The sequence below is a fragment of the Suncus etruscus genome, chromosome 14, assembly GCF_024139225.1.
Source record: "Suncus etruscus isolate mSunEtr1 chromosome 14, mSunEtr1.pri.cur, whole genome shotgun sequence".
Lineage (NCBI taxonomy): Eukaryota > Metazoa > Chordata > Mammalia > Eulipotyphla > Soricidae > Suncus > Suncus etruscus.
In genome coordinates this window covers 5,287,910-5,432,088 of record NC_064861.1, presented here as the reverse complement: position 1 = coordinate 5,432,088, position 144,179 = coordinate 5,287,910, and the positions used below count along the sequence as shown (strand labels likewise).

Sequence of the window (144,179 nt, the reverse complement as noted above, 5' to 3'; positions counted from 1 at the left end):
CTACAGGACATTACAGGCATCTTCAAGGAGGAAACTGCACTCTCCAAGCAAGTGAAAGCAGAGATTAACAGATGGGAATATATTAAGCTGAGAAGCTTCTGCACCTCAAAGGAAATAGTGCCCAGGATACAAGAGCCACCCACTGAGTGGGAGAAACTATTCACCCAATACCCATCAGATAAGGGGCTAATCTCCAAAATATACAAGGCACTGACAGAACTTTACAAGAAAAAAACATCTAACCCCATCAAAAAATGGGGAGAAGAAATGAACAGACACTTTGACAAAGAAGAAATACGCATGGCCAAAAGACACATGAAAAAATGTTCCACATCACTAATCATCAGGGAGATGCAAATCAAAACAACGATGAGATACCACCTCACACCCCAGAGAATGGCACACATCACAAAGAATGAGAATAAACAGTGTTGGCGGGGATGTGGAGAGAAAGGAACTCTTATCCACTGCTGGTGGGAATGCTGTCTAGTTCAACCTTTATGGAAAGCGATATGGAGATTCCTCCAAAAACTGGAAATCGAGCTCCCATACGATCCAGCTATACCACTCCTAGGAATATACCCTAGGAACACAAAAATACAATACAAAAACCCCTTCCTTACACCTATATTCATTGCAGCTCTATTTACCATAGCAAGACTCTGGAAACAACCAAGATGCCCTTCAACAGACGAATGGCTAAAGAAACTGTGGTACATATACACAATGGAATATTATGCAGCTGTCAGGAGAGATGAAGTCATGAAATTTTCCTATACATGGATGTACATGGAATCTATTATGCTGAGTGAAATAAGTCAGAGAGAGAGAGAAAAATGCAGAATGGTTTCACTCATCTATGGGTTTTAAGAAAAATGAAAGACACCCTTGTAATAATAATTTTCAGACACAAAAGAGAAAAGAGCTGGAAGTTCCAGCTCACCTCAGGAAGCTCACCACAAAGAGTGATGAGTTTAGTTAGAGAAATAACTACATTTTGAACTGTCCTAATATTGAGAATGTATGAGGGAAATGTAGAGCCTGTTTAGGGTACAGGCGGGGGTTGGGTGGGGAGGAGGGAGATTTGGGACTTGGGTGATGGGAATGTTGCACTGGTGATGGGTGGTGTTCCTTTTATGACTGAAACCCAAACACAATCATGTATGTAATCAAGGTGTTTAAATAAAAAAAAAATTAAAAAAAAAAAAAAAAAGAAATTACTCCTAGCTATTCAGGGATTGAATCCTGGTCAGCCACATACAAGGCAAATGCCTTACTTATTGTGCTATTGTTTGTTTATGGCCCCAAAGTTTAGTCTTCTTTAATAATGACTTCATTTAAAATAATTGGAGTGGGTGTTTTGCTTGTTTCTTTGTTTGTACCACTCCCAGATGTGCTTATGCCTACTCCCAGTCAGTGCTGTGTTTGGGGTTACTTCTAGTAATTCTTGAGGGACCATGCAGTGCCAAGGATGAAATGTGAGTCTTCTGCATATAAAGCATGCACTCAGCCTGTTGAGCAATCTCCTGTCCTTTTTAATTCTTAATTTTGAAATTCAGCCAAAAAACCTATTTCAGAGGCCAGAGAAATGCTGCAAGTTGTAGAGCACATGACTAGCATGCACAAAGTTTTATTCTCATCATTGCCTTGTGTCTCCTGCACCACAATGGGCATTGCTGGGCAGAGCAGAACAGCTAGACCTTGCACCTCAATATCAGACTCTCACTGCCTTGCCTGCAGCCTTTAGGTATGGCTCTAGGACTTATAAAAAAAAATTAGTAAAGGGGGCCGGGCGGTGGCGCTAAAGGTAAGGTGCCTGCCTTGCCTGCGCTCGCCTTGGACGGACCTCGGTTCGATCCCCCGGTGTCCCATATGGTCCCCCAAGCCAGGAGCGACTTCTGAGCGCATAGCCAGGAGTAACCGCTGAGCATCACCGGGTGTGGCCCAAAAACCAAAAAAAAAAAAAAAATTAGTAAAAAGCTGGAGAGGTAGCTCAAGGGGATAAGTGCATACCTTATATGCAGGAGCCTTGGATTCCATCATGTTATTAATGGTACCACCAAGAAAAGATCCCTGAGCATTGCTGCATATAACAAATGCATTGAATTCCTAACACAACATGGCTCCAGAAATATAGCTGGGTGAAATCAATAGGCCCCATGATCACTGCTGGAGTGTTATGGGTAATCCTCAGTCTCTACTGTCTCAAAATCCAAGCAGCACCTTATCTTCAAGCCCTTGTATTGACTTGCTTATCTGATGGCCAGGAATCACCAGGAGGTGCTTCCTGTTTGACAGGATGTGATGCAAGCAGATTAATCCCTGTACTGTCTGTCTGCTCCTCTTTATTTTTGGGGGGGGGTCACACCCGGAGGTGCTCAGGGATTACTCTTAGCTCAATGCTCAGAAATTGCTCCTGGCAGGCTCAGAGAACCATACGGGATGCCAGGATTTGAACCACCATCCTTCTGTGTGCAAGGCAAACATCCTACCTCCATGCTATCTCTCCGCCCTCCTCTATTATTTTAAAAAATATTTTGTAGTGCTGTGAATCACAACTAGGAACCCAAATATGCAATATGCAGGGCAGGTTTGCTACTGTTGAACCACATCTCTAATTCTGCTTCTAGAATTTTGTCTTACCTAAAATTCATTTTCACTTATTTATTGGAATAAGTTATACCTGGCAGTGTTTAGGGGTACTCCTAACTTGGAGTGGTTTCTGGGAACCATATGTGGTCCTGGGGATTGATTGGTATTATGGTTATTGGAATTCAAGGCAAACACATTAACCCCTTACTACCTTTTGGGCTATTTCTATTATTTTAATACAAAAACATTTTTAAATATGTGTTTTGGTTTTTGGGTCAAATCTTGTGCTTAATCTAGAATTTAATCTTGGCTTTCAGTCAGGAATAATTCCTAGTGGTGTTCAGGGAAACTATATGTGGTCCTGAGAATTGAACCCAGGTCACATATAAGCAAGGGAGAACATTACCTGCTATACTACTCTTCAGCCCCTAACATTTTTTTCTAATTCAAGAAAGGATAAAGATCATTAGATCACGCATGGAATACCAAGAATATTTTTCCAATAATGAGTAACTATAGAGTTTGTTTATGGAAATATTCTGAGACTTATTTGAATCATGTTCTCAGCTCTTGTATGTCAGCTCATCACCCAGTTCCACAGACTCAATTTATTCTCAAAATAGATGCAAGCCAACCTGTGAAAATTCATGGGTACACTGGTCTCACAGCTGAAAACTATGAAGCACCCTTGGGAAGAAAAGTCGGTCCAAGCCTCAGCAACTGCACCTACACCCCACAATTTCTGCCACGCCAACAGCACACGTTCACTATTTTACCACTGAATCTCAGAGACATCTAACCCACAAAAACTGCCACCACATGAGACTTAAAATTTTCAATGCTGACACCCCAGTAGAAATGCACCAAATTATATGTGAAAATAGTATGGCAGCCACTAAAGCCCAACAAATAAACCAATTGTAGAATGCTCAACTAACATTGAGTAACCTAGCATTACTAAGTTACTAAATAACTTAGTAAATCTTGTCAATGACTTAATGACCCATGTGAGATACAATACTTTCCACAAATTTTCTTTTACTGAAGCTTTTTTTAAAAGAAAAATTCCATTATAATTTAGTTGTAACAAAAAATATAAACTAAATTATTTCATGCCTGCCAGGGGGCAAGCTTGGGAATGGGTGGAAACTGGGGACAATGGTGGAGGCAATGTTACACTAGTGGTGGGAATGGTGTTGGAACACTGAATGCCGAAAACAACTGTATTATGAGCAGCTTTATAAACTATGTGATTACACAAGGTAATAAAATATTTCAAAAATCAGGATAGAAACAAACAACAACAAAAAGCAACATATAGTTTGAGATACCAGCATTTCCTGCTTCAGAAATTTTGAGAACAGATAATTTAGAAATGTTGCCACCTAGTGTTCATCATTAGAATTGATTTTCTGAAATGCAACCTAAAATTTCAAAATGAAGTTATTTCAAAATGAACTTGAAATTGGAAGCAGAGATCAACGAAAAAATTCCTGAAATCATGGGAAAGTTGTAGTGGTGAAGAGGGGTGTTCTTCTTTATAACTAAAATCCAACTACAAACATGTTTGTAATCATGGTGCTTAAATAAGGATATTATATATAAAAAAGAAATTCCTGTAATCAGGGAAGGATTAGGGGTGTGAAGAAATGGGGGCATTGGTGATGGGAAGGTTGCATGGGTAAAGGGGGAGTGTTCCTGTTATGACTGAAATCCAACTACAATTATGTTTGTAATCATGACGTTTAAATAAAGAAATTATTTAAATAAAAAAATTCTGTAACCACTGAAAAGCTTTCAAAATTAATGCCTGAGCTTAATACATATCTTTGTATACATATTCATATGAGGAAAGCAATGAGCAAAGATGCATGATTAGGAAAGACAGAGGAAAATGCAATAGAACTTTGTAGGAAAAATGAAAACCTGGGAGAATATTGCTGGCCAAATCTCAGAAATAGTAGGAAACAGTACAATTGATTATTAAAATTGAATTTAAAAATAATATATTAAAATTTTAAGTCTCTCACGAAACTACGCCTGCCCAGTGGGGCCCGACTATGAAAAATTGTGAGTGCTGCCTGTGTGTGTCTGTCTACTGTCCTGCTGCGTGAACCTCTTGGGACTGGGCCTAAAAGAGTCTCCAGAAAACTTGCTCTCCCAGAGGCCCATTCTAGGGTGGGAATGCCAAGGAACTGCTCCATAATGAGAAAACCGGCTATAAGCAGTACTTTGCAGAAGCCAGGTCCCCTGTTTGTGACGTCAGGCTGGGAAAATCTATGAAACTACACCTGCCCAGTGGTGCCCGACTGTGAAAAATTGTGACTGCAGTCTGTATGTGTCTGTCTACTGTGCTGCCACGTGAACCTCTTGGGAGTGGGCCGAAAAGAGGCTCCACTTCGCTACGCGGCCATGCGCTCTTTCTAAGGAAAGAACACCATCTCAACAAGAAGAAAAAATAACAATAAGAACTATGCTGGATCACTGAAGCCCAACATTTCTTCCCAGACTATCATCTCTGCTGCATGCTTGAGCCTAAGATTTGATCCTGTGTGAGGCTTCATCCATGAAGGACTCCCCTCCCTTGGAGGGAAGTCGACCCATCCAGAAAGGGTGGAGCCAGAGGAGTGTGGCTGCCTGCATCATTTAGCCAATGAATACCAACACAACACGTAGAAAAACCCACAATACAAGTGTCACAATAGGGAAACAACGCAGGCCAGCATCAGACATAGAGAATGAAGATGACAATTCTGATGACCAGATAATGACCAACCAACTAATCAATCTCTCAGATAAGGACTTTAGACAAGCAATATGGAAGATGCTCAAAGAACTCAAAGAAACCATGGATCGAGTCGAACAGAACACTAATAAGAACCAAGAAAATATAAAGACAGAAATCACAAAACTCCAAATTAAAACAACATGTCAACTAACAGGCCTGAAAAATTCAGTAAACGAAGTGAATGACAAAATGGATAAACTCTGGGACAGGGTATCAGAAGCTGAGAATAGACTTGGTGCTGTGGAAGATGAGATAAATAACAATTCCATACAGCGGGAGAGATTGGAAAAAAAAAAACTTAAAGCAAATGAACAGTGGAAAAATTAGTCAAAGAATGAGAACAGATGAAAATAGAAGTCTATGATAAGCTCAACAGAAACAACTTAAGAATCATTGGAGTCCCAGAGACCCAGGAAGAAAATCTCCAGAAGAATCAACGGTCAAGAACATCATTAAAGAGAAACTTCCAGAGCTAAAGAATATATGTGATCAATCCTGCATGCTCGAAGAGTACCAACCAAAAGAGACCCCAGAAAAATTCCCCAAGACGCATCCTAGTCACAATGACGAATCCCACAGATAGAGACAGAATTCTGAAAACAGCAAGATCAAAAAGGTAAATTACATTCAGGGGAGCATCTTTGAGATTTACAGCAGACCTGTCACCAGAAACACTCAAGGCTAGAAAGCAGTGGTGGGATATTGTGGCAAGACTGAATGAAATGAATTCTTCACCTAGAATACTGTACCCAGCAAAACTCACTTTCCGGTTTGATGGAAGAATACATGATTTCACAGACAAAAAACAGCTCAGAAACTTTACAGACTCAAAACCAGTCTTAAGAGAAAAACTGAAAGACCTAATTTAAGACAAGACTAACCAAAAAACACACCAAATTTCGATATAAAGATGGCATTAAATCCCAGGACAATTCTTTTTCTCAACGTCAATGGACTAAATGCACCAGTTAAGAGACACAGAGTGGCTAAATTGATCAAAAAACTCAATCCAACCTTCTGCTGCCTACAAGAAACGCACCTGAATAGTCAGAACAAGCATAGACTCAAAATAAAAGGCTGGAGAAAAATTATCCAAGCAAACAACGCCCATAAAAAAGCTGGAGTGGCCATACTAATATGCAAACTTTATACTCAGGAAGGTTTTAAGGGGGCAAAGATGGACATCTTATATTAATCAAAGGGTATGTAGAACAGGAAGAAATAACTCTCCTAAACATATATGCACCGAATGAGGGGCCAGCAAAATATTTAAAACAATTGTTGATAAATCTAAAAAATAATATCAATAACAACACAGTAATTGTGGGGGACCTCAACACGGCTTTGTCAACACTGGATAGGTCAACCAGACTGAAACCCAACAAGAATATACTAGACCTGAAAGAGAAATGAAAGAAAGAGGCCTAGGAGGCCTAGTGTGTGTATATATATATATATATATATATATATATATATATATATATATATAATATATATATATATATATATGACACTCCATCCCCAGAAACCTAGATACACATTCTTCTCCAATGTACAGGGGACATTCTCCAGGATAGACTACATGCTGGCACATAAAACATACCTCCATAATATAAAGAGGATAGAAATTTTGCAGGCTACCTTCACTGACCACAAGGCTCTGAAATTATTTGTGAATTCCAAAGGGACACAGAAGAAAAAATTTAACACCTGGAAGTTAAACAGCCTCATACTGAATAACCAGTGGGTCCGAGATGAAATCAAGGAGGAAATCTAAAGGTTCCTGGAAACAAATGACAATAAAGACACAAACTATCAGAACTTATGGGACACAGCAAAAGCAGTACTGAGAAGAAAATTTATAGCTTTGCAAGCACATATCAGGAAGGAAGAAGGGGCTTACCTGAGTAGCTTAATGACACAGCTAATAGAACTAGAAAGTGCTCAACAGAAGGACCCAAAAATAGGGAGACAGAAGGAAATAACAAAGCTGAGAGCAGAAATCAATGAAATGGAAATCCAAAAAACAATCCGAAAGATCAACGAAAGCAAAAGTTGGTTCTTTGAAAAAATAAACAAGATTGATAGACCACTGGCAAAACTAACAAAGAAAGAGAGAGAAACTTGATAACTCGTATTAGGAATGGAAAAGGAGAGATCACTACTGATATGGCAGAGATTCAAAGGGTAATCAGAAACTACTTTGAGAAACTCTACGCCACTAAAAATGAGAACCTGGAAGAAATGAATAAATTCTTGGACTTTTACAATCTTCCATTGTTGAAGAAAGAGGATGTAGCATATCTAAACACCCCCATCACTATTGATGAAATTAAAATGGTAATAAAATGTCTGCCCAAAAACAAAAGCCCAGGCCCAGATGGATTCACTAATGAATTCTTTCAAACTTTTCAAGAGGAAGTACTACCAATCCTGGCCAGGCTCTTTCATGAAATTGAACAAACAGAAACAATTCCAGATAGCTTTTATGAAGCCAACATCACTTTGATACCTAAACCAGACAGAGATGCTATGAAAAAAGAAAATTACAGACCAATATCGCTGATGAATGCAGATGCAAAGATCCTCAACAAAATCCTGGCAAATAGGATTCAATGCCTCATTAAGAAGATCATCCACTACAATCAAGTAGGTTTCATCCCAGGAATGCAAGGATGGTTTAACATCCATTAATCTATCAACTTAATACACAACATCAACAACAAGAAAAATAAAAATCACATGATCATATTAATAGATGCAGAGAAAATATTTGATAAGGTCCAACACCCATTCTTGATCAAAACTCTCAGCAAGATGGGAATGGAAAGAACCTTTCTCAATATAGTTAAGGCCATCTACCACAAGCCAGTGGCAAATATTATCCTCAATGGAGAAAAATTAAAGGCCTTCCCTCTAAATTCTGGCACAAGACAAGGCTGTCCTCTCTCACCACTCCTATTCAACATAGCACTGGAAGTACTCGCTATAGTGATTAGGCAAGAAAAAGATATCAAGGGAATCCAGATAGGAAAGGAAGAAGTCAAGCTCTCACTTTTTGCAGATGACATGATACTCTACTTAGAAAACCCTAAAGACTCTACCAAAAAGCTTCTAGAAACAATAGACTCATATAGCAAGGTGGCAGGCTACAAAATTAACACACAAAAATCAATGGCCTTTCTATACACCAATAGTAATAAGGAAGAAATGGACATTAAGAAAACAACCCCATTCACAATAGTGCCACACAAACTCAAATATCTTGGAATCAACTTGACTAAAAATGTGAAAGACCTATACAAAGAAAACTATAAAACTCTGCTCCAAGAAATAAGAGAGGACACGCGGAAATGGAAACACATACCCTGCTCATGGATTGGCAGGATTAACATAATCAACATGGCAATACTCCCCAAGGCATTATACAGATTCAACGCTATCCCTCTAAAGATACCCATGACATTCTTCAAAGAAGTGGATCAGACACTTTTGAAATTCCTTTGGAACAATAAACACCCTAGAATAGCTAAAGCAATCATTGGGAAAAAGAATATGGGAGGAATTACTTTCCCCAACTTTAAACTTTACTACAAAGCAATAGTTATCAAAACAGCATGGTATTGGAATAAGGACAGGCCTTCAGATCAGTGGAATAGGCTTGAATACTCAGAGAATGTTCCCCAAACATACAATCACCTAATTTTTGATAAAGGAGCAAGAAATCCTAAATGGAGCAAAGAAAGCCTCTTCAACAAGTGGTGTTGGCACAACTGGCTAGCCACTTGCAAAAAATTGAACTTAGACCCCCAGCTAACATCATGTATGAAGGTAAAATCCAAATGGATTAAAGACCTCGATATCAGACCTGAAACCATAAGATATATAGAACATCACATAGGCAAAACACTCCAGGACATTGAGACTACAGGCATATTCAAGGAGGAAACTGCACTCTCCAAGCAAGTGAAAGCAGAGATTAACAGATGGGAATATATTAAGCTGAGAAGCCTTTGCACCTCAAAAGAAATAGCGCCCAGGATACAAGAGCCCCCCACTGAGTGGGAGAAACTATTCACCCAATACCCATCAGATAAGGGGCTAATCTCCAAAATATACAAGGCACTGACAGAATTATACAAGAAAAAAACATCTTATCCCATCAAAAACTGGGGAGAAGAAAGGAACAGACACTTTGACAAAGAAGAAATACAAATGGCCAAAAGACACATGAAAAAAATGCTCCACATCACTAATCATCAGGGAGATGCAAATCAAAGCAACTATGAGGTACCACCTCACACCACAGAGAATGGTACACATCACAAAGAATGAGAATAAACAGTGTTGGCAAGGATGTGGAGAGAAAGGAACTCTTATCCACTGCTGGTGGGAATTCTGTCTAGTTCAACCTTTATGAAAAGCGATATGGAGATTCCTCCAAAAAGCTGGAAATCGAGGTCCCATATGATCCAGCTATACCACTCCTAGGAATATACCCTAGGAACACAAAAATACAATAAAAAAAACCCTTCCTTACATCTATATTCATTGCAGCACTATTTACCATAGCAAGACTCTGGAAACAACCCAGATGCCCTCCAACACACGAATGGCTAAAAAACTGTGGTACATATACACAATGGAATATTATGCAGCTGTCAGGAGAGATGAAGTCATGAAATTTTCCTATACATGGATGTACACGGAATCTATTATGCTGAGTGAAATAAGTCAGAGAGAGAGAGAGAAAAAAACGCAGAGTGGTCTCACTCATCTATGGGTTTTCAGAAAAATGAAAGACATTCTTGCAATAATAATTTTCAGACACAATAGAGAAAAGAGCTGGAAGTTCCAGTCACGTCATGAAGCTCACCACAAAGAGTGATGAGTTTAGTAGAGAAATAACCACATCTTTAACTGTCCTAATAATGAGAATGTGTGAGGGAAATGGAGAGCCTGTTTAGAGTACAGGTGGGGGTCGGGTGGGGAGGAGGGAGATTTGGGACATTGGTGATGGGAATGTTGCACTGGTGATGAGTGGTGTTCTTTACATGACTGAAACCCAAACACAATCATGTATGTAATCAAGATGTTTAAATAAAATATAAAAAAAAGAAAAAATTGGGCCCGGAGAGATAGCACAGCGGTGTTTGCCTTGCAAGCAGCCAATCCAGGACCAAAGGTGGTTGGTTCGAATCCCGGTGTCCCAAATGGTCCCCCGTGCCTGCCAGGAGCAATTTCTGAGCAGACAGCCAGGAGTAACCCCTGAGCAATGCCGGGTGTGGCCCAAAAAAATTTTTTTTTAAGTTTCTATAACTGTCAGAGGACTTTTGAATCAAATGGATAAACATCTCTCCCTAACCATTTTGAGACTTCTGTGTGAATTTTTTTATTTGCTTGTTTTTGTGTCGCATAGGTGTTCAGGGTTTATTTTTTGGCTCTGATCTCAGGAATTACTCATGAACAGCTCAGGGGATATCAAAGATCTAATCTGGGTTGACCAATGTGCAAGTGCCCTACCCAATATATTATGCTTTGGTCCCCATTTTGTGTGAATTTTTGTTTCCATTTTTTTGTTTGTTTTTCGGGCCACACCCGTTTGATGCTCAGGGGTTAATTCTGGCTAAGCGCTCAGAAATTGTCCCTGGCTTGGGGGGACCATATGTTACGCTGGGGGGTCGAACTGCTATCCTTCCTTGGCTAGCACTTGCAAGGCAGACACCTTACCTCTAGCGCCACCTCGCGGCCCCCTGTGTGAATTTTTGAAGAAGTTACTGGCGATCACAAAGAAGGAAGAGTGATTTGTTGATGGTCACAACAGACTCCATTTTTCTGCTTGGATTTGTGTTAACCAGATAAATATGTTTCAAAATTGATCCAGGGTGAGAGAAAGTTTAATGGGCTGAACACAAGCTTTGTATGCAGGATCTCTAATACGTTATAGTTACTCTAGCTCTATCAGGAGTAGCCCTTGAGCACAAAACTGGAAGCAACCACTGAGCACAATAAGTGTGGTCAAAGGCTCAAACTCCCAAACCAAAACTAATGCAGAAAGTGTCACAACAAATAACTTACTCTCAGACCATTCTTCTATTGGATCCCTCACTCAATTTATCTATTTTTATGAGAAAGGAGGTTAACATGAAGATGCTCCTTGCCAAGTATCCACTTCTCATTATCTACTCTTTTCAAACTCTTCTCTTCTTCCCCTATCGTTCCCTATATTTTGTGTGGGGATTGTATTCCCTCTCCCGTATTCAGTGTTGGAAAGAAAACACATACTTTTTTTTGGGGGGGGGGGTCACACCCGGAAGAGTTCAGGGGTTACTCCTAGCTCTACACTCAGAAACCGCTTCTGGTAGGCTCAGGGGACCATATGAAATGCCAGGATTCAAACCACTGTCCTTCTGCATGCAAGGCAAATGCCCTACCTCCATGCTTTCTCTCTGGCCCCACACATACTTTTTTTAAAATAATATCTTGGGGCTGGAGCGGTGGTATGGAGCAGAAAGGCATCTGCCTTGCCAGTGCTAGCCTAGGGTGGACAGCGGTTCAATCCCCTGGCGTTCCATATGGTTCCCCAAGCCAGAAGCGATTTCTGAAATCATAGCCAGGAGTAGCCCCTGAGCGTCACTGGGTGTGGCCCAAAAACCACCCCCCAAAAAAAAACCCTTAAAATAATATATTTATTTAAGCACCATAATTACAAACATGTTAGTAGTTGGGTTACAGTCATATAAAGAACACCCCCACTTCACAGTGTAACCTTCTCACTACTAAAACCCCCTTCTCCAATCCCCTGCCTGTATTTGAGACAGGCATTCAATTTCTCTCACTATCATCGTCATGATAGTTGTTAGTGTAGCTAACTGCACTCACCAGTCTTTGTGGTAAGCTTCATATCATGGGCCAGTCCTTCAGATCTTCATCTCTATTGTCTCTGAATAATATTACAATACTGTCTTTTTATTTATTTTTTAATTATCTTTATTTAAACACCATGATTACAAATATGATTGTAGTTTTATGATAACAGTCATATAAAGAACACCCCCTTCACCAGTGCAAGATTCCCAGCACCAATTTACCAGATCTCCCTCCTCCCTGCCCCACCCACACCTGTACTCAAGACAGGCTTTCTATTTCCCTCATTCATTCACATTGTTATAATAGTTTTCAGTGTAGTTATTTCTCTAACTGCACTCATCACTCTATGTGTTGAGCTTCATGTCATGAGCTGCACCTACATGGAAATATGGGGGGAAATAAAGGTTGGAACTGAGGCAGTAAAAGATTAGATATGAGCTTTGTAGGGCAGTATCAAGGTCACAATACAAGTTGGATATTATGCATATATAAACTATATGCATATAATACTGTCAATAGGAGACCAAGGAGAAAAAATGTCCAGTGACTGTCCCAACATAAACCAGTGCTAGAACGACCCACCCTCCTCCCAAAGCGCATTCCCATTACTGTAGGGAGAAGTAGGGGGAAAGCCTGATGACCCCTATTGAGCCCACCTGGACTGGCTCCCAGGGAATGCCTGGAGTCCAGGGGAAAAAGAGGGATGGATGGGGGCCTGCCAAGCATCCCAGCATTCCCCAGGCTAGGGAGAAGGCCTCCGGCATGGGGACTCTACAAAATCCGTACCTGGGAAGAGCTGGCCTCCAGTATCAAAGGGGAAACCGGAAGCCAGATATTTGCCCACCCTCCTCCTCATGCACCTCCCCCCTGGAGTACAGAAAGAGGAGGGAAGCCTGAGGACACCTAAGAATCCACCTGAACCCACTTCTGGCCATCTGAGCCGGCACCCAGGGAGGGCCTGGAGTCCAGGGGAAAAAGGGGGATGGCTGGGGCCTGCCAAGCCTCCCAGCACTCCCCAGGCCAGGGAGAAGGCCTCTGGCATGGGGCCTCCCCAACCCCCATACCTGGTAAGAGCTGGCCTTTAGAATCAAAGAGGAAACTAGAAGCCAGATATCTGGCCGCCCTCCTCCCCATGCACGTTCCCCGGACTATGAAGGGAGGGGGAAGCCTGAGGACCCCTAAGAGTCCACCTGAACCCACTTCTGGTCATTTGAGATGGCACCCAGGGAAGGCCTGAAGTCAGGGGATAAAGAGGTGGACAGCTGTGGGGCCTGCCAAGCCTCCCAGCACTCTACAGCCTAGGGAGAAGCCTCAGGCATGGGGTCTCCCCAAACCCCATGCTGGCAAGAGTTGCATAAGGTCAGTTTTTCAGACATGTTATTTCAGTGTGAAAATTTCTAATTTCAGTTGTCAAATTCTCTTGACACTTAACTGTGCTCTAGTCAAGTCTATCAATGCTTTTTAAGAGCTCCCTGAACATCTTCCATAATTTTAATCTAAACTTCTTATTTGAGAGGATACCTAGCTATTTCCTACTTTTTAGATTATCAAAGCAGCCATCTTGATTTCTTTAAACATGGGGGTGTTCTGCAAATTTTTTCCATTGGTAAGGCTGTAGATTGCTTCTTACAATGTGGAGAAATGGAATTCAGGGGTTAAAAGATAAGTGCTTCTCGGGTGTGAGTCCTGGAGAGATTATGGTCCTTGGTGTCTCTAGGCTGGCTCAGCAGGAAAGAGGCAGAGAGCATGGTCGCCATCCCTTTTAAGTCTCTGGGTGCTCAATCACACGGCAGGAATAGGCCCCACATTTGTTGGGTGGAGACATCTTATCAGGTGTGGGTCCTGGAGAGATTATGGTCCTTGGTGTCTCTAGGCTGGCTCAGCAGAAAACTCTTTTTATTTATTTTTATTTTTTTAAATCCCACAGATGAGATTATTCTGTGTCTATTCCTGTCCCTCTGACTTATTTCACTCAGCAAATGCTCATCTGTGTATAAGAAAATTTCATGACTTTATTTCTTCATTTTTTAAAAACTTTGTTTTGCTTTTGTTTTTGGGCCACACCCAGTGATGCTCAGGGGTTACTCCTGACTATGCCCTCAGAAATTGCTCCTGGGGGCCCGGAGAGATAGCACAGTGGTGTTTGCCTTGCAAGCATCCAATCCAGGACCAAAGGTGGCTGGTTCGAATCCCGGTGTCCCATATGGTCCCCGTGCCTGCCAGGAGCTATTTCTGAGCAGACAGCCAGGAGTAACCCCTGAGCACCACTGGGTGTGGCCCAAAAACAAACAAAACAAAACAAAAAAAAGAAATTGCTCCTGGATTGGGGATATGGAATGCTGGCGAATGGAACTGCGGTCCGTCCTAGGCTAGTGCTCGCAAGGCAGATACCTTACAGCTTGCACCACCTCTCTGGCCCCTTCATTTTTTCTGACATCCGCATAGTATTCTATTGTGTATTTGTACTATAGTTTCTTTAGTCACTCATCTGTTGTTGGGCATCCAGGTTGTTTTCAAATTCTGGCTATTATAAATAGAGCTGCAATGAATATAGGTGTTCAGAAGGCATTTTTGTGTTGTGTTTTTGTATTCTTAGGATATATTCCTAGGAGTGATATAGCTGGATTATATGGGAGCTCAATTTACAGTTTTTTAAAGGAATCTCCATATTGTTGTTCATAAAGGCTGTACTAGATGGCATTTCCACTATCAGTGAATGAGAGTTCCTTTTTCCCCACATCCTTGCCAGCATGATTGTTCTTGTTCTTTGTGATGTGTGTCAGTCTCTGTGGTTTGAGATGGTACATTATTGTTGTTTTGATTCACATTTCCCTGATGATTAGTGATGGAGAGCAATTTTTCATATGCCTTTTGGCCATCTGTATTTCTACTTTGAGGAAGTGTCTGCCTGTTCATTTCTCCTTCCCATTTTATGATAAGGTTAGATGATTTTTTCTTGTTAAGTTCTGTCAGTGCCCTCTATATCTTAGATTTTTAACCCCTTATCTGATGGGTATTGGGTGAATAGTTCTTCCATTCTGTGGGTGGCTTTTGTATCCTAGTCACTATTTCTTCAGAGGTACAGAAGCTTCTCAGTTTATTATAGTCCCATCTGTTTATCTCTGGTTCCACTTGTTTGGACATGGTGTTTCCTCCTTTAAGATGCCTTTAGTCTCAATGTCATGGAGTGTTTTGCCTATATACCTTATGATTTCAGGTCTATTATCAAAGTCTTTAATCCATTTGGATTTGACCTGTGCATGGTTTTAGATGGAGGTCCAAATTCACTTTTTCACATGTGGCTGACCAGTTGTCCCAACATTACTTGTTGAAGAGGCTTTTCTTGCTCCATTTTGTCTTTATTGTCCCTTTATCAAAGATTAATTGATTGTATATATGGGGAACATTCTCTGAAAATTCAAGTCTATTCCATTGATCTGAGGGTCTGTCTTTATTTCAATACCATGTTGTTTTAATGACTAATGCTTTGTAGTACAATTTTAAGTTGGGGGAAAGTAATACTTCCCATATTTTTCCCCTAAGGAAAAAAAAAGCTTTAGCTACTTGTGGGAGTTTACTATTCCAAATGAATTAAAGGACTGACATTTTTTGAAGAATGTCATGGGTATCTTTAAAAAACTGCATTAAATCTGTTCAATTATTTGGGGAGCATTGCATTTTAATGATATTAAATTTTTAATTCATGAACAGAGTTTGTGTCTTCATTTCCTTGTGACCTGTTTTATTTCTTGAAGCAGGGTTTTGTAGTTTTATTTGTATAGGTCCTTCACCTTTTTAGTTAAGTTGACTCCAAGGTATTTGAGTTTCTGGGTCACTAATGTGAATGGGATTGTTTTTAATGTCAATTTCTTTTCTGTCATTATTTGTGTATAAAAAAGCAATTTATTTTTGCCTTTTAATTTTGTAGCCTGCCACTTTCTAGAAGGAATTTGGTAGAGACTTTAGGGTTTTCTAAATATAGTAGTATGTCACCTGCAAACCCAAGAGCTTGACTTCTTCCTTTCCAATCCAAATTCCCTTGTTATATTTTTCTTGCCTAATTGCTATGGCGAGTACTTCCAGTACTACATTAAATAGGAGTGGTGAGAGGGGGCAGCCTTATCCTGTACCAGATTTTAGAGGAAAGAGTTTTAGTTTATCTCCATTGAGTATAATATTTGCCATTAGCTCCATTATCTTGTGGTAGATGGCCTTGACTATATTGAGAAAAGTTCCTTCATTCCCATTTTGTTGAGAGTTTTTGTCATGAGTGGGTATTGGTCCTTATCAAATGCTTTCTATGCATCTATTGATATGATCATATAATGTTTTTTGTTGATATGGTGAATTATGTTGATTGATTTGCACATGTTAAACCATCCTTGCATCTCTGGAATTAAACATACTTGGTCATATTATATGACATTGATGAGGCATTATTTCCTATTTGCTAGGATTTGGTTGAGAATATTTGCATCTGTGTTCATCAAGTCTGTAGTTTTCTGTTGTGTATGTAAACATTTTATGGGATTATTATGTTACTGACCCTACCCTGATTGGTGATTGTTCCCTACCCTAGGGTGTGACCTGGCATTCTGCCTTTAGCCAAAAGCGGGTAATATTTCCGTAGCAACAATGTAATAAAGTGAAAATTAATATATTATCCCTTCTCAAAAATATAACATTTCTGCAAAATATACCAAATACCCGTAACTTAAATTTTTTTCAGTGCTTTCTACCAAGCACTATTCTGGAACTTCTTTTTGTTCCTATACCTTTAAACTATTTTTGGGAACTTTTTGTTCCTATTAACCTTCCCTACATGTTGGAGGCCCTTTAACTAGAGAGCAAAATGGATTCTCTGATGCCTGAGAAGACAAAAAGTCTGTGTATGTGACAGGTTACTGGTGGTGCTTCCCCCAAGAACCTAAAAAAGAAAAAGCTGACCATAAAAAAGCTTTTACCAGAGGTAATTGGATAAAGAACAAACATGCTATGTAAAGGCTACAAGTTGAGATTAGATCTGTAGCATTGTTAACAGAACAGAGCATCCCAGGACCACTTATAGTTAATGTATAACAAGTTTACTTATAGTAGAGGTATAGTAAAAGTAGGGACACTGCTAGTAAATGTATAACTCACTAATAACCCCCTGAAAATATGTGATGTATGGGAATGTTATGATGGAAAAGTACTGAACCACCTCTTCCCCTCTTTTGTCTGAAAACGTTCTCATGCTTGCTATAAAAACTAGCCCCCTTTTCAATAAACTTGGACTCTTGATCGGATTTCGTCTTGAGTCCATCAATTTTCCCAGCCCTCTTATTTTCCAGGTCGAAATTCTCTTCGTGACTCACGAATAACTTCGTGACCCTCATCCACCCTGTGGGCCGGAGTCCCCGGGGGTCGCACCTACACACAAGCACAAAAGCATAAATATAGAACATACATTTTAAAAACAGACTCATACATTAAAATACACAGTAAAACATTTTGCAATTGAAAATATCAACTATGGAAAACAATAAAACACATTTAAGTTGGCAAGAACCTGACTTAATCAAGAGATACATCTGAAGCAACGTTAAATGCAGTGGTTTTTAAAATAGATTGTTCATTTGGGCTTTACTGTTATTTTTACCCTTTTTAAACTAATTTTTACACCACTAACTAAAACTTATTTCATCACCAACTATGTGTAAAATACGTGGCTACCCACTTAATCCCTTCACCTAAAAACCATTAGTCCAGACGCTGGTCTTCTTCCACGCTGATGTCTCTATGTGGCTTTCTTTCATGGGGTTTCAACTGGGTTAACTTGAGTCATTTCATTCTCCTGATCTGGAGGGCAGGTCCCAGGCTCACTGCAAAAAGCTGCTTCAATGCTGCTGTTTCCATGTAGCTTTACAAATTTGCAAATTGATTTTCTGCTACCTTTTTGTTTACGCATTGGTTCTCTATTATACAAATGGATTATTCCATTTCATTAAAACTAATTGCTTTTGATCTAAGGACAATCACTGCAGTTGGATAGTTGTGGTCTATATTTCAAATGAAAATTGCATTGTCTCCAGCCGTCATAGTTTGTGGAATTTCTGTGTTGGCTCATGTTGTTACTGTGAGCATAGTTATTGGCTGGTATTTAGGAAATAGAAAGTGTAGAAATGGTGAGGCTAAAATCAGTATAGATAATAAGGAAATTTTTCCGACGAAAATTCAGACCAAGGTGCAGGCTGATGAATCCAGCCCAACCATCAACAATATAGGAGTTTTTGCTGGAAGAAAAACAACTTGGTAAGTTAAGCCTGATTCTAGTGAATTGCATGACACTAGTGACTCAGACAATGATCAGTCTCTGGTGCTCACTTCACAAGTGAGGCCTGATTCTATTCACAAAATTGAATTGCACAACAGTGCAGATTCAGATGATGAACCACATGCATAGCCTCAGAGCTCTATTCAGAGTAATTTTGCTAATCCGGCCTCATCCCCTTTACATGGGGTAAATGTTTCTAACTATGTACCCTATCAGATGGAAGAATTACATCAGTTTAAAAAAGCATGTAAAGAGTATAGCCCAAAATCACCATACAGTGTGGAGTTACTAAGACTTTGGAGTCATAACTCATCTTGGACTTTCTATGATTTTAAAAGAATCGCTGAAATATGCCTGTTATCTAAACAGCAAGCTGGATGGGAAATGTACTATTCAGAAGGCAAAAAAGCCAAATTATATAGCCCAGATGGTTCAAAAAAGCAAGTGGCAAGTGTTACTTTATCGTATGAATTATTGATGGCAGAAAATCAATTTGCAAATATTCAGACACAAGCAGCTTTACCTAAAGAAATCTTAAAATTTTTTTATAATTTTTTATTTTTCATTATGAGAACAAGAAATCTTAAATTTAATTAGGGATATTGCATTATCATCGTGGGAAAAATTGATTCTAACAACATTGGTAGAGGAACCTTTTTAAAAATTACCCAAGGCCCTTATGAGTAATATGCAGAGTTTGTAGGTAAGATTAAAGATGCTCTGAAGTTACAAGTCGAAGATGAGGAGATGAGAAACTTCCTAGTAAAATCTTTGGCTTATAATAATAAAATTCGGCCTGTAGATTAGTATTGAATACGTTAAATGAAAAGGCAGATGTGAATGATTTCCTTTATGCCTGCCGGAATGTCTATGGGGAACCCCCACACCCACCCCACTTAGAGTCGGTACAAACCTTCCCAATTACCAAGGGAATGATGCCTTGCTCCCCTTGGGGACAGGGCACTTTCCATAAACCAGGTTTTTGCCCAAAAAGGGTCGCCACTGGGTGAAAGATTGCAGATCCGGAAACCTCATTGATAATAACCTAAGTAGAGGTTTCAACACAATCTCCAGGAGGCAAATCACCTTCTACCATTGTGGAAAAGAGGGGCATATCAAAAGAAATTACCATTTGCTTATAAATTCAGCTCCTCAAGGGCACACATACATGATGAAGGGCCTCCCCACAGGCCCTTCCAAATCAGGGGCAAAGTTCACAGACAATAATCCTTCCAAGGAGCCCAAGAAAATTCATCATGATGAGGGAATTAATTCATTCCACATCACGGAGTGCCGGATTAGACATATTATGCCCAGAGGACATTACAATTTACCCAGGAGCATGCCCTGACATGTTAGAAACTGGCATTGTGGGCCCACTACCTCCAGATACTATGGGCTTGATTCTTGGCAGAAGTTCTCTCAACATAAAGGGCATATCAGTAACCACTGGTGTCATTGATTCAGATTCTATGGGAGAAATCATTGTAGTTATCACCGTACCAGTTACATGGACCTTTGAAAAAGGAGAAACGATTGCCCAGATAGTAATAGTGCCTTATGTCAAATTTGGGACTTCAGATAAGACTAGAATTGGAGGTTTTGGAAGCACAGATATGGGTGCTGCTCAAAACCCAATCGTGACTCTGGTTACTAAATTTAAAGACGAACACCCAATGATCAAACTTCACTTGGAAGGGCAACCCTTTGATGGCATGATACGCATGCTCAGGTTACCGTAATTTCTGATAAAGAATGTCTAGAAAATTGGCCTCTTCAGGAAATTCCGTGTTTGCTAGAAGGAGTAGGAGGCCTGAGCTCCTGTCTGCTGAGTATGAGGACTATAATGTTTTACGGCCCAGAAAATCAAAAAGTGATAATCAGACCTCATGTGGTCCCATTTTCACCACCCCTGTGGGGCTATGACCTACACAAACAGTGGAAAGCAGAATTCCACACCCCATTAGCTCCAGAAGAGCCTGAACCTTCTTTTGACTTAAAAACCCAAAATTTTTAGTAGGGCCACTACCATAAAAACACGAGCACCAATAAAAATAAAATGGAAATCTGATGAACCAATTTGGACAGGTCAGTGGCCCCTTAAAACTGATAAATTAAAGGTGCTGACAGAATTAGTGGAGGAACAACTAAGTTTAGGACATATTGAACCATCTTTTTCTCAATGTAATTCAACTATATTCACTATAAAAAAGAAATCTGGTAAATGGAGACTTTTGATGGATCTTAGAGCTGTAAATTTATCCATGATACCTATGGGCAAATTGCAGACTGGTTTACTGTCATCTGTAGTTATTCCAAAGGAATGGCCACTAATTATAATTGATCTGAAAGACTGCTTCTACCATATTCCTATCCACCCAGATGATAAAAAACATTTTGCATTCTCAGTTCCTTCTCTCAATAACACCCATCCCTGCAGACGTTTCCAATGGACTGTTCTCCCCCTAGGCATGCTGAATTCCCCAACAATGTGCCAGTTTTTTTGTAGATAAGGTTTTGAGCCCTGCTCGTGAAAAATTTCCTCAAGCCATGATATTTCATTATACAGATGATATCTTGCTCACAATAAACAATGAAATAGAGTTACAGGACTTATACTCTTATGTTATCGACTGTTTACAAACATCAGGATTAAAAATAGCTTTAGAAAAAATACAGACAATGCCACCATATCAATATTTGGGTTTTATCTTGGACCAGATGTCAATTCATCCACAAAATATTTCTATCAAAAAAGAAAACCTCAGAACGCTTAATTATTTTCAGAGACTTTTAGGTGATGTAAATTGGCTCCACCCTGCACTAGGAATTCCAAATGCAGAGTTGTCTAATCTGTTTAAAACTTTGGAGGGTGACCCTGCTTTAGATAGCCCGAGAAACTTAACAACAGCTGCCAGAAAGGTTGGGCTAGATGGCATTCCCACCAGCAGTGATTGAGAGTTTCTTCCTCCACACATCCACACCAGCACTAGTTATTCTTTAGAATACACTCTTTCGTTCCTGAATTTAGACACCAAAAAAAAAAAAAAAAAGAATACACTCTTAATTAACTTCATACACTTAACTAACTTCACACTTAAGTTAACTTAAGTTTATTAACTTAATTAACTTCATACATTCCACTAATAGTGTTTCCAGTGATTATCTCCCAAATAAATGACTTAGACTAGAATATTTCTCTTTACATCTACTTCTTGAACACCCCGATTTAAGACATTTGGTGTTAAATACTTCTTCAGGGCATTTTAAAGTATCGGATACAAGTCTCAGTTGTAGAAACTAAGCTTTAACAATGAATGCTGGTAGTGACAGCATGATTACTTCATTATAAAATTCTCATTCTTCCCTATACCAGTCAGGGGTATCCAGAGAAAAAAATCAATTTTGTACACAGAAAAATGTAGTGTTTTGTATTTTTTTAAACTTTATTTCTTTATTGATTGCCTGATTGGTTGGTTGTTGGGCCACACTCAGAGGCGCTTAGGGGCCACTCTTGGCTCTTCACTCAGAATTTGCCCCTGGCAGGCTAGGGGATTTTATGGGATGCAGGGAATCTAACCAGGTTCCTCTTGGGTCAGCCTCATGCAAGGCAAATGCCCCACCACTGTGCCGTCTCTCCATCCCAAATGCAGTGTTTTAAATGATAATTTGGCTTAAGTGGTTATGTAGGCTTAGATGTTCCAACATCTGTAGTTATTAATGAGAGTCTGAGAACCAGCAGAGCTTATGGTTCTAGTCTAAAAAAGCAGGCGCAGGACACACGAGCAAATGTTTCTGTTCAATTCTGAATGCAGAAAAAACAGTCTTAGAAACAGGGGCCGGGAAGGTGGCATTAGAGGTAAGGTGTCTGCCTTGCAAGCGCTAGCGTAGGATAAACTGCGGTTCGATCCCCCAGCGTCCCATATGGTCCCCCCAAGCCAGGAGTGATTTCTGAGGGCATAGTCAGGAGTAACCCCTGAGCATCAAATGGGTGTGGCCCAAAAAAAAACAAAAAAAAAAAAAAAAAGAAATAAGATAGAGTTCCTTCTTACCTGCAGAAAAGTCATCTTTTTGTTCTATTCAAATGATTATATACCTTCCCACATTAGGGAGGGAAATCTTTATTCATGCTCATGTAGAAACCCCCTCATATACATCTAGAATAGTGTTTAATCTAATAACTGGGCATAATATTATCAAGTCAAACTGACAGATAAAATTGACCACACTACCTATCATCTAAAACTTAGCAGCCAGCAATTGCAAATATTTTTCAAGTTTAAAAAATAGATATAACTTTTTTATTGTTTTGGAGCCTCACTTGGTTATTCTCAGGGGTTACTTCTGGCATTGATTGTGAAAATCATGTAGGATAGCAGGCCTGGAACCTGGGTATAGTAAGGCAAGTCCTACTGGCTATATTATTTTTCAGGCCCTGTTTATTGGGGTGCGGGGGCATATCCAACTATGCTCTGGGGCTACTCCAGACTTGGTGTTCAAGGATCTTTAGGGAACCATGTGGTTCCAGGGATCAAATCTAAACCTCTGGCATGCAAAGGAAGCACACTTAAAATGGTTGTTTTTATTTTTTAAAGAGAGGTACCTTCAGAGTGGTGCCTAATGGTGGCACTCAGCAATTCTCTGCTAACCTGAGAACATGAGACCATGGTGCTGCTAGGCCCCTGTGGTCCCAGGGATTACTCTGGTTACCCTGTGGGCAGTGCTCAGAAGCTTCTTGGGGTGTATGTAGTGATGCTTGGGGTTCACGTGTTGCTAGGTGTAATGGCCCCAAACACTGTCTTCCCACCCAGGAAAAGAGGGCATAGCAAGGTTTGCTGCAGGAAATAATCCAAAGCTCAGAATAAAATACGTGTTGCTGAGTGGCAATCTGTCCCATGCAGCCGAGAGCAAGAGCAGCCTGCCAGAGTGCAGTTTTTACTGCGTACAGAGACCATACCCAGGCAGGGGAGTAAGGAGAGAAGGCATAGCCTAAACCAATCCCTCCAAGGTTGGCTTTATACATGCTAAGCAGGAAAAATATGTTTCTGGTAAAATGAAGTTATAAACAGATAAAAAGAAACCCGCGATGATCTTTGTTTTGGGTGGAACCAAGTTGTAAGTTGTAAACCAACAAATATTCTTTTGTGTACCGAAAAGCAAAAATTATGAGATAAGCCAGAATAGATCTCCTTCCAAAGTTCTAGAATTTTAGAACACTGGGGGTGGGGGGGGGGGGGAGATGGAACTGGGCGAGAACTCTCAAATAGGAGAAATAAAAGTATTATTTGAACATTGAGAGCACGTTTTTGCAGACATAATCAATTTGAAAATGAGTTGTTAAGACATAAATCATTTGTTAAGACAGTCTTATGATGTAAGAATGCACTGTAATAAGAGTTTAGAGAATAGAGCACTATAATGTGCATCGTGGGCGTCCACCTTTTTCCGCCATAGATCTTTGTGAACAAAACCATTAGAAAGCGATTGCAGACATATTAGTTTGAAGTTAAGTTACTAAAACATTCTTATCGTGAGCACTGCAACGGGAGTTCATGGCATCCGGATCCCTTGTGCAGAGATGCCTCTGGGCGAAAAGCATTAGAACATAACTGTAGACATCAATGATTTAAAGGCAGTTAGCTGAAAACCTGCTTCAACTTAAACGATTGTATCTTTTGCTTTCCCAGACTTTTCGAATTCCCGCTGTGGGGCCAAGCTGGAAAGGGCAAATGCCCGCTGCCACCAAGAACGCTCTGCAAGGGGCCTCTGGGGGGATTCTTGGGCGCTGGAAAAGGACTGACTTGAGGTAGCCTGAGGGGGCCTCTGTCCACAGTTAGAGCTTCTTTTTATTTGCTGTGAGTGAATGTGAGGGGAGCAGAACCCCCCACGTCTGTGGGCCAGGGGCAAGAACTGGGACGAGTACCCACACTCTCAGCCTGAATAAGGTGAACCCCACAGTCCCCCAGAGGCCAAGGTCCTCAGAGGAGCCCAGAAAGGTGAGGCCAACAACCAGTTGGCTTCCCCAGTCAGCTGCACAAGAGGTCAGGCACCTCTTCGGGGATGACCCAAGCCATTCGGGAGAGGCATGGTTGGAGTTTGGGATGGGCATGGCCAGAGCTGGGTCTGGGGGCATCTGTGCCTGGAGCCGAACATTCCAGTACTGAGAGGGCTGTTGGGTTCGGACTGGCGATCCGACCCACGAAGAAGTGGGAAATGCTGTGACGCCAAGCCAGGGGAGCTTATTCAAGGACTGGCATGCTGGGGCTGCACCTCTGCAGAGGGCGACTCCCCAGATGGGACTTGCAGGCCTTTGTAGAGGCAGCTGGGGCTTCAGTCCAGGGGCAGACCCATAGGTTAGTACCGTATTTTCTGGCGTATAAGACGACTCCCTAATTTTGCAGGTAAAACATGGGTTTAGGCCTATATTCGCTGTATCAGACAGAAGGTTCCTGTGCTGCAACTGTATGTACCACAGTGAGCCAATCACAACAAGCAAAGGTTCCGAGGTTCTACTGTCATAGACTCCTCTCTGACTCTGGCCAATCTGAGCAGGCTTTTGACAGTGTAGATTCGGGTCCAGAAATTGTCTAATTTGCATGCATAAAAGCCTGCTTGGATTGGCTGAGTTAGAAAGGCGGTCCGAGCAGCCTGGCAGTGATTGGTTCAGAGCATTGTCTCATTTGCATACGTCAAAAGCCTGCTTGGATTGGCTGAGTCAGAGAGGCGGCGGTCTGAGCAGCCTGGCAGTGATCGGTGCAGGATCGAGTTGGAAAATTCATTTCATGGCAATATTCAGACGATTTTCGTTTAGCGGCATATTGAAACATTTTCCGGGATATACTCGGCGTAGAAGACGACCCCCGGTTTTCGGTTGTTTTTTTTTTTTCCGTTTGAAAAGTCGTCTCCTATGCCGAAAAATGCAGTAAGGCTTCTGGGTGTTGCTAGTTTATCCAACAGTCCCGGGGCGTGCCCTGGAAGTTCCTGGAACCTATAACCTAACCCTAACTATATACTACATACTATATACTATATACTATATACTACATACTATATACTATATACTATATACTATATACTATATACTATATACTATATACTATATACTATATACTATATACTACACACACACAGACACACACACACAGACACACACACACACAGACACACACACACACACACAGACACACACACACACACACACACACACACACACTTTATACTATAACCTAACCCTATAGTCTATAAACTATAGCAAAGCTGAGATCTCGTCTTCCCCGTCCCCCTCTGCGCCTGCGCAGCCCGGAGCCGCCCGGGCGGTTTCCATGACAACCCAGCTAGGCCCCGCCCCTTCTCTAATTACGGGGGAGAGCCACGTCGTGCGCGGTCGCGAAGCCCCGCCCCTGCCGGCCGCCTCGGCTTCTCGTTCGGCCTCGCCCACGTCGCTCACCGCGGGGGGCGGAGTCGGGCCGGCGGGCGCGCGCACGCACGCACGCACGCACGCGCGTCGGAGGCTCTGGCCACGCCCCTCGCCCCGCCCGCCCCGCCCGCCCTGCTTTCTGCCGCCGCTGCACCCGAGGGCTCTGGGCCCCGCACGCCCGCGCGCGCTCTGCACCGGCCATGGAGGGGCCCGGGAGCCTGTGCAAGAAAGCCAAGCTGGGCAACAGCGCGCAGAACTGGGTGAGTGTCCGCGAGGAGGCCCTGCTGGTCCGGAGCATCCTCTCGAGAGCCGGGGTGGTACCCGGGCCTGGGCCCTGCATTGGGGCGGTGGGTGGTGGCCGTAGACGCCCGGGCCCAGCGGCTGCTCCTCGCTGCAGGATCCCGCGCGCAGCCTCCTGCGGGGAGCCGCCCGCATCCGCGCAGGCCTGGACGGGCTGCAGAAGCGGCCGCGCAGGAGCCTGCACGGCCTGCCTGCCCCTTTCCCAGGCCTGTCATCGCGCTCCGTGGAGCCCAGCGCCTGGCGCCTCCGCGCCCCAGCCTCCCGTCCGTCGAGGCGGCCGCCCACAATGCGCCCATTCAGGAGCCCAGGCTGCCGGACTGAGGTTCTTTGTGACCCCACGGAAAGTCGCAGAGCCTGACGCGTGACGCGGAGGTTTGCAGGCTGCGAGGTGTGGAGGGCTCATGGCTATGAGGCCGGCTCGGAGGACCAGCTGCAGCAGCTGCTGTGCTCTCGGCTCCCAAGGCTACTTCCTTCATTTCTCTTGGGCAGCCACAAGCGGCCTTCGGCCAACACTTTGTGGGTGCACACTGCTGTGGGTTGGGATTTAGGGGAACTTTTGTTTTCTTAAATGTTACGGTACAACAGGATGAGGTTTGAACACAGTCTAGTAAATCATTTACCTGGGGGAAGCAGAGGAAATGCGAAGCTGTTTCAGGCAACTATTCATTCACACTTACTCATTTACCCAGCTAGTTATTACAAAGAATCCCTAAGCGAGGCCTTTTCCCTTTGAGACTGGGAGTTGGACTCCGCCTGGGGTGATCAGGAGGGGCAGAGATGGAAGGGAATTAGGACAGTGGAAAGAGCGTAGGCCTCCTGGTCCGGGCTCTCTGCTTCCAGCTTTGATGCCACTGGGTAGTTGGTGCTCCATTTCTTTGCTAAGTTACTGGTCTGATAATACTGTGGAGCTTCTCTGTTGGGAAGATAATGGATTAGAAAACATCCTTGTTACTGTTCCTGTTACCAGGAGGATCTGTCCCTCCAAGAAAAGTAAGACTGGCTTAATAGGGTCAGAAACTGACCCTATTAAGGGTCACAAAGGAGCACAAAGGAGCCCTGACTCCTTCCTCAACACCCCACCTGATGTGGCTCAAAAACCAAAGAGCAAAGCAAAACAAAACAGATTCGGGAATTATATATATATGTGACTTCATGTACATTTTTTTAGTTATTCATTTTTAAAAAAAATCCCATTTAATCTCTCAGCTTCTTGGGTGTGCAATTCACATTACAGATTTATTTTTATTTATTTTCTATTATCTGGAGGATGTTAGTGGTTCCTTCTGTGTCTCAATGTCTGTGAATAAGGATGGGACAGTAAAGTATCCCTTATTTTGGACATAACTGCAAATCAGATAGGGCTGTACTCAGGGTTCAAGAAATATGATTAAATTATTAGGATGCTTGGTACATGAACACTGTTAAAGTTCTTGTTATTGTTTTCCCATCACATGTTTAGCACCTGCTTTGTCAGTGCTTTTTATCCACGAGTGTCTGGTAGCAGGTGCTAAAAATAAAATACAGAAGAGTCTTTTCTGTTCATTCAGTCCAGGAAAGGGGCAGTTCATGGAAAGCAAACAGAAAGTGAATGGGGCATCTTTCCTCTCACTGGTTTTGCCTTCCCTGCTGTATTTCGCTGACACCCCGAGGTACCTCAGGCTTGTTTGTTTTGGGCCCACACCCAGCGCTGCTCAGGGCTTCCTCTGAGCAAGGATCACTCCTGATAGGGCGCAGGGACCAACTGTGGTGCTAGGAATTGAACTCAGGTTCACTGGACTTATACCTATTTCATCAGCAATAGGGACAGACATTCCCACCTTACATTGCTCTAAAAGCAAATTAGTGATTTATTCAAAGGAAGAGTAAAGCTGTTAGTTTCTGGTATTTGTAGAAGTGGCTACTATTTCTATGATATATTCTTTCCTAAGGGAGAATAATTCACCTGTTCAGTTTTAACAATAAAATTTAGAGAAATAATAGGCACTAGTAACTGACAGCCAGTTTTCTAATTCTAGATGATGCATCTAGAATTCTTCTCATTTTCTTCTCTAGTTTCTTTGTTCCTTGCATTTCTTTCCTGCCTTAAGTATACAGTTAATCATTTCTTGCATATTTACAGTTAGAAAGCTGTCCTTGAAATCTGATCTTAGAACATTTTTATTTTTATCACCCCGAAAGGAAGCTTTGTACCTGTAGGTAGTATTTCCTCCTCTCTGACCCCTCACAACTCAAAATGTTCTGGATTTTCCTAATCTATTTGTTTTCATTGATTTGCCATGCTGGAGATCAAACCCAGGCTCTCACACATGCAAGAAGGGTGTTCCACCACAGAGCTCCATCTGGACTTACCTATTCTAAACTCGATCACAAGTAGAATCATATAGTATTCAGGGTTTTGTGTCACTTTTCTTTAACAGCATCTTTTCAAAATTCATCTATGTTGGATCATGTGTCAATCTTCATTCCTTTTCAGAGTTCAATCATACTTCTATTTAATGGATTACATATATACATTTTGTTTATCCATGCATCAATTGATGAACATTTAAGTTCTTTATCTGACTATACTATGAGTTATGCTGTTGTGGAAATTCTAGTACAGGTTTTTGTTGCATGCTCTTATTTTCCTAAATTTATTTCAACTTCTGGGCTAGACATTGGCATCTCTGGTTGCCCAGCCTCTACCCTGCCCACCCCGTCTTTCTGTGGGTAGGGAATGCTCTGTTTTAGCCATAGTGGGAACCTGGATCTTTCACTGTCTGTTATTTCTGTACCTGTTTAGAGTGTGTCTTCTTCCCCAAAATGCTTTTCTTCTCTTTTATCCCTGGGTTCTAGAAGGAATCCTACAACACAAAGGTAAAATGCATGAGTAAAAAGTCTCAGACTGGGGCCGGAGAGATAGCATGGAGGTAAGGCATTTGCCTTTCATGCAGGAGGTCATCGGTTCGAATCCCAGTGTCCCATATGTTCCCCTGTGCCTGCCAGGAGCAATTTCTAAGCCAGGAGCCAGGAATAATCCCTGAGCACTGCCGGGTGTGACCCAAAAACCACACACACACACACACACACACACACACACACACACACACACACACACACACACACACACACACACACACACACACACAGTCTCAGGCTAATTTCTTACTTCTTGGAAACTTATAGTTCAGCGCTCCTCAGTTGGAGATAATCCAGGCACCTTTCATATATGGTAGTGATGTTTTAGGTACAAGTGTAATAAATGTTTTAATATCTTCTTACCTTTAAGACAAAGCAGATGGAGAATCTTAGATCTGTGGTGCAGGCAGGAGAGTATGAAACCATAGGCAGCAGGCAGGGTGGTCACTTGGTTCTGCTTCATGGCAAGGAGTCCCTCTTTCTGACGCCTAGCAGGTCTTTCCAGTGTTACTGACATACTGGTTCTAACTGGCTTTTTCAAGTCCATTTTAGTCCATTTAGTCCATAGTAGGCATTCTCTTTGGAGGCCTAAGGTAGTTGGTGGGGTGGGAAATAGACATTGGGCTTAGATTATGCATTCTATTTGGTATCTGTTCCTTGATTTCCCGCTTATAAGTGTAGAATTCTTCATAAAATTACTTAAATGTTTTCTTTTGGGGGTTATATCTGGCAGTGCTCAGGAGCAACTTCAGCTGGTGCTTAGGGGATCATATACAGTGCTGTGGTTGAACCTACCTGTTGTACTATCTCTCTGCCCTCTTAAGATCATAATGAACGCACAGACGTGATCTTACCTTAGTGGCATCGTAGGAGAAATTAAGTTGTCTCAAAGGGAAGTGGGTGAAATAAAGCAGCTACATGAAAATTAAGGAGGGCCAGAAAAGGAGCTTGAGACATTGAGTGGGTACTGAAGTTTGTGGAAAGTGCAGAAATTGTCCATCACCAATCTGAAACCCTGTGATGTTCATCTCGTAACACAAATGATTGTCATTTAGTAGTCCCAAATGTAGAAGTGGAATGAATTACCTTAAAATGTATTGTTTGTGTTTTGCTGGACTTAAGATTTTTATTTAGAATTTTTTGTTGTTGTTTTTTTTGGCCACACCTGAAGGTGCTCAGGGGTTACTCCTGGCTCTGTGCTTAGAAATCGCTCCTGGCAGGCTTGGAAACCATATGGGATACCAGGGATTGAACCCGGGTCCTTCCCTGGTCAACCTTGCGCAAGGCAAATGCCCTACCGCTGTGCTATCACTCCAGTCCCTATTTTTAAAATTTTTAAAAGAAAATTTGAATATGTTTGGGCTATGTCCCTACTGCTCAAGGGCTGTACCTATGCTGAGAGACATCCCTGACACTGTTTGGAGACCCAGTCTGGTGCCAGCATCAAACTGGTTCACTCATGCAAGGAGAGTGCTTTAAGCCCTGTACTATCTCTTTAGCCTTTACTTAAGAATTTTCGGGGCCGGAGAGATAGCATGGAGATAAGGCGTTTACCTTTCATGCAGAAAGCCATCGGTTCGAATCCTGGTGTCCCATATGGTCCCCCGTGCCTGCCAGGAGCAATTTCTGAGCATGGAGCAAGGAGTAACCCCTGAGCACTGCCGGGTGTGACCCCAAAACCACACACACACAAAAAAAGAATTTTCAATATAGGGGGGAGAGAGGGAGGGTGAGAGGGAGGAAGAAAGAGAGAGAGAGAGAAAGAGAGAAGAAAGAGAAGGAGAAGAGAAGGAAGAAGGAAGAGAGGAAGGAAGGAAGGAAGAGATGAGATTCTGCCCTGCACTTTCTCCATCTAACCTTGAGACTTTTTTTTGGATTTGGTTTTTGGTTTTTGGGCCACATCCGATGACGCTTAGGATGGACGGCGCTTCTCTCCCCTGGTGTCCCATGTGGTCCCCCAAGCCAGCAGCGATTTCTGAGAGCATAGCCAGGAGTAACCTTTGAACGACATTTGGTGTGCCCCCTCACTCAAAAAAAGACATCGCTCCTGGCTTAGGGGACCATATGGAACGCCGAGGAGCGAACCATGGTCCATCTTAGGTTAGTGTGTGCACCGCCCTGGCCCCTTACCCTGAGACTTGGACTGCACCTTTTCTGACATTTCTGAAGGTTTGAGCATCTGAGCAGAAGTCTACCTTCTTATGAAGCCTATTATGAGACCTGGCAGCTGTGGGCTCCCTGTTTTGCAGACCTGGGCCAGCCCCCTCTGTGGGTCAAGGCTCTGAAATCCCTGCTATTCAGGTGCAAGAGAAGCCAGTCCTCCCCAAATCCAACTTTCCTAGGTTCCTTGCCTTTTCTTGCATAAAGGAATTTTAGGAAAAGACATCATGAAACAAAGAAATTTTGTTAAAAAAAAAACGAGATGGCAAAAACACATTTAAGTGAGGATGCAAGCTTTTCCAGAAAGAGGAGACAACCTCATAAAATGAAAGGAATTACATGCTTCAAACTAGGATACAGGTGACCCCAGAAGTGGAGTGCAGGCCTTTTGCTGTTATAAAGTATTTATAGATAGGCCTTTTCTTCCTCCTTCCCTCCCTCCCCCTTCCTTCCTTCCTTCCTTCCTTCCTTCCTTCCTTCCTTCCTTCCTTCCTTCCTTCCTTCCTTCCTTCCTTCCTTCCTTCCTTCCTTCCTTCCTTCCTTCCTCACCTTCCTTCCTTCCTCACCTTCCTCACCTTCCTCTCCTTCATTCCTTCCTTCCTCACCTTCCTCTCCTTCCTCACCTTCCTCTCCTTCCTTCCTTCCTTCCTTCCTTCCTTCCTTCCTTCCTTCCTTCCTTCCTTCCTTCCTTCCTTCCTCACCTTCCTCTCCTTCCTTCCTTCCTTCCTTCCTTCCTTCCTTCCTTCCTTCCTTCCTTCCTTCCTTCCTTCCTTCCTTCCTTCCTTCCTTCCTTCCTCACCTTCCTCTCCTTCCTTCCTTCCTTCCTCTCCTTCCTTCCTTCCTTCCTTCCTTCCTCCTCTTCCTTCCTTCCTTCCTTCCTTCCTTCCTTCCTTTCTTCCTTCCTTCCTTCCTTTCTTCCTCACTTTCCTCTCCTTCCTTCCTCTTCTTCCTTCCTTTTTTCCTTCCTTCCTTCCTTCCTTCCTTCCTTCCTTCCTTCCTTCCTTCCTTCCTTCCTTCCTTCCTTCCTTCCTTCCTTCCTTCCTCACCTTCCTTCCTTCCTCACCTTCCTCCGTTCCTCCCTCCCTCCCTCCCTTCCTCCCTCCCTCCCTTCCTCCCTCCCTTCTTTCCTTCCTTCCTTCCTCACCTTCCTCCCTCCCTTCCTCACCTCCCTCACTCCCTTCTTTCCTTCCTTCCTTCCTCTCCTTCCTCCCTCCCTCCCTCCCTCCCTCCCTCCCTCCCTCCCTCCCTCCCTCCCTCCCTCCCTCCCTCCCTCCCTCCCTCCCTTCCTTCCTTCCTTCCTGCCTGCCTGCCTGCCTGCCTGCCTGCCTGCCTTCCTTCCTTCCTTCCTTCCTTCCTTCCTTCCTTCCTGCCTTCCTTCCTTCCTTCCTTCCTTCCTTACTTCCTTCCTACCTCCCACCTCTTCCCCCCTCTCTTTCTTCCTTCCTCTTTCCTTCTTCCCTCCCTCCCTTCACTCCTTCCTTCCTCTCTCCCTCTCCAAGATAGTGTTTATTGAAAACTTGCTTAGAAATTTTGCTTTGTTTTGTTTTGGGCTACACCTGGTGATGCTCAGGGGTTACTCCTGGCTATGCACTCAGAAATCGCTCCTGGCTTGGGGGATTATATGGGAAGCAAGGGTTGAACCAAGGTCCGCCCTAGGTCAGCGCCTTCAAGGCAAACACCCTACCATTTGCGCCACTGCTCAGGCCCCTATGTTTTATAAGAGAAACATGGAGAGAACAAAAGCAGTTCACTTTTGGGGTCTGGTCTAATCAGATGTGACACCCCCTTTCCTCACAGGGCATTAAGGAGTCTGCTTGATGGAGCCTGGTGTTTCTGTGAAGAGGCCTCACCATCTCTTTCTGTTCACTGTGAGAGTCTCATGGCCTCCTCAATTATGTGGAAGGTTTCATTGAAGGGAAATGAATCAAGTCAGTTGCATGCCATTAAACAATTTGATCTAATTGCAATTTGATTTTATTGGGGTGAAAGCTGCCTAAAGCCTAACACTTCTGAGACTGGACAAACCAGTTGTAGACTAGCCTTACACCTTGCGGAGAGCCTAAACGGAGGAGTTTTCCTTCCTTCCACCTACTTTAAGTTTGTAGATAAGAGAGCAGCCTTCAGGGAGATGCCATCTTTCATTCCACAGCTTATAGCTCACCCTTTGGTCCTATCCTTTCTCCAAAGGCCCGTGTGCCTCCAGCAGACTAGATGATTGTTTGGAGGACTCGAGTCCTCCTTCTTGCAACCTGTCTATTGGTTGCCATTATAACTTTCTTGACCTAGGAGTAGAAGCAAGCAAATTAGAGGAATCCACAGAACACCAGTTGCATCTCACTCAGTAAGCAGTGGAGGATGAAGGCAAGAGCCAGAGTCAGATTCCCTGTTGGTTTCCCTAAGGAAAAGGTGCCCAAGTTTCCACACCCACAGGAGATTAGACTGCTTCTCAGATCAGGCCCAGATCTCTCCAGAGGGGTCTGATCAGGACCACTTTCAGAGTGCCCAGCATCTACATAATCACACAATCATATTTTTATCTCTGCTTGCCCTTTCATGACTCTATGGAGCCCTTAAGACTCTAGTGTCCCCTCCTTTGCATGATGCTGGGGTCATTTTGTTCTACCTTGCTAAGCACAACATTGTATAGATTCCCAGATTTACACAGCTGCTCTCTGAGCCTGCCACTAAGTTTTGCTGGTATGACTCCCTGGGGAAGAAAGCCTATGATGTTGATTTTCTGTTTGTTTTGGGGTCGCATCTGTCATTGCTTACTTAGGGCTTACTCTGTGCTCAGCAATCACTTCTGGAGGTGCTCAGGTGAGTACTATGTGTGGTGCTGGGGATCAAACTGAGATGGTCAGCCATATGTAAGGCAAATACCCCTGTACTCTCTCTCCAGCCCCCTAAGTTAATTTGATGTTTTGGAAAGGTCTCTGTAAATACTGGTTGAATGAATGAGAAGTTGACTCTATAGTTCACTATTCCCATTTAGAGGACCTGGGGAAAGTTATTTAATAGTCTTAGGCCTGCCCTCTTCAACTAAGCACAGTTGAAATACAAGTTCTGCATTCCTGTGTGACTGTAAAGATGAACACTCTGGCCACCATGCTAGGCATGCTAAAGGAAAAAAAAAGTTGGTTATTTTTCATCCTTTCCATTGCTGTTGGCATGTTGTTTTAGGGTCATGTGATTACACGTGTTCAAAAGGTGCATGTTTCCTGTAAAGACCACTGTGAACTTGAGTTTGTTCTTTCTCCAGGGCATGCAGAGAGCGACCAATGTCACCTACCAAGCTCACCATGTCAGCAGGAACAAGAGAGGGCAGGTGGTGGGGACCAGAGGTGGTTTTCGTGGCTGCACTGTTTGGCTCACAGGTATAGTTACCAGAGAAAAACGAGTTTGCTTCAGTCACAACCTTTATAGAGAAACTTGAACTTGGAGTGAAGTTGATAGAAACTTGGATCATGTATACTCTCAGTCTAGAAAGTGTGTTAATATTCTACTTCAACAACCCACGAGAATTGTATACCCCTTTATGCTTCCACCAATAATGTAAGATGTCCACATGAGTACTACTGACCCTTAACACATTTTTCCTCTTGAGGATAAAATAACCTTCAGTTCCCATTTTCTGCTTTTATTTTAGATTATGTTTTATTAATAGACAGGTCTGGGGCCAGAGAGATAGCATGGAGGTAAGGCGCTTGCCTTTCATGCAGAAGGATGGTGGTTAGAATCCCGGCATCCCATATGGTCCCCCGTGCCTGTCAGGGTCGATTTCTGAGCATAGTGCCAGGAGTAACCCCTGAGCGCTGCCAGGTATGACCCCAAAACCAAATATATATATATATATTGTGGAGGGAGGGTCACTCAGTCGTGCTCAGAGGTTTCTCCTGGCTCTGTGCTCAGAAGTCACACCTGGTAGGCTCAGAGGACCTAATGGAATGCCAGGAATGGAATCCAGGTCAGTCACATGTAAGGCAAACTCCTACCTGCTGTGCTATTGCTTTGGCCCCTATCAACAGTCTTGACTTGCTTTACTTTTTGCTTTGTTGGAGGGCTGGGGTAAGAGTTTTGATTGAGGCCATCACAATTGCTGAAAGTGTTGTGTATGTGCTTGCATATGGTCCCACTATATGGTCCCTTGAGCATTCACATGACAGGCCCCCTTCTACCCGCCTTCTCTGAGTTGGGGTAGCCCTTCTGCCAGATTTGGCACCAAACAAGCTAAAAGTATCTTAGTTGAATAAAAATCAGTTTCCAGTCTTCATTTATAAGCCTAATAACCCTCTCCCAGGGCACAGTTGGGTAAAACCACATTGTAATTCACTTTACATTTGTTGGTTATGGGTGCAGGAGTGCCCTGCTGGGCATTTTCCTTTGGGTCTGACTTGGCTGCTGTGGGTCATGCATGAATAACTGAGTTGACCCAGCTGGTGTTTTGGGTCTGAGTAATGCACATTCTGCCATGTACTTGTGGCCTGGTACTCCCAGGTATTTCTGGTTTAGTTTCCAAAGACAGTCCTGTAGCTCACAGTCCCCCTCCCTCCCAATCATAACTTCCTTCTTTTCACTGTAGATAAGGCTGGGATTGGCCTTGGCTTCTGCCTTGCTCTGGGCAGTGCCATCTTGTAGTAGCACCCGTTGGCAGGAAATTCTGCTGCAGTATCTTTGGAAAATCCTTCTATTTATTTTAAAACTCGTTTTTGGCTTTTGGGTCACAACCAGTAATGCATAGGGACTACTGCCAGACATTGCTTGGAGGTCATTCCAGAGGAGGCTCTTGGGGTGGGTGGGCAGAGAGTGCCAAGAGTCCAGGTGTCCTGAAAACGAAGCACACACATTAACCCTTAGAGTGAGCTCCCTGACTCTACAACAAGTTTTTTTATTTGATTTTGTTTTTTGGGTTCCACCCGACAACGCTCAGGGGTTACTCCTGTCTTTATGATCAGAAATCACTCCTGGCAGGCTCGGGGGACCATATGGGATGCTGGGATTCGAACCACCGTCCTTCTGCATGCAAGGCAAATGCCCTACCTCCACGCTATCTATCCGGCCCCTCTAAAACAAGTTTTATTGGAAACATTATATTGATCTTCATAGCAGATATTTTTTCCATTTATCTTAGCTTGTTTACTTATGTGATCTCTCTCAAAACCATCAGACCATTAGACTTTATCATGGTGTTCAATAAAAGGTGTTGATCCTGGGATATACAGGTAGCTTGATAGTATTATTTGACTTAAATGTGCCATTTCTCTTCCCCCTTTTGAAATAATTTGAGTGTAGGCATTTTGAAGTCGATACACAGCTTTAGAATAGTGGGAACTATAGGACAATGTGAATAGGGGTCCAACATGGCAGTTATTGAAGTGAGAAGCTCTTGAAGCTCAGTGATTTCTATTCTTGGGCATAGGCAAGTGCCACTAAAACATGTTTTATAGCTAAAAAGTAAATCTTTGAGTATTGCATAGCAGTGTTTCAGAACATTCTTTGAATCATAACTGTATTTAAGACTTTCATCAAAACGATTTGTTACCGAATTGCTGTCCTTGATGTGGAATCCGTTTTGTTTGTTGAGTTTGGGTTGGTTTCTTTTTGTTTTGGGACCACACGTGGAGGTGAGCAGGGATTATTACTCCTGGCAGTGCTCAGGGGACCCTAGGAGAGATGCTAGGGGTTGAACAGGGTCAGCCACATGCAAGGCAAATGCCCTCTCTGCTATATTATCACTCCAGTCCCAAATATGGAATCTGTTTGCTCTGTTCTGTTTTAGGCTTGTCTGGAGCTGGGAAGACCACAGTGAGCATGGCTTTAGAGGAGTACTTGGTTTGCCATGGTATTCCGTGTTACACCTTGGACGGCGATAATATTCGTCAGGGTCTGAATAAAAACCTCGGCTTTAGTCCTGAAGACAGAGAAGAGAATGTCCGGCGCATTGCCGAGGTGGCGAAGCTGTTTGCAGATGCAGGCCTGGTGTGCATCACGAGTTTCATTTCTCCCTACACCCAGGTACGTAGCTTTTGGCCTGTTGCTTTCTGATCCCACTCATTGAAAACACAATCTCGGACAAAGCAAGACATGTCCGTGTGCTTTGAGGACAAGACCAAATTCAGATAGAAAGCCTATAACACTTTGTGGTCTGCCTTCTGTACATTCAATTTTTATAAAACCTGCTCTATGCTCCTACCTACCAAAATTGTCAGAAATTCTCAGGCCAGTGGCCAGATTATTTCAGTCACTACCTTTCAATTGGTAGCTTATAGGAAGCACTCAAGTATATATGAAATATTAAGGAAAACACTCAGGTTCTTTCTTATTTTGTTTTATTTGGCTTTGGGCCTTACCTGTGTGGATTATTCTTGGCTCTGTGCTTGAGGGAACAAATGGTGGGCATTAAACCAGGCTTCTGTATGCAAAGAATATGCTACCAGTGGAATTATGAAAATTTACTTGTTGTTTGATGAAGTCTCCATACTGTTTACTGAAAGAATTAAGAGTTCATTTTTGCCCCACATGCACGCCAACACTGTTTTTTATTGTTGTTTTTCATGATTACCATTTTAATTTCCTTAGTAATGATGATTTTATTTAGATATGCTAGATCATCCACGTTTAACCATGGAAGGTTATGAGTCCAAGAACTTACCCATTTCTTTCAGGTTCTCATGTTTTATGTTACAGTTTCTCAAAGTAGACTCTGATTACCCTTTTAATCTTGCAGTGTCTGTAATGATCTTTTCATTTCTAATTCACTTTATTAAGTTTCTTTTGCTCTGTTTCTTTGTGAGTTTTGCTAGCGGTTTATTATTCTTGTTTATTTTTCCAAAGAACCAACTTTTGCTTTCATTGATTTTTTTTGGATTTTTTTTCCACTTCATTGATTTCTGCTCTAAGCTTTGCTCTTTCCTTCTACCTACCTATTTTTGGTTTCTTTTGTTGATCATTTTCTAATTTTATAAGCTCTTTTAAAAATATTACTGTATTTAAGCACCTTGATACAACATGATTGTAGCTGGGTTTCAGTCATAAAAAGAGTCCCTCCCCTTCACCAGTGCAACATTCCGATCACCAGTTTTCCCCAATCTTCCTCCCACCCCACCTATATTCGAGACAGGCATTCTACTTCTCTCACTCATTGACATTGTCATTGTTGTTAGTGTAGTTATTTCTCTAACTGCACTCATCATTCTTTGTGATGAGTTTTATATCCTGAGCCAGTCCTTCCATCCCTCATCTCATCTCTATTAACTCTGGGCATTATTACAATAATGTCTTTTATTTTTCTTAAAACCCATAGAGGAGTAAGAGACTATTCTGTGTGTGTCTCTCTTTCCTCTGACTTATTTTACTCAGTGTAATAGATTTCATATATAGGAAAATTTCATGACATCATCTCTCCTGACGGCTGCATAATCTTCCATTATGTATATGTACCACAGTTTCTTTAGCCATTCATCTGTTGAAGGGCATCTTGGTTGTTTCCAGAGTCTGGCTATTGTAAATAGTGCTGCAATGCATATAAGTGTAAAGAAGTGATTTTTGAATTATACTTTGTGTTTCTAGAGTATATCCTTCAGAGCAGTATAGCTTAATCATATGGGAGCTCAATTTCTAGTGTTTTGAAGAATCTCCATATTGTTTTCCATAAAGGCTGTACTAGACGGCATTCCCACCAGCAGTGAATCAGAGTTCCACATTCCCACCAGGATAGATTGTTGTTATTCTTGTTGTGTATGTAAACATTTCAATGGAATTATTATCTTTTTTTTTAAGATAAATAAAACAGAATCCATGTACAATTACTTTGTCCCTCAAGTCCCCAGATTGTAGCACATTATAATATTTCTTAACAGCACACAAGGCAATCTAAAGCCATAAAACTTATGTAACTCCTTAAACATTAGAGGCATAGTATTTTTTACATTTCCATGTACATGCATCTTAGCTTAAGTTAACCTCAAATTTTAAGTGGGTGCATTTAACCTCAAATTTTAAATGGGTGCATTTTAAGGATTAGAGTCAAAGGAGCACAGTAAAAACGGTGTTAGAGTGGCAATTGTTGTTTGCATAGGCCCACCAAAATATGAGAGACATGGAAAGGAATAACCTTGGCCTAAATACAAAGAGATCCTACCCCTGAAGTTTCCTGGCATAAGACCAACTCTAGGCTTCAGGCAAGTTATCGTCCAATCCAAGACATTGTCCAAGACATTGTCCGTAGTGCCAACACACTTTTCACACAGTCACTGTTGTTGGTATCATGTTTCTGTATTAAGGATTCTGGAATCTGCATATCCTAAATTGAAGTCATGATGTGGAGTGTCTTCTCGTTTCACCTCACCATGAAAGGGCAATGCAGGAAGCCCTGTCCTGTAAGCAGGTCGTTGTTAAGTCTTCTCATTGTTAAGGGAAGTCTCTTTTCAGCAGGACGATGTCTGAGCAGTGGTAGGGTCTTCCGTGGTAGAGGATTGCTTCCAGGTGATGTTATAGACAAACCTCACAATTAAGGGGCAATACAGCAAGCCCTGTCTGGTAAGCAGGTTATTGTTTTTGTTAAGTCTTCTTAGTGTTAAGGGAAGTCTTTTTTGAGTAGATCGATGTCAGAGCAGCTGTAGGGTCTTCCCTGGTAGATGAATGCCTCCAGGTGATGTTATATACAACCTTGGATGTTTTGTAGATGTCTTCTCTAGATCAGGGGTGAATGGAGAATGCCCATTCTTCTGAGGCCTGTACCAGGTCTTTATGTCAATGTTTAGGGTGTAAGGTCTCATTGCACTACAAGATTTGTGTGTTCCCATCTCTATTAGATAAGAACTTATTGGTATGTATAGTATTTTCCCATTTTAGTGTGCCTAAGCAAACAAGAAATAAAGCCACGTGGTGCTATCAGATATATGGGGGCGTAAGAACATTTCCAACAATACCCATGACTTGGTTCAAACATAAGCATTAAACTGAGGGATTCTTTCACACCAAATTTCATATTAAGCAGTTCACAAAGAGAAGATAAAAATCATGGGGGGATCATCACTGTATAAGAAAATATTCAGCAAAAGTTATAGCCAACAAAGAAAACACCCATAAAATGTTGAAGAGACATAAGTGTCCTTTTTATGCCTTTTAAAATAGTTGGGTGGGTGGCACTTTGATCTGGCACTTTTTATGCCTTTTAAAATAGTTGGGTGGGCACCACTTTGATCTGTGATTAAGGACTCTACAGTACTTAAGTTAGAAAGGGTAAATGAGGAGTAATGATGATAGGAGTTAAGGAAGTTAAAGAGAAATATGATCTTATGATCTTATGAAGGGGTATGCAAAAGGGCAGAGTACAAAATGGACATTCTGCATACATAAAAACATAATTCAATGACAATGAGTCATTATTAATGTTTCTTGTGTGGGCGGGGGCTATTGCCCCCCCCCCCCCCCCCCCCCCGCGCGATTTTGAAAATATAGACTGAACAGAGATTACCAGTGACTTCAAGAAGCTGGGAGGCCAGAAGTTCAGGGCCCCAACCAGACCCTCCCTAAGGAGCTGAATGGATAATGGGGGAAAGCCTAGGATACCTTCGAGCTCCACCAAGGGGCCCAACTCACTGTCTTGCCCAGGCATGTGGCTCCGGGAAGCCCTGGAGATATAGAGCAAGGTGGTAGAGGGGTAGGTCAGATTAGGAAGGCCTCCGGCATGGCGGGAGCCTGCCAAACCCCCTCCTGCTAGACTCCCGGCTCCCAAGGGGGATTATTATCTTACTGACCCTACCCTGATCCGTGATTGTGCCCTACTGTAGGGTGTGACCTGGCATTCTGCTCTCACCCTAGGATGGTACCTGATTGGTACCTGATTCTGAGGGATGAAAGCAAGGGTCTGTGGAAGGTGGGGGGCTTTTTGGCTGGAACTGATGCTGAAGCTTTTGGCTTCAGTCTTGTCCTCCGAATAAAGCTGATATTTTCACAAGCCTGACTGTCTGCTAGCCTTTTACCCGCCCCTTCACCTCAGAACCGCCGGCTGAACAGGGTGGAAGACACGTGCTCCGAGCTGGAGGGAAAAGACCTCATCCTCCATCCCTCCATCAGTCAACCCCATCAAGGGCTGAATTGCAACAATTCTTTGAGATGTGTGCCAGTCCCTGTGAAGTGAGATTGGACCTCATAATTGTTTAGATTTGCATCTCCCTGATGATTAATCATATGGAGCATTTTTTCATGTGCCTTTTGGCCATATATATTTCTTTTTTGAGGAAGTGACTGTTCATTTCTTCTCCCCATTTTTTTTTTATGAGCTTAGATATTTTTTCTTGTTAAGTTCTTTCAGTACCTTGTATATCTTTGATATTAGCCCCTTTTCTGATGGGTATTGGGTGAATAGTTTCTCCCATTCTGTGGGTGGTTTTTATATCCTAACTAGTCACTATTTCCATTGAGGTGCAGAAGCTTCTCAGCTTAATATAGTCCTATCTGTTTATCTCTACTTTTACTTGTTTGGAGAGTGCTATTTCATTCTTGAAGATGCCTTCAAGGCATCCCACAGATAGGGATAGAATACTAAGAGCAGCAAGATCAAAAAGGGAAATTACATTCAAAGGAGCATCCTTATGATTTACAACAGACCTGTCACATGAAAATCTTATGGCCAGAAGGCAGTGGTGGGATGTAGTTACAAAACACAAGGAAATTGGGCTGGAGAGATAGCATGGAGGTAGGTCATTTGCCTTGCATACAGAAGGACAGTGGTTTGAATCCTGGCATCCCATATGGTCCCCTGAGTCTGCCAGGAGAGATTTCTGAGCATAGAGCCAGAAGTGACCCCTGAGCACTGCCAGGTGTGACCTCCCCCAAAACAAAACAACCACAGGAAATTAATGCTTCACCTAGAATACTGCACTAGCCAGACTCAAGTTCAGCTTTGAAGGACGTATATATAGCTTCATGGATAAATAAAAGCTCAGAAACTTTATAGACTCAAAACCAGCCTTAAAAGAAAAACTGAGAGCCAGAGAGATAGCACAGTGGTAGGGCAATTGCCTGCATGCAGCTGATCTAGGATGGAATGCTGTTTGAAGCCTGTCATCCCATATGGTCCCTCGAGCCAGCAAGGAGCGATTTCTGAGCGCAGAGCCAGGAGTAACGCCTGAGTGCCACTGGGTGTGATCCAACACCCCCTCCCAAAATACAAACCAAGTAAAATTTCCTTGAAACAGCAATATTTGCATGCATAAAAATATTATTCTAAAATCTATATAGAAAAATATATCTAAAAATAATAAAATGACATCAAAAAAATGAAAAAGAAAAACTGAAAGTGTTACTTTAAGACAGACCAATACACATACTACACCTCATATGTAAAGACGACACCAAATCACATAACGATTGTTTCTATCAACTTCAATGGATTAAATGTGTTATTACACTGTGTACGTAGGCCCCTTCTTCCTTTCTGATATGTGCTAGTAGAGCTATACATTTTTCTCTTAGTACTGCTTCTGCTGTGTCCTATACAATTTGGTAATTTGTGTCTTCATTGTTATTTGTTTCTCGGAATGTTTTGATTTTATCTCTGACCCACTGGTTGTTCAGCAGTGAGCTGTTTAATTTCCAGGTGTTAAAAGTTTTTCTTCTGTGTCCCTTTGTAGTTCACTTCTAATTTCAGTGCCTGGTGATCTGAGATGGTAGTCTGTACAATTTCTATCCTCTTGACTTGAAGGAGATATATTTTTTTTTATTTAATGAAAAATGTCCATATTTGTTGTTTAAAATGTCTTACTAAGGCCAGAGAGACAGTACAGTGGGGATGCAATTGCCTTCCATGTGGTGAACCAGGAATGAATCCAGCAGCCCCTCAGATCCTCTAAGCAAGCCTGAGTGATCATGAGTGCAGAATAGTAAGAACCCCTCAACGTCAGCAGGTTGGCATCTCACTCCTATTTGAATAGCACGTTCAAAGACCAAATTGCTGAAATGCCAACTCATGAACTTGAGTTCTGTATTGTGTTAATTAATGATGAAGTTCTAGTGTTGTGTTGGTGAGGCCTTTCTCACCTCGGCCTTGTACCCACAGCCCCTTCAGCCAGCGGGTCTGTACATTGCAGAATAACCGCAGAGAAATAATTTCACAGGCAGTCAAAGTCAGTTGAAGCTTCAGGAGATATCCAGCATTTTTATGAGATCCTATGTCCCACATGGCTGCTAAGATAAATAGCATAGTTTTTTTTTTCCTGCTCCTCTGCATCTATTCTGGTGCTTATGATCTCTCTCCCTCCCCACCCCCTATGTATATTTATATATATGTGTGTGTATATATATACACACACATATATTTTATGGGCCAGCATGTAATCTATCCTGGAGAATGACCCATGTGCATTGGAGAAGAATGTGTATCCAGTTTTCTGTGGATGGATATGCCCTCTATATAACTGCTAGTCTACTTTCTTCCATTTCTCTTTTCAGAGATAGTATATTCTTGTTGGGTTTCAGCATGGTTGACTGATCAAGGGGTGACAGGACAATGTTGAGGTCTCCCACTATTATTGCATTGCTATTGATATCTTCTTTCAGATTTGTCACCAATTGTATTAAAGATTTTGCTGGTCACTCATTGGGTGCATAGATGTTTAGGAGTGTGATTTCTTCCTTTGATTAGTACAAAATGTCTATCTTTGTCCCTTGTAACTTTTGTGAGTCTAAAGTTTGTGTCATCTGATATGGCCACTCTAGCTTTTGTAAGGGAGTTATTTGCTCAGATGATTTTCCTCCAGCCTTTGACTTTGAGTTTATGTTTGTTCTGACTATTCAGGTGTGTTTCTTGTAGGCAGCAGAATGTTGGTTTCAGCTTTTTGATTCATTTTGCCACTCTGTATCTCTTTTTTTGTTTTTGTTTTTTGGGCCACACCCGGAGGTGCTCAGGGGTTACTCCTGGCTGTCTGCTCAGAAATATCTCCTGGCGGCCCGGAGAGATAGCACAGCGGCGTTTGCCTTGCAAGCAGCCGATCCAGGACCAAAGGTTCAAATCCTGGTGTTCCACATGGTCCCCTGTGCCTGCCAGGAGCTATTTCTGAGCAGCCAGCCAGGAGTAACTCCTGAGCACCGCCGAGTGTAACCCAAACCCCCCCCCCCCCCCAAAAAAAAAGAAATATCTCCTGGCAGGCACGGGGGACCATATGGGACGCTGGGATTCGAACCAATCACCTTTGGTCCTGGGTCGGCTGCTTGCAAGGCAAACACCGCTGTGCTATCTCTCCGGCCCCACTCTTCATCTCTTGATAGGTGCATTTAGTTAATTGACATTGAGAGAGATAATTGTCATTGTCATGGGAAGACGAGCTTTTTAACCCCAGTACCTTATCTCATGTCTCTCTTGCCCCTTTCGTTTACATGAGGGGTCGGAGAGATAGCATGGAGGTGGGGTGTTTGCCTTGCATGCAGAAGGACATTGGTTCGAATCCCACCATCCCATATGGTCCTTCGAGCCTGCCAAGAGTGATTTCTGAGCGCAGAGCCAGGAGGAACCCCTGAGCACTGCCAGGTGTGGCCCCAAAACCAAAATAAATAAATAAAAATTGAGGGGTGCTGTTGGGGATGAGGGATGTGGGGGAAAGATATAATTTAATGAATTATTTTTCACTAACTCCATTAAAAATCAGATTTTTTTAAAAGCACTTTTGTCTACTCCTTGCTCTATGCTTGGATCATGTGTTACTGGGGTTCAAAATAGGCCATGTAAATATACCCAAACCTATTTAGCTATATCACTTTGGCCCCTGTAATAGTTTCTTGCTTATTCTTAACAGTAGTATAGTGAATCTGACAGCTAGAGCACATTCATTATGTTTTCATACTTGTCTTTTTTTTTTTTAAAGGATCGCAACAATGCGAGACAAATCCACGAGGGTGCAAGTTTACCCTTTTTTGAAGTATTTGTTGATGCTCCCCTGCATGTATGTGAACAGAGGGACGTCAAAGGACTCTATAAAAAGGCACGAGCTGGAGAAATCAAAGGTAAGGGCTCTGGTCATTTCCCCAGGTTCTCTTTGCTGAGATATTTTACCTTCCTCAGAAGTTCATCTTCTTTTTGTTGTTGATTTTGGGCCACACGTGACAATGCTCAGGAGTTACTTCCTGGCTCTGCAGTCAGTAATCACTCCTGGTGGAGCTCAGGGGACCCTATGGGATGCAGGGATGGGACTTGGGCGGTTGTATTCAAGGCTTATGTGCTGTGCTATCAGTTGGTTCTCATAGTCTCAAGGCTGGGTCCAGTGTACCACCTTGATCTCTCTGAGACTACCCCACAGACCAGCAGCATGCATTATACTGTCGTGTCTGGCATCTTGCAGTGCCCGCATCATGTGCCCAGCACATGTTCTTCACCCCAGGGGAGTCCTCTTGCCAGACCAAGCTTTAGCAGGTTGGGACTCTGGGGACAGTAGGAAGGAAGCCTACTTCTTGTACATTAGTAGGAGGTGGATGTTAGCTGCTGCTTCTTCTCTTTTCATTCCAGAAGAAAATTTAAGTAAGTTTGTAAGTAACAGGGGACATGTTGGAAAGTCTGTGTGTGAGAACAAGGAAGGCTTTCCTTAGATCACTGTGTCTGACTGGAGTAGTGCCTTCTATATTCTGGGCATAGTTGGTGAATGAGCATGTGCCTGACAGCATTAAAATATGCAAACTTTGCTCTCTTGGCCTGTGTTTTCTGACCCTGCTGTGGACGCAGAAAGAAATATTTAGGGCTCTTCTGCAGTGGTCTTCATGCCAGCCATGTTAGTCTCTACCGAACATCCTTTGACATTAGTCCTATTCTGTTCTTGTGAACATAGAACCTGTTAGCATCAAGGTCGAACTCAATCGTATTGGTTGGAAATCAGGGACTGAAGCAGGTAACGTCAGTGTGTCATCCTGACTCAGAGCAGGAGAGTTGAGACAGCATATCCCCAAGTGCTATGAATAATAGACTTTGATATTTTGCTTCTAGCCCCAAGATTGGAAAGGAAAAATGGAAGGAAAAGGATGCTAGCATGAGGAAGTCACTGCATGTTAAATAAAGAAATAGACACATAGGAAGCAAAGATATGCCTTAGTTGGTGGGAAAAAAATTGCTCTATAAGGGTAAGTCACTTGCCTTGCACACAGCTAACTTGAGTTTGATCCTCAGCAACGCACAGGGTTCCCCAGGGACTTCCAGGAGTGCAGGACTTTCAGGAGTAAGCCCTTAGCATACCTGGGTGTGGCCCCAAAAAGAATGAAAAAATTGTGTCCAGAAACTTGTAGGAACCCCATATTTTCTCTGGGAGCAGAAGTTCTGTGCTCACCCATTTAGTACGTGGGACAACTTTATTGAACATAAGTGCTGGGAAGAATGAGAGAGAACCTGTACAGAAAGCTCCAAGCAAGACATCTCCTCGCTGTCTGTCAGTGAGAAAGGGCCATGCAAGCCAGCTCTGTGGTGTCCCAGAGAATCGGAACCTGAGAAATAAAGCCCGTTTCATTCTGATTCTGGGCACCTTCCCTAGGTTTCACTGGGATCGATTCTGAGTATGAAAAACCCGAGGCTCCGGAGCTGGTGCTGAAAACAGATTCCTGCGATGTGAACGACTGTGTGCAGCAAGTGGTGGAGCTCCTGCAGGAAAGGGTGAGAGAAGGGCTGTGGGAAGCACAGGGCGTTACTGGCCTTGCAGCATAAGCTGACAAACAGCAAGACATATTCAAACATTCGGTATTGTGTTTTGTGTGTGTGTGTGTGTGTGTGTGTGTGTGTGTGTGTGTGTGTATAATATGTGTGCAGAGTATAAGATAGACCAGACGGGGTAAACTGTAGGCTTGAGAGGCTTGAGAGCCAAGTGACCTCAACATTACAGTAACTTTAGCGCCTGAATGCCTGGAAAAAGATCCCATCTAACTACTCAGCTGTAAGCCTTGCCCTCAGTTCTTTCATTATGGTAACTGATGTTGCTTCCTCAGTATGTTGAGCGGCCCGGGTTGTGCCTGTGCTAACTTGATGGTCACTGTGTGGTTGATACTTAGGTAGGAAACAGCCTTACTGGGTTTGAAAATGGAGCTGAAGAGGCTTGTCATTGTCTAGACCAGTTGTCCCTACATGTTCCCTCAGTGTTCGTCCCATCTTGGCTATTTCTCTCCCAGTTTGAATTAGGCATCATCATCTACAACACTGGAAATGGTAAAATGTCAGCAGCTTCAGTCTTGTAGCAGTTTTGGCATTACTTTTCCTTCTTCCCCACTCTTTTCTGCAGACTTGAACCATCTCTGGCCCCCTAGGGTGAGGTGTAGGTTTTTCTAAGAAACAATCCCAGTCTCAGGAAAATGCAGTCTTGCATTTCTGGCTTTCCTCCACTGAGCTATGTGCTTCTTAGGAGAGGAAGGCTTCTGTGTCAGAGTTTCCTGAACCTGTTTTATGGATTCTTTCTTGCATTAGCATTGGCATTGGGGGGAGGGAGGGAGGAAGAGAGGGAGGGAGGGCGGATGAAAGGGAGGGAGAGAGAGTTTAAAAACTTAGTTTAAAAAGAGAAACAGACGTTTGAAACAAACAGATTTTGAGGATGTGATCAAAGAGTAAGTGCAAACATCTTCGCCATGTGGCTGCTTTGTGGTGGCAACTTCTTGCCAATGACAGCTTGTTAGAAGCAGAGGTCTGGTCTTCTTTGGTTCTTTCCCACTGTTAAAGTCCGTCTAAATGAAATTGCGATTGAAGCTTTAAGAGGAACAGGCCTTGAGTACATCAGGGCTATCAGTGCTGGCAGGGAGGATGCTGCCTGTCTCAATGTGGAGCCCCTCGTACTTGTCAGAAGGGAGCTGGCTGTGCCCACAAGCATTGCTGAGTGCCCTGCACAAATGCTTTTTTTTTCTCTGATAACAGCTCTTGGGAGGCTCGGGTGGATGATGGTTCGTCATCAGAGAGAACTTTTTTAAAAATTAAATCACCATGGGAAACAGAAATAAGAAGCTGTTGATGGTTGACTTTCAGTCATAAAATGTTCCAACACCCGTCCCTCCACCAGTGTTCGTTTCCCACCACATTTCCCCAGTTATCCTCCCATCTTCCCACCTCCAACCCTAACCTACCTTTATAGCATACATTTTACTTATCTCTTAAACACTTTTTAGGCACTGTACTCTCTCTCTCTCTTCCCCCTCCTCCCTCTGTCCCTGCCTCTTCCCCTTTTCCCACCCTTTTAGACACTGTGGTTTGCAATATTGTTTCTGTATATCCCTTTCCTTTCCTTCAGCACCCAGTTCTTGTCCAGAGTCATCATTCCCAATTTATTATTCTAGTGGTTCTTCTCTGCCCTAACTGCCTAATTGCATTCCCCGCTCTTTGGGACAAGCTTCCTAGCTTGGACTGGTCCTTCTGTCCCTCATCTCTACTGTTTCTGGACATTAATACCATACTATCTTTATATATATATATATGTAAACATATATATATATATTATCTTTGTTTTTTATATCCCACAAATGCCTTTGCCATTCTCTTTAATTTGGCATTTATGCTGTGGATGACATTGTGTTTGGGTGTGATGTCCAGGTTTGGAGTTAAATTGTTCCAGTAGACCAGTGCTTCTCAAATAGTGGGGCATGCCCCCCCCTGGGGGGGCGTGAGGCTCCGTAAAGGGGGTTGCGTTTGACCTTGGCAAACAGTCATCACAAGCTAAGCCTCGTGTTTATGTCTCTGTCTGTCTATTTACAGTCATGAGGGGCACGCGAAAAATGTTTTCTTCTTCCTAGGGGAGCATGACAGAAAATAATTGCGAAGCACTGGAGTAGGCAGAGGCCTAGGCCCTGTCCCCTCCTCTTTAATGCTTCTGATTGAGAAAGGCCTTTGACTTCCTATGAAAGTAGAATCTGCTTTGAGCAAGCTGGTCAGTGGGTTTTGGGGTTGCTGGGTATTGGTATAGCATAAATGCGGCTGCTCTTTTTCTCTCTGGCCAGCCTCTTTCTCCCTCCAGGCTGATCTGTGAACACCATCCAAATAGATTAGGTGTCCTGGGATGTAAATATTGAATTTTTCCAGAGCATCTTTCTCTTCTTAACATGCTGCAGCTGGTGGATTCGGAGGCAAAAGAAGAAAAGCCTGGAAGACACCCGAGCTTTGTTTTCCAATCTGGATTTTCTTCCTAACCATGCCTGGTCACTAGATGGCCTTCTGGTGTTGCAGTTGCACTGAAGCTGTCAGACCCAGGGATACGGGCTTCTTGCTGCTGGTTTTAATCTCAAGTGATTATTTTAAATACTGTTTATAAGTGTACTTAGAAACTCTAGATTTACTAGTCCTATAAATGAGTTAAAGATTTGTCTTTTTATGAAATAGTGCTTTAGTGCTTGAAATGGGTTTTATACCGCACAGAAACAAACAACCAGACTTCACACAGCAATTTGGAAGTGCTCTGGGTGTGTGTAGTTGAAAAAAATTGGAATGTAATAGTAACAGGAAAACATGAACGTGCTCTAGGGTTTCCAATCTTTTAAGCAAATTCGGCTTAAGGGAAAAATTGCAGAAAATACAGGAAGGAAATATTCGAAAATGTGGCATCACTTAAGTTATTGACATAATCCAAGTTCTTGAGGAAGATGAGAGAGAAGACGTGGCTGTTTCATGTAGGGAGTGCTGCTATGTGTGTTGCTGAAAGCTTCCAGATAAACACATGATAGAGTTTCTAGGAGTAAAGAGATAAATATGTTGTTTGTTAGATGTGTTATATGTAAGATTACATGCATTATATGTAAGATCTATGTTAGATCATAGACTGTTAGCAAAAAATTAAATGTTTTGAATATTCATGTTACTTAAAAAGAATTTATGGTTCATAGATTTGTTTTTCTGGATTTCGTGGGGGATTGGGTCACACCCAGAAGTATTCAAGATGTACTCCTAGCTCTGTGCTCAGAGATCACTCCTGGTGGGCTCAGGTGACCATATCAGGTGCCAGGGATCAATCCTGAGTTGTCCATGTGCAAGACAAGTACCCTACTTGCTGTACTATTGCTATGGCCTCCCTCCATTTGTTTTTTTTTGGGGGGGGGGGACTTGGGGCTACACTTGTCTAGGCTCAGGGCTTACTCCTGACTCAATGCTCAGGGATCATTCCTGGCAGTGTCTAGGGGACCTATGTAGTATTTGGTTCGAACCCAGGTTTGGCCATTTGGCCATGTGTAAGGCAGGCAGGCACCTTATTCACTGTGCTCTCTCTCTGGCCCCATTAAAATTAAATTATGTATATATATATATATATATATATATATATATTTTTTTTTTTTTTTACAGCTACATTCAGGAGTATTCAGGGGTTAGTCCCAAGTGTACACTTGGGGGTGTTACAGTACTTGGACCATGTACCATTAGGAATTGCACCCAAGCCTCCTATATACAAAGTAGGCACTTTGGCCCCTAAATTAGTATTTAAGCATTTCCCATAGTTTGAGTATTTAAGCAGTTCCCATAGTTATTTTTTGAGGGTTTTTTTGGGCCACACCCGGTGATGCTCAGGGGTTACTCTTGAGTTATGCGCTCAGATTACTGGCTACGTGCTCAGAAATAGCTCCTGGCTTGGGGGATCATATGGGAGATCGGGATCGAACTGTGGTCCATCCTGGGTTAGCTGTGTGCAGGGCAAACGCCTCACTGTTGCACTATTAAGTTGCCCCAAAGCCTGTCTTATTAATGGTAGTGTGAGAGTGTTTATTTCCACTTTTTGCAGCACTCCTGAGTCTTCTGACCCCAATGCTGGCTGACTGTGGAGCTGGGAAGATCAAGAGGTTTAGCTACAGGACTACTAGCTCCTAGCCTGGGCTGGCTTGGGATCCATTTTTGTTGTAAAGGAAGTTTCTTGAAACCAAGGGTTTTATATCTACAAGTTATAGAAGAACATATTATTTTCTCCTAGCTGACTCTGTCTCTGGATACCCTCATGACTTCCAGATAAAATGGGTACATCAGGCCCTTCACATTATGTGTACAGAGATCTTGTCTCACTTTGAGGTAGTTTTGCCTTTTTTTGTTTGTTTTGTTTTGTTTTTGTTTTTTTGGGCCACACCCATTTGATGCTCAGGGGTCACTCCTGGCTAAGCGCTCAGAAATTGCCCCTGGCTTGGGGGACCATATAGGACACTGGGGGATCGAACTGTGGTCCTTCCTTGGCTAGCGCTTGCAAGGCAGACACCTTACCTCTAGCGCCACCTCTCTGGCTCCAGTTTTGCCTCTTTTAGATGTTTAGTAGTGGTTTTAGAAGGGATTTGTCACCAGAATATACTAGAAATGGGTTGTTTTTACAAATTTATTTTTTTTTATGCAAAAAATTTTGTTTTTATAATATTTTTTGTTCCTGATTTGAGTTTTCTTGTTGTATGTGGAATAATGCTTAGAATTCCTCTGGGCAAAAGTCCCATGTTCCTCTTGATTCATAACCCTGTTTGTGTTAATTCTTAAAAATGTTTTTGTTAGTTATCATTTTATTTTTGTTTGGTTTTGGTTTTGGTTTTGGTCATACCCGGCGGCAGTGCTCATGGGTTACTCCTGGCTCTGCTCTCAGGAATTATTCCTGATAGGGCTTGGGGGACTATATAGGATATATGGCAGGTCAGCTACATTTAAGGCAAAGTGCCCTACCTTCGGTACTATTTCTCTGGCCCCTAGGTATCATTTTAGAAGAGAAAAACAGAAGCAACCTCTTGAACTTTTATTAAGGCTTTGGTTAGGTGACAGAACCAATCTGTATCTTACTTAATTGTGTGGTTAAATTTTATTTTATAGTGGTATGGATATGGAATTTTGAAAAGGGAAGTCTTTTGTGAAATGCTTGTAATGGAAAAAGTATCTTAACACAAAGTAGGAAAAAATTTCTTCTTTCTTGAAAGAAACTTGTTAAAGCCTCTGAGTTCAAACATAAAAAGCACTTTACAGAAAAGCACATTCATCAAAGAGCAGGACCATAAAACTGAACAGATCAAACAGCCAATTCAGCTATGCTCAGTAGGGATACTTCTTTGTGTTCAAGCTGGTTTTGAGCACATTAGGATCTCAGGTAGAACTCCGGGCTCTAACTTTACAAAAAGCCTCCTCTTCTTTGGCTTAAATATCACCATCTGTGAAATGGGACTTACAGTAAAAATCTCTACCTCAGAACTTGCTTGAGGACTCTTTTGGTTATGTGGAGTACTTTGAACAATCTTGACAACAAAGAATACAAACACATTAATCATGATTAATCTTTATTACATAGTGCATCAAAGATGGATCTGGGGGGGTGGTCTTGCGGTGGTCAGTGACTCACTTCTCCTGACACTCAGTGGCCTCTTTTGTAAATTGGCAGGACTGCATAAAGAGCCAGTGAGTTGATTCAGAAAAGGCCCGTAGATCAGTGTTGGTGTTGGAGCTGGCCTGCCATGAGTGCTTATCCCTGAGGCCCCAGGACTGAAATCTTGTCATTTCTCAGCAACTGTGTATCATTCTGTATTTCATCACATTATCGCTGTGTCCTATTTTTAAGTAAATACGAGCACAGTTTAGCTCTATTTTTTTTAAGTTGCACATAATGGTAGCAACCCTAGATTTTTTTCAAAATAATTTAACAGAAAAATCTGTGATGTTTATGCAGAGAATTACTTATGTGCATGTGGACATAGACGTATATACATATGAACACACAAACATTTTAAACAGCCAATAAGGGAACATATTCAAAAATGTTGAATCTTCTCACATCCACACCCTTTTCTTATTACTTCTCCCCACCCCAGCCCCAGAGCCCCTCCAGTATTCCGGGTGCCAGTTCTTTGTCGTTGTTTGCTACTGGCCACTATTTTCTCCACTTTCACATGTGCCTCTCAGAGGATGGCCTGGCACAGTGGTGGGCAACCTTTTTCTCCAACTGAACCAAATCTAACCAAAACCACGATTGAAATTTATTTTGAGAGCTACACAGGGCATGCACTGACAGAGGCAAGGAGCAGAGTCCTGACTCCTGGAGAGCCGCCCGGCACACAGAAGAGCCGCATTAAAAAGTGGAAAGAGCCATGGCTTGCCGACCACTGGCCTGGCATATTGAGACTGAAAGGGGGCTGTGTGGAACATTCTATGCCTGGCGCCCTTTTGAGAGTATTGTAAAGGTTGGTACTTCAGAACAATAACAACAAACAAACAGAAAAACAGAGTAACTTCAGTAATATCCTTGGTGAGATGCTAGTGCCAGCTGGAGTTAAATGGCTTTATGGCATGTTAAATAGTGATTGTATTTGGAATGGCACAATGCTTTCAATTCTGACATTGTACCACTCATTTGAGATCACCTCTTCTTAGTTGCTTGGATTACTGTATTTCTTTCTTTTTTTTTTTTTTTTTGTTTTTTGGGCCACACCCTGCAGTGCTCAGGGGTTACTCCTGGCTGTCTGCTCAGAAATAGCTCCTGGCAGGCACGGGGGACCATATGGGACACTGGGATTTGAACCAACCACCCTAAGTCCTGGATCGGCTGCTTGCAAGACAAACGCCGCTGTGCTATCTCTCTGGGCCCTGGATTACTGTATTTCAAAAAAATTTTTTTAGTGAAGCAAGAAAATTTTTATTAAACAAAGCTTAGTTTGAAAGAAGTTAGTAGAGAGAGGGCCCCAAAATAGTATTGAGAAAATATATTGGTATTTCTATGCTCCTTGCAGCATTATCCACAATAGCCAGAATCGAAACAACCCAGAGTGTTTCAAGAATAGATGAGTGGATAAACAAACTACTTTACACATACACAGTGGAATATTATACAGGAATATTATGCAGCTATATAAAAGAGAAAGTTATATAGTTTGCTATTCCATGGAAGGACCTGGAGAGTCATGCTGAATGAAGTTAGAGGGCGAGAGACACAGAATGATATCTCGTAGTTGGAATATAAAGAGACACAATGGTGGAATAAAGCACCCAAAGAAAATGGAAATAAACCCAAAGACACATGAAGATTAATATTTAGTAGGAAACATATACCTGAAGTGACAAGGGGTAGGACAGGGAGGGGCATTGTCTGTAGAGGGAAATGTTCAGCCGGAGAGGAGGCGGTGTAGAAAGGTGGGAAAGTATCATGTTTGATCACGCATGCTTTGTAGTTGTCTAGTTTGGGTCCTTACCCAGGGATTCTCAGAGGTTACTATTGGCTCTGCACTCTGGAATTACTCCTGGCAAGCCTCAGGGATGCCATATGGGATGCCAGGGTTTGAACCCAGGTTGGTTGTGTGCAAGGCAAATGTCCTATCTACTGCGCTAGCGCTCAGCCCCTAAAGTGTGATGTGTGAACCCCTACCAGTAGCAATACTTGAAATACAGCACGAAAACATGTGTGCTTCCACACATCCACATTTATAAAAGGGCTGTTTGTAGGAGCATCTGGGATGGGTGGATGGAAGTCGAATGGGAGCATTGATGGAGGAAAGTGGACACTGGGGAAGGGATCAGCATTGAAACATTCTGTTCCTGAAACCAAATTAGGAATAACTTTGTAATTTTTCACACTGCTAAATTATAAAAAGAAAAGAAAAAGAAGTAAAGGGGGATAAAGAGAGGAAGTGCCTGTTTTCAAGAAAAAATACAGGCTTTTCCAGAGTAGAAAAGCTCCATGATAATTTTTTTTTTTTGTGGGAGACACAACTGGCAGTGCTCACAGATATCTTCTGTTGGGCTCAGGGACTTGTATTTTATGTCAGGAATTGAACCCAGGTCTGTTGAACCCAGTACCCTTCCTTGCCTGGATTTAATGTATGTGGCTTCTGCTAGGAGTTTTTCCTGTTTTCTAGATAATGGGATATTTTGCTAGTGCAGCCCTTGGGCGTGGGTGTTTTCCAGCTTAGGAGCAACTGGTGTGAAGAGAGATGGCTGGGATGGCTTAGAGCGCAGTGACCACCCTTGCTGTTTTTGGTTCACACCTGCAAGTCCTTAGGGACTGTGCTCAGGGATCCCACTGGTGGTGCTCAAGGGCACCATGTGTCTGGGAGCAAACCCGTCTGCTCCCTGGACAATTTCCCTGGCCCCTTCAAGACCTGCTGGTATTTCTTTTCAGCATTTCCACCTGCGTAGAGAGCTGTAAGCTGCTGATTGACTCACATTCACTTCTCTATTGTGTAGGACATTGTGCCTGTGGATGCCTCATACGAAGTCAAGGAACTGTATGTGCCGGAAAATAAACTTCACTTGGCAAAAACAGATGCAGAAACATTACCAGCACTAAACATTAATAAAGTAAGTTCTTCACTACTCTTTGTCCCAAGGAGTTAACTTCCTCCTGTGTCTAAAAGAAAGGAGGAAGAGAAACACATTGTCTTCAAATCCTCTGGGTCTGGAGTAGGTTATTCAAATCCATGATAAAAGTAGATTATTTCTGGGCTGGAGCGATAACACAGTGGGCAGGGCATTTGCCTTGCACTTGGTCAACCCAGAATTGAGCCAGTTTGATCCCCAGTATCCTATATGCTCCCCTGAGCCTTCCAGGAGCAATTTCTGAGTTCAGAGCCAGGAGTAACCCCTGAACGTCTCCAGGTATGCACCCCCCCAAGTAGATTTTTTTTCCTATACTTAGTGTGATTAAGAATTTGATCAGGGGCCTGGAGAGATAGCACAGCGGCGTTTGCCTTGCAAGCAGCCGATCCAGGACCAAAAGGTGGTTGGTTCGAATCCTGGTGTCCCATATGGTCCCCGAGCCTGCCAGGAGCTATTTCTGAGCAGACAGCCAGGAGTAACCCCTGAGCACTGCAGGGTGTGGCCCAAAAACCAAAAAAAAAAAAAAAAAAAAAGAATTTGATCAGGGGGACCGGAGAGATAGCATGGAGGCAAGGCGTTTGCCTTTCATGTAGAAGGACGGTGGTTCGAATCCCGGCATCCCATATGATCCTCCGAGCCTGCCAGGAGTGATTTCTGAGTGCTGCCAGGTGTGACCCAAAAACCAAAAAAAAAAAAAAAAAAAAAAGAAGAATTTGATCAGAGGCCGGAGAGATAGCATGGAGGCAAGGAATTTGCCTTTCATGCAGAAGTATGGCCGTTCAAATCCCGGTATCCCATATGCTCCCCGGTGCCTCCCAGGAGCAATTTCTGAGCATGGAGCCAGGAGTGACTTCTGAGCACTGCCGGGTGTGACCCAAAAAAACAAAACAAAAAAAGAAAAAAGAATTTGATCAGACCCAAGACATGTCAGCACCACTGAAAGGGGACAGTTGGGAACTGACTACCGGAGGGTTGGCCTGATATAAACATACATGGCTTGGCATAACATATGTTACACACCATAGACAACCACATATGTACCATGTAAACATGTACTCATGTGAAAGCACACGCTACATACATATATAGATTTGTAAAACTATAGCTGTGTACACATTATATACACACAACACACATACACTTAGAACATAATACACATACTCAGCATACTCACATGTGTGCACCTCCACACATAAATGTACATGCACAGAATTGAATCACTTTTAGCAATGCAGGGCAGTCAGACTTTCTATGCAGAAAGACCACAGCATTTTCAGTGCAGTGGTTTGTTCTTTGCACAGCATTTTTTATATAAAAGTAACAAATTTTCACCAAGATTGATAAAGAATTTTCTTAGACTGCCATAATTAATGCCATTGACTCATTTTTTTTCCCTTTTGGTCTACACCTACCTGTCAGTGCTCAGAGGTTATTCCTGGCTCTGCACTCAGGAATCACTCCTGATAGGACCCAGGGGATCAGATGAGGTGCTGGGGATCAATCTTGTGTCAGCCATGGGAAAGTTAAATGCTCTCCCCCACTCTGGCCTTATGCTTCTGGATGGAAATCAGAGAGGGGAGCTGGTGATTCTGTTGTTCATAATACAGTTGCTGCGGCATTAAGTGCTCAAACCACAGTCCTCTCACCGGTGTGACTGTCCCTTTTTCTAGTCACCATGATCCTCAGTAGCTTCCTCTAAACTCAGCCATCCTTGAAAGTTTGTTCCCCTTTCTCCATTGCTGCTTTTGCCCATCGTTACCATCTTTGCCCCCCTTCCCTAGGTGGACATGCAGTGGGTTCAGGTCCTGGCAGAAGGCTGGGCCACCCCGCTGAATGGATTCATGAGAGAGCGCGAGTACTTGCAATGCCTTCACTTTGATTGCCTCCTGGATGGTAAGGAAGAACTCTGGGTGGGGGACTCTGTTCGTGGGAGAGAGGGATGCCTTCTGGCAGGGTGTGCCAGTCAGGGCTGTGGTATTAGTATCCTCATGGAGGATTGAAGTTGGAGTGGAATCTCATCCTGTGCACTGGAAATGAACCGTGAGATCTTTTTTCCATCTCTGTCCTTGGTTGGGAGTGTGTGGGGAGGGGTGGCAGGTGGTGGTGGTACTAGAAATTAGGACTGAAAAAAGAAGTGGATTGAAAATCACACAGTAGTCCTATCCTCATCCTATCCTGTCCTATCCTATCCTGCAGTCCTATCCTCATCATAATGAAAACCTCTTTATGAAAGTCCAGTTTGGTAGTAACTTGGTCATCCTGCAGCTGGGGTATATGCTTGCTAAGTGCTTAGAGAACACATGTGAAGGATTGAAGGGGAGTTCTTCTGTGTCTTACAAAACACTAAAAAAAAATAAAAAGCAAACACAATTACCAAATCAGATGGTGTCCAGTATATTATTTGTGTACTTACTGGAAAGTTTAGTTTGCTATGTTAAAGCTATTTTTTTTTTTTTTTTAATCTTTGGGTCACATGTGGCTGTGCTCAGGGCTTATTCCTGGCTCTGTGCTAAGGAATTGTCCCTGGCTCTGTGTAGGAAAAGCCATGCTGGGATGCTGAGTATCCAGCCCGGGTTGATGATGTGCAAGACAGACTCCTCTGCCATATGATCTCTCTGACACCTAAAGCACATATTTTTAAAAGTCACAGAGACCTACTAAGTGACTATGGTGTTCCTTGGGTCGTGACTTATAACTGTGGAATAAAGTTTGTAGTTGACATCAGATAGCTCCATTCTGATGGAGAACCAAGAAAGTGAAAAGCAAACCACCTCTCTGAGTAATTTTGTTTTCCAGGTTTGAAGGGAACCTAAGACTTCCAAAAACTTGCTACTGAAAATGCAGTTACTACCCCACTCTTTATTAACTTATTGCTTATTTCTGAAATGACTTTGTAGCACTTTAGGGATATAGCCACCACCACCACCCCTATATGTGTAGGATTGACTGTGCCCACCACAACAATGTTTATCCATCCTGCCCCCAGAGGTAGAATCTAGTTCTTAGGAAGGATTTAAATCTTGACCTCCTGTCCCCGCCCAAAGATCTTGGTGCATCATTTTTTTTTTTTTTGGCCTTATTAATCTGCTGGAGCTGCTCAGTATATTTTTTGGTGATGTTGGTTAGGTTTTAACCAGCAGATTATTTCCTGTTTAAAGTTTCTTTTATTTCACTTTTTCTACTCAAAGAAATTCGATCACTGGTCATGATATGTGATAAATATCACTGTGGTAGGTTGACACTTTATAGCTTTACTTTTGTTTTGAACCTGTGGGTTTCTTTCGGCGTTGTCTGGGTTTTCTGAATCCAGTGCCCAAAAGATTTCCTCTCCCCCCTTCTGTCTTTAAGGGTATTCTCTGCAGGAAGGCGACAGGCAGTGCACTAACAGTCCCATTTTGTGTTCTTTGCAGGGGGCGTCATTAACCTGTCAGTGCCCATCGTTCTGACGGCCTCCCACGAGGACAAAGAGCGGTTGGACAGCTGCACAGCCTTTGCCCTTGTATATGAGGGCTGCCGCGTGGCTATTCTCCGTAATCCAGAGTTTTTCGAGCACCGAAAAGAAGAGCGCTGTGCCCGACAGTGGGGGACAACCTGCAAGAATCACCCCTACATCAAGGTCCTGGGGAGTCCTGGCTGCCTTTCCTCCTGACTTTCTGGTCTTTGTGCTGAAATGTGGAGGCATTACCTGCTCTCATATTTTCTAGAGTCATGACTACTATAAGCATGTGGTCTTGGGAGGCAGATTTGCAATCCAGGTTCCCCCGGTGAAAGTGGCTGCAAAATTCACACCAGTGTGAGCACCTGGAAGGAGGAGAGTAGCAAGGTTGCTGGGAGGTTCAGGAGGTGCAGAATTACCCAATGGGCTCACAGGCCAGGGGTATAGTGCCTCAGCCTGTACATTATTTTGGTTAATTCACATACAAGGATAGAAAGAATGTTGCTCCAAGAGCTGTGTCTATGTTGGCTCTGTTTTCTCATGTGTGTAATAGGAGAGATGTGTCACTTTGTGGTGAAATAAGCACTAGTTTATAGCTGCTTCCATCCACTGAGTGAAAGTCATTTACAACTGTCATTAGCTGAAAGATCAGGAAGCCCTGATTTCTTTGGAGATTCATATGTGCTCAGAAACATTTTCCTTTTTCTTCCCCTTAGATGGTAATGGAGCAAGGAGATTGGCTGATTGGAGGAGATCTTCAAGTCTTAGACCGCATCTATTGGAATGATGGGCTGGATCAGTATCGCTTGACCCCCACTGAATTGAAGCAGAAGTTCAAGGATATGAATGCTGGTGAGATGTGGACCTGCTTATGGAATGAGGGGTGATGTGGGGTTTCTTCCCTGTGGGAAAGTATTGACTTTTCCCCCCTCCGAATTGCTTACTAAAGTATAGCATAGAGTAGAGACACTTCTGATTGGAGCTTCCATTTGTTTGATTTCCCAGAACAGGCATGTTTCATGGAGTGCTGAAACCACTTCATTTACTTTCATTTTTGGCCAAGCTTTGAATTCATAGCTGGAATTCATGTCAGTAAATTAATTGGCACTGTGGAGTGGTCTTATCAAGGTATTCTCCTTCATAATTAGAAGCTTAACTATTACATCTGTTTCATACTCTGTTTTGGGAGCCAAGCATTGCATTCAACTTATGACTTATCCAACTTACCTAGAGTTTTGCAATGAGGGGTTGCCACATTGTTTAAAGGAGCTGGGAACATGTCCGTAACTTTCATCAGACAGAAGGAATCCTTGAGTTTGATGTTGTTTACTATTTCCCATAGATAAAGGCAAATAAATAACAAACAAAGAGCTAACTTTGTAGTTCCTGTTGCCTCTTCCAGGAAAGCCATAACCAGCCATTGGCTGATCCTTCTCACAGAGAGAGAAGCCACAGTAGTTTCTTGAACCTGAGGCTTTCCCCTTCCTTCTCCTGCTGCCTGCCTTCTAACTGAACTCCAGAACTCTGATTGCTCTGTGTGGGCTGCTGTCCTGTCTGCAATAATCTGATCTGTTTGATGAGTCCAGACTACTCTGTAGCTGGAAGGATTAGGGGGTGGGGGGTGGGGGCTTTGTGAAATTAGTGATGGCAAGAGGACATGGGTCACCAGGGTTGAGTTCTGCTGGCCTCTTCAAGTTATTGACACTTGTTTACTGTCCCAGACAGGAAGAAGGAATTTCTCTGAAGCCAACTGGGAGTTGGTGTTATTGCACAGAAGAGTACACTGGTGCCTTCTTGGGTCATAGTGGGAACAGTTGATCTTTTTCTCCCTAGCAAGGAAGCTTCAGAGAGAATATCGGGGCCCAGATATTTGAAATGACTGGCTGGGTTTTTGCAGGAGGTAGGGCAGGAGGCTGAAGCTCTTTGCTTGCCCATGAGGCAACTTTCTCAAATTTCTAGAGTGGGAAGGCCAGGAGTGAAGGTACACACTGTCCTTTCAGTGTGGGGAGACACAGGGCTTGCAACTCAGCAGTTTAGAAAATGGGGTATCAAGAAGGGTACTCAGAAAGGTTGAGATGCTGGGTTCTAACATGTTAGGGATGTGGCAGTGGATGGACAGTTGTGCAGAAGCCCAGGCCCTAGCTGGTGGGTGTAAGCACAGGGACTCTGCCGAGGTCTGCCCTGGGTATCTGAGAATGAGTTCTGTCTGCACAGGAGAGGATGCCTCGCTCTTCACCCCCCAAAAAAACCATGTGATAACCACTATTCTCACCATTTAGAGAGTCAGAAATGCCTGTTCTAACAATAGGTCAGAAACTTTACATACTCAAACCTAGTCTTAAAAGACAAACTGAAAGGTCTACTTTAAGAAAAGACAGATCAACAGTCACACCAACCTCCTACACAAAGATGACACTAAATCCCATGACAATTATCTCTCTTAACGTCAATGGACTAAATTCACCAGTTAAGATACACAGAATGGCAGGGGCTGGAGCAATAGTACAGTGACAGGGTGTTTGTCTTGCATGCTTTTGACCCAGGACTGACCTGGCTTTGACAGACACTCCGGCATCCCATATGGTCCCCTGATTTCTGAGAGCAGAGCCAGGAGTAACCCCTGAGCACCACTAGTTGTGGCCCAAAAACCACAATCCAAAAAAATCAAAAACAAAAACAACCACCCCCCAAAAACCTCCAAAAAGCTGAATCCAACATTCTGCTAACTCCAAGAAACATACCTAAATAGTCCGAACAAACATAGACTCAAAACCAAAGGTTGGAGGACAATTATTCAAGCAAACAACTTCCTTAAAAAAGCTGGAATGGCCGTAATAATATCAGATGACACAAACTTTGAACTTAAAGAAGTTATAAGGGACAAAGATGGACATTTCATAATCAAGGAATATGTACAACAGGAAGAAATCACACTCCTAAAAATATGAGGGACAGCAACATTTTAATATAATTCTTGACAAATCTATAAGAAGACATCAATAGCAACACAATAATAGTAGGAGACCTCAACACTCCTGTTACTCCTGAATCAATGAAACCTAACAAGAATATATTAGATCTAAAAGGAGAAATGGAAGAAAGTAACCTATATAGGGCTCTCTACCACCAGAAAACTGGATATACATTCTTCTCCAGTGCACATAGGATAGACCACATGCAGGCCCATAAAAACATCTCTCCATAAAATCAAGAGGATAGAATCTGTACAAACTACCTTATCAGATCACAATGCACTAAAATTAGTTAGTGAATACAAACAGACATAGAGAAAAACTTTAACACCTGGAAATTGAACAGCTCACTACTGAACAACCAGTGGATCAGAGATGGAATCAAAGAGGAAATCAAAAGATTCCTGAGAACAGATCAGAATGAAAACACAAATTATCAGAATTTGTGGGACATGGCAAAAGTGGTATTCAGAGGAAAATTTATAGCTTTACACATCAGGAAGAAAGAAAGGACCTACATAAATAACTTAATGACACAACTAATAAAATTAAAAAGTGATCAACAAAATGAATTTAAGAAAAATAAAAGACAATATTGTAATAATACCTAGTGACAATAGAAATGAAGGCTGGAAGGACCAGTCCCTGATACGAAGCTTACCATAAAGATTTTTGAGTGCAGCTAGAGAAATAACTCCACCAACAACTATCATCATAATGGTAGTGCATGAGAGAAATAGAATGCCTATCTCCAATATAGGCAGGGGGGTGGGAGTGGAGAGAGATGGGGAGCATTGGTAGTGGAAGGTTACACTCATGAAGGGAGGTGCACTTTTTTATGACTGAAATCCAGTACAAATATGCTTTTAATCATGGTGCTTAAATAAATATTTTAATTAAAAAAATAGAAATGCCTGTTCTGAACTTTGGGCCACACTGGGAGAGGAGTCTGACCCCTGACTCTGTGTGGAGGACAGAGCTCTGAGAGGATGAAGGAAGGAGGCAGAAAGCTGTTGAAATTCTGGGCTGTGGTCGGAGACAAGTACATAGATGCTTCCTAGAGCTTTGGATATGGAATGAGCACTGAGAGTCCTGGGAACTTGGAGCATGGATAGTGGCTAATCTATCCTTGATTGGAGGACATGCACACACACAATGACTTGCAGGCATGCTCACATAGCATGTCACTCATATACACACTTAGGCATACACATATTCAGACACGCACATGCATACACACACTAAGACAGACACTCTGGCACACACTAATACAAGAACGAAACTTCCTCAGGCCCTTGGCTGACTGTGGAGACTGGAAGCAAGTCCAATGCCCACTGTGACCCCGTTATATAATGACTGCACTTGACTGATAGTGCAGACAGGGAAGCAGGGCCAATACCCACTGTGACTCCGTTATGTGATGATTGTCACACCCTTGTCCTGTGCTGCCCAGGGGGCCATGCTCATCACTTCCCCAGCAAGAAAGCCAATGAATGGTTACGTTACCCTGCATTCCCCTTTACCTTCAGCCCCTTTCCCGACCCTTCTTCCTGTTCAGAGAGGGAGAAGCTGTTTTCTGGTGGGGACTGGCCATCTCACCCCGAAGGCCAAGAAAGTGCTGGGCCATTGTGAATAAGATATAAATATTCATGGCTAGGCTTTGAGTATGAGCCTCTGTACCTGGGGACTGGGCGGGCCTGGACTAGATGCGCTAACTAAAGCCATCTGTGCATACTGCATAATGGAATCCAGGTGAGGGCTGAATCCCCTGAGTGAGGGCAGAAGGAAGATTTTCAGGGGACCCTTGCCAACACCCATCCTGCTCAGGGAGGACCAGAAAATAACAGGTAATTAGTTCAAAGCCACCAGGTTACATGAGAAGGTCACACAGGCTTGTTTACATTGGTCAGACATTGTTTACTCCAACAAAGAAAAACAAAAAGCCACCAAATAGATCTCATAGTGTCTCATAGGGTCCTTGAGCCCCTCTCCCCACTTTCTTCTATGTTTCCCGGGTTTTGCTTTTCTAAGAGACAAGGAACAGATGAACTTGCAGGAGCCCCTGTATGCTGTGTGTCACGTCACCTCTGTGGCCATCTAGGTTTCTAGCCAGTCTCCTCGAGCTCCACCACTCAGGAGAACCCATGTTTTTCAGCTCTCTGCTCCTGTTTGCTGGGCTGTGGTGCTCTTGGCCACATTCTTTAGTTTTCCAGAAGTCTCTGAGCTGTAGCCAGTTTCTGAGTGGAGGGTTTTTCTAGAGAGCAGTGGCAGGCACAGGCTATGTCTCTGGATTTCTGAGCTACACTCCGGCAGTCAAAGGCCTCCCTTAGAAACCCCACTACCTGCAGAGCCTACAGTGCTTGCTCTGGCTCTAAGAGGAAGCTCCTATTAATGACCTTGTTGGCAGAGTCACAACCCAGACTAAGAAATCCTCTTCCATGGTCAGCCATATTGAATGCAGGCCCAATGGTCAGGTAAAGTGGAGTTATCAGGAATTGTTAATGCAAAGGCAAGTATTTTGCCTTGATTATGGTCTGACCACAGGAGAAGACTGCCTATTGATAAACAAAGATGAAAATATGAAATTTTTGGAGATGAGACCACACTCAGTGATGCTCAGGGGTTACTCCTGGCTCTGTACTCAGGAATCATTCCTGACAGTGCTGAGGGGATGGACCACAGGGGAGTTGGGGATTGAACCTTGGTTGGCCATATGCAAGGTAAGCGTCCTACCCACTGTATTATCTCTCCAGCCCCAAGAACGTGAGGTTTTAATGAAAGTTGATCTAAGCATCTGTTGCCTCAAGTTTGTAGTGGCCCATTATTTATTTAACATCCTGAGTGGAAAATTGACAGAGGGGAATTTAGCAGTGATGCATGTTGGATTCTGTTACCTGGACAGTGGAAAATTGACAGAGAGGAATTTAGAAGTGATGCATGTTGGATTCTGTTAGCTGGACAGTACCTAAGGAATAAAAGCTTCCACTGACCCATGTTACGTTATTGTTTACTCATGTAAACATGAGTTACTCATGTAAACTCATGTTTCTCATTGTAATTCATGTTACATTATTGTTTACCTATGTTCTTTAGGAAGAAATCAGATGGTGGAGATAAAAATATGGCTAGACTTAGGGACAGTTAAAGGCATTTGTGCAATTCACTGACAAAAAATCTCATGGAATTGAGAGGAGAAGGCATTCAGGAGAAACCTGTTAATCCTGGCAGAGCAAATAGGTAGGCAGAACAAATGTTCATTAGATTTCTGAGTGAAAATAATTCTACCTGGGCTATGTAATATTTTTGTATGTGGCTAAGGTCTACTCTTACCAAGTCATTCATCTTCACTTTATCTGTTCAGTGTTTAGAGTGGAGCTAGATTCATTCCTTGGAGAGAGAGTGAGCATGTAGTGGAAACCTTATAGAGTCCAGAATGGATGTAGTTGAGATTATTTGTTTTTAATGTTTCCTTTTGCATATCCCGCATATACATAATCTTGGTCAATTCTTTGTACAGAATCAGCGTTGACCTGATTAAAGTCAGAGAATGCAGCCATCATCCCCATATAAACAAGTGCCTGGTTCTGATTAGGGAGGCCTGGCTGGCTGGGAAGTGCAGCACTGAACCCCTCTGTTTGGAGACAGTTTGCTGAGTCCCAGAAAACCATCTTTGTGTTGGGGTGGACGCAGAGCCACAGGAGAGCTATGGGTTCAGTGTCTTGCTAGGAATGCTTAGATGTGGTCATTGCCTGACTGTGAGATGGTCTGTCGGTAGGATCTTATTTAGTGGCTGCAGCATGCATCTCCCAATGCATGCTCTGTCATTCTTGTCTTCATAATAGTTACCTGAAGATTAATCCCTGTCTCAAGGGACTTGCAATTCAGTCCTTTAGGGTTGTAATTTGTGGCTGGAAACCAGCCAAACTGAAAGCTGAACCCCAGACAAAGCAGTATTCTGTTCCTCTACTTATATCTTCCCCTTGATAATTTATTATTATTGAGTAGGTCTGTGTTGAGTAGGTCTGTGTTTTATCTAATTGTCAGGCTCAAGATTAGCCCATCTTGCCTGCTTGGCCTCGTGTCATTGAGAATGGAGAATCCCTTCCGGCCCCTCCAAAAATAATCACATTGACAGGAAAATGGTGGTCATTATGGGGATTTATTTTTCTCTTGGTTTTTGGATCACACCAACTGGTGTTCAGAGCTTACTCCTTACTCTCTGCACAAGGATTATTTCTGGTGGTGCTTGAGGAACCATATTAGGTGTTGGAAAATTGAACTGAGTTTAGTTATATGCAAGGCAACACCTTATCTCTTATTACTTCTCCTTTCCCAGTAAACACATTTTAATTTATTTTTAAATGTTATTAAAGTACCGCGATTTACAGTTATTCATACTTAAGTTACAGGCATATAATGTATTCCAGCACTAAACCCACCACCAGTGTTAACTTCTCCCCACCAGTGCCCCAAGTTCTCACCCTCCTCCCAGCCTGACCCCCGATAGGCATACTTTGTTGTTGTTGTGTTTGGGTCATACTTGGCTTTGTCCTCAGGGATCACTCCTGGCAGTCGTAAAAGATGCCAGAGATTGAATGCAAGGCAAATGCCCTCCCTGCTATATTGTCTCTCCAGCACTGACAGGCACATTTTTAAGTTTGGCTGCTGTAGTTTGGGTCTCGTGTTTTCAGCGTTGTTGACATGGTGGTTTGGCAGAGCTATACCACTCTTCTCTAGGCCTATTAGCCATGTCCTCATTAACTGCTGTCCTCTTCTTAAACACAGCCCCCCTCCTGGATTTTATTTCTTTTCTTTCCTCCCCTCTCTGCTCTGGGGTTAGGGCCTTCTTTAATCCATTGCATCCCCTCATCTAGTTATTCTGTATACCACAGATAGGCGAGCTCATCTACCGTATTTTCTGGTGTATAAGACAACCCCCTAATTTTGCAGTTAAAACATAGGGTTAGGCCTATATTCACTGTATCAGACAGAATGTTCTTGTGCTGCATGTGTTCCTGTGCTCATGTACCACAGTGAGCCAATCACAACAAGCAAAGGTTCAAAGGTTATACTGTAATAGACTTCCTCTCTGATTCTGGCCAATCTGAGCAGGCTTTTGACAGTGTAGATTCGGGTCCAGAACATCATCTAATTTGCATGCATCAAAAGCCTGCTTGGATTGGCTGAGTTAGAGAGGCGGTCCGAGCAGCCTTGCAGTGATTGGTGCAGGATTAAGTTGGAAAATTTGTTTTGTGGCAATATTCAGACCGTTTTCGTTAGGCGGCATTTTGAAACATTTTTCGGGATATACTCGGCGTATAAGACGATCCCTGATTTTCCCTTGACTTTTTTTTGTTTCAAAAGTCGTCTTATACGCCGGAAAATATGGTATATTTGTTCTTCTTCTTTTACAATGTTGTCTTCCCATTTCATCCAAGTTACAGCGAATTTTATGATTTCATTATTCTTTGCAGCTGCATAATATCCATCGTGTATCTATACTAGACCTTCGCTGTCATTCATCTGTTGGACACCTAGGTAGGTTCCATATCTTAGCTGTTGTATGCAGTGCTACAGTGAATCAGGATGAAGCACATTTTTTAAAGTACAGGTTTCTCCTACCATTCTCTCCTCTTAAGGCAGTATTTTAGGTCCTCTGGAGGGATTGACCCAAGTGTAGTTAAGGTACAAGCCAAGAATTTACCTTTGTAGTCAATTTTGGTTCTAGGATCTATTCTCAAGCTTCCCATAAATGCAGAAGGTATCTGTTACAATCTTGTACTTTCCTATCACTTATGCAGACAGGTAAGATCTGCCCAATAAAGAAAGTAGAAGTCCAGGTCTACATTTCCTGGGAGTCAGTGGTCAGATCAGGTCCCCCTCAGCTTGTGCTTGGTTTCCTGACCCCACTGTCAGGCATCAGGGAGGATGCTGCTCACAGTGAAGCCTGGTGAGATACAAATGAGATTCAACCTCCCTGTTCTCTTTGCAGATGCCGTCTTCGCCTTTCAGCTTCGCAACCCAGTGCACAATGGGCATGCTCTGTTAATGCAGGACACACACAAGCAACTTCTGGAGCGGGGCTACCGGCGCCCTGTACTCCTCCTCCACCCACTCGGTGGCTGGACCAAGGATGATGATGTTCCCTTAATATGGCGCATGAAGCAGCATGCGGCGGTGCTGGAGGAGGGCATCTTGAACCCCGAGTCAACCGTGGTGGCCATCTTCCCATCTCCCATGATGTATGCTGGGCCCACGGAGGTAGGCCCCTGTTCAGGTTTGCAGTGGTAGCAGAGATGGTGAAACCTTTACTCGGAGCGGGTGTTACAGGGAAATCACACCTCTCCTCCCCAAGTACCCACATACACACGCTAGGTTCTCTAATCCAAACTGTGGCAGACAGATGAGTGGGAGCAAAACATAGGTTGGGTGTGGAGTGGGAGTGTGAAGGTTCTGAGCAGCGAGTGGGTAGAAGTGGGACTTCTGAAAGGAAGGAGGGACACTTCATGGAGGGAGGAGGGGAACTTACTGGAGGGTGGGGATACTTCAGGGAGGGAGGAGGGCCCTTCCCTGGTCCAGAGCTCTCATGCTCTGTCATGAACTGGAGTCATTCAGTAATGAAAGGTCATTGTTGGAGCTAGCCCTGAACAGACAGACTCACCCACCTGATATTCAGTCTTGGAGCCAGTTGAGGGGATGGTCAAAGTTTCTCTTGAGCTCACAGAAAGCTGATGTTTGAAGCACAGCTTGAAATAACGCACATGTCCTGAAGTCTTGGCATGGGAAGTCTGCCTGATTCATGTCACTCAACTTACAGACCTGGGCGTGTGGGCTTGTCCTCTTCTAGGTTTGTTCCAACCTTCTGTGGCCCCTAGAGCTCTCCTGCTCTGTCATTTCTGCTGCTCTTACTATGATTCTTGGTCCTAGGGGGTGATGAAAGGAAGGAACAGGTCCTGTAGCTTAGAGAGTTGAGCAGGAGCAATCTCTCTCATTTTGCCCCCAACACAACTCATGCCCTGACACATTTCTTGGCCTCTCTCCCCAAGGTACAGGTCAAGTCTAGTTTTTCTGCTACTTCTGGAGTTAGTAAGGACTATAGGTCTCAGTGGGAGAAACACAGTCCAGAGATGTTCTGCCTTTATTAGTTTGGGAAGGGCTGGAGCAGACAGAGCCTGGAAGTAAAATTGCTTCTTTTTACAGATAGGTGGGAGCTGGGAGTGGTGCCCTGGAATTCAATTTAGTGGTCACCTTTACAACCCTACATAAAAAAAGAAGAGAACTTAATTAGGCTTTTGCTGTGAATAGTCTGTAAAAGCCTTTTGTGGAATGGGTGAATAAACCTGATACTCATTATGTCGGAAATTTTCAGCCAGTTTCTTGTTTAGCTTTGAAGATAAAGAATGGAATGTTCTTTGTTATTGTTCTCATTTTTATCACCTTTGAATTGACTTAAGATTAATTTGGAGGCCGGCGGCCCTTTTCTAAAGAACTGAATAATTTAGTTTTTTATGAAATGATTCTCAGAAAAGAAAGTTAAAAAAAAAAAAAAAAAAAAAAAAGGAAGAAGTCCAAGCATTTGCCTCTACAGTGGGATCAAGCCTAAACTTTTTTTTTTTGTTTTGTTTTTGGTTTTTGGGTTACACCCGGCAGCGCTCAGGGGCTTCTCCTGGTTCTATGCTCAGAAATCACTCCTGGCAGGCTCAGGGGACTGTATGGGACACCAGGATTCGAACCACTGTCCTTCTGCATGCAAGGCAAACACCCTACCTCCATGCTATTTCTCTGGCTCCAAGCCTAAACATTTTTTATAGCTCTCATAGTCTCCTTTTTATCCAAGAAAAGAAAAACACATACCCATGCCAAGTAAAGAATAACAGAATGCTGAAGGATTAAAACACCCCCCATTTTTGGCACACCCATTGGTGCTCAGGGGCTACTCTTGGCTCTGTGCTCAGAAATTGCTCCTGGCAGGCTCGGGGGACCATATGGTATGTCCGAAATGGAACCCAGGTCCATTCTGGGCCGGCTGCATGCAAGGCAAATGCCTACCGCTGTGTTACCTCTCTTGCTCCACTTTTTTTTGTTTGTTTTTGGTTTTTGGGTCAGACCTGGTGTTCAGGGGTTCCTCCTGGTTCTGCGCTCAGAAGTTGCTCCTGGCAGTCTCGGGACCCTAAGGGATGGCAGGATTCAAACCACCATTCATCCTGGATTGGTTTCCTGCAAGGCAAACGGCCTAATGCTGTGCTATTGCTTTGGTGATTAAAGTGCTTTTGATGCTTCTTTTAGATGCAGCCTAAGCAAGTCGCTCACTCCCTGTGTTCTCTCTTTGTAGGTGTAACTTGTTCAGAATTGAACAGGGTTGGCCTTGGAATTTCTGAGACCACACGAGAGGAACTCAATTGTTTTAGAGATGAGAGATGATTTTTGTTCCAGTAGTTCCTCTACCTGTGTTTGCATCCTGTTGTCATTTATTATCATCCTGTTATCATTTCATGTGAAATGTTGCAGAATTACAGGATGGGTGGGTATTTGGTGTTGAAATGACCGAGTGAATGCAGGCTTAGGAAAAGGTGAGGCTCCAAATGGGGAAGGACTTGACACTCCCTATTTAGGACATACTGTATTTTATCCTCTTGGTTAACAGTATTCTTGTTTGCCATAAAAGAGGCAATTTTATGAAGTAATAAATAAATTCAAGGTTTCTTCTTAAAAGGTATGTGTGGGAGGAGGGATTAGAAGGCAGTGGGGGAAAGAGAGATAGTACAGGTTAGGTGCTTGCCTTGCTCGTGGCTGGCCCCATTTCAGTTACTGGGCACCACATCTGGTCCTTTGTGCACTACCAGGAATGACTGCCAAGAATGAGCCAGAAATAGCCATGAAACCACTGATCAGATCTAAGGGATTGAGAGGTCTCCCCAGACTGACTTCACCAGAACTTCCCTGCAGTGAATGATACAAGCCTCTACAGGTGGACTTTGGGGACAAGGCTGAGAGGGCTGTGGAATTTGTAGGAACTTGTAGGCAACAGGCTCTTCAGAGCAGCTCTGCCTGCCTTATAGCGACAGCTTCATCCAGGCTCCAGCCTGCCTAGAGTCAGAGATCTTGTCTGATTTAGCCAACCAGTGTGGTGCTGGTGGGGAGGATGAGCACTGTTCAGGGAGTTGCACGGGATGGTGGTTGTTTCTCTTGCTCCAGCACCCCACTTATATGCTCCACTTACTTGGCATATTCACAGCCTGAAGTGAAGAATTTTTTTGTAATTAAAAAAAAAAGACTCAGAACTGTAGCTTTTCCAGTGACATCAAGAACAGGCTGCTAGTAATGCTTATGTGCCAACTAATAATAATAAAACCAAAACACTGACTCTTCCTTTAATTCTTTTTCTATGGGTCACTTAGAAGGCATTGGCACCAGATTTATTTCCCTAGACAAAGGCTTTTCAGAACAGTGAACAGCTGCTGAGCCTGTTTGCTTATCAACAGGATGTCGCTGATTTTTCAATCTGCAAAGTCTTAATAGTTTAAGTCTTAAACTTCATTTTAGGAATGTGGGGACCGTGGGTGGGCACATGGAAGGAGAGTTTCTCTCTCACTGCTCAAAATCTGTGTTCACATTGGTGAGGTGTCTCTTGACAAAGGAAATGCTGTCTCACTAAATTCTTATCCTGCTTCTACCAGCATACCAGATGTAAAAACTGCAAGTATGTTGGGATGTGGGCATGTCCTTTAATCTGCTGTCTTCTGGGTTCAAACTTTAGAACCACTTGAATTGTGGAGAAGATTCATGGCTGGTAGGAGTAATTTTCCTTTACCATGTAGGTCATGTGGCCCCTCAGAAGAATCTGATTCTGTTCAAGGCAGCAGATGCCCTGAAACGGGAAATGTGCTTTCACAGCACACCACCATATTTCTGTAATTAGTTCATGCTTTCCACCAGTCTGGAGCAAATAAATAGAATGTACACCAGTTTTCCCTATAAATACACCCAAATGCACCCAAGAACTCTTAACCTAATGAGATAACATTGCGTACTTGGACCTTTTTATAGGAGCCATATATGCCAATGCTTTTTTTTCTTTTTGGGCCACACCTGGTGACGCTCAAGGGTTACTTCTGGCTATGCGCTCAGAAATCGCTCCTTGCTTGGTGTACCATATGGGATGCTGGGGTTTGAACTGCAGTCCATCTTAGGTTAGCACATGCAAGGCAAACGCCCTACTGATTGTGCCACTGCTCCGGCCCCATATGCCAATGTTTTACATTTTTTAGAAATAAAATAGTTTTATTGAGAGAGAGGGAGAGTGGAAAGAGGAGGAAGAGAAGAGAGAAAGAGAAAGTGTGAACTATAATCCAGAAAAAAAATGTCCTTAGAAACATATTTTGAGATGATGCTGATGTGAATTCAAGCTCCCTGATGGGAAATGTGGTTCTTTTGTTGTTGTTGTTGTTGTTTTTTGGGGGGGTCATATCATCTTTGGCTAGGGCTTATCCATGGTTCTCTAGTCAAGGATTACTCCTGGTGATGCTTAAGAATCCTGTGAGGTTCTGGGGATCACTCCCCTTTGTACTACTTTTCTAGACCTAATATGGTTCTTCTGGAGGGAGAAATCTTACAAAAAGGGAGACTAGTCAAAGAATTAAGTGCAAACTCAAGGACTAAAAACAATAAACATAAAATGAAAACATTTATTGGATAGACTTAAAAGCAGGTTAGAGTTGGCAGAAGAAAAGCTCAGTGAGTTAAATAAAAGATCAATAGGAATTACTTGCAGGAGAATAGATGGAAAAAATAAGCCGAACAAACCTCAGCAACTTATGGATGATTATCAAGTCCCCTAACATACATATGATTGGCATTTTTCAAGGGGCTGGAGTCAGAGACAATATGAAGATTGAAGGCAGTCACATTTTTTTTTGAAAAAACAAAAACAAACAAATAAAATGGTTGAAAATTTCCTGAAATTGGTGAAAACTGCCAACCTACAAATCCAAGAAGCCTATTGAATGTCAGAAAGGATACATCCAAAGAATGCCACTCTCGGGCACATAATGGAGTTAGTGTACTGAAGATTAGCCATCAGAAGAACCTTAAGAGTAAAGGAATGGGAAAGGAGAGAGGAAGAGGAACAAGGGCAATACAAAAACAAAACCAAACAAAAAACGAGGAAACAAAGGCTTAAATTTCTGAGAGAAAAAAAGGCAACCAGTTCCAACCAGTGTTGAAACCTTGGCTAATTTCTTTGGGGATTCCAAAGCAGTGACCAGGCGACTTAGAGACCCTTCTGGTGATTCTTGGCCAATCTGGAAGCAGGTTCAATTTGAGGACGCTGGTGGGTATGCATATCCCAGCCATTCCTACAGTGCTTACACAGTGCTCGGGCTTCCGGGCCAATAGCTGTGGTGCTTAGGGTGTGTGGTGCCAGGATTTGAATCAGGGCTGACCACATACAAAATATATATATTTTAAAAGCACTACTAGCTTTCCCCAGATTACCTGCCTTTTATTACAAACAGAAAAGTGTGAGAATTCTGAATTTATAAAGTTCCATTTGCAACTAACTCGAAGTTGGAAATTCCATTTTTTTTCCAGCAGTATTCCTTCTATTAGATCCAAAGTGCTGGCCTTCTCTCAGGCCCTTATGATCTGACTGTATGACAAAGGCGACCTGGATATTGTTATCCACACTGGGAGGTTTCTGTCCTCAAAGCACACAGATGGGGCAAAGAGAAATGGTTTGTGTGATGGGTCTGAATTCAGTCAGAAGAGAAGTAGGAAGCCCTTTGCCACTTGGCACATGGATGCAAGTAAAGCAGAAAAGAAGACCTGGCTTATAAGCTTGGCCATTTACAGATTCTGTAGAGCTTTATAGGAAATGTCTAGGAATCCTCTTACCTTTCTTCAGAATGTATCAGTATTCTAGATATGCTAGTCACCAGATTGAAAAACAAAGTGCTCCTGACCTCCGTCTGCTGATATGGAAACTGTGGCCCTGTTTAGATGTCCTAGTGCTAGACAAGAGAGTCTGATTATTCAGTGTATATAATTTCTCTGGGAACACAGACGAGGACCCCAGAAATCCAACTGGGCCTATCAGGAAATGTTCCCCCGAGTTAGAAGGAGTGCACAATGCTTGAGACTGTCCTATACTCAGGGCCAGAGGCTGACCTGAAGCCTTGTGTACCTCCCAGTAGCCCTAAGCACTATCATCACACTGATGTTTGTTTTCAAATGATGCCTTTCTTCACTGTGAAAGCTAATGTTTCAATGCTGGTTGGAAAAGTTGATGTTTGATATCTGTTTTTTCTGTACTAGCTGATAGGTTTTCACCTAGTTTGAAATATTTTTATTTACTATTTTTGTTCACCTGTTAAAGACTAATAGGAAAGTACATAAAATGGAAGTGCCCATCCAGCTCTATGCAATCATCCCCCAGATCTGGAAGTAGATCCAAGGCAGGGACTCCAACTGTGCACTGGAGTCTGTCAGGGGAGACTGATCACACAGCTGATCAGTCCAAAAATAAAAAAAGATCCAAATCCAAAAACATAAAAAGATCAGTTCTGTTCCAGAGAGAGGTAGTCCAGAGGGCAGGACACATGTCTGACATGTGGCTAATCTCTGAAACCACAGATAGTCTCTCAAGTCGGCTGGTGTGGCTTCAACCCCTCTCTCCCTCCTGCCTCATTTCCCTGCCTCCATACGCTCCATTCGTACTTGAGGATTTCCAGGACAGTGAGTCTTGTCATTACACACCACATAAAGTTGATGGAAGTGTTGGATAAATTGGTCGAGTGTACATGGAGGCAATCATCTGTTTAAATCAGTGCAGTTCTATTTGTCAGTAATATCCATTTGAGCCCAAAGAGAGAGATTTAACCCTTTTCCTATAATCCCCATCAGTTTGTTTATCTCAAAGGATCAAATCACTAGCTTCACTGCTCTTTGATGAGATTTTTGATTATATAAATTCTTTAACTCAATCACTATGAGACATACAGTTACAAAGTTATTCATGATGGAGTTAAGTCATACAATGTCCAACACCCTTCACCAGTGCACATTTCCCTCCACCGGTGTCTCCAGTTTCCTTCCTGCCCTTCCCCCTGCCTGCCTCTATTGCAAACGTTTTCTCCTCTCTCTCTCTCTCTCTCTCTCTCTCTCTCTCTCTCTCTCTCTCTCTCTCTCTCTCTCTCTCTCTCTCTCTCTCTCTCTCTCTCTCTCTCTCTCTCTCTCTCCCTCTTACCTCCCCGTGAGACTTTTTGAACTCTACATAAATGGCCCCTGCTCATCTGCTCATTGTGTCAAATTTTTGTATATTCACTTCATTTTAGAAGTAAAAAATACAAATACATATACACACACGCATTCACATTTATGGTTTTAGATTATTTTTCCTTTTAATCTACAGTCCTGGGAGGGATTGCCCTTTTGTCTTTCCAGTTTCCCAAGATTTTCCACTTCAGTCTGCTGATGTCCTGCTGATAGATAGAGGTTATGCCTGTCATTTACTACTTCTAAGGATGGGTCACACAAGCATGTCCCTCTAACATGCAGACTTTGATTTTAGGTCCAGTGGCACTGCAGAGCACGGATGGTGGCAGGAGCCAATTTTTATATCGTTGGACGGGATCCTGCTGGCATGCCTCATCCAGACACAGGGAAGGATCTTTATGAGCCAAGTCATGGTGCCAAAGTGCTGACAATGGCTCCAGGCCTCATCACCTTGGAAATTGTTCCATTTCGTGTGGCAGCTTATAACAAGAAGAAGAAGCGCATGGACTACTATGACTCCGAACAGTAAGTGGAGCATCGTGCTTGCTCGCAAAGGCTTTCCAGAGATGCCTGAGAGTTGTCGGTGGCTTTTATTTTTCCTACCAGTGAGATGCCTTAGAGACGAAGAATTTGAAGGCAGTTAGAGAATACTGGAGCCATGATGTCAAAAGGTAGTCGAAACTTAGAATGTAAATTCAGTACTGAGGAAGGTAAACAGGGGTCTTGTTTAAGTTATGCAGTTGAATTATTCCACCTCTGGGGGGTGGAATTGATTTAGTGTGGAGATAGTCCCGGCTGGGAGCACTGAGGAGGGAGACATGATAGTCTCAGGGACAGTCTCAGTCTCAGGGCCAAAGCCCAGGACCCCACTGCCCTCTTGCTCTTGCCAAGCCTGTGGAATATTTGTTTTCCTGCTGTAAAGTCGTATGGCCTCCGCCAAGCTGGAGCTGATGCTTTCGTCTCTGCGGAGTGGAGGTCTCCATAGGATCACTGACCACTCCTGTGGGGAGCTTCCAGTTTGATGTGTTAAGAAAAGAGAACTGCAGGGCTTTGGCTTCTCTACTCCTGTGCTGTTTGCTCTGTTCCATTTCTGAGGTTTCTGTGCAGGCTCCGGTGCCCATCTGTATGTAGTAGACTGATGGGCTCTAAAGCCCTTGATAACTTTCGTGTTGGGTTAAATCTGCATAGAACTGCTCTAAATTTCTCTTCTAATCATTCCAAAGCTAAATAATTACATCAGTTCTCATACAATTTTCCAAAGATGAATTAGTTGCATGAGTAGCTCATTTCCTTGGAATTTTTTTGTTACCAAATCTTTTTTTTTTTTTTTTTTTTTTTGTGGTTTTCGGGTCACACCCGGCAGTGCTCAGGGTTTTTTTCCTGGCTCCGTGCTCAGAAATTGCTCCTGGCAGGCACGGGGGACCATATGGGACGCCGGGATTCGAACCGATGACCTTCTGCATGAAAGGTAAACACCTTACCTCCATGCTATCTCTCCGGCCCCTTGTTACCAAATCTTAATAAATTATAACTTGGGAAGCTTTAAAACTGCCTTGGTTTTTCTATTTTTTTTTAAATATTTGTGTTCAAATACAATTAGGTTGATGGGAGTATGTTGGAAGGTGATTAAAATTTTGTAGAAAGGCGATAGTCTTTGATGTAGTGAGAAAACAGTTATTAATTATGTACACATGAGCTGTCTTGTGCTTGATTAATGGACATTATTCAGTGCCAACTTTATGTAATTAATGATTTTGTAGCTTTTGATTTGATTAAATACCAGTGTAAGACAAGACTTGGGGGAAAAATAAATTTCAGGAAGATTCAAGTAAGATATCATTGATAGGAATTATGATTAAAAAACATCTGCTTATACTTAGGAAGCTAATGAAGTTTATTTTAGCCGTAATAACTGATTCCAGGAAATTTAGTTTTAGAACTAAATCCAGAAGATTAAAGCCCTTTCCTTCAGATATGCAAACTTTGAGAGATAACTTATTCTCTTAGTAATTTCTTTCTCCTTTATGCAATAGATCTTATAATAGATTTTATGTCTTTGTATTGAAAATGCTTTTTAAGATTGAGGTGGTTGAAATAGAAACTCAACCAGATGAATGTGTACGTGGTCTAATGCATCATGCAGAGATAGGGGCACAAGGTCCACTTGACGCTGAGATGTTTGCTGGCATTTGACATTGTCCATCATTTCGGGATGGAGGACCCCCCCCCTTCTTTTTTGCGATATTTGGTGGAGCACTGGGGGCTACTCTTTATTTAGGGGTGCCAGGAATTGAATTGGACCTGGCCTCATAAGAGCTGTGCCCTGTTCTATCATTCCAGCCTGATATTTCTTTAATATTTATACAGTTGGACCAGAGCAAGTACAACAGGCTGAGCCCATGCTTTGCATACCTGAGACCTGGGGTTGATACTTAGCACCATATGGTTCCTTTAATGCTGAGCTCTGAGCTAGGAGTAGTCCCTGAGCACTTTAAATGTGGTCCCCAAATTGCCTTCAAATAAAATAAAATAAAATAAAGGGCTGTAGGAATTAGATTAGAACCACTAAGATATATATAGATATATAAGATATATATAGATATATATATATAAGGTATATATATATCTATATATATCTTAGTGGGTCTAGTATATATATATATATATATATATTTACTGTTTTGGTCAAATTGAAAACTTCAGTCAGCTCTGCAGAATTAATAGTCTCCATTGGGGGACAGCCTGAGGATTAGGAGCAAGATTGACTTTTTTTTTTGTTTTTTTTTGTTTTTGGGTCACACCTGGCAGCGCTCAGGGGTTACTCCTGGCTCTGTGCTCAGAAATCGCTCCTGGCTTGGGGGACCATATGGGATGCCGGGGGATCAAACCACGATTTGTCCTAGGTCAGCCTAATGCAAGGCAAATGCCCTACCGCTGCGCAACTGTTCCACCCCCAAGATTGACTTTTTATAACAAGTTCAGAATTTTTTTCTTTACAACATGGACTTGGTCTGTTGACCTTGAAACCATCAACTCTGGAGTCAGGCTATTGCTATGCTTGCTGTCTTGTTCCTGCTTTGGGAATGTTTCTTGGGAAATGGGGTGACAGTCACCTCTGCTGAGAATAATCCGTGGCTCACAATAATATTGGCTGTTTGGGGCCTTTATAAAAATGGTCTTTTACATTAGTTCTTGATTCTAAAGTGAAAAATAGGCTTTTTTTTTTTTTAACTTGACTTCAGAGACTTGTTCCATTCGTACTTGGAGCTGGCCTGGTGTTTTGAGGGAACCAGAAGTCCTGGTTTTTGATCAGTGATAACCACATGTTTCTGCAAGTGAAGAGCAAAGAGATCTCAATGGCAGCAGGAAAGGCAAAGATTTCCTAGCCTAAGAGCAGAATTGTGTGTCCTGGATGCAGCTCTGGCTTACTCCCTGGTGACTGGATTCTGTTAGTGGGGTTCACCTGCCCTTGGAGAATTCACAGTGCAGGCCCTGGAACTTCTTGGTTCAGCTGCCTCTGTACCCTGAGTTTGAAGCCTCAGTGTGGGATTGAAGTGGCTTGAGCCTGGTTTTGTACCTCCTGATGGGGGCCATCTCCCCAGGGGAACTTCTGGGACTTGCTTCCTCTCTGAGGCTTCTTGTGTCAGATGGAAAAGAATGTGTGGCACCCACTGAAAGCACAGATACCCTGCCCCCAACCCCCCCGGATACCCCAAATTTGTCTGTCGAATTCCTTTATATCATTTTGAAACCAGGTCCTTGGCACTAAATAAGACCCTGTCTTTCCATATTGTTAGACCATAGATTTTGAGATGCTTTTTTGGTGAAGAAAACAGAATTGCCTTTAGAGGCACTTTAAGCAACTCTGAAAATTGGTTCTTTTTTTTTTTTTTTTGAAAATTGGTTCTTTGAATGTCTGATTGTTGGGATTCATTCTAGCTGGGATTCATCAGGGCAGAATATAGTGAGAAAACAGCATGTAGTAAGTGACAGGGTTAATTAGATGAGATTTTTCATGTATTTTCATTGGCCTTACATGACTGAAACCCAAACACAATCATGTATGTAATAAAGTTGTTTAAATAAAAAACAAAAAAAAATTTTTTTTCCATGTGATGCCAGCTCATGTTTTTTTACTGCTGGCAAAAAAACTCTGAGTAAGTGATTTTGAAGAGATGGTTTTTTTAATCTCACTTTGAAAGATTTTTCGCGTTTTGATGAAAGCTGTGCAGTACATGGGCGTCTTTGAAGTTAATTTAGACCCAAAATGCTTTGGTGAAATGCACTTGTAAATGGCCACTATTTTTAGTTCTGTCAATGAAGAAACTGTTTGCTTTTCTGCTTATCATCCTGTGAGCATTCTTTGAAAATGAATCTAATTGCACATGTATCTTCAAAAACAATGCAGGCAGGGCCCTCTGACTTTGCTCTGCGCCCTGGAGCCGCTCCTGCTGATGTCTCTGGCCACAGATGTCCTGGGCAGGCAGGCGAAGACGGAACAGCTTCAGCTAATAGCTGAGTGGCCTAGCCCTTTGGAGCAAGTCAGAAGATAGCCTTGTGGGGTCTATGTGCTCCCCAGGTCCTACACAACCCACGAGATACTAGACTGTTCTTCCCTTTCTCCTATCCTATCTTCTTTGTTTTTAAGCTCAAGCCTAGCCTCTGTGGGCTGAGAGTTGTAGGGTCCAGGACTGATGGTTTTGGGGAGCAGGCAATAAAGCAGATACTTTTGTGTCTCTTTCTTCAGGGTCTGCCAGAGATTAGGGAATAGGGTTCAATGCGCTGACTCCTGTTTGTGCTGCTTTCTAGTTAAGAACCCAAGATTCTTTTTGTAATGTTCTTTCCTGCTTCTGGAATGTTGCTGGTTTACTCATACAGAGCTTATTTTATTTTATTAAAAAATATCTTTTGGGGGGCTGGAGAGATAGCATGGAGGTAGGGTGTTTGCCTTGCATGCAGAAAGATGAATATATATATATATATATATATATATATATTTTTTTTTTTTTTTTTTTTAGGAGTGTGGTGTGGTGTGGAGGTAGGTAGTAGGGCACTTGCCTTACAAGTGGCTGACTAGAGTTCAATCCCCAGGATCCCCATAAGGCCCCCAACTTCCTAGTACCACCAGGAGTGATCCACAAGTACAGAGTTAGGAGTAAACCCAGAGCACTGCCAGAGTGGCCCCCAAAAATAGTAATGATAATAATAATGATGATGGACCTCCTAAGTAGTACTCCAGAGGTCTGGGGGCTCCACTGGCAATTCTTGGCCAATTGTGCTGTTTGTTCAATGCAGGGCCCTGAGACTGTGCTACTGTTCAGGTCTTGTAATATCAGAGATACCCGTTCTGCCCTGGTAGTTCTGGGGGCACCATGGTGGTGCTGGGGCTCACAACTCAAGTCCTTTGGGGATGACCTCACAGGGCGTCTGAGTTCAACTCCAATTGATGGTCCAGTATCTGTTTAACAGCACTGTGCTGCTCTGTACTGGCCACACGCAGCGGTGCTTGTGGGGGTCCAGAGAAGCATTGGGGGAAGCAGATTTGGCTACTTGCACATCCAGGCACTGACCTCTGCTCTCTCTCACCAGCACTGTGCTATAGTTTTTGCTATGGGTGGGCGGCTGGGGTGGGGATCTAGGAGTGTGGTTGAAAGAGGAGGGCTTAGGCCTGGCAAGGGTACAACTCTGACATGTGCCCAGCACTACGATGAAAGGCACCATCAGTGGTGCTCAGAATTTATTCCTCGTAGGCTCAGGGCACCCTGTGGGATGCAGGGGATTGAAACTGGGCCGGCCATGTGCAAAGTAAATGCCCTTCCCACTGTGTTATCACTCCGGCCCCATCATCAGATTTCTTGATGGCATTTATTACAAACACATGCAAGTCTACGATGACAGCTTAAGTGTACCTGAAAATTACATTTTCTTATTTAATTTAATTTAATTTTTTTTTTTTTTTTTTTGGGTCACATGTGGCAGCGCTCAGGGGTTACTCCTGGCTCTATGCTCAGAAATCGCTCCTGGCAGGCTCGGGGGACTGTATGGGATGCCGGGATTCGAACCACCCACCAACCTTCTGCATGAAAGGCAAACACATTACCTCCATGCTATCTCTCCGGCCCCACATTTTCTTATTTCTAAAAGTGTCATTTTTCAGTGGAGTTGTTACTTTTCCTTTTCTTTTTGGCTCAGTGACAGATTGTATTTCCATTAATGCTCTTCCACTAAATCCAATTTCTTCTTGAATTTTTGCTTCCTAATTAGGCTGGTCTACCGTGAAGAGAAGGAGCTTAGTATCTTAACCATGACTTTTGTTTTGTTTTGTTTTCTGTTTTTTTTTTTTGGGGGGGGGGGGGTCACACTGGCAGTGCTCAGGGGTTACTCCTGGCTCCACACTCAGAAATTGCTCCTGGCAGGATTGGGGGACCATATGGGATGCTGGGATTTGAACCAATGACCTTCTGCATGAAAGACAAATGCCTTACCTCTATGCTATCTCTCTGGCCCCTTAACTGTGACTTTTTAAAAAATTTCTTTCTTTGTTATCAGTTTGTATTATGGAGCCACACCCAACTGGTGCTCAGGAAACCATATATGGTACTGGGGATCAAAGTAGGCTCAGCTGCAACTAAGTCAAGTGATTTTTTTTTAATTCTATTTTTTATTAATATATTTATTTAAGCACCATGATTACAATCATGTATATAGTTGGGCTTCAGTACAACCTTTCCACCACCAATATCCCCCCATCTCCCTCCTCTGGTGGTACTCTCTCTTCAACCTTTGACTGTAACTTTTAATATTGTGACATAATTTTCTTTCTCTCTCTTTCAGCCATGAAGACTTCGACTTTATTTCTGGAACACGAATGCGTAAACTTGCCCGAGAAGGGCAGAAACCTCCAGAAGGTTTCATGGCACCCAAGGCCTGGACGGTACTGGTAGAGTACTACAAGTCTCTGGAGAAGGCCTAGCCAGTGGACGGCTTTGACACATCACTGAGGACCTGGAAGGACCCTGGGGCTGCTGTTGGTCTCTCTCTGTGGCAGCATCAATCTATATACACATCCTAAAGGACCACCCTTTTCCTTAACTAGCATCAGTTTGGTCTGCCTTCTGAATTGTTTTGAACTAATATAACACTCTGTTGGTTTTAATATCTCTTTTCCACTAATTGCAGTTAATATTCCTACAACAATTTTAAAATCTTGTCTTTTTTTATATTGTATTTATGCTTCTCTCCTATAATTTTTTTCAAACTGTTTTCTTTGTTGTAATTAATAGTAAAACACTGAGTGTCACTTTCTCCCCTTGGTGAAAAAGGAGTAAAATCCACTGAATAAGAAACAAAGCTTGACTGAGAGAATTTGACAGATCGTCTATTGATAGCAATTAGGTTTTGTTTTTCTACATTGGAACTTTAAACTGTCTTCTTTCTTTGTAGTCAGCGACTTAACTCTCAGCTCTTATAATGTCAAATACCCTGATGGTCTGTATAAACCCCAAATGAACTTTATTCCATAAAATTAAAGTTTTGGTCTTTGTATTGATGTGTTACCATGTGTATGCACAGGTATGCATGCTAAGGATTGAACAAGGGCCTGATTGGTTAGTTTTTTTTTTTGGGGGGGGGGGCCACACCCAGGGTGCTCAGGGGTTACTCCTGGCTGTCTGCTCAGAAATAGCTCCTGGCAGGCACGGGGGACCATATGGGACACCGGGATTCGAACCATCCACCTTAGGTCCTGGATCGGCTGCTTGCAAGGCAAACACCACTGTGCTATCTCTCCGGGCTGATTGGTTAGTTTTTTAATTGGGGGGGGGGGTTACATCTGGCAGCACTCAGGGTTTACTACTGGCTCTGCACACAGGAATTACTCCTCATGAGATCACATAGGATACCAGGGATGGAACCCAGGTTGGCCCCTGTATAGGGCAAATGCCCTACCCACTATGCTATATAATATATAGCTCCAGTCTTGGTTAGTTTTTTTTTAAATTTTTTTATTATTTAAACATCTTGGTTACAAGGTGGTTCATACTATAATACTACAAAGTTTATTTTTTCCACAGGTAAAGTTGTTCATGATTGAGTTACAGTCATAAAATGTACAACACTGGTACAAATGCTCCAGTGTGCATTTCCCACCACCAATGTCTATAGTTTCCTCTCACTCTTTCTGATGCACTCTTCCCTCCTACCCACACTCCCCTGCCTGGCACAGGGAGATGTCAGGGCAGCTGAAAAGAACCTGCTTTTAAGGTTAAAAGCTTAGGAGCCACACATGGTGGCTGGGGCCTGAAAAAAAGTTGATGTCTCCTGAAACCTGACTGCCGTGAATGATTTCCTCACCACTACCCTGACACCGCCATTTGGAGGGGGTTGGAGGCGCGTGGCCCGGGCCGGCATAGAAAGGCTTCTCTCTCCATCCCTTGATCTCACCATCCTCCACCACCATCCAGGACTTTATAATTAATATGTTTTTCAACATTTGTTCAACTGTATTTCTTTTGTTTACAAATACTCTTTTCTTCCTGTCAAAAGTTTCTGATAGAAGAAACACTGGCATCTTTTATGACTTTAACCTAATTTTTTTTTTTAAAGTTTGGACCATATCTACCAGTGCTCAGGAATTATTCCTGGTGATGCTGTGTAACCATATGAGATGCCGAAGATCAAACCCTGACTTGGTAGTGTGCAAGACAAGCACCTTACTCATTGTACTAGTTTTCTGGCCCCAATCAAATAATTCTTTTAACTGTGTTTCATAGTGAGCTTTTTACGTGGAAAATAATGCATTTTCACAAAACAGAATCACAAAACAGAATCTTTCCAGATATTTTTAATCACAAAAACTGATGATCCACTTAGAGAAACATAATAAAAGTTGCAATCAATTTATTTGTGGGGGGTGAGATGTAGGTAAGACAACATTGGGCTATCATAGACTCCCCTCATGGGGGATACTTAAGACAAGCTATATTAGGAGCTTGCCAGATAGTTCTTGAGGAGGGGTTAGTATTTTGGATTTGCCATCTTAGTAGATACAATGAAATAATCTTGACTTACCTTGCTTTGAAAATCAGCATTATAAAAGCAATGAGAGATGATAAGTATGGAGATCATGTCTTGACATTAAAGCAGGTAGAAATACTACAGAAGAAACATAGACAAAAAAAATAGGTGATGGATCTAGTCAAGGGAAAAGGCTTTTTTTTTTTTTTTTTTGGCTGATATTGTTTGTTTGCTTGTTTTTAACCCAGATTAGGTATCCAATCTATTGTACTATTGCTTCAGCCCCAGAGGAAAAAATTAAGAAAAAGAAAATGGAGAGTGAGTTGGCATTTTCCAGAGGGGTACCATTGTCACTAAAGGATACTGAATTATATGTTGTTGTTTTGGTTTTGGACCACAACAGACAGCATTCAGGGGTTATTCTTGGCTCTGTACTAAGGAATCACTCCTGGCAGGCTGGGAGAACCATATGGGATGCCAGAGATTGAACCCAAGTTTGCCTTGTGCACGGCAAACGTCCTAACTACCATGCTATTGCTCCAGTTCTCATGTATACAAAGTTAAAAATAAAAATCTTTAGGGTTGGGGCTGGAGTGATAGCACAACAGATAAGGCATTTCTTTGTACATGGCCAACCTGGGTTCAATCCCCTGCATCCCGTATAGTTTTCCATGCCTGCCAGGAGTGTTTTCTGAGTGTAGAGCTAGGAATCACAGCCATGTGTGTGTAATCCAAGAAAGCAAATCAACCAACCAACCCTCTAGGGTCAGGAGAAAGCTAACCCAAGCATGTGTTTTGCAAGCAGGAGGTCTGGATTTGATTCATGGCACCACTGGTCCCCCAACTTGGAATGTCCCCCAGTATAAAACTGGAGAAGGGAAGGGAACACTGCCAAGTATGGCCTAAAACACCCCACCCCACCACACACACGCACACGCACGCGTGCGCACACACACACGTACGCGCACACACACACACACACACTTTAGCAGGTGGTGTAGGGGATATATAGATGGATATGTTGACAGGAAAAATTAGAAGTTAAAGTTCGTATGCCTTTAGTTGGCTGAATGTCTTTGGGGAGAATTTCTTTTCGTTTTATTTGTGGGCACACCTGGCAACACTCAGGTTACTCCTAGCTCGTCTCATAAGTCACTCCTGGCAAGCTTGGGGGATCATATGGGGTTCAGGGGGTTGAACCTGTTTCACTCTCATTCAAGTCAAATGCCCTCCTTACTGTGATAGCACTCCAGTTCAAAAAATTCCTTTGTGTTACATCTGTAAAGTCTGGAGTATGTTTTAGAGTTGTAGAATACCCGGCTCTGACCCCAGAGAGCTCAGGTGTGATATGGCACCTCAGTTCAACAAGTTCAGAACACCCCACCCTCTCCCCAAGCTCAATGTGTGGGAAGGGAAGCAAAGTTACAGGGAGAGAGGTGGGTAGAGAGAGTGGGTAGAGAGAGGTGAGCTGCCAGGGATAGTACATATCTGGAGGGAGAGGAATTTTTTGGGTCTCTGGACTGAGGAAATGTTTCATCTAGAATATTCTAGTGGTGACATTGGCTGTGTCCTCAGTCACCATTCTTCCATTCATAATCCCTTTCTAAGCTTCCTTCTGTAACTTTTCCCATGAAGTTTTTGATGGCCAAATCCACTAGTTAAGCACTAGAAAGCCTCCTTGTAAAATATGACATGTGGAAAAATTTATTTTACCTAAAAATCTTGATGTTTTTAATGCCCATGGCATATTCTGGAAAAGAAGCAAAACATACTTGATACTGAGAAAAACGTATATCCTTTCAAAACTATAAAAAGCATACCTTCAAGATGAGACTAGAGGAGAATTAAGATGAACCCCATTGAGGTGAAAACATGGTCCAAAAAGTTTTTATCTGTTATATGTTTGGCTTTTCTGAATCTATACCTTCATGCTCATTTCCAGAGGCATGAGGTGGGGGAGACCCACTGGAGGCCCCTGTGCCTGTCGGATTGACCACCCACTTGGTGTTTCAGAGAAATGGCAAAGAAGCTAAAGCACCCAGAGATTCCTAGCCTGCAGGTTGGTGAGCCCATCATTCATAGATTTAATAGATATAGACCTTTTCTTTTTTTCCCTTCCCAGTTCACAAAAATGTGCCCAAACCAATCTTTAAAATATTCAACCTTTTGCCAAACCTTCCCTATTTCCAAATAGTCTTGGAAATATCAGTGCCATTTTTTATCTCTCCATCAGCTGGAAGAGTAAATGGAAAAAATTAATTTTTTAAAGAAAACGTGCAATCCTTTTGGCAGAAATAGAACCTTTCAAATCTGTCAGCTCTCTTCCACTGTGATAATCAAGGCCACATACTTGAGTTTCATTTCTGTTCCAGGGGGGAGCAATTGTGGGTATTTTTTCTTGGAGTCAGCATTCAATTCTTTATCAGGAAAAACTGGGAAGTCATGCTTTCCACATATGGTATATTTTTATTAGCACGTATGTATCCAGGAGTAGGTTGGCTCACAAAGTAGAGAACTAATTGCCCTCGGGGCCTCTTTCATGTGTGGGATATATTTCTTAGAGCACCCAGAAACCTCTGTTTATATTTCTGCTGGATTCTGTTTCCTCTTTCATTTAGTCTTGTTCTGAAAATAATCATATCTAAGTTTTGCATCGAAACTCCTGCCCACCTTACTTCCAGGTGGTTCATTTGGACCCAAATGAAAGGTGGCCTCCCTGTAGACAAGTTCTGAGGGCTGTGATAGTGCTGGGCCATGTTAATATCGACACTGTTAATATGACACTATACTGGGATTCGAGGAAAAAGAAAAATTTCCCGTGGACCTTGATTTCAGCCCTGAGCCAGGCTGAGAGGGTGTGACCTTTGTTAGGAGAAGGCAGTATCTCCCCAGGAATGCTTGGGAGCACTGATCCTATGCAGCCGCCATTCCAGCATCTTTGGCTTTCCTTCTTATTTTGCCTGAGAGACTGTGAGCATCAGGGTTCCAAATTCCTAGACAGCTGCCTGTGATCGTCTTGGCACTGGGCTGTCCCACACCATCTCCCCAGCAAGGGGCTTTGTGTTCTGAGTGGCCCATGTCGAACAGTTGTATGTTCTATAGAGAAGAAAAGAAAGAAATTTGGCTTGTTGTCAATTGGGGGGAAATTCTAATGGGCAATTCACGGTGGTTAAAGAATTTTAGTAAACAAACCCACGGGACATTTTGCTTAAGCAAAGGCTTGAGCTTTAGATATGAGTCTGGGTTTTGTGCTTAAGAATTCGGCATGAAAGACCAAACCACCAATTCCTTATTGGTAGCATGTGGGGAATAAACCTGTGTGTTTCACAGAGAAATCTTCATCTTGCTAAACCTTAAGATGATTTGAAGCATATTTTATAGTTGTGTTGGCTGGTTGTGTGACCTTTGCTTTGTCAGGCATCAGTTTCCTTATTTGTAAGGGGAAGGTTCAAGTCAGGACTAGTCAGGAGTGGCATGAGGTACTGCTCCACCTCATCCTCATTGACACTTCCATGAGTGATGGACTCGTAGCCAAAAAGACATCTAAGTCTTTGAAAGAGGCAGCCTTGTCATTCAGCTGAGTAGCACTATTCACCCAACCCAGATCTCTACAAGGTACAGATCAAAAACCTGTCTAAACAGCACCCCTAATTCAACCATTTTCTCCTTTTGTCCCTATGTTAACTCCTGGGTTTCTTCGATTAGGAAAAGTGTACTTTACAAAAAAAGAGAAAAGCAGAACAAGAGATGTGTTTGCCTGAGGAAAGCATATGAGTTCAAATCAAGAGAAAAGTGTTAAGTACAGAATCAAGGCGAAGGCATATATTTAAAATAGTAGAAGATCTGTTAAGAGATAGCATAGCAGGTAAGGTACTTGCCTTGTGTGAGGCCAACTCAGAATCCACCCCCAGCATCCCATATGGTTCCCAAGCACAACCTGGAGTAATTCCAGAGCACAGCCAGGTAGAGACCAAAAAATTAAAAAAAAAAAAAAAAAAAAAAAAAAAAGATAAAAGATCAGGATTGAAGGTTTCAAGGTTTAATGAGAAAGAACTTCTTGGATTCTGGTCATTAAACATTTTCAGGGCTGCATTTGACAAGTGTGCTAGAACTGAGGTTCTCTGTGTGTTGCCTCTATTTGAGGATACCTTTGCTGAAGTATGCCACTTCATGACTGAAAAATGTGTGAGCACCACTGCTGGGAGTGTTTTCCTCAGGGGCACAACTACAGTTGTCCTCCAGCAAGAAATGTGATGACACAGCAAAAAGAGGGGGACCCCCCCACAGCCAGTAGCTATGCAAGTGCCAACCCTGATGGCTGCAACAGCAGCAAGAGCAAAAGGAAGGGAAAGAGAACAAGTTGGCCCTGAAAAGCAAGCACTTTAAAGTTAACATATACTCAGCACTTCCTGTTTTATTTGCCAGACTTTGTGCTTTGTACTTGCCATGTATTATTTTTGTCATGTTTATATGTATTGATTTTATGTTTATAAAAATTGAAATATTGTTAATGTTAATAATTACTTATAAATTAAATTTTAGACATTCTAAAAGAAGGAAAAAACTCAAAGTTTTAAAGTGATTATTGAAATGAAAACTTTAAATATTGCAAGAAGAGAGTTTTAAAAAAAACTTTAAAAAGGGGCTTAAGTGATAGCACAGTGGTAGGATGTTTGCCTTACACACGGCCAACCTAGGATGGACTCTGGTTCGAATCCTGGCATCCCATTTAATTCCCTGAGTCTGCCAGGTGCGATTTCTGAGCGCAGAACCAGGAGTAACTCCTGAAGGCCTCTGGGTGTGACTCAAAGCCAAAAAATTTAAAAAACAAAACAACAAAAAACCCCAACAACAACAACAACAACAACAAAACTTTAAAAAAAGGCAAAGAGTAAAGCTCTTCCTAAGAGCAGACATGAAATAAACCTTCAGTGGAGTTAGGAGGGGAGGAGATTAGATAAGTTTGCCACTCTAGGATTGGAACTGGAGAGAGGGTCAGTGGGCTGGACACAAGCTTTGCATTCAGGGTGTCTGTCATACCCAAGCACTGTGTAGTCCCTGACCAGTGCACAGAGCCAGTAGTTCTGAAACATTACCAGGTGCGGCCCTGAAATCTCAAATCAAACAACAAAGAACTCTTCCTTTTGAACAGTGAGTAAATATACAGAGTAGGCAAGAAAGTGAAGGGCAGTAGTCGGTATCAAGGACTCACCAATCATGGGACTTGATACTAGTCAGGGAGATTTTAGGGTCTTTTATGGGCAACAGTAACCAATTCCTGGGGCCCTTATAGCTCATATTTTCTGACCCAGCTGTGCTCAGTCGCAAATGGGTTGAAGAAACTGGCGAAAGTTCTGACAAATTAAGGCATCTAGGATGGGAGAAAAAAATGTCAGAATTCATAACATCATACTATAAGGGAGTAAAGCAGAATTGAGCAAGAGGGAACATTTAGAAACCAGTGTTGAGAGGTCAAATAGAAGAGCACTTGCCCCGTAGACAGTAAGGAGGGGGCGTGTGAGTGACGCAGACCAGAAATCTCTAATCTTCAGGTCCCCCAAACACCAGAGCCTGCTTTCTCTGGAATTATCCCAGCTCCAAGAACAGACAGTCACGAAAGTTCCGTGTAATCAGTGGATGATATACTGCCTCTTTTTTTTTTTTAATAGAGAAGTGAGGGAAAGGAAATAAAGCAGAGAAAGTATACCCACAATGCTGTCATGTATTTACCGATTCCCTAAGTTTATTCTGTTCACAAGACAACCCAAAGAGAGTGCTTTTATGGGCAACAGTAACCAATTCCTGGGGCCCTTATAGATCATAATTTATAAGGCATCTAGGATGACTTATATCCCTTATAGCTCATATGCCACTCTAGTGGCAACCCACAAGTCCAAATTCTTGATGCTGTATATGAACAAGGGTCAACTGTACGGGCTTGATCAAATAAGAAAAGGGCACAAGTGGAGAGGGCGTTTGCCTTGCATGTGGCTGATGGGGGTTTGATTCTTGGCATCCCATATGATTCCCTGAGCCTGACAGGTGCGATTTTTTTATCCCAGTACCCAGGAATAACTCCTAAATGCCACCAAATGTGGTCCCAATCAAAGTGAAAAAAAGAAAAAAAAAAGAAAGAAAAGGATAGATAGGCAAAGCTCTTGAGCCCAGCTGGCTATGGGCCAACTATTTGTAAACAGGTTATGTTGGGTTACTGTCTAAGGCTGTTTCTACCCCTGGGTGGATGTATAGTCAACCTTAAAGCTGAGGACAGCTGCTCCCTGGCCCTCCTGCAAGGATCAACTGGCCTTACTGAGCTGATGCTGCTACTGGTTACCCACACCCACCTTCCCACTAGGAAGAGAGACCAGGCCAGAAGCCAAAGCAATGCTGTCTGTCACTCTCACCTTTTGCCACCTTCCTGCTTAGACTCAGGACCTGGGAGAGCCCTCAGAGATAGAAATTTAAAAATCCATGGAGTTTTTATGTATAAATAATGAAAAAAAAAGAGGAATTATAAAAATAATCATGAAACATGAAAACATGCGTACCATCACTCATTGTTAGAGAAATACAAATAAAGACAACAATGAGGTACCACATCAGTGAGGATGGCATAGTGAGGATGGGACCAATCTCTGTTGGCGGGGATGTGTTAAGAGAGAAACTCTCATCTACTGCTGGTGGGATAGGGTCTAACCCTTATGGAAAACAGTATGGAGGGTTCTCAGTAAACTCAGAATTGAGCTGCCATTTGACCCAGCAATTATACTCCTGGGTACCTATCCCCAAGACAAAAGGACATTCATTCCAAAGTATGTATGCACTCCATTATTTATCACAGCACTCAGCACAATAGCCAAGATTTGGAACCAACCTCGATGCCCAACAACAGATGAGTGGATCATAAAAATGTGGTACTCATACGGAATGGAATACTACATAGCAGTTAAAAAGGTACAATCATTTTTCAGCAACATGAATGTATCCTGAAAATATTATGTTAAATAAAGTAAGCCAGAAGAAGAAGGATACATGTATGTAATCAAGGTGCTTACATAAAAAATATATTTAAAAAAAGAAGAAGGATAAACACAGAATGGTAGCACTTATCTGAGGGACCTAGAGTATATACCATATATACATTTACTACTCCATGAACAAATACAATGGTCTAATAGAGTAGAAACTCCAAGCACCGTAGTTGCCAGCATTTAGCAAGAAGTGGTCAAACCAAATTGAAGAGGGGCAACACAAAGCCTCAACTATCCATTACCATAAAGAAAGCAGCACGAAAACCATAAAGAAAACAACGAAACAGCGGTTTAGAGTGAACAGGTATGCAATCATCCTCTGGCTACAAAGGTCTATTATAATGTCTTAAATTTATCCACAGACCCAGGTGAAGAATATGATGAGAAGCCAGAGACCCTAGCTGCAGTGATTTTACCAGGTGTAAAATAACCCTTCAGCCTCTTTGTCCACCGTGGTTCCTGGAAACAAAGGGTGACACCCTAATTTTACACCTCTGTGCTCAGTCATACTAGATACCATATACAGTGTTCATTATGATAATGTCTCATTCTAATAATGTACTCCAATTTACCCATTTCTTTTTGTCTTCTATTAGGACCTAAAGCATATGATCATTCAGACCACTGAAACAGTCAACAGCACACCACAACTTATGTTACAGGTCCTACTCCTTGAGTATGTTTTTGCAAATTACTATTTCCATTCTCTCTCTCTTTTCCTAACTTCTCTCCTTCTGCATTTCTTCTTCTCCTTCATCATAAATTCAATCTATGTTAAATAAAATTCACACTGTCAGTTTTTCTTTAGGTAAGGAAGCACGATAGTAAGATGCAGCGGACAATACTACAAAGGGTAGCCACTTCTTATATTCCTCACTACCTCATTGCTTAGTACTCTAGATGCAAAAACTATGTGTATCCTAAATTACTCCAGCCAATATCCAACCCTGAAACCTCCATTTAGCAAGGCCCACCCTTGTCAGTGATGAAGTGCCTAGAAATTGGAAAACCTTCCAACTCCAGCACCGACCAATTTTTTATTCTACTGTATTTATTCATTTTCTTTTATCTATTTTGTTCTCCCTTTCTCTCTCTCCTATTCTATATATAAGCTAATTATTTACCTTTAATTAATTCAATTATTTCTTAAGAGCTCACACCCATCCTTTGAGGGTCAGGCCTTTAACAAAACCTTAAGAGTAGATCACTAATGTCCGTCTTTATGTGGGCATGAGTTTATAGACAGTGGACTCCCTTCTGAGTGCCAAACCTAAATTGTAAACAATCCATGCCTGAAGTGTGTATAGCCCCTCCGATATAGTATCCCTCCCCCTTCAGAAATCCTTCTATCCTTTCATCCCCCAGACCTTATCTGATATCCCTCCTTATTTAACACTCTTTATCCTCAGTTGTAACTCATTAGGTACTGAGACTGACCCCCTGCCCCAATAAGCCATCACCCAGCTCCCAACATGAAAAGATACGCTCTCAGCCCCATATCTTGTGCCCCGGCAAGAAACTACAACCAACACTCCTGCTGACTCATGCTGTGTGGCCCTACTTCTTAATCCCCCAAATGTGGACTGTTGCATGATACTAGATTCAGCTCCAGAAGAAGCCCCGGTGTAAGGACTCCACCTGATCCCTTTCTGCTGCAAATTATTTCTCATACTCAACAAGACCAGCGTGTGTGATGAAAATGTGCCCTAGATTTCACCCCTCTCACACAAGAATATCTCAAAGGACAATGGGGGAGCCTATATTTCCTTTATATGTTTAATACCTCTATAATAATACCTCTTAGTCTGTTTATTCTCAAATGTAAGGTAGCCTCTTACATCACTTTTTTCTTTAATTACTTTTAAAATTTATTTTTTATTTCTTTCTCTATATATTCTTTTTCTCTTTAACTTCATCTGTTTTGATTCTGCTTGGTATGAAAGCCTACAAGAAAAAGTCTTGCCCGGGATAAAAGCTCAGATCATAATCAGGGCATGGAGACCATGTAGCCTGCCATTCTTACCCCCAAATACACCAGCAATATAATATGGCACCATGCCTTTTTTACAAAGGCATACTAAAATGGGGAAATTTTAGGTATAGAAACAAGCTCTTATCTACTAGGGATAAGAATCCATACATTTTATAATACAGGGGCACATCCCACCTTGAACATGTGTCATGTGGACCCAACTTAGACTCCATTAGACAGTGATTGCCCAATACTGGGCTCTAGATCCTAAACATAGAATTGCACAGTTCCCTGCAACAGCTCCAGGAATCAAACTACTCCTGGGAAATTCCTAATACAGCTCTAGCACCAACTTGCACCAGTTTTAATATGACATCCTGACAACAAGAAAATGACAACAATTTGATCTAAGAGCAGGTTGTCCTATCTAATTACCTAACTGTAAGATGAAATTAGAAAACACACCATCCTTTAATATGGACAAAAACCAAGATTGCTCACTACAGAAGACTGACTTTGACAACCATGACTGACCACAACTTATCCTGGGACCATTAAGAAAGACCCTAGACTATGTTTCGGCCTAGGATCTGTACAATAACCAAGATCTTTAATGCCAGAGGTCTGACTTTGACAACTTGTGACTGAGGAGAACTTCTGGAATCATAATGAAAGACTCTATCCTAGGCTTCATCCTAGAATCTGTGCAAAACCAAGACCACCAATTACAGAAGACTAATTAAAACAACAGTGTTGGAACAGAACTTCTAGAACCGTAAAACAAAGATGTTATCCTAGGCTTCAGCCTATGACATGTGCAAATACCAAGATCTCTAGTTGCAGAGACCTGATTCTATCATCCACAATTGAGCAGAAAGTTTCCTGGCACCATAAAAAGACCCTGGGGTGTGAAAATGAGCATGTATGGAACCTGTAGTTATTCCCCCGAGAATATGCTTTAAGGGCAGAGAAACTCTGTATGTCTTAGGCCAAGGGAATTTCCTTTCTAATTTCTAATTTCCACAAGATTTACTGTGCCTATGCAAACAAACAAACAAACAAGCAAACAAACAAAGCAAAAACCTTGCCACACCAACCCTCTTTCCTTTTCTTCTTCTTTTTTTTTTTTCCTTTTTTGGTTTTTGGGTCACACCCGGCGGTGCCCAGGGGTTACTCCTGGCTGTCTGCTCAGAAATAACTCCTGGCAGGCACGGGGAGACCATATGGGACACCGGGATTCGAACCAACCACCTTAGGTCCTGGATCGGCTGCTTGCAAGGCAAGCACCGCTGTGCTATCTCTCCGGGCCCTCCTTTTCTTCTTTCTTTCTTCTTTCTTCTTTCTTTTTCTTTTCTTTCTTTCTTTCTCTTTTCTTCTTTCTTCTTTCTTCTTTCTTTCTTTCTTTCTTTCTTTCTTTTTTCTTTTTCTTTCTTCTTTCTTTCTTTCTTTTCTTTCTTTTTCTTTCTTTCTTTCTTTCTTTCTTTCTTTCTTTCTTTCTTTCTTTCTTTCTTTCTTTTCTTTCTTTCTTCTTTCTTTCTTTCTTTTTTCTTTCTTTCTTTCTTCTTCTCTTCTCTTCTTTTTCTTTCTTTTCTTTCTTTCTTCTTTCTTTCTTCTTCTTTCTTTCTTTCTTCTTTTCTTCTTTCTTTCTTTCTTTCTTTCTTTCTTTCTTCTTTCTTTCTCTCTTCTTTTCTTTCTTTCTTTCTTTCTTCCTTCTTTCTTTCTTTCTTTCTTTCTTCCTTCCTTCCTTCCTTTCCTTCCTTCCTTCCTTTCCTTCCTTCCTTCCTCTTTCTTCTTTCTTTCTTTTTCTTTCTTTCTTTCTCTTCTTCTTTCTTTTTTTTCTTTCTTTCTTTCTTTCTTTTTCTTTCTTCTTCTTTCTTTCTCTCTCTCTCTCTCTCTCTCTCTCTTTCTTTCTTTCTTTCTTTCTTCCTTCCTTCCTTTCTTTCTTTTTCTTCTTTTTTGTTCTCATGGTTATTGTTTGATTGTTGTATTTGTTGCTGTGGTGCTTTTTTGTATTTGCTGGTTTTGGTTTTGTGTTTGATTTTTGTTTCTTTTTTTTGTTTTGCTTGTTGGGTTTGTGTGTGTGTGTTTGGTTTCTCTATTATGTTTTTCTTATATTTTCCTTTCTTTGTTTAAATTGATATTTATAACCTCTAGACAGACTCATCCTGGTTTTGTTTTGTTTGTTTGTGTACTTGACTTGTTTATTTTTTTTCCAAACAGAACCACATAACTTGAATCATCTTCTTTTGCCTCAAATATTGAGGGGCAAAATGGATGGCAGACACCAAACCCAAAGTCAACCACAACAGAATCAATACCCATTCTACAACAAGCTATATACAGAGGGGACCAGTTTTACTAGCAGGCTTGGGGGGCATAAAGGGGGATGCTAGGAACAGGGATGGAGGGAGGACAACACTGGTGGTGGGAATTACCCTGATCCAATGTCACTATGTATCTTAAATATTACTGTGGAAAGATTTGTAATTCATGTTGTTTACAATAAAAATTATTAAAATAAATAAAGAAAAGAGGACACAGGGAATGGAAACATATAGTCTGCTCATGGATTGATAGAATTAAGATTATTAAAATGGCAATACTTCCCAAAACATTATAGATCTAATGTAATTTAATGTAATCCCTCTAAGGGATTCAAAGAAGTAGATCAAACACTCCTGAAATTTATTTGGAACAATAAACACCGAAGGCTTCCCTGAACTTTAAATTGTACTATAAAGCAATAGTCATTAAAACAGCATAGTAATGGAACAAAGACAGACTCTCAGATCAATGGAATAAACTTGAGTATTCTGAGACTTATTCCCTAGGTATACAATCAATTAATATTTAATAAAGGGATTAAAATATAAAGAAAAGCAAGGAAAACCTCTTAAAGTGGTGTTGGGAAAACTGTTCAGTTACACACAAAAAGGTGAATTTAAACTTCTCCTTAATACATTGCACAAAGGTCAAATCAAAATGGATTAAAGACCTTTATATTAGACTTGAAACTATAAGGTATGTAGAGAAAAACATAGGCAAAACACGCCATGACGTTGAGACTAAAGCCATTTTTAAGAAGGAAACACCACTATCGAAGCAAGTGGTAGCAGAGATTTAAAAAATGGGGCTTCATTAAACTTCTGTACTTTAAAAGAATCTGTGACTTGAAAACAAACGTTACCATGGAATGGGAGAAACTATTCACTCAATACCCATCTCGTAAAAGACTAATCTCTAGATATACATAGAACTAGCAAAACTGAACAAGAAAAAAATCTAACCCCCCATCAATAAATGTGGAGAAAAATGAACAGACATCACACACACACACACAAGAAATACAGATGGGTAAAAGGAACATGAGGGGCTGGAGAGATAATGCAGCTGTAGGGCATTTGCCTTGCACGCAGCCTATCCAGGAAGGATGGTGACTCGAATCCCAGCACATCCCATATGGTCCCTAGACATGCTAGGAATGATTTCTTATGAATTTGAGTGTCATCCTTGTGGAGGGGCCATGCTAATCTTCTCTGTATCATTCCAATTTTAGTATATGTACTGCTGAAGCAAGCACACCAGGAATGATTTCTGAGTGCAGAACCAGGAGTAACTTCTGAATGTAGCCTGGTTATGACCCAAAAGCCAAAAAAAAAGGCACATGAAAAATATTGCTCCGCATCACTAATCATCAGGGAGATACAAACCAAAACAATAGTAAAGTATTATCTCACATCACAGAAATGGCACACATCACAAAAAATACAAGAACAACCAGTGTTGGTGTGAATGCAAAGAGAAAGAGTTTTTCATTCACTGCTGATGGAAATGTGATCTAGTTCAGCCTTTCTGGAAAATAATATGATATTTCTTTTAAAAAAAACCTGGAAATTGAGCTTCCTTATGATATAGCAATATCTTAGGGATATACCCTAGGAACACAAAAACACAATACAAAAAAGCTCCCTGCACTACTATGTTCATCACAGCACTATTTACAATAGCCAGAAGCAACTCAGGTGGCAGAAAGTAGAGGAGTGGCTAAAGAAATTGTGGTACATTTACACAATGGAATACTATGCAGCCATCAGGAAAAATGAAGTCACAAAATTTGCTTATATGTGGATGAACTTGAATATTATTATGCTGAGTGAATGAGTCAGAGGGAGAGGGATAAACATAGAATAATCTTACTCATCTGTGGGATATAAGGAAAATAAAAGACAGTGTGGGGATGATATTCAGAGACAATAGAGATGAGGATGAGGAGACTAGTCCATGGTAGGAAGCTTGCCACAAAGATCGGAGAGTGCAATTAGTATAGAGAAGGGTCTACTATGAAAGGGACATGCATTGCACCTCTTCACTAAATGTAGTGCAAATCACAGCATCAAAAATAAAAAGAAGGGCCCGGAGAGATAGCTCAGCAGTGTTTGCCTTGCAAGCAGCCGATCCAGGACCAAAGGTGGTTGGTTCGAATCCCAGTGTCCCATATGGTCCCCCGTGCCTGCCAGGAGCTATTTCTGAGCAGACAGCCAGGAGTAACCTCTGAGCATCGCCGGGTGTGGCCCAAAAACCAAAAAAATAAAATAAAATAAAAATAAATAAAAAGAATAGAGAGAGATGGAGAGAGAGAAAGAGTGAAGCAAAAAGCCTGTCCTAGAAGCAGGCAGGGGAGGGTATGTAGGAGGTAACAGTGCATCAGAAAGGGTGAGAGGGGACCATATGGGACGCCGGGATGTGAACCACCATCCTTCTGCACACCTTACCTCCATGCTATCTCTCCAGCCCCCATTTTTTATTTCTATTCAATGTTCATACACCTGTTTGGTCTTGGTACCCTCCATTATTTTCCCCTCTATTTGTGAGGCAGAACAAGATGGTTCAAGTTATGTGGTTCTGTTTAGAGGGAAGAAAAAAGAAAGAATAAAAAACTAGGGGGTAAAAATCAAACAAGAAAGAAACGGGAGGAGTCCTTCTAGAGGCTATAAAATCAATTTAAGAGAAGAAAAGGAAAAAGGAAGAAAAACATAAAAGAACAGCCCCCTTCACCTGTGTAACATTCTTACAACCTATGCCCCCATCTGTAATCAAGCATCGCTCTCCTTCCATCCTTTCTGATGAAACATGTAACATAGCTTTGTAATATTTCGGCCAATGGGTCCAAGGCAGATAGACTAAATTGTGCGCACCATACCTCAAACCTCAGCCTCCATCTGTTAAACCTTTTAATTTTTTAATTAAAGTTTTTTAATTTTAATTTAGTTTTACTTAAAATACAACTACCATAAAATGCAATTGATAAAGATGAAGTTATAGTAAATATTTGATGTTTGCTGTATGAATTCTTCCCTAACCCTATATAACCTACTGAATATTGATGAAATACAGCCTAACAGTCAGAGTTGCTAAGGACATAACACAAAATAAGAATCACAGATATGGAAAAGAGTTGACATTCTTCTTATTATAAAATAATAAAAAGAAGTAATGAATGGGGCCAGAGTGTTAGCACAGCAGTAGGGCATTTGCCTCTCACACAGCTGATCCATGATGGATGGTGGTTTCAATCCCGGCATCCCATATGGTCCACCAAGCCAGGAGCGATTTCTGAGCACATAGCCAGGAGTAACCCTGAGTGTCACCGGGTGTTGCCCCAAACCAAAAAACAAAACAAAAAAGAAGTAATGTGTAGCATATGAAAAAGTTTCCATAAGATGATTCTTGGAATTGTATTTAAAAGTGTTTCCTTAGGATTGTTCTGTGACTTTTGCCCCACCTAACCCTTCCAGGTGGGGCGCTGTGGAGTTGGCAATAAATAGCTTGAGGGAGAGGAGTGAGGGGTCCTTCTGTGAAAAGCTGCTGGCTGCAGGAGGATTCTCTGGCTCTCCTTGCCCGATCTTTTAAACCCTATCGTTCTTGTCTGTGTGGATTATTACTTGCTGCGGATAAATATTACCAAGGCCTTCCCCCGAAAGGGGACAAGGGGATGGGAAGTAATTTCTCATTCTGGGGACTGTTCTTGGATTCACAAATACCCAGCCAAGATAACGGCGAAGATATCTTGCAGATGGCGCCGGGAACAGGTGGACCTGGACCCTCAATAACTGTAAGTGAAACGCTTTATTGGAAATTGCCTCTGGAGATCCTTGGATGGCTTCTATGGTCAGCCGTGTTGATTGTGCCACCTTGTTACAAATTCTTTGGTTTGGCGTTTGTCAAGTGGATATTTCCATACTATTTCAAACAAATAGGCTGGATGATAGGTAAAATCATTGCTTTTGGATGGTTGTGGTCTATAGTTCAAATGACAATTGATACTCAAATATTTGCCTCGCCTGTGTTGGCTCCATTAGCCATAGTTTGTGGAATCTCTGTGGTTGCTAATATTGTTATGGCGTGCATAGGTATTGGCTGGTATTTCGGAAGGAAAAAGTGTGGGAAAAGTGAGGCTAAGACCAGCCTGGAAAATAAGGAGATCTATCCAATGAAACTCCAGGCCAAAGTGCAGGCTGATGAAGCTAGCACCAACATCAAAAATATAGGCATTTTTCCCAACAAAAAATCTACTCGGAAACATAATTTAGAAACTCAGGACCCAAATCAAAATATTAACACTGATGACCAACCCCCGGTGCTAAGTCCACAAGTGAGTCCGGATTCTGTACACAGAATGGAATCATAAAATATGTGCCGGCTCAGATGACGAATCACAGGCTAGTGCTCCATATGTCAGGGCTCAGAGCCTGGTGCAAAGTACTTCTGCTAATCCGGCCTCAGTTCCGTTACAAACAGTATATAGAACCATTTACGAACCCCTTGAAATAGAAGACATGGAACGGTTTAAGAAAACATGTAAGGAATTTGGGCCAACCTCTCCATACTGTGTGGAAACGCTAAGACTTTGGTGTCGAAAATCACTTTGGACACTGCATGAATTTCAAAAACTAGCTGAAATATGCTTGCCATCTAAACAGCGAACGGAATGGGAGATGTTCTATGCGGAGGGTGTGAAATCCAAATTATATAGCCCAGATGGAACAAAAAAACAAGTGGCAGGGGTCACTCTATCGTATGAATTATTAATGGCAGAAAATCAATATGCAGATATTCAGGCACAAGCTGCTTTACCTAAGGAAATCTTAAACATAATTAAAGATATTGCAGTATCCGCATGGGAAAAACTTGATATGAACAGCACAGGTGCAGGAACCTTTTTAAGAATTACCCAAGGTCCCCATGAGCCATATATCGACTTTGTAGCTAAACTCAAAGATGCCTTGAAAATACAAGTCAAAGATAAGCAGGTTAGAAAATATTTAGAAAAAAGTTTGGCTTATCATAATGCGAATTCAGCCTGCAAATTGATATTGGCCCCTTTGCAGGACAAGGCTGACTTAAATGAGTTTTTATATGCCTGCAGAAATGTTTATGATTCTTCAGCAAACCTGGATCCAGTGCAAACTTTTGCGGTTAGTAAGGGAACAAAGTCTTTCTACCCCCGGGGAAGAAGCGCCGCCCCAAAGCCTGGTCTCTGCCCAAAATGCAAGAGAGGTCGCCACTGGGCAAAAGATTGCAGATCTGGAAATCTCCCTAATAATAACACAGGGAATGGTTTTAACACCACACCCAGGAGGCAATTCCTCTGTTACCATTGTGGAAAACAGGGCCATATCAGAAGAAATTGTCGTCTTTTGTTAAATCAAGCTCCTCAGGGACACACATTTCCAATGCAGGGAAACGCCTACCGGGCCAACCCCCAGGCCCGTGCAAATCAGGGGCAAAGTCCACAAACCATACTTCTTCCGAGCCCAGCCCAAGATTGCTCACAATTAGCAAATTAATTCATGCGACTGCGGGGAGCGCTGGGCTCGACATAACTTGCCCAGAGGACATTACAATTTACCCAGGAGCATGCCCCTTCATGCTAAAGACTGGCATTGTAGGCCCGCCACCCCCAGATACAATGGGGTTGATTCTGGGCAGAAGTTCCCTCAATGTAAAGGGTATATCAGTAACCACAGGTGTCATTGACTCAGATTCAAAGGGAGAAATTGTTGTAGTAATTACGGTACCGGATACTTGGACATTCAAAAAGGGGGAGGCAATTGCCCAGATAGTAATAGTGCCGTATGTCAAACTTGGGACTTCAGATAAGACTCGAATTGGAGGTTTTGGAAGCACAGATCCAGGGGCCGCCCATAACCCAATTATCGCTTTGGTTACTAAATTTAAAGAGGAAAATCCGATGATTAAACTTCACTTTCAGGGGCGACCCTTTAATGGAATGATAGACACCGGGGCGCAAATCACAGTAATTTCTGATAAGGAATGGCCAGAAAATTGGCCTCTACAAGAAATTCCATACTCGCTAGAAGGAGTGGGAGGTTTAAGTTCCTGTCTATTAAGTAAAAGGACTATGGTAGTTCACGGCCCAGAAAATCAAAAGGCCATAATTAGACCTCATGTGGGCCCATTCTCACCTTCTCTATGGGGTCGCGACCTACATAAGCAGTGGAAAGCTGAATTTCACATCCCATTAGCTCCAGAAGAGTCTGGAACTTCTCCTGAAATGAAAACTCAGAATTTTTGGTAGGGGCCACTGACAGAAAGAACCCAGCACCGATAAAAATAAAATGGAAATCTGATGAACCAATTTGGATAGGTCAGTGGCCCCTTAAAATTGATAGATTAAAGGTGCTAACAGAATTAGTGGAAGAACAGCTAAAATTAGGACATATTGAGCCTTCATTTTCTCAATGGAATTCGCCTATATTTACCATACAAAAGAAGTCCGGAAAATGGAGACTGTTGATGGATCTGAGAGCAGTAAACATATCTATGGTACCCATGGGAAAATTGCAAACAGGTTTACCATCACCTGTAGTTATCCCAAAGGAATGGCCACTAGTCATAATTGACTTGAAAGACTGTTTTTACCATATTCCTATTCACCCGGATGATAAACACCGGTTCGCATTCTCAGTTCCTTCTATAAACAACACCCATCCCTGCCGGAGGTTCCAATGGACTGTCCTCCCCCAGGGCATGCTGAATTCCCCAACAATGTGTCAATTTTTTGTAGATAAGATTTTGAGCCCTGCTCGAGAAAGATTTCCTCAAGCCATGATCTTTCATTATACTGATGATATTCTTATCACAATGAACAATGAAACAGATCTACAGGACGTATATTCTTTTGTTATTGACTGTTTGCAAACAGCAGGACTGAAAATAGCTTTAGAAAAGATACAGACTATGCCACCATATCAATACTTGGGTTTTATTTTGGACCGAACGTCTATACGTCCACAAAAAATCTCCATCAAAAAAGAAAACCTCAAAACACTTAATGATTTTCAGAGACTTTTAGGTGACGTGAATTGGCTCCGGCCTGCGCTAGGAATCCCAAATACAGAACTGTCTAATTTGTTTAAAACGTTGGAGGGTGATTCTGCCCTAGACAGCCCGAGAAATTTAACTATAGAGGCCAAAAATGAATTGGACTTCTTCTTGAACAGGTTGCAACAATCATTTCTCTCAAGATTCATTCCGGGAGAGAAGGTTTCTTTATTAATTTTCCCTACAAAAGAAACCCCTACGGGGGCATTGATGCAACAGGCAGGTCCCCTGGAATGGGTATATTTACATAACAAACAGCCTCGGTCTGTGATATCTTATTTGGATTTAATTTCAGAACTCATTATCAAAGCAAGACTCAGATCTATATCTTTACTAGGATTTGACCCTGATATATTAGTATTGCCAATACCAAAAAAGGAAATTGAGTCAATATTGCCTCTTAATGAATCTTTACAAAGGGCCCTTTCAGATTTCACAGGAGAAATTTCCTCTCATTATCCACCAGGAAAGACATGGGACTTTTTGAAAAAGACTCAGTTTGTCATTTCTTCAATCGTTCGAGACTCTCCTATCCCCAATGCGAAGGTTTTTTACATAGATGGGTCCAGCGGGGGTAGGGGTGGGATAACTGGAGAAAACATGAATATAACTATAGATACCAAGTATAAGTCAGCACAGAAAGTTGAATTAGCAACGTTAATTTACCTATTAGAAAATGTATCTGACACCATGAATGTTGTCTCTGATTCTTTGTATGTGGTAAATTTATGTCCTGTGATAGCCACGGCCTCTCTCAATGCTCATAGCCCAATTATACAGAATTTACTACAAACATTGCAACAGCTTATTCAAAAACGAACTGAACCCATCTTCATCACGCATATTAGAGCCCACTCAGGTCTTCCAGGGCCAATGGCTCAAGGAAATAAAACTGCAGATTTGTTGGCAATGCCTATATTCAAGTCACCTACAGAAGAACATACAGCTTTACACACAAATGCTCGCCGCTTACATGTAAATTACCAGATTCCCTGGAGGCAAGCTAGAGAAATTATAGAAAGGTGCAACATATGTGCCCCATTAGCAAAAAAGACTCACATAGCAGGAGCAAACCCAAGAGGCTTACAGTCTAATGAACTGTGGCAAATGGACGTAACTCAAACAGATTTATTTCCAAAGAAACCTTATCTTCATGTGGTGGTGGACACTTATTCTCGATTTATTTGGGCAATCCCTATGTCTTCCCAAAAGTCTAAGGCAGTTTGCAGTTTTCTTTTACAATGCTTTTCAGTTATGGGTGTTCCGTATTCCATTAAAACTGATAATGGACCCGCCTATATCAGCAAAACTTTTGAATTCTTTTGTAAAGAATGGCAGATAAAACATCTGAAAGGAATCCCCTATAATTGCCAAGGACAGGCCATTGTGGAAAGAGCACACAGGACGCTAAAAACTCAATTACAAAAGAATAGAAAAAGAGGTTTAGCACCTACTGAGCTGTTATCTTTGACTCTTCTTACACTAAATTACCTAAATTTACCCCAAGGGGAAAGTTACACTGCTGGGGAAAGACATTTTAAAGAAGATATTCAGAGACAAGAAACATCACATATACCGGTTTGGATCAAAGAGGATGAAAAATGGATCGCTGGATATCTTCTTCTGAGAGGAAGGGGATATGCATATGTTGGTACAAATGACAACCCCTCTAAGAAATTTTGGGTCCCTTTACGCCTAATCAGAAATCGAATTAGTACTAACCACCAGGATCAGGTTGCTGGGACTACAAGCCTGCCCCCACGTCAAATACAAAATGCCCAAAACACTGACAATTGTAACACTGCTGTGGCCTCTGAGAAAGTAAACAAGGGATTAACTTTTACACCCAATACCTGGAATAAGGCAGACAAGAGTAAGAAGCCCTTACATTCCAGAATGGAAATAGAGAAACAGAGACCTGCATTTACAGGATTACGAAATTTAGGGAACTCATGCTATATGAACTCAATATTACAATGCCTGTATAATATTTCAGACTTAACTCAGTATTTTTATCAAGATCATTATAAAAAAGACATTAACAAAGAAAATCCAAGTGGACATAAAGGTAAATTAGCAGAACAATTCGGTCATCTCATAAAAATCATGGGAGATGGATGTCATAGGAATGTCAATCCTGAACACTTCAAAGCAACAATTGGTTTACTTAATGACCAATTTGCCGGACACAACCAACAGGATTCTCACGAATTATTGATGTTCCTTATAGAGGGACTACATCAGGATTTGCTTACTGAAAATTCAATAGCAGATAAAACTATACACCTGATAGACAATGAAAAACATGAACAATCTAGGCCTAAACACCAAAAGGCTCACAAATCTCTTATATATGACCTCTTTCAAGGACAGTTCAAATCTATACTACAGTGTCTCACATGTCACCAAAAGTCTGAAGTATATGAGACATTTGTTCAGTTGTCCCTGGCAATCAAGCCTACAGATAAATGTACGTTACAAGAATGCCTCGTTGAATTCTTTAGAGAAGAAGATTTGAAAGGTAACAATAGAATTCATTGTAACAGCTGCAACACTAAAAGGGACTTTTTGAAGAGGACATACTTGTGGAAATTACCTCCAGTATTAATTATTCATTTGAAACGTTTTGCTTTTGATGGCAAACAAATTAAAAAACTACTCACTTATGTGGATTTTCCTTTAGAAGACCTCAACTTAGCAGAATTCACTCAGGAAAAAACTTACAAAACTGAAAAATACATCTTATCATCAGTGTCTAACCATTTTGGTAAACTACATTTTGGACACTGTACATCATACTGTAATATTGACTCAAGACAACACTGGATCAATTTTGATGACAAGAAAATCAAGAAAATTCCTACTGCATCGGTAAAATCCACAGCAGCATACATCCTGTTTTATACTTCTCAGAGATCTACTATAAATGCTTAATAATTATTTATTTTATTTGTTAGTTGTCATTAATGCTTTATGATTCATTTCACAGGTACTCCCGCTGAATAGGATTTATTATGATGAATCCCCATTGTAGTTGCTTGTATGAGGTATTTATGTCTTAACACCACTATTGATCCAGGCTCACTCGAGAGAAAGCTTCCTCATCGTACTAAGGTATTATATAGCAATATATTGAGATATACTCATCTAACAACTTTCACTCTTTCACTCTAACGTCATTGTTTTATTTGCCTCAATTTAGGCTTCTAGATGGAGGTGAATTAATAATTTTGACATAACAGTACCTTTTAGGTGGACTCTCTTTACAGTGCTCATCATCTATGGTTACGATAGAATTACTTGTCTCTACTTGTATTATTGGTTTCCTTGGTCGTATTGTGCATGAAATTCTCTTGCAGATTTACTCGACTATGCCTTAAAAATATATCTTTTGTTGTTGCTGTGAACTTGAAGATTTTCATCTAAACTGTTTGCCGGCTATTGTATTTTAAAGCGCTTTTTGTTGATTCAGCTGAATTTTTTTTTTTTGTTTGTTTTGTTTTCGCTCTATTTGGGATCCTCCCAGCTAACATTTTTTGGTAAGTATGAGTGAGTGATGGCCATGTTTGTGTGAAATATGTTTATGTATGTCTTGTGTTTGTATGTCTTACATGTTTTGTATATAGTTCTTTTTTCCTGACTTTATCTTCCCCAATTTATTCTTACTTATCCTTCCCTCTTTTTTCCGAGTCCCTAACAGTCTATTTTCAGGAATCCCTCCACATTCGCAAATCATCGTGTGCAAATCATCACCCACTATGACAAGACTCCTGAGCTCTGACTGAGAAAGACATCGTAAACTGTTGCAGTGCTGTATCCTGCTTCTTATTACAACTGCTTTCCCTGACTCATCAAGTTTCTTTGGTGGGACTTTTGGGAGTTCTGGACTCCCTATCTTTTCTTAGTAGTTTTTAACTTGGGAGAAATTTCAGCTCTTGTAGTTTTATAATTGTAATCCTGTAAAGTTATATTTGAGTCTACACTTTTGTTGATTACTGTAATTAATGTTTTTACATCTTAGTTGTTAACTCTCAAAATTGTTATGGTATTTCATTAAGGTTTTACTTGTGTTGCTTTGGATTAAGGGTTAGATACTGTCATAAATAAGTTGCTGGATTGTAATCCTGGCTGGTATTTTGGCCTTTTGCATGGGTGCATCATTGGAAAAAATAGCAGGTGCAAAAGGAGGTTTTATCCATTTTGGATAGACCCTCAATTTTTTCATTTACACGGGGAAGTTCTCTGCCTTAAGCATTTTGTTTTGGTTTTGAACTTAAGCTCCCACCTATTATTCGGCCGTACATGGTTCTTCATTTTCGGACCTCTTATGAACTGCTGACTGGACTAGAACTCATCTTGGATTGAATTCAAGTACATATGGATCTTATTTACTTTGGCGCCCATTGTGCGGGTGTGTGTGTGTGGCTCTTCCTTCGAAATAGGGGCCTAATTCACTGCCTCCAAAGATGGGCTTTCTTCTGCTCAAACTGGACTGGAATGGAAAATGTGTGTCTTCTAACCTGCTACGCAGCCTTGTGAGCATCTCATCTAAGGATCTCTGTCTCCGAATTACTTTCGGGCTTTGTGATTGCCCCGGGAGCTCCCCATGGCCTATTAGGTCCTGAATATTGGAATTTCTTACTCGACTTCTGCTTTTCAAGGGAATACTTACTCGGAATTGATCATCTTGGATGCTGTAGATTTTATTCTACTCTGGAGCTTGTAGTTGATTCCTTTACATCTGTTTCTGGTTTTGAACACCCTGTGTTAGGCTAAAAAATTTTTTCTATACTTTTTCCCGTGATGCACTTATGCAAAAAGCCACTCTTTTACAATTGCTTAGTTATTCTTTTTACAATTAAAAATATATATATATTATTTATTTCTGTACATTATTATTGTTTATTGTTTCTTTACAAAAAAGGGGGAATTGTAGCATATGAAAAAGTTTCCATAAGATGATTCTTGGAATTGTATTTAAAAGTGTTTCCTTAGGATTGTTCTGTGACTTTTGCCCCACCTAACCCTTCCAGGTGGGGCGCTGTGGAGTTGGCAATAAATAGCTTGAGGGACAGGAGTGAGGGGTCCTTCTGTGAAAAGCTGCTGGCTGCAGGAGGATTCTCTGGCTCTCCTTGCCCGATCTTTTAAACCCTATCGTTCTTGTCTGTGTGGATTATTACTTGCTGCGGATAAATATTACCAAGGCCTTCCCCCGAAAGGGGACAAGGGGATGGGAAGTAATTTCTCATTCTGGGGACTGTTCTTGGATTCACAAATACCCAGCCAAGATAACGGCGAAGATATCTTGCAGTAATGAATGAAGAAATAGGCAATAATTTTTATAGATTTATTATTAATTCAAATTGAAACCATGAAAATATCTTGTTTTATTCTGGCTTCAATGCAGTGAAATTGGTGTTGGAAGAGATCCAAAGGACATTTGTTCCAACTGTCAGAAATACTGGGCTGATAGAGAAGGGAGGCTGCCATTACTGGTTTTTCCAAATCTCTCCCAGCTTGGTGATGGTGGCCATACCTACTTCATTGTGAGTGTTTCATTCCTCACTCTCATGTATTTTGGGCATAAATAGGCACTAATTCTTCAGTAGTTTCTTATTCACTCTTATCCTAAGGCTGGAAAAATGAAGCTTTACCAAAATGTAGACTCTGAGGGTTTTCCAGAATGTTAGATGAGAACCTGCTACATAAGGACCACTCCTGACATTGAGATAAATGTATGTGGATATAGTGGTTCAGCATCCCTTTGGGAAGGAATAGGGACCTGTGTATCTTAGAAGCCTGTAGGTACAGCTGTTCAGTGACGGCTTATTGCCAAGGTAAAATCACAAGTGGCAGTCTGGAGGCTGAGGCTTGAGGTATGGTGCGCACAATTTAGTCTATCTGCCTTGGACCCATTGGCCGAAATATTACAAGGCTAAGTTAAGTGTTTCATCAGAAAGGATGGAAGGAGAGCGATGCTTGATTACATATGCGCTTTATACAACTGCGAATACCACCAAAATTAACAGGCTGATCCTATTGCCTTTTCAGAATACAGAATATACCAAGGCACTTAGTTATACAAAAACAAAAGAAATGAATCATTTTTATATGAGACGAGAACATGGAAATCTCTTGTAACCATAAAAGCTTAATTGCATTTCACATAGTAAAATACTCATGAGTTGTTCAACTTAAAGATGTATTTTGTATTTAAAATAAAAAGGGACAAATGTTCTAAATTTGTTATCCTTTCTGTGATGACAAGGGGGATGTCAGTAGTAAGCTACCCAGTAGACATTAAAAAAAAAACCCAATGTATCCACTAATTTAAAGTGACATTTTAAAAGTGAAAGAGAAAGTCATTTATTTTCAAAAGGAACTCCTGCTAGGAACTTTTTGAAAGTTGATTTTTTAGATGTTGTCCTTATTATGTGATACTTTTTAATTGTTAAAAACAATGAAAATATGTCAGGAACAGATTTTCTTATATCTTTTTTTTTTTTTTTTTTGGCTTTTGGGTCACACTGGTAGCGCTCAGGGATCACTCCTGACTCTATGCTCAGAAATTGCTCTTGGAAGACTCGGGGGGCCATATGGGATGCTGGGATTCGAACCACCATCCTTCTGCATGCAAGGCAAATGCCTTACATCCATGATATTTCTCCGGCCCCAGATTTTCTTATATCTTAACTGTTAAAAATTTGAAACCAAAATTTGTTTTAAAGTATCCTTTAGAAGGGCCTGAGCAATAGCACAGCAAGTGCCTTGCACGTGGCCAACCTAGGTTTGATCCCCTTTGTCCCATATAGTCCCCTGAGCCTGCCCGGAGTGATTTCTAAGCACAAAGCCAGGAGTAATCCCTGAGCACTGCTAGGTATGGCCCAGAAACAAAAAACAAACAAACAAAGTATCTTTTGGAGTTGAATCCGGTATCAAGCGACAGTCCACATTTGGGGGGGGTGAGGTGGTGGGCCACACAGCATGAGTCAACAGGATTGTTGGTTGTAGTTTCTTGCCAGGAGAGGAGATGTGGGGCTGAGAGGGTGTCCTTTTGCTTAGAAACTGGGTGATGATGGGGCCGGGCGGTGGCGCTGGAGGTAAGGTGCCTGCCTTGCCTGCGCTAGCCTAGGACAGACCGCGGTTCGATCCCCCGGCGTCCCATATGGTCCCCCAAGAAGCCAGGAGCAACTTCTGAGCGCATAGCCAGGAGTAACCCTGAGCGTCACAGGGTGTGGCCCAAAAACCAAAAAAAAAAGAAACTGGGTGATGGCTTATTGAGACAGGAGTCAGTCTCAGTACCTAATGAGTTAAGAACTGAGGGTAAAGAGCATTAAATAGGGAGAGATATCAGATTGGGATTGGTGGGGTGAAGGGATAGTAGGATAGTATATAGGAGGAGACAGAGAACTCCTCTCAGAGTGCCAAACCTAAATGGTAAACAATACATGCCTAAAGTTCTCTGTCTATGTATTCATGCCTACATAAAGACAAACATTAGTGATCTACTCTTAAGTTTCTGTTAGAGGTCTGACTTTAATAGGATGGGTCTGAGTTCTTAAGGAATGGTTGAATTAAGATAAATAATTATATTAGGTCTAGCTTAGGAAAGAGAGGAAGGGAGAACAAAAGATAAGGGAGAGGAGAAAAGAAAAATAAGTAAATACAGTAAAAATAAATTAAAGAAAATATTAAGTAAGTAAAAAAAAAGAGATTGGGCTGGTGCATAGGAGTTGGGAGATTTTCCCAATTTCAAGGCACATCATCAGTGATGGGGTTGGGCCTTGATAAATGAAGGTTTCAGGGTTAGATAATGGTTGGAGCATTTTAGGGTACACATAGTTTTCGTATCTTGAGTACTAAGAAATGTGGTAGTAAGGCCTACCTATGTAGGTGGCTATGTATCGAAGTTCCTTTTCTTTTTATTAAATTTTTATTTTTAAATATGAGAACAATGATGCAAAGAAAGAGGACAAGGTAAAGTTACAGTGGGAGGACAATCACCCATAAACAGAGTTCTCAGAAGAAATCCCCTTGCTGATGGCTAAAATTTGAACTTACAGTCAAAGAACATTAAGAAAAATAAAACAGAACCCATGTACAATTACTTTGTCCACAAGTCCCCAGATTGTAGTACATTATAACTTTTCTTAGCAGTACACAAAGCAATATAAGGCCATGAAATTTATGTGACTCCTTAAACATTGAAGGCATAGTAATTTTTTTACATTTTCATGCACATGCATATAAGTTTAAGTTAACATAAAAAATTTCAGTGGTTTTTTTTTAAGGTTTAGAGTCAAAGGAGCACAGTAAAAACGGTGTTAGAGTGGCACATATTGTTTGCATAGGCCCAACAAAATATGGGGGACATGGAAAGGAAAAGCCTTGGCCTAAATACAAGGAGACCCTACCCCTGAAGTTTCCTGGCATAAGACCAACTCTAGGCTCCAGGAAAACTAGTTTTTTCAATCCAAGTCATTGTCTGTAGTGCCAATAGAGTTTTATTTTTCACGCAGTCTCTATTGTTGGCATCAGGTTTCTGTATTAATGATCCTGGAATCTGCATGTCCTACATTAAAGTCAGGCTGATGTGGATCATCCTCTTGTTTCACCTCACAATTAAAGGGCAATGCAGAAAGCCCTGTCCAGTAAGCAGATCATTGTTGTTGTTAAGTCTTCTCAGTGTTAAGGGAAGTCTCTTTTGAGTACCGTATTTTCTGGTGTATAAGACGACTTTTGAAACAAAAAAAAGTCAACCAAAAATCTGGTCGTCTTATATGCCGAGTATATCCTGAAAAATGTTTCAATATGCCACTAAATGAAACAAACAAACAAAAAAAATCAGGCCGCAGAGTTTCCAAATCTCTTTCTTGGGGGCTCCCAAACAGTACTCAGGAGATCTGGGGGCCACTTCTGGCAAAACCCAGCTAACCCTGTTGGTGGTTCAGTGCTAGGGTCTGACGATGGGGTGTTGTTTGGTTCATGTAGTGGGGGAGATTAACTTATGCCACCAGGGAATTGCCAGAAAAGGTGCCTATGATAAGGGACCAAACACTGCAAGGCTGCTTGGACCTCTTCTCTAACTCAGCCAATCCAAGCAGGCTTTTTATGCATGCAAATTAGACAATGCTTTGGACCCAAATTTACACTGTCAAAAGCCTGCTCAGATTGGCTAAAGTCAGAGAGGAAGTCTATTACAGTATAACCTTTGAACCTTTGCTTGTTGTGATTGGCTCACTGTGGTACATACAGTTGCAGCACAGGAACGTTCTGTCTGATACAGCAAATATAGGCCTAAACCTATGTTTTAACTGCAAAATTAGGGGGTCGTCTTATACGCCCAGTCGTCTTATACACCGGAAAATATGGTAGGTCGATGTCAGAGCAGCGGTAGGGTCTTCCCTGGTAGCGGATTGCTTCCAGGTGATGTTATAGACAACCTTGGATGTTTGGTAGATGGCTTCCCTAGATCAGGGGTGAATGGAAAATGCCCATTTCAAAGTTCCTTTTCTAAAGAGAAGCTAACAGTGTGGGTTTTATTTGACATAGATTAAATTGATGATGAAGAAGAAGAGGAAGATGAAGAAAGGGGAGAAGGAAAGACGTAGAAAAAAGAGAGAGATAGAAAGAAAGGAAATGTCAATTTGTCCAAAAGTGTTCCATGATTAGGTCCTGTAATATGTCTGTAGTTTGCAGTTGACTGTTTCAGTGGTCTGAATGATCATATGCTTAGAGGACATAAACCAAAGAAAAAGGGTATATTGGAGTGTTTTATCAAGACAGTATCATAATCCTTGCGTTTTTTAAAATCCCGTTCTCAAAGATTTTGAGGAGGCCCTGCTTTTTGACTGCTCAAAGGCGATTTTATGTTCTGATTCAGAAGGGAAAATCATTTTACACAAGCCCCATCCAGTCCCATCAGCTCTGTCAGCCACTCCTCAGGATGCTCCATAGGTCCACGGTCTCCTGGGCTTTGGCTTGAGGGGCTTCTCCAGACTCTTGCTGCAAGTTTCTCAAGTGTGAAGGGGCAGGATTCGATTCGACTCCACGCGGACTCCCAGGCCCTAAGGCACCTCTGAGGAGTCCCCAGGAAAGGAAATGCCTTCGACTGAATAATGACAAACCGTGCTTCCCTAGAAACGATAAAGCCGGGTTGTTGCATTATTCACGGATCAGCACCAATTACATGCTAATCATCGTTAGTCATCGTTATTCGAGTTGATGAGGACATTGCAGGGAGTAAACGGGACAAGAATCCGTGTTCATGACACTTGTGTTACGGAACATTATCCTGTATTTGGTTTCTATTAACAGCCTAAATTCGATGCAAATGCTGCTTCCCCATCCAGATGGCTGACAACCAGGCAATGAGCTGCTTTTTACTGGCAACCTTCATCCTCTCCATCTCATGATCCCCTCCCCCTGGGCTTCACCCACAAAGTGATGGTGGGGGAGAGGGACCTCGTTTTCAGGACACACGAAGTAAAGGGTTAAGTCCCGACATAAATTTTTTTCCCCTTCAGCTCATTACCTCCAGGTTTGCAAACGTTACCTTGTATGCTTTGGTCGCTGCCGAAAATGAGACTCAAAGGGCAGAGCATAATCTCTGTATATTGGGCATCCATTTTCATTCCTAGAACCACATGGTCCCCTAATCCCTGAGCCAGAAGTAGCTTCTGAACACTGCCTGATTTGCTTTCCCCTGCAACACTCTTGGAGATTAGCTTCAGCTGATTATTATGATGACTTGTACACAGTATCTCTCCAAGGTTCTTGAGAGAAGGAAATGAGGTCTCCATCATGTTTATTTCCATTTCCTACCCCATAATGAATTATGAAGTGAAAATGATTTCTCATGAGAAAATTATATATTTTTAAGATTATTAATCTTTTAATTTTTTTTCAAAAGAAATTCTCTTAATTTTATTTCTGTAGCCACATTGCCAAATTTGCAACTTTTCTGTAGGTGTTATTTTTTTATGGATATTTAATAATCTCACTGTTTCCCCTCTCCACAAACATGAATCCCTTGAGTGGCTGCTTGGTGGCTAGGCTTATTAGTATACAATGATAAATAATATCAAATTATAGTTTTGAAAGTAACTAGTTTACAATAATGCTAATGCTCTTCCTTTTGGAGCACAAAGAGACCGTACCTCTACCACTAGCCTTGTTATTTGCTTCTATCCTTCACTCACTCTCACACCTTCGTAATCTCGATTCTATAGTTCAAAAACACATTCCTGGGGGTGGGGTGGGGAAAGTAACAAGAGGAGTTGCTTTTGACCCACACAAGGTATAAGAAATATGCTCCCTCCCTATCTTACATTCCCATGACTTTCATAAGAAAGTCATCATTTCTGAAGTTACTTTGATCTGTACTTAAAAATTTAACATCTATATTTTCTAAATGCTCCAAAATCATATAGGAAAATGTCATCTTACATTCCTTTAATGACATACTTTGTTTATATGTCTGCATGACTAGTTTGTGTGCCTTACTGCAAATTCTTTCTCTCTTTAGTTCTTCCATATACGTTCATGTAAATTCAGAATTTTCCACATAGAACAAAATGAGTCCCATAATGAAAATTAAAATTCTTAATGGATCCATGCCAAGGTACATGTTCCTTTTCAGTTGATTTATCTTAATGATTCTGTGTCAAGCAAAGGCTTTTATGAATTCAGTATAATTATAACAACATTTCTGGGCTTTGCAACTCGAGCTTGAGATTCATTCTAAAAATGTCTCCTATACTTAGTGACAAAATGAATAACTAGTTACTATGGGGGGATATGATTGATTGACAATCAAGTTTTGTTTTGGTGGGGGGCTAGCCCAGTGGCACTTAGGTCTTATTTCTGGCACTGTGCTTAGGGATCTCATGGCAGGACTCTGGGGACCATATTTGGTATCAGGAATTGAACCCAGTTTGAAAACATTCAAGGCAAACACTCTATCCATTATCCTATATCTCTAACCCCAATGCTTATGCTTGAAAATTTAAGTGTGGAGAATTTAAATCAATCTTGATTTGCAAGTTTGCACTATATATGCATAGTTTTCATTTTCTTTCCTTCGTTATGTTAGATGTAGCAACTAGAACTATGTGTTTGAGTTGGTTTTATGTTTGAAAAGACAGATTGCATTGTTAAAAGTATTTCCTTTCAAATGTATGCTTTTGTAGTTGGTCAGAGTTTGTGTTGCCCAATAATTGTGCTCTTTGACAGAATCTCTGTGATGGCGAAAACGTTCTGTACTCTATCTACAAACTACATACAAAGGTACTTGTAGTTGTTAAATATTGGAAATATGACTAGTTTAGAGCCAGGAGTAAGCCTTGAGCACTGCTAGGTATGGCCCCCAAACCAAAAGTTTTAAAAATTTTGTTAACATAACTCCATGATTTTTGTAATATCACTTAGTTTTGTAAGATCTACATTTACCATCAAATTGATATTTTCTCTAGAAAAATTAAGTCTGATGTTCACAAAAAACCATTAGTTTCTGAAATCACTGTGTCTTTAGATTTCTCCTATTGCTCTACAGATGTCCATTTGGTTTGTTTTATACTGCAACCAAAAAGCACTTTTTCAGTTAACATTTGTTTTCCTCAACTTTTTATATCTGAATTGTTATCCTTTTGTCACCTAAATTCTATATGTCTAAATCAGTTTGTCCAAGAAATTTATTTAATTTTGTTTTTTTGGCTTTTGGGTCACACCTGGCAGCACTTAGGGGTTACTCCTGGCTCTACACTCAGAAATCCCTTCTGGCAGGCTCGGAGGACCATATGGGATGCCAGGATTCGAACCATTATCCTTCTGTATGCAAGGCAAATGCCCTACCTCCATGCTATCTCTCCGGCTTGTGTCCAAGAAATTTATGAGGTAAATACTTCTTTGTTCATTGAGGGTTTTATGCATTTTAGAACTGCTCTTAATTCAGTTTTATAGTCAGTGTTAATCAGTAATGCTTACATGGCATCACAAGATGGTCAGGTCAAGGTTTCTGAGGTATGTATAAGTTAACAGTTGGGTTGTTTCTCTGACACATTGGTGGCCTTCCAGAGAGCATACAGGTGCTCTTTTCATTTGGTTTTACAATTGCTTTTAGGTTTTTTTTTTTTTTTGGGGGGGGGGTTGGATCACACCTGGTAGCGCTCAGGAGTTACTTCTGGCTCTATGCTCACAAGTTGCTCCTGGCAGGCTTGGGGGACCATATGGGATGCCAGGATTCAAACCACCATCCTTCTGAATGCAAGGCAAATGCCTTACCTCCATGCTATCTCTCTGGCCCTGCTTTTAGGTTTTTAAATCAGCAAGGTATTTTAGATTTAAACTGCAGAAAAAAATTGTGTACTTGGTGGACACTATCCCCATTAGAGAAGAATTTCTTATCACTCACTGTAGGTTTGACTAAGGGATGAATTGAAATTCTTTGTTTTATCTATTACTGTGCTTTTTAATCTCCATTGGAACTCACAATAAGTTATATCACTATAGTATTAGATTTTTTCTGTTTTTTTATTTAAATAATTTCTTTATTTAAACACCATCATTACAAACATAATTGTAGTTGGGTTTTAGTCATAAAAAGAACACCCCCCTTGACCCGTGCAACCTTCCCATCACCTCCATCTCTTCCCTTCCCCACCCCCTGCCTGTATTCGAGACAGGCTTTTTACATCCCTCTCTCATGGACATTGTTTTTTTATATAATATTTATTTTAATCATAGTGGCTTACATATCATTGACGATAATATTTTAGGTACATATTAACATAAAAACAGGGGAGTTCCCATCACGAAATTGTCCTCCCTTCACCTCCACTCCCATCCTACCTCCCATATCCTCCTCCCTTACCCCCGGGCTGTTAGAATAAGTGGTCCCCTCTGTGCCTAGCTTACTGCTTAGAGGTCCTACACCTATTTGGTCTTGGTACCTCCCTTATTTCCCACTCTAATTGGGAGGCGGGGCTAAATAGTTCAAGTTAGGTGGTTTTGTTTGAAGAAGAGAAAGGTACTAAACTGGGGGGAAAAATCAAATATTCCGAAAATGGGCGGAGTCCTTCTGGAGGCTCTCATCCTAGGCTTGTGAGACAAAGGGGAAAAGGAGGGTGAAACACCACAACAGTACAAAAAGAAGTGTCAAGTAAAATATCCAGTGAGCACTCCAACAATAAAGATAAGTAGCACATAAAGGCCATGGTCTTGAGATAAAAAACATGGCAGAGCACATAAGGGAAGAAAAGAAAAGAAGAAAAAACAAATATAAATGGAGACAATAACTTCAATAACCACACCAAAATAAAGAAATCGACAAAAACTAAATAAATAACTAAGAAAGAAAATAGTTTTTTGCTTTTTTGCCTTTTTTTCTTTTTTCTTCCCTCCTGCACAGGCACAATAAATAATGGGGTCATTCGAAAAGGAATTCCGTCGGCCTAAGAGATACAGGGTTTCTCCGCCCTTGAAGTATATTGTCATGTTGTTATGAGAGTTCTGAGCATAGTTATTTCTCTAACTGCTCGCACCACTCTTTGTGGTGAGTTTCAATTTCTTGAGCCAGTCCTTGTGGCCCTCAACTCTGGGAATTATTTCAATGTCTTTAATTTTTTCTTAAAAACCATAGATGAGTGAGACTATTCTGTGTCTCTCTCACCTTCTGATTAATTTCACTCAGCCTAATAGATTCCATGTACATCCATATATAGGAAAATTTCATGATTCATCTCTCCTGAAAGATGCAGAACATTCCATTGTGTATCTGTATCACAGTTTCTTTCAGGGGTCCTCAAACTTTTTAAACAGGGGGCCAGTTCACTGTCCTTCAGACTGTTGGAGGGCCAGATTATAGTAAAAACAAAAATTACGAACAAATTTCTATGCACACTGCATATATCTTATTTAGAAGTGAAGAAACAAAATGGGAATAAATACAATATGTGGCCCGCGGGCCGTAGTTTGAGGACCATTGCATTCATCTGTTAAAAGGCATCTTGGTTGTTTCCAGTGTCTGGCTGCTATAAAAAGTGCTGTGATGAATATAAGTGTGAGGAAGGAACTTTTTGTAATGGATGTTTGTGTTCCTAGGGTATAATCCCTAGGAGTAGTATAACTGGATCAAATGGGAGCTCAATTTCTGTTTTTTATTTTTTTTTTGAGGAATCTCCATATTGTTTTTCATAAGGGCTGTACTAGATGCATTCCCTCCAGCAGTGAATGAGAGTTCCTTTCCACATCCCTGCCAGCAGTGATTGTTCTTGATCTCTGTGGTTTGAGATGGTACCTCATTGTTGTTTTTATTTGCATCTTCCTGATGATTAGTGATGTGGAGCATTATTTTTTCATGTGCCTTTTGGCCATCTGTATTTCTTCTTTGAGAAATTGTCTGCTCATTACTTCTCCCCATTTTTGATGGGGTTAGAATTTTTTTCTTGTTAAGTTAATATCTTAGATTTTAGTCCCTTATCTGATGGGTTTTGGGTGTATAGCTTTTCCCATTCTGTAGGAGGCTTTTGTGTCCTAGTCACTATTTCCTGTGAGGTGCAGAAACTTCTCAGCTTAGTATATTCCCACCTGTTTATCTCTGCTTCCACTTGTTTGGAGAGTGCTGTTTCTTCCTTAAAGATGCCTTTAGTTTCAATGTCCTGGAATGTTTTACTTACGTGCTGTTCTATATATTGTTTCAGGTCTAATATGAAGGTTTTTAACCCATTTGCATTTGACCTTGGTGCATGGCGTTAGCTGGATTTCTGAGACCATTTTTTTTTTTTTGCAAGTGACTGTCTAGTTGTGGCAACACCACTTGTTGAAGAGGCTTTCCTTGATCCATTTTGCATTTCTTGCCCCTTTATCAAAGATTAATTGATTGTATATCTGGGGAGCATTCTCTGAATACTCTAGTCTATTCCACTGATCTGAGGGTCTGTGTTTATTCCAATATCATGCTGTTTTAATGACTATAGCTTTGTAATACAATTTAAAGTTGGAAAAAGTGATGCCTCCCATATTTCTTTTCTCAAGGGTTGCTCTAGCTATTCGTGGGTGTTTATTGTTCCAGATGAATTTCAGGAGGGTTTGATCATTGTCTTTGAAGAATGTTATGGGTATCCTTAGAGGAATTACATTAAATCTGTACAATGCCTTGAGAAGTACTGCCATTTTAATGATGTTAATTCTCCTAATCCATGAGCAGGGTATATGCCACCATTTCTGCATGTTCTCTTTTATTTCTTGAAGGATTTTATAGTTTTCTTTGTGTAAGTCCTTCACATCTTTAGTTAAGTTGACTCCAAGATATTTGAGTTTGTGTGGCACTATTTTGAATTGGGTTGTTTTTTTTAATGTCCATTTCTTCTCTATAACTATTGGTATATAAGAAGGCCATTGTTTTTTTTTGTGTTAATTTTGTGTTCCACCACTCTGCTATATGACTCTATTGTTTCTAGAAATTTTTTGGTAGAGTCTAGGATATTTTAAATAAAGTATCATGTCATTTGCAAACAGTGAGAGCTTGACTTCTTCCTTTCTTATTCAGAATCCCTTGATATTTTTTTTCTTGCAAGAACTTTCAGCACTATGTTGAATAGGACTGGTGAGAGAGGGCAGCCTTGTTTTGTACCGGATTTTAGAGAAAAGGCTTTTAGTTTATTTTCATTGACAATAATATTTGCTATTGGCTTGTGGTAGATTGCTTCTACTATATTGAGAAAAATTCCTTCTATTTCCATCTTGATAAAAGTTTTTTATTAATCAAGAATGGGTTTTTCACCTTATCAAATGTTTTCTCTGCATCTATTGATGTGATCATATGGTTTTTATTTTTCTTTTTGTGATATGGTGTATTATGTTGATTGATTTACAGAAATTAAACCATCCTTGCATTCCTGGGATGAAACCTACTTGGTGAATGACCTTGATGAGGCATTGGATTCTGTTTGCCAGAATTTTGTTTAGGATCTTTGCATCTGTGTTAGTCAGGGATATTGGTCTGTAGTTTTCTTTTTTTTGCAGCATCTCTGTCTGGTTTTAGTATCCAGGTGATGTTAGCTTCATAAAAACTGTTTGGAAGTATTCCCGATTTTTCAGTGAATCAATTGAAAGGTTTGAAAGAATTCATTAGTGAATCCATCTAGACCTGGACTTTTGTTTTTGGGAAGACTCTTGATGAGCATTTTAATTTCCTCAGTAATGATGTGTCTGTTTAGATATGCAAAATCATTCTAGCTTAACTGTGGATGAGTCCAAGAATTTATCTATTTCCTCCAGGTTTTCATGTTTTATGGCAATAGAGTTTTTTAAAGTAGTCTCTTATTACCCTTTGAATCTCTGCAGTATCTGTGGTGATCCCCTCTTTTCATCTCTAATCTGGTGTATTAGATTTCTCTCTCTCCCTCTCTATTTCTTTGAGTTTTGCTTGTGGTTTATAGATCTTGTTTATTTTTTCAAAGAACCAACTTTTGCTTTCATTGATCTTTTGAATTGTTTTTGAATTTCCATTTTATTGATTTCTGCTCTAAGCTTTGTTGTTCCCATCTGGCTACCTATTTTTGGTTCCTTTTGTTGATCATTTTTTAGTTCTGAAAGCTGTGTCATTAAGCTTTTTATTTAGGCCCCTTCTTCCTTTCTGATGTGTGCTTGCAGGGCTATAAAATTTCCTCTTAGTGGGCTCCCTGTGTGTGACACCAGGCGGGGAAAATCCGCGAAAGTACACCGGCCCAGTGGGGCTCAGCTGTGAAAGACTGTGAGTGTGACCTGTCTATGTCTGTCTACTGTCCTCTTGCGTGAAACTCTTGCGAGTGGGGCAAAAAGAGCCTCCAGAAACCTCGCTCGCCCAGATGCCATTTTCAGGGAGGGACTTCAGAGCATAAAAACCGGCTAACCTTTGCAAAAGCTGGCTCCCTGTGTGTGACACTAGGCGGGGAAAATCCGCGAAAGTACACCGGCCCAGTGGGGCTCAGCTGTGAAAGACTGTGAGTGTGACCTGTCTATGTCTGTCTACTGTCCTCTTGCGTGAAACTCTTGCGAGTGGGGCAAAAAGAGCCTCCAGAAACCTTGCTCGCCCAGACGCCATTTTCAGGGAGGGACTTCAGAGCATAAAAACCGGCTAACCTTTGCAAAAGCTGGCTCCCTGTGTGTGACACCAGGCGGGGAAAATCCGCGAAAGTACACCGGCCCAGTGGGGCTCAGCTGTGAAAGACTGTGAGTGTGACCTGTCTATGTCTGTCTACTGTCCTCTTGCGTGAAACTCTTGCGAGTGGGGCAAAAAGAGGCTCAGAGGAGCACGGCCGCTCCGCTTCGCTACGTGGCCGTGCACTCTTTCTAAGGAAAGAACTCCATTGCAACAAGAAGGAAAAATCACACTAAGAACGGCGCTATATCACAGAAGCAAACATTTCTCTCTGGACTGTCTTCTCTGTTGCATGCTTGGGCCTAAGATTTGACCCAGTGTGAGGCTTCGTCCACGGAGGACTCCCCTCCCTTAGAGGCAAGTCAGCCCATCCAGAAAGGGAGGAGCCAGAGGAGTGTGCTGCCTACATCATACAGACAATGAATACCACCACAACACGTAGAAAAACCCACAATACAAGTGTGACAATGGGGAAACAACGCAGGCCAGCATCAGACATAGAGAATGAAGATGACAATTCTGAGGACCAGATAATGACTGAACAACTAATCAACCTCTCAGATAAGGACTTTAGACTAGCAATATGGAAGGTGCTCAACAGACTCCAAGAAACCATGGATCGAGTTGAACAGAACACTAATAAGAACCAAGAAAATATGAAGGCAGAAATGACAAAACTCCAAACTGAAATAACATGTCAACTAACAGGACTGAAAAAGTCAGTAAACGAAGTGAATGACAAAATGGATAAGCTCTGGGACAGGGTATCAGAAGCTGAGAATAGACTTGGTGCTGTGGAAGATGAGATACATAACAATTCCATACAGCAGGAGAGATTGGACAAAAAACTTAAAGCAAATGAGCAGACAATGGAAAAATTAGTCAAAGAATGGGAACAGACGAAAATAGAAGTCTATGATAAGATCAACAGAAACAACTTAAGAATCATTGGAGTCCCAGAGACCCAGGAAGAAAATTTCCAGGAAGAATCAATGGTCAAGAACATCATTAAAGAGAAACTTCCAGAGCTAAAGAATATATGTGATCAAATCCTGCATGCCCGAAGAGTACCAACCAAAAGAGACCCCAGAAAAACCACCCCAAGACACATCCTAGTCACAATGACAAATCCCACAGATAGAGACAGAATTCTGAAAACAGCAAGATCAAAAGGGGAAATCATGTTCAAGCAAGCTTCCCTGAGATTTACAGCAGACCTGTCACCAGAAACGCTCAATGCCAGAAAGCAGTGGTGGGATATTGTGACAAGACTGAATGAAATGAATGCTTCACCCAGAATACTATACCCAGCAAAACTCACTTTCCGGTTTGATGGAAGAATACATGGTTTCACAGACAAAAAACAGCTCAGAAACTTCACAGACACAAAACCAGTCTTAAGAGAAAAACTGAAAGACCTAATCTAAGACAAGACTACCCAAAAGACACACCAAATTTTGAAATAAAGATGGCGTTAAATCCCAGGACAATTCTTTCTCTCAACGTCAATGGACTAAATGCACCAGTTAAGAGACACAGAGTGGCTAAATGGATCAAAAAACTCAATCCAACCTTCTGCTGCCTACAAGAAACACACCTGAATAGTCAGAACAAACATAGACTCAAAATAAAAGGCTGGAGAAAAGTTATCCAAGCAAACAACACCCATAAAAAAGCTGGAGTGGCCATACTAATATCAGATAATGCAAACTTTATACTCAGGAAGGTTGTAAGGGACAAAGACGGACATTTTATATTAATCAAGGGGTACGTAGAGCAGGAAGAATTCACTCTCCTAAACATATATGCACCGAATGAGGGGCCAGCAAAATATTTAATACAACTGTTGACAAATCTGAAAAATAATATCAACAACAACAACACAATAATTGTGGGGGACCTTAACACGGCCTTGTCAACACTGGACAGGTCAACCAGACTGAAACCCAACAAGAATATACTAGACCTGAGGAGAGAAATGGAAGAAAGAGGCCTAGTGGATATATATAGGACACTCCATCCCCAGAAACCTGGATACACATTCTTCTCCAATGTACATGGGACATTCTCCAGGATAGACTACATGCTGGCACATAAAACATACCTCCATAAGATCAAGAGAATAGAAATTTTGCAGACTACCTTCACTGACCACAAGGCTCTGAAATTATTTGTGAACTCCAAAGGGACTCAGAAGAAACACTTTAACACCTGGAAGTTAAACAGCCTCATGCTCAATAACCAGTGGGTCCGAGATGAAATCAAGGAGGAAATAAAAAGGTTCCTGGAAACAAATGACAATAAAGACACAAACTCTCAGAACCTATGGGACACAGCAAAAGCAGTACTGAGAGGAAAATTTATAGCTTTGCAAGCACACATCAGGAAGGAAGAAGGAGCTTACCTGAGTAGCTTAATGACACAGCTAATAGAACTAGAAAATGCTCAACAAAAGGACCCAAGAATAGGAAGACAGAAGGAAATAACAAAGCTGAGAGCAGAAATCAACGAAGTGGAAACTCAAAAAACAATCCGAAAGATCAACGAAAGCAGAAGTTGGTTCTTTGAAAAAATAAACAAGATTGATAGACCACTGGCAAAACTAACAAAGAAAGAGAGAGAGAGAAACTTGATAACTCGTATCAGGAATGAAAAAGGAGAGATCACTACTGATATGACAGAGATTCAAAGGGTAATCAGAAACTACTTTGAAAAACTCTACGCCACTAAAAATGAGAACCTGGAAGAAATGGATAAATTCTTGGACTCTTATAATCTTCCACGGTTGAAGGAAGAGGATGTAGCATATCTAAACACCCCCATCACCATTGATGAAATTAAAACAGTAATCAAATGTCTGCCGAAAAACAAAAGCCCAGGTCCAGATGGATTCACTAATGAATTCTATCAAACTTTCCAAGAGGAACTACTGCCAATCTTGGCAAGACTCTTTCATGAAATTGAACAAACAGAAACACTTCCAAATAGCTTTTATGAAGCCAACATCACCTTGATACCTAAACCAGACAGAGACGCTACCAAAAAAGAAAATTACAGACCAATATCACTGATGAATGCAGATGCAAAGATCCTCAACAAAATCCTGGCAAATAGGATTCAATGCCTCGTTAAGAAGATCATCCACTACGATCAAGTAGGTTTCATCCCAGGAATGCAAGGCTGGTTTAACATCCGTAAATCTATCAACATAATACACAACATCAATAACAAGAAAAATAAAAACCACATGATCATATCAATAGATGCAGAGAAAGCATTTGATAAGGTCCAACACCCATTCTTGATCAAAACTCTCAGCAAGATGGGAATGGAGGGAACCTTTCTCAATATAGTGAAGGCCATCTACCACAAGCCAGTGGCAAATATTATCCTCAATGGAGAAAAACTGAAAGCCTTCCCTCTAAATTCTGGCACAAGACAAGGCTGTCCTCTCTCACCACTCCTATTCAACATAGCACTGGAAGTACTTGCTATAGCGATTAGGCAAGAAAAGGATATCAAGGGAATCCAGATAGGAAAGGAAGAAGTCAAGCTCTCACTGTTTGCAGATGACATGATACTCTACTTAGAAAACCCTAAAGACTCTATCAAAAAGCTTCTAGAAACAATAGACTCATATAGCAAGGTGGCAGGCTACAAAATTAACACACAAAAATCAATGGCCTTTCTATATACCAATAGTAATAAGGATGAAATGGACATTAAGAAAACAACCCCATTCACAATAGTACCACACAAACTCAAATATCTTGGAATCAACTTGACTAAATATGTGAAGGACCTATACAAAGAAAACTATAAAACTCTGCTCCAAGAAATAAGAGAGGACACACGGAAATGGAAACACATACCCTGCTCATGGATTGGCAGGATTAACATCATCAAAATGGCAATACTCCCCAAGGCATTATACAGATTTAATGCCATCCCTCTAAAGATACCCATGACATTCTTCAAAGAAGTGGATCAGACACTTTTGAAATTCATTTGGAACAATAAACACCCTCGAATAGCTAAAGCAATCATTGGGAAAAAGAATATGGGAGGAATTACTTTTCCCAACTTTAAACTGTACTACAAAGCAACAGTTATCAAAACAGCATGGTATTGGAATAAGGATAGGTCTTCAGATCAGTGGAATAGGCTTGAATACTCAGAAAATGTTCCCCAGAGATACAACCATCTAATTTTTGATAAAGGAGCAGGAAATCCTAAATGGAGCAGGGAAAGCCTCTTCAACAAGTGGTGTTGGCACAATTGGATAGCCACTTGCAAAAAATTAAACTTAGACCCCCAGCTAACATCATGTACAAAGGTAAAATCCAAATGGATTAAAGACCTCGATATCAGCCCCAAAACCATAAGATATATAGAACAGCACATAGGCAAAACACTACAGGACATTACAGGCATCTTCAAGGAGGAAACTGCACTCTCCAAGCAAGTGAAAGCAGAGATTAACAGATGGGAATATATTAAGCTGAGAAGCTTCTGCACCTCAAAGGAAATAGTGCCCAGGATACAAGAGCCACCCACTGAGTGGGAGAAACTATTCACCCAATACCCATCAGATAAGGGGCTAATCTCCAAAATATACAAGGCACTGACAGAACTTTACAAGAAAAAAACATCTAACCCCATCAAAAAATGGGGAGAAGAAATGAACAGACACTTTGACAAAGAAGAAATACGCATGGCCAAAAGACACATGAAAAAATGTTCCACATCACTAATCATCAGGGAGATGCAAATCAAAACAACGATGAGATACCACCTCACACCCCAGAGAATGGCACACATCACAAAGAATGAGAATAAACAGTGTTGGCGGGGATGTGGAGAGAAAGGAACTCTTATCCACTGCTGGTGGGAATGCTGTCTAGTTCAACCTTTATGGAAAGCGATATGGAGATTCCTCCAAAAACTGGAAATCGAGCTCCCATACGATCCAGCTATACCACTCCTAGGAATATACCCTAGGAACACAAAAATACAATACAAAAACCCCTTCCTTACACCTATATTCATTGCAGCTCTATTTACCATAGCAAGACTCTGGAAACAACCAAGATGCCCTTCAACAGACGAATGGCTAAAGAAACTGTGGTACATATACACAATGGAATATTATGCAGCTGTCAGGAGAGATGAAGTCATGAAATTTTCCTATACATGGATGTACATGGAATCTATTATGCTGAGTGAAATAAGTCAGAGAGAGAGAGAAAAACGCAGAATGGTCTCACTCATCTATGGGTTTTAAGAAAAATGAAAGACACCCTGGTAATAATAATTTTCAGACACAAAAGAGAAAAGAGCTGGAAGTTCCAGCTCACCTCAGGAAGCTCACCACAAAGAGTGATGAGTTTAGTTAGAGAAATAACTACATTTTGAACTGTCCTAATATTGAGAATGTATGAGGGAAATGTAGAGCCTGTTTAGGGTACAGGCGGGGGTTGGGTGGGGAGGAGGGAGATTTGGGACTTGGGTGATGGGAATGTTGCACTGGTGATGGGTGGTGTTCCTTTTATCACTGAAACCCAAACACAATCATGTATGTAATCAAGGTGTTTAAATAAAAAAAATTATGCATTAAAAAAAAATTTCCTCTTAGTACTGCCTTTGTTGTGACCCATAAATTCTGACAATTTGTATCTTCAGTGTCATTTGTTACCAGGGATGTTTTGATTTCCTATTTGATTTTATCTCTAACTCTCTGGTTGTTCAGTAGTGAACTTTTAGTTTCCAGGTGTTAATGTTTTCTTCTGTGTTTCTTTGTAGTTCACATCTAATTTCAGTGCCTGTGGTCTGTGAAGGTATTTTGTGCAATTTATATTCTCTTGATTTTATGGAGATACATTTTATGTGGTCTATCCTGGAGAGTGAACCATGTGCATTAGTGAAGAATCTTAATGAATGTTAAAGAATGTGTAACCAGTTTTCTGGGGATGGAGTGCCATATGTATGTGTGTGTGTGTGTGTGTGTGTGTGTGTGTGTGTGTGTGTGTGTGTGTGTGTGTAAATATTTCAGGTTTGTCAGGAGTTGTATTAAATATTTTGGGTGCATATAAGTTTAGGAGTGTGATTTCTTCTTGTTTTACATATCCTTTGATTAGTTCATCTTTGTCCCTTATAACTTTTCTGAGTCTAAAGTTTGTTTCATCTGATACTAATATGGCCACTCCAGCTTTTTTAAGGTTGTTGTTTGCTTAGATGATTTCCTCCAGCCTTTGTTTTTGAGTTCATGCTTTTTCTAATTATTCAGATGTGTTTTTTTTGTAGGCAGCAAAATGTTGGATTCAGATTTTTGATACAATTTGGCACTTTGTGTCTCTTAACAGGCACATTTAGTTCATTGATGTTGAGACAGATAATTATCATTGGAATTCAGTGTTGCTTTTGTGTAGAAGTTTGTTGTATCTGTTGATGTTTCTTTCCTTATAGTAGACCTTTCAGGATTTCTTTTATGGCTAGTTTTCAGTCTGTAAAGTTTCTGAGCTGTTGTTTATTCGTGAAGCCATGTATGCCTCCTTCACACCTGAAAGTGACTCTGGCTAGGTATAGTATTCTAGGCGAAGTATTTATTTCATTGAGTTTTGTCATTATATCCCACCACTGCCTTCTGGCCTTGAAGGTTTCTTGTCTGCTGTAAATCTTAAGGATGCTCCTTTGAATGTAATTTTTCTTTTTGACCTTGCGGCTTTCAGTATTCTATCCCTATTTGTGGGATTCATCATTGTGACTAAGATGTGTCTTGGGGTGTTTTACTTTGGGTCTCTTTTAGCTGGTATTTTTTGGGCATGAAGAATTTGGTTGCACGCTATCTTTAGATCTGAGAGTTTTTCAGTAATGATGTCCTGAACTATTGATTCTTTCTGGGGATTCTCTTTTTGGGTCTTTGGGACTCCAATGATTCTTATATAGTTTATGTTGAATTTATCAAAGACTTCAATTTTCTTTTTTCTTTTTTTTTTTAGGCTAGTCAAGTGAAACAGTGGGAGTAGAGAAAAAACAAAGAAATCTGTAACTGGCTGTGATCAATTAATTGTAAACACCACTGCACTCGGACCAACAAAGACTTCAATTTTCACCTGTTCAGATTTCTTGAGTATTTTTCCACTGTTTGATTATTTGCTTTGAGGTTTTTATTTCCAATATCTTCTGCTCTATGGAGTTGTTCTATATTTTATATTTCAGCTCACTGATTCTGTCCTTACCTTCTATAAGCCTATTCAACAGAGGTTTTTATTTCTTCTATCGAGTTTTTCAGTCCTGTTATATCAGTCATGGAGAAGGGTGTATATAACCACAGTTCTGATGCAGCATACCGTCAAAATGAGTTTTACTTCTGTGGAACCTAGGCTATGCTAAAATGTTGCAAAAATGATCCAGTTGGATAGAAAAAACAGGGTTTGGTTATATTTTTAGAATAATATAAATTATACTGGGAAACAAGCTAATCCTAGATGAAAGGACTATTTTAAAAAAATTTGAGTGAAGGCTTATGAAGGCTGCTATAGCCATTCGAGCTTTTATGATTATTGTTATAATGTAAAGCAGAATTTTTGAAACTCAGAGTATTCCACAAAGGTTTAAAAATATTGCAGGAGTGTATGAAAACTGAAGCTAGATTATAGTATTATAGAGAGTAGATAGAGGTCTAATTGAGGAAAATTTCTAGATTGAATGTCTGATGGGGATCAGAGAGAACTGAAGTCTAGAGAAGCACAAATAGATGCTAGTATTAAACATTTAACAGTACTGCCTATGTTCTAGTGTTTACCACAGTATAGCCTTTGAAAACCTAATAGTTTTTTAATAGTTTAAAAACAAATTTTATAAAGTCTATACAGTTACCTTAAAAAACCAACAGTTATGACAATTGGGTAAAATTATTTTCCATGGGAGACATAATTTATTCTAGATACAGCTTAATGGAGAAGTAATGGATTATAAGATTTATTAAAGGGCCAGACTTTTAGTATGGTGTATAGAGAATTATCCTTGCACATGACTGGTAGATTTGATTCCTGGCCTCCATGTGTTCTCCCAAGTATTATATTTATTTATTTATTTATTTTGTTTGTTTGTTTGTTTGTTTTTGGGCCACACCCGGTGACGCTCAGGGGTTACTCCTGGCTATATGCTAAGAAATTGATCCTCGCTTGGGGGACCATATGGGATGCTGGGGATAGAACCGAGGTCAGTCCTGGATCAGTTGTGTGAAAGGCAAATGCCCTACTGCTGCGTTATTGCTCCAGCCCCAAAGCCCAAGCAATTTCTGAGTGCAAAACCAGGAGTCACTCCTGAGCATTGCTGGGTGTTGCCTAAAAATAAAAATAAAACAAAAACAAAAAGAATTATAAAGCAGGAAATAGTAGGGCCAGAGAGATAGCACAGTGGTAGGACATTTGCCTTGCACGCAGCCGACCCAGGACGGATGGTAGTTCGAATCTTGACATTCCATATGATTCCTCGAGCCTGCCAGGAGTGATTTATGAGGACAGAGACAGGATTAATCCCTGAGTGCCACCTGGTGTGACCCAAAACCTAACCAAACCAAAACAACAACAAAAAGGAAACAGTAAAAGAATACAAATGTAAAAAAAAAAAAAGCATGTAAATAAAAATTAAAAAAATTTGTACCAGGGATATTAATTAAAGCTATGGAGCATATTAAAGCATATGATGAAATGCATGAAGTCATAAATTTAATTTTGGTATAAGTATGGTTTTTGAGCATCACCAGGTATGGCTCAACACTCTTTCCAGTGAACCCCATTTCTTCTAAGTCATTATTAATAGAACTATACATAACTCATACCTACAATATTACTAAATACATAATACCACAAACTTAGATTTGCCTTAAATAGAAATTAAAGAAATTACATAAAAATTAAGCATATTTATCAATGGAGTTTCCTTTGACCATGCTATGGTGGAGAAAGGAAAAAAATACAGGAACATAAATACACAGATTCTACCAGAAATAGCTTCATGCTGAAGACTAAAGTGCCGAATCAGGTTCAAGAACTTGGTTCATATCAGCAGTATTAAAGTGAGGATTGAATACAGAAATGACAAAGAAATGCCATCCATTTAAAGAAACTGCACTTACCTGTCAGAAGAGGGCGATCTTGAATTAAAAATCGAGGACCTAACTAGAAAAATTAGCCTAATTCCAAGTAAAGCAAGTAAAGAAAGCAAGTAAAGAAAGATGAAAGTCAAAATATTCTAGCTGATGAAAATCCTCACCATCTACAGATGAAACTGTTTCAAAAGACATAAAGTGGACACGTATTTCTTTTGAATATTTTGTGTTTTTTCTCTGACAGCTATAAGTCTTACTAAATATTCCCTTATACAGTGATGATTTTAACCACTCTTTTATCTTCTCTTTATGAGCTGTTCAACAAGGAATTTTGGGGAAAGAGTCCCCCAGTTTAATGCTTATGATTGAACCATGTCATGGGGATTGTTGGACTTGTTCTTACGGCCCCCATATGCGCCAATAATGCCACTTGGCATTGCTCCTTTTTTGCATAGGCACATTAAAATGGGAAAATACTATACATATAAATAAGATCCTATCTAATAGAGATTGGAACACACAAATCTTGTAGTGCAAAGGGACCTTACACCCTGAACATTGACATGACCTGGCACAGGCTTTAGAAGAAAGGGCATTTTCCATTCACCCCTGAACCAGGGAAGCCATCCACGAAACATCCAGGTTTGTCTATAACATCACCTGGAAGCAATCCTCTACCATGGAAGACCCTACCACTGCTCAGAAATCGACCTGCTTAAAAGAGACTTCCCTTAACACTGAGAAACTTAACAACAATGACCTGCTTACAGAACAGGCCTCCCTGCATTGCCATTTAATTGTGAGGTGAAATGAGAGGACGCTCCACATCCTGACTTTAGTGTAGGATATGCAGATTCCAGGATCTTTAATACAGAAACATGATACCAACAACAGAGACTGTGTGAAAAATAAAAGTGTGTTGGCACTACAGACAATGTCTTGGATTGGACGATCTAGCTTGCCTGGAGCCTAGAGATGGTCTTATGCCAGGAAACTTCAGGGTAGGGTCTCTTTGTATTTAGGCCAAGGTTATTCCTTTCCATGCCCCTCATATTTTGGTGGGCCTATGCAAACAACAATTGCCACTCTAACACCATTTTTACTGTGCTCCTTTGACTCTAATCCTTAAAAAAAACACTTGGAAATGTACATGGAAATGTAAAAAATACTATGCCTCTAATGTTTAAGGAGTTACGTAAGTTTTATGGCTTTAGATTGCCTTGTGTGCTGTTAAGAAATATTATAATGTGTTACAATCTGGGGACTTGAGGGACAAAGTAATTGTACATGGATTCTGTTTTATTTATCTTAATGTTCTTTGGCTGAAAGTTCAAAGTTAAGATATCAGCAAGGGGACTTCTTCTGAGAATTATGTTATGGGTGATTGTCCTTCCACTGTAACTTTACCTTGTCCTCTTTCTTTGCATCTTTGTTCTCATAATTAAAAATAAAAAATTAAAAAAAGCAAAAAAAAACCAATAAATCCTATGACTTGTATCAGTAAAATGACTAGATTCTAGATACAAATTAGAAATCGACAGTTCTAATATATTTTAAAGCAGAGGAAAATTAAAATGGCACACTATTTGTCAAAATAAATTAAGATATGATTGAGCAATATTTTCAAGAAACTCAAGAAAATAAGATAGGATTATTCTTTAGGCAAGTTATATCTTGAATGCTGCATTAAAAAAATAAATGCCCTAATTACTGCAAGATCAGAGAGGGGTCAGCAGCACATAACTTTGCAAGTATCTTCTTAGTTTGATTTCTGGCACTTTGTTTTATCCCATATAACTACCAGTGTGGATCTGCTGGCCCCAAATACTATCAGTGGTACTGTCCAAACAGCAACAGGCTAGTCTAAACTGATATGTGACCTGTTAGTACCCTAAATGCTGCTTGGGAGGCCTCTCCACATCTAATCATTACAAACTTAGTGTTTTATTTATTTTTATTTCTCTGTAATATGATTCAGTTCTTAAATATTTTTAAATAATATTTTTTGGGGTTCTTTTTTTGTTTTGTTTTTTTTTTTGGGCCACACTCGTTTGATCTTCAGGGGTTTCTCCTGGCTAAATGCTCAGAAATTACTCCTGGATTGGGGGGACCATATGGGACGCTAGGGGATCGAACTGCGGTCCTTCCTTGGCTAGCACTTGCAAGGCAGACACCTTACCTCTAGCGCACCTCGCCGACCCCTAAATAATATTTTTATTTAAACACTGTGATTACAAACTAGACTGTAGTTGAGTTTCAGTCACACACACACACACACACACACACACACACACACACACACAAACCCATGCCCTTTCACCAGTGTAACATTTCCACCACCAATGCGTCCCATCTCCTTTTGCCCACACGCACTGCCTGTATTCAAGACAGGCATTCTACTTCTTTCATTCATTAACATTGTTATGGTAGTTGTTAGTGTATTATTTATCTAACTGCACTCACCCCTCTTTGAGGTAAGCTTCGTTTTCTGAGCCTGTTCTGGCCCTCATCTCTAGGCATTATTACAATAATGTCTTTTATTTTTCTTAAAACCCATAGATAAGTGAGATTATTATGTATCTCTCTCCCTCTGAATTATTTAACTCAGCATAATAATTTCTATGTCCATCCATTTATAGGAATATTTCATGACTTCATCTCTCTTGACAGCTGCATAATATTCCATTGTGTATATGTACCACAGTTTCTTCTTCTTCTTCAACCATCTGTTGAAGGGCATCTGGGTTGTTTCCAGAATCTGGCTACTGTAAATAGTGCTTCAATGAATATAAGTGTGTGGAAGGAATTTTTGTATTGCATGTTTGTGTTTCTAGGTTATATCCCTAGTAGTGGTATAGCTGGATCGTATGGGTACTGAAGTTCCAGTTTTTCAGGAATCCCCATATTGTTTTCTGTAGGGCTGGACTAGAATGCATTCCCACCAGCAGTGAATGAGTTCCCTTCTCCCCACATCCTTGCCAGTACTTATTGTTCTTGTTCTTTGTGATGTGTGCCAGTCTCTGTGGCATGAGATGGTACCTCATCATTGTTTTGATTTGCATCTCCCTGATAATTAGTGATGTGGAACTTTTTGTTGTTGTTGTTTTTGGGTCACACCCAACAGGTGTGTAACTCAGGGGTTACTCCGGGCTCTACATTCAGAAATCGCTCCTGGCAGGCTCAGGGTACCATATGGGATGCCAGAATACAATTCACCTTCCTTCTGCATGCAAGGCAAAATCCCTACCTCCATGCTATCTCTCTGGCCCCATGATGTGGAACATTTTTTCATGTGCCTTTTGGCCATTTGTATTTCTTCTTTGAGAAATAGTCTATTCATTTCTACTCCTCCCACTTTTCTTGATAGGGTTAAGTGTTTTATTTTTCTTGTTAATTTCTGTCAATAATTTGTATATCTTAGATATTAACCCATTTTCTGATGGGTATTGGGTGAATAGTTTCTCCCATTATGTGTTTCTCCCATTTTATATCCTAGGCACTATTTGAGATGCAGAAGTTTCTCAGTTTAATACAGTCTCATCTGTTTATCCTGTTTCGACTTGTATGGAGAATGCTGTTTTTGCCTTGAAGATGCCTTTAGTCTCAATGCCATGGAATGCTTTGCATACATGTTGTTCAATATACCCTATGGTTTCGGGTCTAATATCTGGTTATTCTAATATCCAGGTCCTTAATCCATTTGGATTTGAGCTTTTTGCATGGTGTTAGATGGAGGTCTGAGTTTGCTATTTTACAAGTGGCTGACCAGTTGCCACAACACCACTTGTTGAAGAGGCTTTCCTGAGTTTTGGGCGAGAGTTTGTGGAAGATGGTGCCTGTTGTGACAGGGAAATTTGGTGAGCAGCCTCCACCTAAACAACTCACTAGGGAAGCCATGAGAAATTACTTAAAAGAACAAAGGGATCAAACAGTACTTATTCTTTATGCGAAAGTCGCACAGAAGTCATATGGAAATGAAAAACGGTTTTTTTTTTGCCCTCCTCCTTGTGTATATCTTATGGGCAGCGGATGGAAGGAAAAAAAAAAGAACAAATGGAACGTGATTGTTGTTCAGAACAAGAGTCTCAACCTTGTGCATTTATTGGAATAGGAAATAGTGACCAAGAAATGCAGCAGTTGAACTTGGAAGGAAAGAATTATTGCACTGCCAAAACATTGTACATATCTGATTCAGACAAGAGAAAGCACTTCATGTTGTCTGTCAAGATATTCTATGGCAACAGTGATGCAATTGGCATGTTCCTCAGCAAGCGGATAAAAGTCATCTCCAAACCTTCCAAAAAGAAGCAGTCATTGAATAATGCTGATTTATGCATTGCCTCAGGAACAAAAGTGGCTCTCTTCAACAGACTTCGATCCCAGACCGTCAGTACCAGATACTTGCATGTAGAAGGAAGTAACTTCCATGCCAGTTCTCAACAATGGGGAGCATTTTACATTCATCTCTTGGATGATGAGGAGTCCGAAGGAGAAGAATTCACAGTCCGCGATGGCTATATCCATTATGGACAGTCAGTGAAGCTTGTGTGTTCAGTTACTGGCATGGCACTCCCAAGATTGATTATTAGGAAAGTTGATAAGCAGACCGCACTATTGGATGCAGATGATCCTGTCTCACAACTCTATAAGTGTGCATTTTACCTTAAGGATACTGAAAGAATGTACTTGTGCCTTTCTCAAGAAAGAATAATCCAGTTTCAGGCCACTCCATGTCCAAAAGAACCAAATAAGGAGATGATAAATGACGGCGCTTCCTGGACAATCATCAGTACGGATAAGGCAGAGTATACGTTTTGCGAGGGGATGGGCCCCGTCCTTGCCCCTGTCACGCCTGTGCCTGTCCCTGTCGTAGAGAGTCTTCAGTTGAATGGCGGTGGGGATGTAGCAATGCTTGAGCTCACAGGACAGAATTTCACTCCAAATTTACGAGTGTGGTTTGGGGATGTAGAAGCTGAAACCATGTACAGATGTGGAGAGTGTATGCTCTTTGTCGTCCCAGATATTTCTGCATTCCGAGGTCGGCGGTGGGTCCGGCTGCCAGTCCAGGTTCCAGTAACTTTGTTCCGTAATGATTGAATCATTTACTCCACTAGCCTTACCTTTACCTACACGCCAGAACCAGGGCCGTGGCCACACTGCAGTGCAGCGGGAGCAATCCTTCGAGCCAACTCAAGCCAAGTGCCCCCTAATGAATCCAACACAAACAATGAGGGAAGTTGCACAAACGTCAGCACAAATTCAATGTCACATCGTCCACAGCGACAGTGGTGTCCTAACTACCGTCCTTTTGCTAGGACTTAAACTGACTTTAGGGCTGCAGTGAAACATTGACAGAAGAAAAAACGAAAAAGGAAAGAGAATAAATGAATAAGCTTTTGTGGTTTCTTGGGAAAACTTTTCATACCAGGTGATACTATTCAGAGCCCCGTTACCTGCAAGTGCTGATTTGAAATGCAGAAGCCACAGTAAAACAAAGTGAACGTCCAGATGTACGCACTGTTGGAAATAATACATTTTTTTCATCTGTTATTTTGTTTGGCTGGTTTTCATTTGGTTTTGTTTGAATGGGCAAGAAATAGAAATGTGACTGAAATAAAAGTTAAGCAAACTAGAAGACACAAATTTAACATAGTTTTTATGGACCAAGGAACTTGTATAAGCTTTAGTCAAAGGTACATTTTCATCGTACCTTTTTTTATATCGCAGTATATAGTACATCTTTCTTACCAAATAGGTTCTCCTCCCTGCCCTCCTTGGAGTTTCTGCTCTTAAATACATTCAGGCTCCAAGCCTGGCCACACTTGTTTAATCTGATTATCATATTCTTCCAGGTTTTGTTTTGGTTTTTTGTTTGCTTGTTTGTTTTGTTATATTGATTTTTTTGGTCTAAGGCTGGAACTTTTTTTTTTAGCTGAAGTCTTACGACTTTACATGAGTCAAAAATTGTTTTGATTTTAGCAAGTCAAATCTTGTAAAAGCCTATGTATTTTTTTAAGATTATATGAAGTCTGTGCAAAAGCTTTAAGAAATGCCTCTGCCTTGCCTGCAATACATGCGATGTTTGTTAAAAAAGAAAGAAGAGACTTTCCTGCTCTATTTTGCATTTCTTGCCCCTTTATCAAAGATTAATTGATTGTATGTCTGGGGAATATTCTCTGAATACTCAAGTCTATTCCACTGATCTATCTTTATTCCAATACTATTCTGTTTTAATAACTACAGCTTTGTAATACAATTTAAATTTGGGGAAAGTGATGCCTCACAGATTCCTTTTTTTTCAAGGGTTGCTCTAGGGTGTTTATTGTTCCAAATGAATTTCAGGAGTTTTTGAACCACTTCTTTGAAGAATGTCAGAGATATCCTTAGAGGAATTGCATTAAATCTGCATAATGCTTTGGGGAGTAGTGCCATTTTAATGATGTTAATTCTGCCAATCCATGAGCAGTGTATATATCTCCATTTTCTTGTGTCCTCTTTTATTTCTTGAAGCAAGATTTTATAGATTTGTTTGTATAGGTCCTCCACATCTTTAGTTAGGTTCACTTCAAGATATTTGAGTTTGTATGATACTGATGTAAATGTTTTTTTTAGATGTCCATTTATTTTCTATCATTATTGGTGTAGAAGAAGGCCATTGATTTTTGTGCATTAATTTTGTAATCTGCCACTTGCTATATGAATCTATTGTTAATGGAAGTTTTTTGGTAGCATCTTTAGGGTTTTCTAGATATATTATCATGTCATCTGCAAACAGTGAGAGCTTGAGTTTTTCCTTTCATATCTGAATGTCCTTGATATCTTTTTCTTTTCTAATCACTATGGCAAGAACTTCCAGCACTATGTTGAATTGGAATGGTGAGAAAGGCAGCTTTTTATTAAACCAGATTTTAGAGGAAAGGCTTTTAGTTTACCACCATTAAGAATAATATTTGCTATTGGCTTGTAGATGGCCTTGACTATACTGAGAAAAGTTCATTCCATTCCCATATTGATGAGAGTTTTTTAAAATCAAGAATGGGTGTTGATGAGAGCGGCGCAGTGGCGCTAGAGGTAAGGTGTCTGCCTTGCCAGCGCTAGCCTAGAACGGATTGTGTTTCGATCCCCCAGCATCCCATATGGTCCCCCAAGCCAGGAGTGACTTCTGAGCTCATAGCCAGGAGTAACCCCTGAGCATCACCGGGTGTGACCTCCCCCCAAAAAAGAATAGGTGTTGGATATTACTGAATGATTTCTCTGCATCTATTGAGATGATCATATGGTTTTTATCTTTCTTTTTGTTGATATGGTGTATTATGTTGACTTATTTACATATGTTAAACATCCTTGCATCCCTGGAATGATTCCTACTTGGTAATGGTGAATGACCTTCATGATAAGGAATTGGAATCAATTTACCAGAATTTTGTTGAGGATCTTTGCATCTGTGTTCATCAGGGATATTGCTCTGTAGTTTTCTTTTCTTGTGATATCTATGTCTGGTTTTGGTATAAGGGTGATGTTAGCCTCATAAAAACTATTTGGGAGTGTTCCTTATTTTTCAATTTCATTAAATAATCTTAAAAGTGTTGGTAGTATTTCCTCTAGATAGGTTTGAAAGAATTTGTAAGTGAATCCTTCTGGGCTGAGCTTTTGTTTTTGGGAAGACTTTTGATTATTCTTTTAATTTCCTCAGTAGTTTTGGGTCTATTTAGATATGCTAGATCATCCTTGTTTAACTGTGGAAGATTGTAAGAGTCTAAGAATTTATCCATTTCTTCCTGTTTCTCATGGTTTGTGGCATAGAGTTTCTCAATGTATTCTCTAACTACCTTTTGAATCTCTGCAGTATCTGTAGTGATCTCACCCTTTTCATTTCTAATCTGGTTTATTAAGTTTCTCTCCATTTCTTTGTGAAATCTTCTAGTGGGTTATCAACCTTCATTAATTTCTCAAAGAACCAACTTTTGCTTTTGTTGATCTTTTGATTGTTTTTTTTTTTTGATTTGTATTTCACTGATTTCTGCTCCAAGCTTTATTATTTCCTTCTGCCTACCTATTTTTGGCTCCTTTTGTTGATCATTTTCTAATTTTAAAAGCTATGCCATTATGCTCTTTATGTAAGTCCCTTCTTTCTTTCTGATGTGTGCTTGCAAAGCTATAATTTTTTCTTAGTATTGCTTTTGCTCTTTCCCATAAATTTTGATAGTTTGTGTCTTTATTGTCATTTGTTTCCAGAAATGTTTTGATTTACTCTGATTTCATCTCTAACTAACTGGTTGTTGAGTAGTGTGCTGTTTAATTTCCAGGAGTTAGAGTTTTTCTCTGTGTCCCTTTGTAGTTCATTTCTAATTTAAGTGCCCTGTGATTTGAGAAGGTAGTCAGTAACATTTCTATCCTCTTGATTTTATGGAGGTATGTTTTATGGGACAGCATGTGATCTATCCTGGAGAATGACCCATGTGCATTGGAGAAGAATATGTATTCAGTTTTCTGGGAATGGAGTGCCCAATATATATCTACTAATCCACTACCTTCCATTTCTCTCTTTTTAGAGGTAGTATATTCTTGTTAGGTTTCAGCCTGATTGACCTATCAAGGGGTAACAGGGCAGTGTTGAGGTCTCCTACTATTAATGCATTGATATTGATGCCTTCTTTCAGATTTGTCAATAATTGTATTAAATATTTTTCTGGTTCCTCATTGGGCGCATATATGTTTAGGAGAGTGATTTCTTCCTGCTCTACATATCTTTTGATTAGTACAAAAATCATCATCTTTGTCCCTTATAACTTTTCTGAGTCTGAAGATTTTGTCATCTGATATAAATATGGCCACTCTTTTTTTTTTTTTTTTTTTTTTTTTTTGTGGTTTTTGGATCACACCCGGCAGTGCTCAGGGGTTATTCCTGGCTCCAGGCTCAGAAATTGCTCCTGGCAGGCACGGGAGGACCATATATGGGACGCCGGGATTCGAACCGATGACCTCCTGCATGAGAGGCAAACGCCTTACCTCCATGCTATCTCTCCGGCCCATGGCCACTCTTTTTTAAGGGAGTTGTTTTCTTGTGTTATTTTCCTCCAGCTTTTTTTTTTAAATATATTTTTTACTTAAGTAACATGATCATAGTTGGGTTACAGTCATAACAGAACACCCCCCTTCAGCAGTGTAACATTACCCCCTCCCCCTTCCCATCCTCTACCTGTATTCGAGACAGGCACTCTACTACAGTTATTTGTTTTTAAGTTCAGTAAATTGTATTTTTTTCTTAAAGGATAAGAGTAAAAATATATAGTAAAGGTGTGATAGTGGCAATTGTCATTGTTTGCATAGGTCCAGAAAAATGGGGAAAATGAAAAAAAAAATGCTTGACCTGCTTACAAAAAGGCCTCACCCCAGAAGTTTACTGGCATAAGACCGACTCTGGGTTCCAGGCATACCAGACTGTCCAACCCGAGTCATTCTCCATGGTCCCCGTGAAACTTTTTCACACTTTAGCTATTGTTGGTAACTGATTCTTATATTTAAAGACTCTGGATTCTGTGCATTTCTTTCATCGATGTCAGGCTGATGTGGAGCATCCTCTAGTTTCAGCATACCATTAAATGTGGAACAATCTGCCCTGCATGCAGACTGTTGCTGAGTTGCCTGGGAGTTGGGAGCACTCCTTGGAGTAAGTCAATGCCAAAGCAGTGGTAGGTCTTCCCAAGAGGCATGGATCCTGGTAATGTTATAAATAATTGTGGTTGTGTGGTTGTTTCCATCGATGGTATTCATTGTTCAGGTGTGTGTGGGTGATGCCCATTCTTCTGAGGCCTAAGCCAAATCATTATGCCAATGTCAGGGTAAAAGGCCTAATTACATTACCAAATATGTGTTCCCATCTCTATTAGATAAGAACTTGTTTGCATATGTATTATTTCCCCATTTTAATGTGCCTATGCAAAAGAGAAGCAATGCCACAATGCCTCTCAGTGAGTTGGAAGCTTCAGCAGGCAACAAGGGGAGGACATGGCTCCATGTGCTCTTCGCTTGTCCAAAGCACAGACCAAAGTGGTGTCTCAGAAACAACACCCTCCCTCTTGACTATTTCTAAAACATAAAAGGGACACGTCTATCTCCTTTGTATATCTCAGATGTGTTTCCTTAACATCTATAACTCTTTTTGAATATCCTCATATAGTGACAATATTGTCCACTGGTTTTGTTATTTGATTGTTTGCTTTTCCCCCTTTGAGATCTGTTTTATAAGAAATACTGGTAGAAGAGTATCTCTGTATAGATTTCATGTTTGAACCAAGTTACGGGGAATGTTGGACTTTATTCACCAGCCCCCAGATGCACCTCCAGGCTTTTTTAAATAAATAATTTTTATTTTGCCCAAAGTGGCTTACAAATCTTTTACAGTAATATTTTAGGTACATAGTGACGTTGAATCAGGGTTATTCCCACCACTAATGTTGTCCTCCTTCTACCCCTGTTCCCAGCATGCATCTCATATCCCCCTCCTTTGCCCCCCCTCCCCCCGGGCTGCCAATATAAGTGGTGTCCTCTGTGTCTAGCTTTTTGTAGAATGGGTATCGACTCTGTTGTAGTTTGTTTTGGATTTGGTGTTTAAGTCTGATCATTTTTTATTTCTACTCAATGTTCATACAACTGTTTGGTCTTGGTACCCTCCATTATTTCCCCCTCAATTTATGGGGCAGAACAAGATGGTTCAAGTTATGTGGTTCAAGTTATTGAATGGAAGAAAAAGAAAAGAAAAAAAGGAGGGGCAAAAATCAAACAAGCAAAAAATGGGAGGAGTCCTTCTAGAGGCTATAAATATCAGTTTAAGAAAAGAAAGGGAAAAAGGAAGGAAACATGACAATACAAAAAAAAAAAACCCGAAAAGCACCACAACAATAAAGACAAAACCAAACAAGAACCACAGTCCTGAAATAAAGACAAAACAAAGCACACACACAAAAACAAGCAATAACAATTACAAAAATTAATTTGTGCTAATTTTTTTACATAGGAACAGTGAAAATTGGAAAGATTAGAAAGGTAATTTCCTTTGCCTAAGAGATACAGGGTTTCTTCACCCTTGAAGTATACTCTCATGGGTATAACTACAGGCTTCGTACATGCTCTTTTACTCTCCTCTAGGTCCTTTTGTGATGTTTGGAAACTTTCTGCTGATAAAATCAGGCCTCTGTAGCTAGAGATCTTGGTATTTGCACAGGTCATAGGATAGAGCCTAGGATGGAGTCTTTCTCTATGGTTCTAGAAGTTCTGTTCCAATCACTGTTGTTTAAATCAGTCTTCTGTAGTTGGTGGTCTTGGTTTTTGTGCTGATCCTAGGATGAAGTCTAGGATAGAGTCTTTTCAGTATGTTTCCAGAAGATCTTCTCAGTTGCAGTTGTCTCAGTCAGACCTCTGGAATTAGAGATCTTGGTTGTTGTACAGATCTCAGACATAGAACTGACATAGTTCTCTGCAATAGCTACAGCAACAAAACTCCCTCTGGGACATTATTAATATTGCTCTGACACCAACATGGGCCAGTTTTGATATGACATCCTGACAATGAGGAAATGGCAACAACTTTGTCTAAGACAGTGGTTCTCAAATAGTGGGGGGCACACCTCCCGGGGGGGCACAGGGCTTTGTAAAGGGGGGTGTGTTTGACCTCTGCAAACGCTGTCATAAAAAGCTAAGCCCTGTGTTTATGTCTCTGTAAGTCTCTGGAGCTGAAAGTTGCTGTGTCCTGCTTCAAATTCCTTTTCGAAAAGCTATGCATTGCAAAACGTGCTCATTTTGGCCATTAATCCAGATATCACCTCTGATTAAAAAATCAACTCAAATTATTTTATATATTTTTGTTTTGCAGGTTAAAGTTTATTTACAGTCATGCAGAGGGCACAAAAATATAATTGAGAAGCACTGGTCAAAGAGAAGGTTGTCTTATCTCATCACTTAAAGATAAGATAAAATCAGAAGACATCATTCTTTGATCTGTGCAAAAGCCAAGATCACTAACTACAGGAGACTGACTGACTACCATGACTGGGCAGAAAATATTCTGGGACCTTTAGCCTATGATCTGTACGACATCAAGCCTTTTTTTTTTTTTAAATTTTTTGAGTCTATGCTTGTTTTGACTAGTAGATCTGTTTCTTGTAGGCAGCAGGATGTTGGTTTGAGGTTTTTTTGATCCATATTGCCACTCTGTTGTGTGGCAATAACTGGTGTGTTTAGTCCATTGTCATTGAGAGAGATTATTGTCATGGAATTTGATGTTATCTTTGTGTAGAAATTTGTTGTGTCTTTTGTTCTCTCTTGTCTTAATGTAGACCTTTCAGTTTTTCTTTTAAGGCTGGTTTTGAGTCTGTAAAGTTTCTGAGCTGCTGTTTATCTCTGAAACTGTATATGCTTCCTTCAAACCTGAAAGTGCAGTATTCTAGGTGAAGCATTCATTTGGTGTGTTTCGTCACTATATCCCACCACTGTATTCTGGCTCTGATGGTTTCTTGTGACAGGTCTCCTGTAAATCTTAAGGATGCTTCCTTGAATGTTATTACTCTTTTTGATCCTGCTGCTTTCAATATTCTATCCTTATCTGCGGGATTTGTCATTGTGACTAGGATGTGTTTTGGGGTGTTTTTTTTTTTTTTTTTGTGTGTGTGTGTGTGTCTCTTTTAGCTGGCACTCTTTGGGCATGCAGAATTTTGTTGCATGCAGTCTATCTCTGGGTGTTTCTTCATAATGATGTCCTTGACTATTGATTCTACCAGGGGATTTTCTTCCTGGGTCTCTGGGACTTCAATGATTATTATGTTGTTTCTGTTGAATTTGTCAAGAACTTCTATTTTTATCTGTTCACATTCTTTGAGTATTTTTTCCATTGTCTGATTGTTTTATGTTCTTTTCCAGTTTCTTTTATTGTATGGAGTTGCTCTGCGTCTCATCTTCCAGCCTGCTGATTCTGTCCTCAGCTGCTGTTACTCTGTTGGAGAGGCTTTCTATTGAGTTTTTAATTTCATCTACTGAGTTTTTCATCCTATTATTTCACTTTGCAGTTTTATGATTTCTATATTTGTGTTCTGTTCAGCTTGATCTATGCTTTCTTTGAGTTCTATGAGCATCCTCCATATTACTACTCTAAATTTGTTATCTGAGAGACTAACCATGTGGTTGGTACTTTCCGGGTCATCAGAACTGCCATTTTAATTTACTATGCATGCTGTTGACCTGCATTGTTTCCCCATTGACATGCTTGTAGTGTGGCTTTTACTGCGTATTGTGGTGGGGTTCATGGGCTAAGAGATGCGTGCATTGTGAAGGAAAACAGAGTGACTGTGTTCCTCCCCACTTCAACATTTCTGGCTTAGCTATTTTTACACAGCTTCAGCAAGGGCTTCTGGGTGGGAGTTAGTCTCAGCATTCACAGTGATGTTCAGCTGTAGGCCCTGAAGTGGTGGTCGGTGGCAGTAGCATACTTGGTATTTTAAAAATACCAAAACCTGATTGTTAAATAGTTTAGGGACTTCAAATGTAGAATCAAGTGTTCTTAGACCTTATATCCTCTGAAGTTACCTGAGAATGATTCTTTCTTCCTCTTCTTAGCTTCTATTATTGGAAGTCCTTGGCATCTTGTAGGTTTTATCTGCATCGCTTTTTTAAATCCAAGAACAAAAACATGGAACATGAATAAAAATCATCCAATAATTTTATAAAGGTTTTATTTCTTATTTATAATGCCCTTAGATTATATGAACACCACATTGAAAATAATTTAGGATTTTTAAGCCCTTGTTGGTGTTTAGGAAATCCTGTTGATTCAGTGTTTGGGAATTACTCTTGAATATAATTAAAGAACCATGTGGAGCTGGGGATTGAACTTGGAGCTTGTACATAAAATATGTACTGATACAGTAAGAGGTTTTAAAAACCACTTTGATAGAAAATTAATATTCTTAATAATTACTTCTTATTATTCTTAATAATTAATAAATTCTAAATGTTTGAATCCTATAAATTCTAAGGCAACAATGGGTTAAGAAAAATATAAATTGGAAAATTGAAATAATGATAAATGGTAGTAAAACTAGTGTATTAATAAAACTAGTGCAGTTAAAACTCAGTGATATGCAGCTACAGCAGCTCTCAGAGGGAGATTTATAGTCTAAGATGAATACCATAAAGAAATAACAAGATTCTTTTTTATCTTTTTTAATTAATATCTTCATTTAAGC

The 144,179-nt window shown here is 41.2% G+C and overlaps 2 protein-coding genes and 1 non-coding gene across 3 annotated transcripts; 2 read left to right on the top strand and 1 right to left on the bottom strand.

Annotated features, from left to right (window-relative positions):
- The first annotated feature begins 26,123 nt into the window (after window positions 1-26,123).
- PAPSS1 (3'-phosphoadenosine 5'-phosphosulfate synthase 1) lies at window positions 26,124-82,795 on the top strand. The gene is made up of 12 exons (XM_049786907.1): window positions 26,124-26,243; window positions 34,601-34,715; window positions 37,118-37,353; window positions 45,204-45,342; window positions 46,851-46,969; window positions 55,454-55,567; window positions 57,367-57,478; window positions 58,996-59,201; window positions 59,738-59,873; window positions 67,986-68,254; window positions 75,561-75,790; window positions 82,100-82,795. Exons 1-12 carry the CDS (start codon window positions 26,184-26,186, stop codon window positions 82,236-82,238), a joined length of 1,875 nt encoding a protein of 624 aa, XP_049642864.1. The 5' UTR covers window positions 26,124-26,183; the 3' UTR covers window positions 82,239-82,795.
- A 13,958-nt stretch (window positions 82,796-96,753) lies between these two features.
- On the bottom strand, window positions 96,754-96,863 carry LOC126029176 (U6 spliceosomal RNA). The gene has a single exon (XR_007502827.1). It is a non-coding gene; the product is annotated as a U6 spliceosomal RNA (small nuclear RNA).
- A 36,908-nt stretch (window positions 96,864-133,771) lies between these two features.
- LOC126027883 (recombining binding protein suppressor of hairless-like) lies at window positions 133,772-136,001 on the top strand. The gene is given in 3 exon segments (XM_049786928.1): window positions 133,772-133,978; window positions 133,981-135,202; window positions 135,205-136,001. Coding segments are annotated over 3 exon segments (1,464 nt in total). The 3' UTR covers window positions 135,240-136,001.
- Window positions 136,002-144,179: the final 8,178 nt, after the last annotated feature.

Excerpts from the sequence above, each read along its gene's own strand:
- PAPSS1 (XM_049786907.1), top strand. The coding sequence starts at position 26,184 with ATGGAGGGGCCCGGGAGCCTGTGCAAGAAAGCCAAGCTGGGCAACAGC. Across the intron at positions 26,244-34,600 it reads GCAACAGCGCGCAGAACTGG|GGCATGCAGAGAGCGACCAA; the intron begins GTGAGTGTCCGC and ends TTCTTTCTCCAG. Across the intron at positions 37,354-45,203 it reads TCATTTCTCCCTACACCCAG|GATCGCAACAATGCGAGACA; the intron begins GTACGTAGCTTT and ends TTTTTTTTAAAG.